At 40.7% G+C, this 101,952-nt stretch overlaps 12 protein-coding genes across 20 annotated transcripts; 7 read left to right on the forward strand and 5 right to left on the reverse strand.

Moving 5' to 3' along the window:
• Nucleotides 1-14,836: 14,836 nt before the first annotated feature.
• On the forward strand, nucleotides 14,837-16,900 carry LOC128253619 (homeobox protein Mohawk). Of its 3 annotated transcripts, none has more exons than XM_052982183.1 (4): nucleotides 14,837-14,965; nucleotides 15,699-15,748; nucleotides 15,822-16,502; nucleotides 16,562-16,900. In XM_052982183.1, the coding sequence occupies exons 2-4, from the start codon at nucleotides 15,705-15,707 to the stop codon at nucleotides 16,743-16,745; spliced, it is 909 nt and encodes a 302-aa protein (XP_052838143.1). In that variant the 5' UTR covers nucleotides 14,837-14,965; nucleotides 15,699-15,704; the 3' UTR covers nucleotides 16,746-16,900. The 3 variants fall into 3 exon arrangements, with proteins under 3 accessions (XP_052838143.1, XP_052838142.1, XP_052838140.1); XM_052982182.1 differs by having other exon boundaries at nucleotides 14,870-14,965; nucleotides 15,683-15,748; XM_052982180.1 differs by lacking the exon at nucleotides 14,837-14,965 and having other exon boundaries at nucleotides 14,976-15,748.
• LOC128253620 (39S ribosomal protein L10, mitochondrial) lies at nucleotides 16,870-17,973 on the reverse strand. Its single transcript, XM_052982184.1, has 2 exons — nucleotides 17,845-17,973; nucleotides 16,870-17,751 (listed from the first exon to the last, which is right to left on the reverse strand). The coding sequence occupies exons 1-2, from the start codon at nucleotides 17,861-17,863 to the stop codon at nucleotides 17,015-17,017; spliced, it is 756 nt and encodes a 251-aa protein (XP_052838144.1). The 5' UTR covers nucleotides 17,864-17,973; the 3' UTR covers nucleotides 16,870-17,014.
• Nucleotides 17,974-18,648: 675 nt separating this feature from the next.
• Nucleotides 18,649-72,288, reverse strand: LOC128253598 (protein split ends). 6 transcript variants are annotated; one of them, XM_052982111.1, is made up of 14 exons: nucleotides 71,460-72,288; nucleotides 70,993-71,007; nucleotides 67,914-68,337; nucleotides 36,832-38,186; nucleotides 35,789-36,766; nucleotides 35,025-35,699; nucleotides 34,864-34,970; nucleotides 22,595-34,730; nucleotides 22,428-22,534; nucleotides 22,144-22,224; nucleotides 21,812-22,007; nucleotides 21,446-21,745; nucleotides 21,053-21,372; nucleotides 18,649-20,967 (listed from the first exon to the last, which is right to left on the reverse strand). In XM_052982111.1, the coding sequence occupies exons 3-14, from the start codon at nucleotides 68,096-68,098 to the stop codon at nucleotides 20,680-20,682; spliced, it is 16,728 nt and encodes a 5,575-aa protein (XP_052838071.1). In that variant the 5' UTR covers nucleotides 68,099-68,337; nucleotides 70,993-71,007; nucleotides 71,460-72,288; the 3' UTR covers nucleotides 18,649-20,679. The 6 variants fall into 6 exon arrangements, with proteins under 6 accessions (XP_052838071.1, XP_052838073.1, XP_052838070.1 ...); XM_052982113.1 differs by lacking the exon at nucleotides 22,144-22,224; XM_052982110.1 differs by having other exon boundaries at nucleotides 34,864-35,699.
• Nucleotides 72,289-72,887: 599 nt separating this feature from the next.
• Nucleotides 72,888-74,937, forward strand: LOC128253622 (vesicle transport protein SFT2C). The gene is made up of 2 exons (XM_052982186.1): nucleotides 72,888-73,224; nucleotides 73,762-74,937. The coding sequence occupies exons 1-2, from the start codon at nucleotides 73,054-73,056 to the stop codon at nucleotides 74,191-74,193; spliced, it is 603 nt and encodes a 200-aa protein (XP_052838146.1). The 5' UTR covers nucleotides 72,888-73,053; the 3' UTR covers nucleotides 74,194-74,937.
• Nucleotides 74,938-75,314: 377 nt separating this feature from the next.
• LOC128253624 (NADH dehydrogenase [ubiquinone] iron-sulfur protein 5) lies at nucleotides 75,315-76,081 on the reverse strand. Of its 2 annotated transcripts, none has more exons than XM_052982188.1 (3): nucleotides 75,940-76,081; nucleotides 75,546-75,763; nucleotides 75,315-75,484 (listed from the first exon to the last, which is right to left on the reverse strand). In XM_052982188.1, the coding sequence occupies exons 2-3, from the start codon at nucleotides 75,756-75,758 to the stop codon at nucleotides 75,392-75,394; spliced, it is 306 nt and encodes a 101-aa protein (XP_052838148.1). In that variant the 5' UTR covers nucleotides 75,759-75,763; nucleotides 75,940-76,081; the 3' UTR covers nucleotides 75,315-75,391. The 2 variants fall into 2 exon arrangements, with proteins under 2 accessions (XP_052838148.1, XP_052838149.1); XM_052982189.1 differs by lacking the exon at nucleotides 75,940-76,081 and adding an exon at nucleotides 75,827-75,848.
• A 6-nt stretch (nucleotides 76,082-76,087) lies between these two features.
• LOC128253609 (putative tRNA pseudouridine synthase Pus10) lies at nucleotides 76,088-77,947 on the forward strand. Its single transcript, XM_052982163.1, has 2 exons — nucleotides 76,088-76,237; nucleotides 76,310-77,947. The coding sequence occupies exons 1-2, from the start codon at nucleotides 76,118-76,120 to the stop codon at nucleotides 77,711-77,713; spliced, it is 1,524 nt and encodes a 507-aa protein (XP_052838123.1). The 5' UTR covers nucleotides 76,088-76,117; the 3' UTR covers nucleotides 77,714-77,947.
• Nucleotides 77,948-78,210: 263 nt separating this feature from the next.
• On the forward strand, nucleotides 78,211-87,394 carry LOC128253602 (uncharacterized). The gene is given in 10 exon segments (XM_052982136.1): nucleotides 78,211-80,484; nucleotides 82,051-82,398; nucleotides 82,460-82,947; nucleotides 83,441-83,522; nucleotides 83,577-83,616; nucleotides 83,674-83,848; nucleotides 83,907-83,976; nucleotides 83,978-84,107; nucleotides 84,176-84,284; nucleotides 85,710-87,394. Coding segments are annotated over 10 exon segments (4,932 nt in total). The 5' UTR covers nucleotides 78,211-78,549; the 3' UTR covers nucleotides 87,265-87,394.
• On the reverse strand, nucleotides 87,394-88,897 carry LOC128253621 (RNA-binding protein 7). Its single transcript, XM_052982185.1, has 2 exons — nucleotides 87,554-88,897; nucleotides 87,394-87,501 (listed from the first exon to the last, which is right to left on the reverse strand). Exon 1 carries the CDS (start codon nucleotides 88,443-88,445, stop codon nucleotides 87,714-87,716), a length of 732 nt encoding a protein of 243 aa, XP_052838145.1. The 5' UTR covers nucleotides 88,446-88,897; the 3' UTR covers nucleotides 87,394-87,501; nucleotides 87,554-87,713.
• Nucleotides 88,898-88,912: 15 nt separating this feature from the next.
• Nucleotides 88,913-90,961, forward strand: LOC128253611 (uncharacterized). Its single transcript, XM_052982168.1, has 4 exons — nucleotides 88,913-89,048; nucleotides 89,273-90,372; nucleotides 90,432-90,645; nucleotides 90,701-90,961. Exons 2-4 carry the CDS (start codon nucleotides 89,430-89,432, stop codon nucleotides 90,909-90,911), a joined length of 1,368 nt encoding a protein of 455 aa, XP_052838128.1. The 5' UTR covers nucleotides 88,913-89,048; nucleotides 89,273-89,429; the 3' UTR covers nucleotides 90,912-90,961.
• A 20-nt stretch (nucleotides 90,962-90,981) lies between these two features.
• Nucleotides 90,982-92,824, forward strand: LOC128253612 (uncharacterized). Its single transcript, XM_052982170.1, has 3 exons — nucleotides 90,982-91,933; nucleotides 92,305-92,518; nucleotides 92,584-92,824. Exons 1-3 carry the CDS (start codon nucleotides 91,048-91,050, stop codon nucleotides 92,789-92,791), a joined length of 1,308 nt encoding a protein of 435 aa, XP_052838130.1. The 5' UTR covers nucleotides 90,982-91,047; the 3' UTR covers nucleotides 92,792-92,824.
• Nucleotides 92,825-92,861: 37 nt separating this feature from the next.
• On the forward strand, nucleotides 92,862-93,673 carry LOC128253623 (uncharacterized). Its single transcript, XM_052982187.1, has 2 exons — nucleotides 92,862-93,004; nucleotides 93,063-93,673. The coding sequence occupies exons 1-2, from the start codon at nucleotides 92,927-92,929 to the stop codon at nucleotides 93,564-93,566; spliced, it is 582 nt and encodes a 193-aa protein (XP_052838147.1). The 5' UTR covers nucleotides 92,862-92,926; the 3' UTR covers nucleotides 93,567-93,673.
• A 4,218-nt stretch (nucleotides 93,674-97,891) lies between these two features.
• LOC128253615 (glutamine synthetase 1, mitochondrial) lies at nucleotides 97,892-100,224 on the reverse strand. Its single transcript, XM_052982176.1, has 2 exons — nucleotides 100,004-100,224; nucleotides 97,892-99,804 (listed from the first exon to the last, which is right to left on the reverse strand). The coding sequence occupies exon 2, from the start codon at nucleotides 99,795-99,797 to the stop codon at nucleotides 98,595-98,597; it is 1,203 nt and encodes a 400-aa protein (XP_052838136.1). The 5' UTR covers nucleotides 99,798-99,804; nucleotides 100,004-100,224; the 3' UTR covers nucleotides 97,892-98,594.
• Nucleotides 100,225-101,952: the final 1,728 nt, after the last annotated feature.

Consider the following 101,952-nt stretch of genomic DNA (forward strand, 5'->3'; position numbering starts at 1 on the left):
CCCCAGTTTTAAGCCCATAACTTTTTATTCGAGCATCCAATTTCAAAGTGGTATATCTTTAAAGTCCTGTGGCTTAGTTCTCTAAAAATCTGCGTTTAAAACTTGGTGTGTAATTTCGGGCCGATTTTTTGCATATTTTGTGATGTTACCCCTTTCAGAATCTCAGAAAAAATCGTCTGTGCTGAAAAATGACCAAAGACCCGCAGATTTAAATCCATAACTTTTCTTTCAGGTATCTGATGTCAAATTGTTATATCTCTACAGTCTTGTGGCTTAAACCTCCAAAAATCTGCATTTAAATTTTATTTGAAAATATTGGGTTTTTATTATTACGACATAACTACCTAATTAAATTCTGAAAAATAGCATTACCGAAATTTGACCAAAAACCCACAGTTCTAAGCCCATAACTTTTTATTGAAGCATCCAATTTCAAAGTGGTATATCTTTAAAGTACTGTGGCTTAGTTCTCTAAAAATCTGCGTTTAAAACTTGGTTTATAATTTCGGGCCGATTTTGTTCAAATTTTGTGATGTGACCCCTTTCATAATCTCCGAAAAAATCGTCTGTGCAGAAAGATGACCAAAAACCTGCAGTTTTAAATCCATAACTTTTCTTTGAGGCATCTGATGTCAAATTGGTATATCTCTACAGTCTTGTGGCTTAAGCCTCTAAAAATCTGCATTTAAATTTTGTTTGAAAATATTGGGTTGTTATTTTTACGATATAACTTCTAAATTAATTTTCGAAAAATAGCATTACAGAAATGAGACCGAAAACCCACAGTTCTAAACCCATAACTTTTTATTCAAGCATCCAATTTCAAAGTGGTATATCTTTAAAGTCCTGTGGCTTAGTTCTCTAAAAATCTGCGTTTAAAAATTGGTTTGTAATTTCGGGCCGATTTTTTGCATATTTTGTGATGTTACACCTTTCAGAATCTGAGAAAAAATCGTCTGTGCAGAAAAATGACTAAAAACCTGCAGTTTTAAATCCATAACTTTTCTTTTAGGCATCTGATGTAAAATTGGTATATGTCTACAGTCTTGTGGCTTAAGCCTCCAAAAATCTGCATTTAAATTTTATTTGACAGTATTGGGTTTTTATTTTTACAACATAACTACCTAATTAAATTCTGAAAAATAGCATTACCGAAATGTGACCAAAAACCCAGTTCTAAGCCCATAACTTTTTATTTAAGCATCCAATTTCAAAGTGGTATATCTTTAAAGTCCTGTGGCTTAGTTCTCTAAAAATTGCGTTTAAAACTTGGTTTGTAATTTCGGGCTGATTTTTTTCATATTTTGTGATGTTACCCCTTTTATAATCTCCGAAAAAATCGTCTGTGCAGAAAGATGACCAAAAACCTGCAGTCTTAAATCCATAACTTTTCTTTGAGGTATCTGATGTCAAATTGGTATATCTCAACGGTCTGGTAGCTTAAGCCTCTACAAAACTGCATTTAAATTTTGTTTAAAAATATTGGGTTTTTATTTTTACGATATAACTTCTTAATTAATTTCCGAAAAATAGCATTACAGAAATGCGACCAGAAACCCCCAGTTCTAAGCCCATAACTTTTTATTCAAGCATCCAATTTCAAAGTGGTATATCTTTAAAGTACTGTGGCTTAGTTCTCTAAAAATCTGCGTTTAAAACTTGGTTTGTAATTTCGGGCCGATTTTTTGCCCCCAGTTTTAAGCCCATAACTTTTTATTCGAGCATCCAATTTCAAAGTGGTATATCATTAAAGTCCTGTGGCTTAGTTCTCTAAAAATCTGCGTTTAAAACTTGGTTTGTAATTTCGGGCCGATTTTTTTCATATTTTGTGATGTTACCCCTTTCAGAATCTCAGAAAAAATCGTATGTGCAGAAAAATGACCAAAAACCTGCAGTTTTAAATCCATAACTTTTCTTTCAGTCATCTGATGTAAAATTGGTATATGTCTACAGTCTTGTGGCTTAAGCCTCTACAAAACTGCATTTAAATTTTGTTTAAAAATATTGGGTTGTTGTTTTACGATATAACTTCTTAATTAATTTCTGAAAAATAGCATTGCAGAAATGCGACCAGAAACCCCCAGTTTTAAGCCCATAACTTTTTATTCGAGCATCCAATTTCAAAGTGGTATATCTTTAAAGTCCTGTGGCTTAGTTCTCTAAAAATCTGCGTTTAAAACTTGGTGTGTAATTTCGGGCCGATTTTTTGCATATTTTGTGATGTTACCCCTTTCAGAATCTCTGAAAAAATCGTCTGTGCTGAAAAATGACCAAAGACCCGCAGATTTAAATCCATAACTTTTCTTTCAGGTATCTGATGTCAAATTGTTATATCTCTACAGTCTTGTGGCTTAAACCTCCAAAAATCTGCATTTAAATTTTATTTGAAAATATTGGGTTTTTATTATTACGACATAACTACCTAATTAAATTCTGAAAAATAGCATTACCGAAATGTGACCAAAAACCCACAGTTCTAAGCCCATAACTTTTTATTGAAGCATCCAATTTCAAAGTGGTATATCTTTAAAGTACTGTGGCTTAGTTCTCTAAAAATCTGCGTTTAAAACTTGGTTTATAATTTCGGGCCGATTTTGTTCAAATTTTGTGATGTTACCCCTTTCATAATCTCCGAAAAAATCGTCTGTGCAGAAAGATGACCAAAAACCTGCAGTTTTAAATCCATAACTTTTCTTTGAGGCATCTGATGTCAAATTGGTATATCTCTACAGTCTTGTGGCTTAAGCCTCTAAAAATCTGCATTTAAATTTTGTTTGAAAATATTGGGTTGTTATTTTTACGATATAACTTCTAAATTAATTTTCGAAAAATAGCATTACAGAAATGAGACCGAAAACCCACAGTTCTAAACCCATAACTTTTTATTCAAGCATCCAATTTCAAAGTGGTATATCTTTAAAGTCCTGTGGCTTAGTTCTCTAAAAATCTGCGTTTAAAAATTGGTTTGTAATTTCGGGCCGATTTTTTGCATATTTTGTGATGTTACACCTTTCAGAATCTGAGAAAAAATCGTCTGTGCAGAAAAATGACTAAAAACCTGCAGTTTTAAATCCATAACTTTTCTTTGAGGCATCTGATGTCAAATTGGTATATCTCTACAGTCTTGTGGCTTAAGCCTCTAAAAATCTGCATTTAAATTTTGTTTGAAAATATTGGGTTGTTATTTTTACGATATAACTTCTAAATTAATTTTCGAAAAATAGCATTACAGAAATGAGACCGAAAACCCACAGTTCTAAACCCATAACTTTTTATTCAAGCATCCAATTTCAAAGTGGTATATCTTTAAAGTCCTGTGGCTTAGTTCTCTAAAAATCTGCGTTTAAAAATTGGTTTGTAATTTCGGGCCGATTTTTTGCATATTTTGTGATGTTACACCTTTCAGAATCTGAGAAAAAATCGTCTGTGCAGAAAAATGACTAAAAACCTGCAGTTTTAAATCCATAACTTTTCTTTTAGGCATCTGATGTAAAATTGGTATATGTCTACAGTCTTGTGGCTTAAGCCTCCAAAAATCTGCATTTAAATTTTATTTGACAGTATTGGGTTTTTATTTTTACAACATAACTACCTAATTAAATTCTGAAAAATAGCATTACCGAAATGTGACCAAAAACCCAGTTCTAAGCCCATAACTTTTTATTTAAGCATCCAATTTCAAAGTGGTATATCTTTAAAGTCCTGTGGCTTAGTTCTCTAAAAATTGCGTTTAAAACTTGGTTTGTAATTTCGGGCCGATTTTTTTCATATTTTGTAATGTTACCCCTTTCATAAAAAAAACCTGCAGTTTTAAATCCATAACTTTTCTTTTAGGCATCTGATGTAAAATTGGTATATGTCTACAGTCTTGTGGCTTAAGCCTCCAAAAATCTGCATTTAAATTTTATTTGAAAATATTGGGTTGTTATTTTTACGATATAACTTCTTAATTAATTTCCGAAAAATAGCATTACCGAAATGTGACCAAAAACCCACAGTTCTAAGCCCATAACTTTTTATTGAAGCATCCAATTTCAAAGTGGTATATCTTTAAAGTCCTGTGGCTTAGTTCTCTAAAAATCTGCGTTTAAAACTTGGTTTGTAATTTCGGGCCGATTTTTTTCATATTTTGTAATGTTACCCCTTTCATAAAAAAAACCTGCAGTTTTAAATCCATAACTTTTCTTTTAGGCATCTGATGTAAAATTGGTATATGTCTACAGTCTTGTGGCTTAAGCCTCCAAAAATCTGCATTTAAATTTTATTTGACAGTATTGGGTTTTTATTTTTACAACATAACTACCTAATTAAATTCTGAAAAATAGCATTACCGAAATGTGACCAAAAATCCACAGTTCTAAGCCCATAACTTTTTATTTAAGCATCCAATTTCAAAGTGGTATATCTTTAAAGTCCTGTGGCTTTGTTCTCTAAAAATCTGCGTTTAAAACTTGGTTTGTAATTTCGGGCCGATTTTTTTCATATTTTGTGATGTTACCCCTTTTATAATCTCCGAAAAAATCGTCTGTGCAGAAAGATGACCAAAAACCTGCAGTCTTAAATCCATAACTTTTCTTTGAGGTATCTGATGTCAAATTGGTATATCTCAACGGTCTGGTAGCTTAAGCATCTACAAAACTGCATTTAAATTATGTTTAAAAATATTGGGTTTTTATTTTTACGATATAACTTCTTAATTAATTTCCGAAAAATAGCATTACAGAAATGCGACCAGAAACCCCCAGTTCTAAGCCCAAAACTTTTTATTCAAGCATCCAATTTCAAAGTGGTATATCTTTAAAGTACTGTGGCTTAGTTCTCTAAAAATCTGCGTTTAAAACTTGGTTTGTAATTTCGGGCCGATTTTTTGCATATTTTGTGATGTTACACCTTTCAGAATCTGAGAAAAAATCGTCTGTGCAGAAAAATGACTAAAAACCTGCAGTTTTAAATCCATAACTTTTCTTTTAGGCATCTGATGTAAAATTGGTATATGTCTACAGTCTTGTTGCTTAAGCCTCTACCAAACTGCATTTAAATTTTGTTTAAAAATATTGGGTTGTTGTTTTTACGATATAACTTCTTAATTAATTTCTGAAAAATAGCATTGCAGAAATGCGACCAGAAACCCCCAGTTTTAAGCCCATAACTTTTTATTTGAGCATCCAATTTCAAAGTGGTATATCATTAAAGTCCTGTGGCTTAGTTCTCTAAAAATCTGCGTTTAAAACTTGGTTTGTAATTTCGGGCCGATTTTTTTCATATTTTGTGATGTTACCCCTTTCAGAATCTCAGAAAAAATCGTATGTGCAGAAAAATGACCAAAAACCTGCAGTTTTAAATCCATAACTTTTCTTTTAGGCATCTGATGTAAAATTGGTATATGTCTACAGTCTTGTGGCTTAAGCCTCTACAAAACTGCATTTAAATTTTGTTTAAAAATATTGGGTTGTTGTTTTACGATATAACTTCTTAATTAATTTCTGAAAAATAGCATTGCAGAAATGCGACCAGAAACCCACAGTTCTAAGCCCATAACTTTTTATTCAAGCATCCAATTTCAAAGTGGTATATCTTTAAAGTCCTGTGGCTTAGTTCTCTAAAAATCTGCGTTTAAAACTTGGTTTGTTATTTCGGGCCGATTTTTTTCATATTTTGTGATGTTACCCCTTCCATAATCTCCGAAAAAATCGTCTGTGCAGAAAAATGACCAAAAACCTGCAGTTTTAAATCCATAACTTTTCTTTCAGTCATCTGATGTCAAATTGGTATATCTCTACAGTCTTGTAGCTTAAGCCTCTACAAAGCTGCATTTAAATTTTGTTTGAAAATATTGGGTTGTTATTTTTACGATACAACTTCTTAATTAATTTATGAAAAATAGCATTGCAGAAATGCGACCAGAAACCCACAGTTCTAAGCCCATAACTTTTTATTCAAGCATCCAATTTCGAAGTGGTATATCTTTAAAGTCCTGTGGCTTAGTTCTCTAAAAATCTGCGTTTAAAACTTGGTTTGTAATTTCGGGACGATTTTTTTCATATTTTGTGATGTTACCCCTTTTATAATCTCCGAAAAAATCGTCTGTGCAGAAAGATGACCAAAAACCTGCAGTCTTAAATCCATAACTTTTCTTTGAGGTATCTGATGTCAAATTAGTATATCTCAACGGTCTGGTAGCTTAAGCTTCTACAAAACTGCATTTAAATTTTGTTTGAAAATATTGGGTTGCTATTTTTACGATACAACTTCTTAATTCATTTCTAAAAAATAGCATTACCGAAATGTGACCAAAAACCCACAGTTCTAAGCACATATCTTTTTATTTAAGCATCCAATTTTAAAGTGGTATATCTTTAAAGTCCTGTGGCTTAGTTCTCTAAAAATCTGCGTTTAAAACTTGGTTTGTAATTTCGGGCCGATTTTTTGCATATTTTGTGATGTTACCCCTTTCATAATCTTCGAAAAAATCGTCTGTGCAGAAAAATGACCAAAAACCTGCAGTTTTAAATCCACAACTTTTCTTTTAGGTATCTGGTGTCAAATTGGTATATCTCTACAGTCTTGTGGCTCAAGCCTCCAAAAATCTGCATTTAAATTTTATTTGAAAATATTGGGTTGTTATTTTTACGATATAACTTCTAAATTAATTTTCGAAAAATAGCATTACAGAAATGAGACCGAAAACCCACAGTTCTAAACCCATAACTTTTTATTCAAGCATCCAATTTCAAAGTGGTATATCTTTAAAGTCCTGTGGCTTAGCTCTCTAAAAATCTGCGTTTAAAACTTGGTTTGTAATTTCGGGCCGATTTTTTGCATATTTTGTGATGTTACACCTTTCAGAATCTGAGAAAAAATCGTCTGTGCAGAAAAATGACTAAAAACCTGCAGTTTTAAATCCATAACTTTTCTTTGAGGCATCTGATGTCAAATTGGTATATCTCTACAGTCTTGTGGCTTAAGCCTCTAAAAATCTGCATTTAAATTTTGTTTGAAAATATTGGGTTGTTATTTTTACGATATAACTTCTAAATTAATTTTCGAAAAATAGCATTACAGAAATGAGACCGAAAACCCACAGTTCTAAACCCATAACTTTTTATTCAAGCATCCAATTTCAAAGTGGTATATCTTTAAAGTCCTGTGGCTTAGTTCTCTAAAAATCTGCGTTTAAAAATTGGTTTGTAATTTCGGGCCGATTTTTTGCATATTTTGTGATGTTACACCTTTCAGAATCTGAGAAAAAATCGTCTGTGCAGAAAAATGACTAAAAACCTGCAGTTTTAAATCCATAACTTTTCTTTTAGGCATCTGATGTAAAATTGGTATATGTCTACAGTCTTGTGGCTTAAGCCTCCAAAATCTGCATTTAAATTTTATTTGACAGTATTGGGTTTTTATTTTTACAACATAACTACCTAATTAAATTCTGAAAAATAGCATTACCGAAATGTGACCAAAAACCCAGTTCTAAGCCCATAACTTTTTATTTAAGCATCCAATTTCAAAGTGGTATATCTTTAAAGTCCTGTGGCTTAGTTCTCTAAAAATTGCGTTTAAAACTTGGTTTGTAATTTCGGGCCGATTTTTTTCATATTTTGTAATGTTACCCCTTTCATAAAAAAAACCTGCAGTTTTAAATCCATAACTTTTCTTTTAGGCATCTGATGTAAAATTGGTATATGTCTACAGTCTTGTGGCTTAAGCCTCCAAAAATCTGCATTTAAATTTTATTTGAAAATATTGGGTTGTTATTTTTACGATATAACTTCTTAATTAATTTCCGAAAAATAGCATTACCGAAATGTGACCAAAAACCCACAGTTCTAAGCCCATAACTTTTTATTGAAGCATCCAATTTCAAAGTGGTATATCTTTAAAGTCCTGTGGCTTAGTTCTCTAAAAATCTGCGTTTAAAACTTGGTTTGTAATTTCGGGCCGATTTTTTTCATATTTTGTAATGTTACCCCTTTCATAAAAAAAACCTGCAGTTTTAAATCCATAACTTTTCTTTTAGGCATCTGATGTAAAATTGGTATATGTCTACAGTCTTGTGGCTTAAGCCTCCAAAAATCTGCATTTAAATTTTATTTGACAGTATTGGGTTTTTATTTTTACAACATAACTACCTAATTAAATTCTGAAAAATAGCATTACCGAAATGTGACCAAAAATCCACAGTTCTAAGCCCATAACTTTTTATTTAAGCATCCAATTTCAAAGTGGTATATCTTTAAAGTCCTGTGGCTTTGTTCTCTAAAAATCTGCGTTTAAAACTTGGTTTGTAATTTCGGGCCGATTTTTTTCATATTTTGTGATGTTACCCCTTTTATAATCTCCGAAAAAATCGTCTGTGCAGAAAGATGACCAAAAACCTGCAGTCTTAAATCCATAACTTTTCTTTGAGGTATCTGATGTCAAATTGGTATATCTCAACGGTCTGGTAGCTTAAGCATCTACAAAACTGCATTTAAATTATGTTTAAAAATATTGGGTTTTTATTTTTACGATATAACTTCTTAATTAATTTCCGAAAAATAGCATTACAGAAATGCGACCAGAAACCCCCAGTTCTAAGCCCAAAACTTTTTATTCAAGCATCCAATTTCAAAGTGGTATATCTTTAAAGTACTGTGGCTTAGTTCTCTAAAAATCTGCGTTTAAAACTTGGTTTGTAATTTCGGGCCGATTTTTTGCATATTTTGTGATGTTACACCTTTCAGAATCTGAGAAAAAATCGTCTGTGCAGAAAAATGACTAAAAACCTGCAGTTTTAAATCCATAACTTTTCTTTTAGGCATCTGATGTAAAATTGGTATATGTCTACAGTCTTGTTGCTTAAGCCTCTACCAAACTGCATTTAAATTTTGTTTAAAAATATTGGGTTGTTGTTTTTACGATATAACTTCTTAATTAATTTCTGAAAAATAGCATTGCAGAAATGCGACCAGAAACCCCCAGTTTTAAGCCCATAACTTTTTATTTGAGCATCCAATTTCAAAGTGGTATATCATTAAAGTCCTGTGGCTTAGTTCTCTAAAAATCTGCGTTTAAAACTTGGTTTGTAATTTCGGGCCGATTTTTTTCATATTTTGTGATGTTACCCCTTTCAGAATCTCAGAAAAAATCGTATGTGCAGAAAAATGACCAAAAACCTGCAGTTTTAAATCCATAACTTTTCTTTTAGGCATCTGATGTAAAATTGGTATATGTCTACAGTCTTGTGGCTTAAGCCTCTACAAAACTGCATTTAAATTTTGTTTAAAAATATTGGGTTGTTGTTTTACGATATAACTTCTTAATTAATTTCTGAAAAATAGCATTGCAGAAATGCGACCAGAAACCCACAGTTCTAAGCCCATAACTTTTTATTCAAGCATCCAATTTCAAAGTGGTATATCTTTAAAGTCCTGTGGCTTAGTTCTCTAAAAATCTGCGTTTAAAACTTGGTTTGTTATTTCGGGCCGATTTTTTTCATATTTTGTGATGTTACCCCTTCCATAATCTCCGAAAAAATCGTCTGTGCAGAAAAATGACCAAAAACCTGCAGTTTTAAATCCATAACTTTTCTTTCAGTCATCTGATGTCAAATTGGTATATCTCTACAGTCTTGTAGCTTAAGCCTCTACAAAGCTGCATTTAAATTTTGTTTGAAAATATTGGGTTGTTATTTTTACGATACAACTTCTTAATTAATTTATGAAAAATAGCATTGCAGAAATGCGACCAGAAACCCACAGTTCTAAGCCCATAACTTTTTATTCAAGCATCCAATTTCGAAGTGGTATATCTTTAAAGTCCTGTGGCTTAGTTCTCTAAAAATCTGCGTTTAAAACTTGGTTTGTAATTTCGGGACGATTTTTTTCATATTTTGTGATGTTACCCCTTTTATAATCTCCGAAAAAATCGTCTGTGCAGAAAGATGACCAAAAACCTGCAGTCTTAAATCCATAACTTTTCTTTGAGGTATCTGATGTCAAATTAGTATATCTCAACGGTCTGGTAGCTTAAGCTTCTACAAAACTGCATTTAAATTTTGTTTGAAAATATTGGGTTGCTATTTTTACGATACAACTTCTTAATTCATTTCTAAAAAATAGCATTACCGAAATGTGACCAAAAACCCACAGTTCTAAGCACATATCTTTTTATTTAAGCATCCAATTTTAAAGTGGTATATCTTTAAAGTCCTGTGGCTTAGTTCTCTAAAAATCTGCGTTTAAAACTTGGTTTGTAATTTCGGGCCGATTTTTTGCATATTTTGTGATGTTACCCCTTTCATAATCTTCGAAAAAATCGTCTGTGCAGAAAAATGACCAAAAACCTGCAGTTTTAAATCCACAACTTTTCTTTTAGGTATCTGGTGTCAAATTGGTATATCTCTACAGTCTTGTGGCTCAAGCCTCCAAAAATCTGCATTTAAATTTTATTTGAAAATATTGGGTTGTTATTTTTACGATATAACTTCTTAATTAATTTCCGAAAAATAGCATTACCGAAATGTGACCAAAAACCCACAGTTCTAAGCCCATAACTTTTTATTGAAGCATCCAATTTCAAAGTGGTATATCTTTAAAGTCCTGTGGCTTAGCTCTCTAAAAATCTGCGTTTAAAACTTGGTTTGTAATTTCGGGCCGATTTTTTTCATATTTTGTAATGGTACCCCTTTCATAAAAAAAACCTGCAGTTTTAAATCCATAACTTTTCTTTTAGGCATCTGATGTAAAATTGGTATATGTCTACAGTCTTGTGGCTTAAGCCTCCAAAAATCTGCATTTAAATTTTATTTGACAGTATTGGGTTTTTATTTTTACAACACAACTACCTAATTAAATTCTGAAAAATAGCATTACCAAAATGTGACCAAAAACCCACAGTTCTAAGCCCATAACTTTTTATTTAAGCATCCAATTTCAAAGTGGTATATCTTTAAAGTCCTGTGGCTTAGTTCTCTAAAAATCTGCGTTTAAAACTTGGTTTGTAATTTCGGGCCGATTTTTTTCATATTTTGTGATGTTACCCCTTTTATAATCTCCGAAAAAATCGTCTGTGCAGAAAGATGACCAAAAACCTGCAGTCTTAAATCCATAACTTTTCTTTGAGGTATCTGATGTCAAATTGGTATATCTCAACGGTCTGGTAGCTTAAGCCTCTACAAAACTGCATTTAAATTTTGTTTAAAAATATTGGGTTTTTATTTTTACGATATAACTTCTTAATTAATTTCCGAAAAATAGCATTACAGAAATGCGACCAGAAACCCCCAGTTCTAAGCCCAAAACTTTTTATTCAAGCATCCAATTTCAAAGTGGTATATCTTTAAAGTACTGTGGCTTAGTTCTCTAAAAATCTGCGTTTAAAACTTGGTTTGTAATTTCGGGCCGATTTTTTGCATATTTTGTGATGTTACACCTTTCAGAATCTGAGAAAAAATCGTCTGTGCAGAAAAATGACTAAAAACCTGCAGTTTTAAATCCATAACTTTTCTTTTAGGCATCTGATGTAAAATTGGTATATGTCTACAGTCTTGTTGCTTAAGCCTCTACCAAACTGCATTTAAATTTTGTTTAAAAATATTGGGTTGTTGTTTTTACGATATAACTTCTTAATTAATTTCTGAAAAATAGCATTGCAGAAATGCGACCAGAAACCCCCAGTTTTAAGCCCATAACTTTTTATTCGAGCATCCAATTTCAAAGTGGTATATCATTAAAGTCCTGTGGCTTAGTTCTCTAAAAATCTGCGTTTAAAACTTGGTTTGTAATTTCGGGCCGATTTTTTTCATATTTTGTGATGTTACCCCTTTCAGAATCTCAGAAAAAATCGTATGTGCAGAAAAATGACCAAAAACCTGCAGTTTTAAATCCATAACTTTTCTTTTAGGCATCTGATGTAAAATTGGTATATGTCTACAGTCTTGTGGCTTAAGCCTCTACAAAACTGCATTTAAATTTTGTTTAAAAATATTGGGTTGTTGTTTTACGATATAACTTCTTAATTAATTTCTGAAAAATAGCATTGCAGAAATGCGACCAGAAACCCCCAGTTTTAAGCCCATAACTTTTTATTCGAGCATCCAATTTCAAAGTGGTATATCTTTAAAGTCCTGTGGCTTAGTTCTCTAAAAATCTGCGTTTAAAACTTGGTTTGTTATTTCGGGCCGATTTTTTTCATATTTTGTGATGTTACCCCTTTCATAATCTCCGAAAAAATCGTCTGTGCAGAAAAATGACCAAAAACCTGCAGTTTTAAATCCATAACTTTTCTTTCAGTCATCTGATGTCAAATTGGTATATCTCTACAGTCTTGTAGCTTAAGCCTCTACAAAGCTGCATTTAAATTTTGTTTGAAAATATTGGGTTGTTATTTTTACGATACAACTTCTTAATTAATTTATGAAAAATAGCATTGCAGAAATGCGACCAGAAACCCACAGTTCTAAGCCCATAACTTTTTATTCGAGCATCCAATTTCAAAGTGGTATATCATTAAAGTCCTGTGGCTTAGTTCTCTAAAAATCTGCGTTTAAAACTTGGTTTGTAATTTCGGGCCGATTTTTTTCATATTTTGTGATGTTACCCCTTTCAGAATCTCAGAAAAAATCGTATGTGCAGAAAAATGACCAAAAACCTGCAGTTTTAAATCCATAACTTTTCTTTTAGGCATCTGATGTAAAATTGGTATATGTCTACAGTCTTGTTGCTTAAGCCTCTACCAAACTGCATTTAAATTTTGTTTAAAAATATTGGGTTGTTGTTTTTACGATATAACTTCTTAATTAATTTCTGAAAAATAGCATTGCAGAAATGCGACCAGAAACCCCCAGTTTTAAGCCCATAACTTTTTATTCGAGCATCCAATTTCAAAGTGGTATATCATTAAAGTCCTGTGGCTTAGTTCTCTAAAAATCTGCGTTTAAAACTTGGTTTGTAATTTCGGGCCGATTTTTTTCATATTTTGTGATGTTACCCCTTTCATAATCTCCGAAAAAATCGTCTGTGCAGAAAAATGACCAAAAACCTGCAGTTTTAAATCCATAACTTTTCTTTCAGTCATCTGATGTCAAATTGGTATATCTCTACAGTCTTGTAGCTTAAGCCTCTACAAAGCTGCATTTAAATTTTGTTTGAAAATATTGGGTTGTTATTTTTACGATACAACTTCTTAATTAATTTATGAAAAATAGCATTGCAGAAATGCGACCAGAAACCCACAGTTCTAAGCCCATAACTTTTTATTCAAGCATCCAATTTCGAAGTGGTATATCTTTAAAGTCCTGTGGCTTAGTTCTCTAAAAATCTGCGTTTAAAACTTGGTTTGTAATTTCGGGACGATTTTTTTCATATTTTGTGATGTTACCCCTTTTATAATCTCCGAAAAAATCGTCTGTGCAGAAAGATGACCAAAAACCTGCAGTCTTAAATCCATAACTTTTCTTTGAGGTATCTGATGTCAAATTAGTATATCTCAACGGTCTGGTAGCTTAAGCCTCTACAAAACTGCATTTAAATTTTGTTTGAAAATATTGGGTTGCTATTTTTACGATACAACTTCTTAATTCATTTCTGAAAAATAGCATTACCGAAATGTGACCAAAAACCCACAGTTCTAAGCACATATCTTTTTATTTAAGCATCCAATTTTAAAGTGGTATATCTTTAAAGTCCTGTGGCTTAGTTCTCTAAAAATCTGCGTTTAAAACTTGGTTTGTAATTTCGGGCCGATTTTTTGCATATTTTGTGATGTTACCCCTTTCATAATCTTCGAAAAAATCGTCTGTGCAGAAAAATGACCAAAAACCTGCAGTTTTAAATCCACAACTTTTCTTTTAGGTATCTGGTGTCAAATTGGTATATCTCTACAGTCTTGTGGCTCAAGCCTCCAAAAATCTGCATTTAAATTTTGTTTGAAAATATTGGGTTGCTATTTTTACGATACAACTTCTTAATTCATTTCTGAAAAATAGCATTACCGAAATGTGACCAAAAACCCACAGTTCTAAGCCCATAACTTTTTATTTAAGCATCCAATTTCAAAGTGGTATATCTTTAAAGTCCTGTGGCTTAGTTCTCTAAAAATCTGCGTTTAAAACTTGGTTTGTAATTTCGGGCCGATTTTTTGCATATTTTGTGATGTTACCCCTTTCATAATCTCCGAAAAAATCGTCTGTGCAGAAAAATTACCAAAAACCTGCAGTTTTAAATCCATAACTTTTCTTTCAGGGATCTGATGTCAAATTGGTATATCTATACAGTCTTGTAGCTTAAGCCTCTACAAAACTGCATTTAAATTTTGTTTGAAAATATTGGGTCGTTATTTGTTTTTCTGGTTGGTTTTATGAAATTTAAATTTTCAAAACATTTCTTATCATTTTTCTCAGTCAAATTGCTAGATTTTCTGAGTTCAGATACCAGGCAAACTTAATCCGTTGCTAGTTATAGCTGGTAACTCGAAACTTAATTCCACAGGAAAACTACAGCAGGCTGAATACAAAGCCCCGCCCCCCAGATGGACATGCAGCCAGATCGGCATAAAAATGTCGTTTTAAAAGACACGCAAAGGGGTTGCCGGATCTCCAATTAAATAAATTATGATTTATTTATATTTTCTTTAATTTTTCCTTTAATAGCCGCCGACCAACGCAGTCGCACCTCAGAAAATCAAGAGTGAAAGTAATTCGCAATCAGCAGAGCGCGATTAACTCAGATTCTCACCGATTTCCCACGACGAAAAGCACTGCGATCGTTTTAAAATAAACACACATATAAAGTTGTATTTTGTAAATAGATTAAAAGTTCCCAACTCGTATGATAAAGTGGTCTTCGTTGCCTCTTCGGGCTGTTTAAAAAACTTTTCTCTGAGTTCAGTTTGTCACAGAACGTCGAACGAAGCACAAGTACTCGTTGGTTTCAAAATACTGAAATAAAACGAAACATTATCAGAAAATATAAGCCAAATACAGGTGGGTGAAGATATATTTTTTGAAACTTGTGATTTAAGCAGGAGCCAAATGGCATAGGTTCTCGGCGAGTTTAAAACCAATACTATTTTTAATACAAATTCAAAAAGTATCAAGAGATTTAGATTTGAATTATATAATTAACGTTACCACAATTGGCTAAAAATGTCAACAAAAGTGATGCACTTCTGAGTAATTGGACTTTTACCAATTTTATACAGAATAGAAACTGAAAGAGTCATTCAAGGGTCATGATCAAAAAGTATTTAACTTGTCGCTAAAAAGTGTCACATTAACAAAATCGTGTATAAATCTGTATATCTATACGTAATGTTCGAACATCGAAAACAAAAGAATTTAAAAAATTTATAGAAGGATTTTTCAATTGAAACCAAAAATCATTAACTTTGTCACACACCTTGGCATGGATTTTAAGTATGCGCAGTGGTAGTAGGAAAAGCAAGTCCATTAACAGATTTTTACATCTGTTTCGAGAGAGAAAATTCTCTCTTGATTTTTAAAATCCAATTCATTTTCTCGATCTGTCGCTCTCTATAAGTGACAAAGCGAAACTATTTTTTTCGTCGAATCGAGGAAAATAAAGAAAACAGCAACAGAGCCAAAAAACATGATACAAATCCGTTGGACAGAAATAGCGCCACCCACCTTAAGTTTTGAAATTACATTTTTAAAAAGATAGCGATGAGCCATGGCGTGCAGTTCTCTTTGTTTTCAGAACGACATGGAGAAGACAACGCGGCCGAAGAGAAACCGACGGCACAGCAGGTTGGATATTTTTGGAAATAGCTGAGCACTTACCTGGTTTGATTTTTTACATTGTTCTTGTGTACTCTTTCAGACGCGCCTGGCCACCGGAGGACGAGCTGCAGACACCAACGCGAGCCATCAAACGCTTGTTTACGCCCGACATCAAGAGGATGCTTAAGGATTGGCTGATCCGTCGCCGGGAGAATCCGTATCCCAGCAGGGAGGAGAAAAAGCTGCTTGCTGCTGAGACTGGACTGACTTACACCCAGATCTGCAATTGGTTCGCGAACTGGCGCAGAAAGCTGAAGAACTCAGAGCGAGAGAAGGCGAAGAAGTCCTGGGGTCATTTGATCAAGAACTACAACCATAATGCGAGGGGAAACGTTGAGCAGTTCAGCATCTCGTCGGAGGATAGTATTTGGGAGGAGGAGATGCGCTCGTGTCCTGCGGAGGATGACGAAGGCGATGATGATGACGAGTTTTCCAGCCACAGCACCGCCAGCGATGGGAATGCCAATAATGACTCCACAACCCCGTACCAGCCGAATTTCTATGTGGAATCTGCGGACTTGCCCCATCGGATACCGATGTTGCCCACTGTGCAGATAAGCAGGACCAAGTACAAGCACCAGATGATGGAGAAGTATCTACGCGATACTTCCACGGCCGATGAAGTCATTCAACCGGCTACTCAACTCAACAAGTGGCTGGAAAGTGCTGCTAAATTCACACCGGACAGAAATAACTATCACATTGAGTGGAATACGAGCAGGTAAATACGGCCTGGTGCTGACGCGTTTTGCCGTGATGGATAAATCCTCTTAATTTTAGGCAGAAAAGCAGCAGTTGCGGCCAATCCCATAACCAAGTGATCTTCTCGACCGATGCCACGGCGGTGGCTCTCGGTGATCGCTGGATCCTCCATCACAGAGACGAACTGGACGCCGCGGAGGCCTTGGCTAACCTCGCCTTTAACTGTAGGCAGCGCTGGCAACACTCCACGATCAGCTCCTAGGAAGCGCCACCGAAGACTCCGTGGTGGACAACTGACGCCATCATTCCAGCAGAAGTTTAAGGGCCCGTTGGCTTCTTTTGGTTTTCATTTTTTAACTTATTTTTTAATACTTAAATTAAGAAACTTTTGAATAAATTTTAGATAGCATTTTTAAATCGGTCAAACAAACATGAAAGTGAAAGCCAGATTGCGCCAAATAGTCAACAAATGTTTAGCAGCTAGTTTAGTGTGAAAGACAATAATTATCTTGCTTTTAAACAAACTTGGTTTCATTTCGACTTCTCCTCCGGCGTAGTTTCCTTGGCTTCACCTTTACTCTTGGCATGGACATCAAGGATCTGAACGAAGCTGTTCTGATGCGCCTGCAATTGCTGGACGAGTTGGCCAGCTGCCTGGTTGATGGTCTGAACGAGTTGCGCCTGCACCGCCTGCAGGCCGGGCATCTGGGCGTAGGCCATCAGCTCGTTCCTGCTGAGGAGGGTCTCCTCCACGATGCCTCCCAGCAGGACCATTTGCGGTACCTTCCGGGTGATCCTCAGCAAGCTACCGATCCTTTGATGGTCAGGGGAGAAGACGATGCAGTGGTTGGAGTGGAAAAGTGGCAGGATGGCTTCGTAGCGAGTGCCCTCCACCGCTTGGCCGATGATCTTGCGGCCATAGGACTTGAGGTGCAGGTTCTGCTTGTGCAGTTGGACACGAACGCGAAAGATCTCGTCGGCGGTGATGGAGTTCAGGTGAAAGATGGCAACCAGCCGGGAGTGGTCCAGCCAGTTGCGCACCTCGCGTGCGATGATCTCGTTGTAGGGGTTCTCAATCTGCTGCTGCGTACGCTCCGCACGTGACTTAAAGCAGCTTCTCGCTTTTGGAGGCTCTGGGTACTTTGGCTGGGTAACGGCGACGACGCGGGCACGTTCGTAGTGTGGCTCCTTGGGGCGCTGGATGTTAATCTTACCCCTGAAGCGGACGAACTGCAGCGCCGGAGTGCTGCCTCTAGTCAGGGGAAGGACTGGAACCATTCAAGAATGCATAAATCAGTGAACGTGCATGTAGTTACACAACAAAAGAAAACAGAATATGTATTAAAAACGGGGCCACTCACTTTTTTGTATTAGACTCATTATGCCGTAATGCTCCTTTTTCTATTTTTGACAGCTGTTTTCCCGGTTCGTTTCGCCGGTTCCGTTTGACAATCGAACCAGCTCGATCAAACACGCAGGTGTCATCGATGCTTTAGAAACATCGTTTTTACCGATGTTTGACAAGGCAACATCGATGTTTTTCCATCTCTACTCTGCTTCCCTCTCCCGCAGCGCTGCGGGAACATAAATGTTAGGATAACGATGAATTATCATAGCCGTTACGAAATCCACGGTTTTCAATTTCGAACTTTGAACTAAACTGATCAGGGCTTTGGATTCCGGCACCATCGTCGAGGACAGATCTGGGATGCACCAATACAAATATTTATAAAATATCCGGAATGGAATTACGAATTGCCCTTTTTTCACGGCTAAAGCTAGCAGGCAAATTGTTGCACGATTTCTGAAAAGTAGGTTGTATTAATATAGCTGAATGTGTTGTGTAAACAAATTCAGATGAAAGTTTGGTCGAGCCGGGATCAATAAGAAAGAGAGAAGGTTTGATTGTTTGGGACCGACCACTTAAGGCACTATTGAGGGAAGTCTATAAAGATTTAAATAAACTTTACCCTGTTCATGGAATACTGTTGGTCAGGTGCAACGTATTTGTTTTTGGATTTTTTTTTATTTTATTTGGAGGTTCCTTCAGATGCTTTTAATACTTTTAAATTCAGACGTAATTTTAAAAATCAACATATCCCCTGGATCTTCTAATATTTTCAGACCTGGACCAAAGATTGAGAACCAAGAACACCCAAAACGACTGCATAGGTATAGAATTTATTTAATTACATTTATAACATTAACATCTATATATATAATGTATATATGTATGTATAAGTTGCATTTCGCTATGGGGTTCAATTTGGTTTTACGGGACGAAAAATTTATAAAATCTGGGAGTGGCGGAAATTAAAACGAAACCAAGTGTAAGAAATAATTGTAATTTAATCGGTTTCTTCAAAGTAACTTAGGAAATAACTAAAAAGTCTCTTAAAACTTACAACTTATACATTAACATATGTTTAACAGCGCTTCATCTGTTTCAACTTGAAAAATGTTTTCTTTTTTACTTGTTTTCTTCTATTTTTAATTTTTTCTGTATCGGTTTATGTTTCTGGGCGACCTCTTGCAGATCTGATCTCTTGTGTTCTCGTATCGTTAATTGTGTTATATAATGTACAGTTTCTCTTTAGTTTAGTTTTAAAACATACAACTAAATACGCGCTAAACACTAATTAAACTGTATTTACATTTCATACTTGTTAGTCTAAATAATTTAAATATTTTACAGTTTCTTTTCTTTCTTTTACTCGAGTTTTATCTTTTTTCTTTTTTTTTTTTTTTTGTATTATTTTGTCGGTCACATAATTTACAAGTGGTTGTGAAAACTTACGTTTAAGTTAAAGGAGTGTACAGAGAGGGTACTACATATATAGGTTATTGTATCATATTGTGAGGGTATGTTTATGTTTCTTGTAGGGTGTCAGCATAATGGTATAAGGGGTCCTGAAACTACCCAACATTCTACAAAGTTTCGCGCGCAAAAACTAACAATTGGGTGGAGATCGGAACGCCTTTAGTTAGATTTAGACCAGTGATTTTCGGCTTTAGTTTTGTGGCAGTGGTGGTTAAAAAATAAAAAATAAGATAAGGTAGTCAGAAACAGAAGATCGGAGACAACAAACAAAAAGACCAACAGCGTTGAGTCGGAAGCCCTTTCTTTGCAGGAAATTTTGAGAAAATGGAACTCTGGTGCAGAGCGAAAGTTACAACACGAAACGAAGCGAAACGTGTCTAAGCTTTAAAGTATTTGGCTTAAATATTGATTATTATTAAATAAGCGTCTAGATAATGTAATGCATAATGTATACGTGTGTATGTAATCGTAGGAAAAGCCTCTGGGCGTATCACTAAACCTAATTGTGCATGGGCGACACCCCACACTCATATGAAGTTCTTTGGGTCTATGTGAGGCCCCGTTTTCTATATATTTTTATAGGCAGGCATTCCATAGAGCCAAGGAACCGGTTGTTTGAAAATTAAACGGTTGGTTGTTCGGAGGCGAAAACTTTGTATAACGCGGAGCAGTGACTTTCCCACCGAGTAAGTCGAAAGTTATTAACCAATCAAAACTTAATCGGGTTAGGAATATGATCGGATATCAATATTATGTATGGGTAGTAGTATGCATAGTACAGTAAACAGTTAATATGTTTTTAAGCTTTGTTTAACATTTCTTTCAATGTGTATGTGTAGATTTTTTCATGTTTTACGTGTTTTTTTCATTTTAAATTAAGCAAAAATAAAACTTTCTTTCTTGAGATCAAACTTAACGATACTTTGCAAGCTTTTGTTAAAGGGTTTAAATTAGGGAGAGTTAAATTATTCATTCAGACAAATATTTATCGGTTTGCTTCTGATTTCAAAGTGTCGGGATCTGAAGGGATTTATTTCGCTTTGTTTGAGTCTCTTAGGGATCTCGTTTTAGATGTGAGCTTGGCCTCAATGTTCTTTTGCTTTTCTTGCATTTATTTATTCAATAAAGTTGGCATGTTACTGCTCTTTAAGTTATTTTTGTTTTGTTTTGTTTTACTTTGCTTTTTTAAACTTTTGCTTGTTTAATCGCTATTTAAAATTACTTAATATACTAGAAGAGCGTAACTTTTTTATGTTTGTTTGTTTCTTTTTCATTTTAGTGAATGTATTTGCCTGTAGAGTTTAGCATCCGGTTTTAGTTTAGGGCGTCACTTCCGTTTGTTTTTTTATTTTCCAGTTATTGGCCTGTTCTGTGATTAGACAGTGGCTATGACAATCAGAAGGTGCGCTAACTCGGCCACGCGATTCTTGAGATCTGGAGCGGCACGGTCCAGGTTCTCGTTAGCAAAATCGCAAGCCGGAAAGATGTGCACCACATAGGCAGCCTGCTCACTGCCCGGAATAGGTATGTTCACAATGCCGGCGGCCATTTTTTGTTGTAGGTATGTGATGAATCCGGTCTGGAGATTCCTCGAATGCTGCAGCACATCGGCGTGATCTCTTCCGCATGGCAAGGCCAAAAGCATGCAATGCTCTTTGTCCACCTGTAGATTTTATGGGATAGTATTATATTATATTAGGTATCAAAAATTATATGATATCATGAAATCGTATTATCTTCTAACATACCTGCATCTTCTTGGCGACTCCTTCCAGCTGTGTCTGCTCCAGACGCATTCTCTGCGCAATCCTCAGCAACGGCGTGTTGGTCTCCACCAAACTTGGAAGCGAGGCTCTTGCCACATTCGGATTTCCGTGCACAAAGTGCATCTGGACGGCGGCCTGGTCGGTTTTCAGGGCCAGTAAACCCTGCCACATCACTGGATAGCGTTGCAGCAGTGTGACCAGCGAATCACCCGGTGGCGGAGCCATGGCTGGCGGTACTTGATGGGCGGCCAATTCCATGCCAGCGTGTAGAGCAGGTGGTAGATGATCCTGCTGTTGTTTAACTGCAATTGCAAAGGAAGAGCATCGTTAGCTATTAGGTTATAATGTTATGGTTTAAAGCCACTTGACACTCACCGACAGCTGCGATCATGGATAAGCGGTCCATCTCATCAAGCTGAATTTCCATTGCCTTGCCTGAGTGATGGTGGCTTCCCGGCTGCACGCTGCCATCGCGTCCGATGAACGGACTTCCGGTCGAGACGGCAGGCATTTGTGGTGGGACTACCACGGTAATTGATGCAGTCGGCCGATGGGCTGGCGGCGGTTCTAGCTGTAAGCCACCACCCTCATAGAAGCCTCTTGAAGCTATTTCGCTGAAATGGGCTGGTGGAATGCGCGCGTTGTGCACATAGACCTGCGCCATTTGCGGTGAGTCTGTGAAGGAAGAGGATTTAGTTAATCGGACTTGCTATTAATCGACATAAGATTTTTAGCTCTTACCAGCTGCGGTGCGATCCTGAGGACTTTGCAAGCTGTGTGGCACTGCGATGGTTCTTGGAGGTCCACTGCCAGGGCGTCGTAACTCTAAGGGCGGACTGTTGCTAATCTTGTCTTCGTAGTCTCCACCTCGCATTAAATGATGCTGGTAGAGCATAAAGTCCCTGGATGCAGCTACTCCTCTATACGTGGAATCATTCTAACAATAGATAATAGACAACAAATTTATTGATTAACCAAAGTTTAATTTAAATGCTTATTTCTATATGGCTGCAGACTGGGAATTAATTTGGTTACGCTACTTGAAAGCTCCGCAAGTAAAACTTGAGCATTACCGGTGTTATAGGCGATGCCTGCTGATGAGCTGGAGGCGGACTCTGGGTTCGCCGTCCACTGACATAAGCGCCCAAGTCATGCTGCATCCATTGTTAGCAGTTTTAAATAGTAAAATTAGTTGGTGGTTAGTAAATGAAAAAGAGTTTTATTCCTAAAAGCTTAGATCTTAAAACAAAGTTAACATATAAAAATAACTAAAAAATAAATTTAAAATTATATGCTTTAAAAAAACTGTTGGTCAAATTATAATTAAGTACAATTTATATAACTGTTCAAGACTTACCAGGCTGGCATCGAAGGGCGGCACTCCGGCCATTCCGGGTGGTAAAACCAATGGCGATACCCTCGGCTGGCCCTGTGGACTGATGTTCGGAATGGCTGTGCGCATCCCTGAAAAGATATGAAAGTTACCTAGGATATTGGGTATGCTACAAGGCATCGTTAACTTACCAACTGCTGCTGCGGAGGAGTTGACCTGCTTTTGGGCGGATTTCAGCACTGCAGCTGACACCGGCGGTGGACTGCCCAAACTTCCCGGCATGATCTGTCCAGCCTGTAGACTGTGCACAACGGGGTTCTGCTTACCGGGCGGCGGCGAAGAAGTCAATTGATGCTGCTGTGGCTGCAGATGAACTGGCGGTTTCTGCTGCAATATCATTCCAGGATGGGTGGGCAATATCATGCCGTGTGGAGCCAGCTGCATCGGAACTCCCTTCTGCTGATTGGCTTGCTTAAACAGCTGTTGTTGTTGCTGCACGGCTGTAGACGAAGTTGGTGGCAAAACAGAAGCTGCGTAGCCAAAGTTGGGCTTGCCCAGCTGCAAATGAGCTCCTGCTGACGAAGTGGGCTGTGGTTGTTGCTGCTGTTGCGGTTGGGTCACCACCGAAGCCTTGGAGCTTACCACATGCAATATCTGCGGCGTCGCTGCTGAAGTTGCCTGCTTGATTACCAGAGTTTGTTGTTGTTGCTGCTGCTGCTGCTGCTGAGGATTTACGTTGGCTCCTGGCCCCAACTGTTGCTGCTGTCCCGGAAGCCTCGGTGAGTGCGCTGCTGGTGGCGGCACATTGACCAGCAGATGCTGCTGCTGCTGTAGGTGACGTGCAATGATCTGGGGCTGCAATAGTTGTTGATTTACCGCGGCGTCTGCGAGCACCATGTGACCTGAATGTGGTTGCTGTTGCTGCTGCGGGGGCTGGGGTACCTGTTGCTTTGTGGGCGTCAGTTGCTGCTGAAGATTCTTTTCCCTGTTCAGCACGTGAGCCTTGAGTGGTTGAGGTGGCCGCACATTGCTGTGCTGCGCGTGGTGCGGGACAGTGGGCAGGGGATTCTGCTGCAATACGATAGGTTGTTTTGGCGGAGCCACCATCTGTGGCATTTGTTGCTGCTGAACCACCAACGGACTGGGGTTTCCTTTTACCAGTACACTCACAGGCTTGTTGAGCAGAGCAGCTGCTGCCGCGGACTCGAGCTGCACGGGTTTTCCCAATGCTGTAATCGGGGTCGGTGCACTAGATGCAATCACAGTGGAACTAATCTGCTGATTTGCTTTCTGCTGATTCTGTGGCTGCTGCTGCTGGGAGGGAGGATCAGGTGAGCCAGCTTCATTGCTGCTGTTGGCAGGAGCAGCAGCGGTAGCTGCTGGAAGATTGCCCTCTTTGCCTTGGGGCATGCCAGCGGTAATTACTCCAGTGACAGGGTCAACTAGAGCCTTGCTGACCGCATCCGCAGCCCCACCGGTGATCTTTTGAGTAGCAGGAGCGGCTGTCTGATGCATTGGCAGTCCCCCGCTGGGAATGGACGAATTGATGGCCTGATAGGATTCAATCTCCGCTGCCGCAATGGCCTTCTTTTTGGGATGTTGTGGCATTGTAGGCTTGGGAGCGGCCATTGCAGGCATAGGTACAGGAACGGGAACGGTGACGCTCACAGGTGTAGGATCAGCTGTAGCCATAGCTTGAACTGGTTCAACATCTTTATTATCCAAGGGTGGCATATGGGGCTGCACTTGAACTTGATCAGTGAGTGGCTGGAGTACAGGTGTGGGAGTAGATGGAGCAGTAATTTGATTTGGAGCGATTACCTCCTCCATCAAGCTCGCTGGCGGTTCGCCAATGGTCTTCCGGTCCTTGGATCGCCTTGGGCGCCCCACTGCATTGGCGGGATGTACTGCATCTGTCTTCCTGGCCTGCGCATTTCTGCCAGAGCGTCGTGGTGGAGTTTGGGCGCCTTTCGGCAACTGTTGTCCTACTCCAGTTGGTGTGTTGGTATTTCGCACCACGTCTTCGATAATATCGTCCACTGTGCTGCGATCCTCCTTCTCCTGCAGACGGCGTGACTTGCGTGTGTTGGAGTTGGAGTCGGAGTTGTCTCCTCCAATTGGATCGATTTGTGCAGCAAGTTCCGGTTGATTTTGGTGTTGATGCATAGGCTGCTCCATTTCACTGCTGTTCTTAATCGAGGGTTGCGTTTTGTTGATGGTGAGAATGAGGCGTGGTCTTTGGTCGTCTGCAGGTGGCGCAACACTTGAGTTAGCCTTTCCTTTGGGCTCTTCACCCGCGTCCTCATGAAATTCATAGATATCCTGACTGGTTCCTTCACTTGCGGCTTGGTGTTGGACTTGCACCTGAGTCAGAGCCTGATTTCTGGCCTTCTTTTCGGCAGCTGTGAGCACAGGATTGGGAGGAGTGGGAACTGCTGGTTGCGTAACCGTAGGTGTTGGTACTGTAACCATTTCCAGTGCCTTTCGCTGAATATCGAGCTGCTGCTGCTCGAGTTGGTGTTGCTGTAATAGCAGACTCCTCGGAGGTCGTCCTTTCCTGCCTCTGGTCACAGGAGCTGTAACTGGTTTTCTCAGCCTGGTTTGCACTCCATTATCACCTGGCTGCAATACCAGTCCAGAATCCGCTCCAGGGGCTGCTATTACTGAGTTTAGAGGGAAGCCTCCTTGCTTCTTCGCTCCCCTCGGTTGTCGTCCTCGCTTGGCGGTACCTCCTCTTCCCGGTGGTCTACCCACAGTTGGTGTGGCTGGCTTTGATGGAGGCAATTGTCTGGTCTCTGTCTCATCCTCTGTGTCGTGATCATTTGAGCTGTTTACACTCACAGAAGGAGTAGGAAGGGAAGCTTCCTGGACAATATAATTATCCGCAGGCTGCGAATTGGGGATAGAAGCCAGTGCAACTTTTTGTATATCCACTGGGCGCTTTTCGTCTTTACTAGGCAGTGGAGTATCTAGCTTCTTAATCACACTGTCAATATTCACCTCCTTAGCTGACCAGTAATCGCTGTCTACTTCCTTGGAATCCTGTTCGATAAGCTCATCCTGCTTGGGCTGCGAGATCTTGATCAGATTCTCCTCCGTAAGCAGGGAGGATCCCGTCTTCGGTGATTGTACGGCCGAACTGGTGGTGGGAGTGGGTGTACGAATTACCGAAACACTTTCCGATGTTTTGAGGACTGTCATAGATGGTGACGGTTCCATCTGACCAGAAGCTGGACTTTCCTTGCACTGGCTTGTGGGACAGTGAATGGCATTTGCTGTGGAAGCTGGTGGTGAAACCACTTGATTTGGTGGAGGTACAATATGCTGTTGCACAATTAATTTTGGGGCATTCTGGATCACATTGAGTGGCGTTTGATGAGGCAGATTGCCTCCTGGCGAAGACAACTGTTGCTGCTGATGGTGAGCTAACAGTGGTGGTGGTTGCTGTTGCGGTTGTTGCTGTGGGTGTAGCTGTGCTTGGGGTCCAACTCTTGTCAAAATTGCTGCAGTCGGCACTTGGCCAATTTGTCCCAAAGTATTTGTTTTGCAGGGTGGACTGCTTGACAGCTGTTGCGGATGTTGCTGCTGATGCACACCTCGTGGTGGAAGCTGCGCATGATGTTGCTGTGATGCAAACATTGACGGAGAAGATCCCATGTGGGTGGCTCCTTGGGCCGACGTTTGCTGCAGGGGAGCATGGATCTGTTGTTGCACTTTTTGTATATGCTGCAATTGCTGCTGTTGTTGATTTAACTGCTGCTGAGCCTGATGATGCTGCTGTGCCTGATGTTGCTGTTGTGCCTGATGCTGTTGATTCAACTGTTGTTGGGCCTGATGCTGCTGGTTCAAATGTTGCTGTTGGGCCTGATGTTGCTGCTGTGTTTGATGGTGCTGCTGAGCCTGATGTTGCTGGTTTAATTGTTGTTGTGCCTGATGCTGTTGTTGCATTTGATGTTGTTGACCTGGCGTCAATTGTTGCGACTGACCATGCAGTTGTTGCTGCTGCATATGCTGTTGTTGCTGTCGCTGCATTATCTGCTGATGCATGAACTGCTGCATGTGTTGATGTTGCTGGTGTGCAGACATCTTGGCCATCATCTGCGGCGAATGTTGCTGCTGCTGGGCCTGATGATGTTGCTGCTGGGCATTTACATGGAGGTTCTTGTGAGGCGGCAGGCAGCCCAATGGAGGAGAGCTGGCCACATGTGACTGAGTGGCCTGTTGTGGCTGCACAGTGACCACTTTGCTGATGATCGTTGGATGATGTGGCACAGGTATCGCTGGCATTTTTTGCAGGGGAATTGCCAATAGTTGCGGTGACGTTTGCAACTCAGTTGTGGATTTGGGCGACTGTTGCTGTGATACCTGCTGTTGTTGTTGCTGTTGGGTTCTGGGCTGGTAACTGTTTGGTTTGCTGGTTGTAGGTGAGTTGTTGGCGGCCACCACTCTCGTTGTGGGACTTGCTAAAGGACTCATGCTATTACCTTGCGGACTGGTCAACAATGCATGTTGCTGCTGTGTCTGTTGAACCTGTTGCTGAGGTAACGGTTGAGTTGCAGCAGGTCGACCAACGGGACTCAGCTGACCGACCAGGCGATTTTGGCCTCCACCACGTCCTGGTGAAAGGATCGGACTGTGGGGAGATGGAGCTCTGATCGCAACCATGTAAGCTCCAGGCTGCTGGGGATGATGGGACTGCTGTTGCTGATGCGGAGACAACACCATTTGGGGCACCACAAAGTGGGGTGTCGGCTCTGGTATGGATATCGTTGGTGGTTGCATAATCAGGGATTGCGTCCGCAGTGTTTGATGTGGTGTAAGCGGAGACTGCTTGGGAGTCGAAGCTTGTGGCATGATATTCTGACTGGGAGTTGGACTTCCAAATGAGAGGGAAGCTGAAGTTGAAGCTGTTGTAGAAGCGGTGCTGGAGTTGGAGCAGTTGCTCATCACATTGGAAAGATCCAGGTTGATGACGGGGGTTGGATTTATGCCGCTTCCAGCTGAATGCGGAGCAGGTAACACGGTGTGCACAGGCTGCACCAAAGGCTGTTGGAGCTTACTGATAGTTGGTGGTTCAATCTTCACGGGCGTGGCCGGCTGTGGTTTCTGTGGCTCCAAGGATGGCAACTTGGTAATCACCGAAAGTTGGGGTGTGGTGTCCTTGCTTGCCTTGGGTTTAGACTCCACCTTTGGCGGTTCTCTCACAGAGCTATTGCTGATGGACTTCTCCGGCGACGAGGAGCTCTGAACAGTTTCATCAATCTTTAGACTAGGTCCACTGCTATCCGCCTCGTCGGGATTTTCTTCAGTGTCTGTATCAATTTGCAGATCTCTCTCTGATTGCGGAGTATCAGCCTTGATGTCCATCATATCCTCGTGCCGCAAACTTTGTACCGCCTTGTTGATTTCATCGGGATCCAAGACCCCAACGACTGGTTCAGGTTCCGGTTCAGCTTCGGACTCTGGTTGTCGCTCAGGTTCCACTTCTGGTTCCTCCAAGTTTGCTGCAGGCTCCACAGCTGCCTCTATGGCCTTGGCGGCTAAAGCCGCCTCTTCATCGGGTTCTGCTACCACTAAAGCGGGAGTTTCCATCTCATTTACTGAATTCATTTCATCCATGCCATCAAGTGAGTAATCCGCAGTGGAGGAAGTGCCAAAACTTTCACCCAGGAGAGCGGATACGGCACTCTCCGTCTCCTCCTGCGAAATAGTCACGCGAGACTTGGTATCCTCTAACTTATCCAAAGGTTTAGCAGCACCTGGAGGCGATGCCACCGGTATTTTGGGCTCATCTGCCAATGTATCGAGAAGAGATGAGGAATTAAACTCTACTGAGATAGATTGCACGGCTGATTCACTAATTCTGTCATCCAGCTGGCCATCGAAACCGGGTATAAAGATCTCCTTTTTCTTGCTTTGAGCTGAGGCGCTGGTAGGCGAAGTTTCAACACCTTCTGTGGCTCCACTTGCTCCTGCTGCTGCACTGGCTTCTGCCGCTGCACTGGCTCCTGCTACTATCGAGGATGTGGGCGTTGTGGCCAAAGCAGAGGAGGTACTCACACCAGCTCCACTGCTCACCGGAGTCTCTGCAGACTGAGTGGACAGCATGGAACTGTTGGCTATAGTTGGAGTTTTAGGTATTGGACTTATCAGGCGTGGCTTCTCCCGCGATGGAGTCAGGCTATCACTTCCAGGTCTCGTGGGTGTTGTTGGTTTCGGCTTTGGAGTAGGCAAAACATCTTCGTCATCGTCACCTATAAGGCAAGGCAAGCTTGGAGATGGTTTGCAAAGCGGTGGCGATGAAGCATGCTTGGCGTCCATCTGATCTTCTGCATGCTTGCTAGCAACTTGAACGTTGACAGTCAGCTTTCCAGGAGTAGGAGGTGCGGATGAAGTAGGAGCCACACTTCCCAAGGATTCCCTGCGATGCTGCTGTTGCAGCAATTTCTCCTGCTTTTCCTCTTTGGATCGCTTCTTCTTCTTCTTTTTGTCCTTGCTCTTATGCTGCTCTGGCTGTTCCGGTTTGGTACCCTGTTTAACCATCTCCACCGAGTTGTTGTCTTCGTTGTCAGAGAATCGAAACACATCTGCCATATCGGATCTGTAAGTGGTGGCTGTTGAGGGAGTTGGTTCATCTGGCATCGTCTTGCTATCAAAGTCAATCATTAGTTGTGCCTCTAGAGCTCTTCCTGCTTCATCCATATCCACACTGTTATCATCCTCCATTTTAGTTGCAGCTTTGGTGGAATGTTGCTGTGCTTGATGTTGTTGCTCTCGTTGAGATTTTTCGCGCCGCTTCTTCTCGCGCTTTTCCTTCCGGTGTCTCTCTCTATCGGCATGGGAAGATGAGCAAGTGCTTACCGCCTGGCGAATTCTTTCCGGCTGCTGTGGTTGCTGAAGCTCATCCTCCTGCACAGGCAGTTGAATACATGCTTCCTGACTCTTGCTGGTGGGTGTGGAAAGCTCCTGTTTGTAGGTTTGCAAAGCAGCGGACACAATGGGACCCGTTGTAGACACACAGCTTGCTGTAATATCCTTTATGCTTTCTCCTTGCTCATCGGGAAACTGGGATTCTTCCTCATCAGAAATTATGCCAAAGATGAACTCCATTTTATCTTCTCCCCTCTTCGATGGTGTGACTATCGCAGCCGCCGAAGATGGCGTTGCAGACAGGGGCAAAGCAGTAGGATGGACTCCACCCGAGTTGAATGCTCTCGTAGAAGAGGAGGTATCCAAGCTTTTCGATTTCTTTGACTTCTTCAAGCGATGACGCTCTTCCTTGGACAATTTCTCTAAGCTTATATCATTGGTGGTAGATATATTAGTGGCGCTTACGGTGGTGCTGTTATTGGTATCTGCCATATTCCTCAGTTTCTCGCGTTTCTTTTCCTTCCGCTCCTTGTGCTTTCTTCTATCACTGGCTAGAATCTCTAACGGAAGCGAAGCACTTTCAGTTTTGAGATCATCAAAACTACCAAACTTTGTCTTGCACTCGGAGGATGAATGGACGTCAAATATGGATGGCGTCGATGGAGTAACCAAAAGAGGAGTGGGTGGAGCCGATGTCTCCACTGTGGAAGAAGACTTGAGCCGCCTCTTGCTCTTCTTGTGCTTTTTACGACTTTCTGGAGAGTAATCCTTGAGCTTTCCAGAATCAGAATATGCGTACGCTGAATTGTAGAAATCTCCATACTCCTTCTTTATGTCCCTTTCCGGCTTCATCTTACGCTCCTCCATCGAGGAATTCGAATCGTGACGGGACTTAAACTTCTGTTCGCTGTCGGAAATATGCTCTTGCTTGATTTCTTGGGCGGGAGCTGCGGGCTGCTCTTGCTTTATCGCCAAATCAGGAGTAGGCTGGGACTGTGACTCAGAATCGGAGGCAATCCTGGTGGAGTGCGAGTTCCTCTTTCCGAGATGGCTGTGCTTCATAACATTTCTTTTAATCTCATCTTCGGAACTATCATCACCATCACACAGTCTTCTCAGATTCTGGTGCATCTGATGCACCCTGTTAGCATCTGGCATGGAGCTGGCTCCCTGGTGGTCCTGATTTTCAAGCTCTGCATCCGAATCGGAGAAAATTCGTCGCTGGTGGCGCTCCTCATCATCATCGTCATCGCTGCTGGACAGTCCAGCATAACGGCCATGGAAACTGCTGCTGCCACTATTTCGATGGTGACGATCCTCAAACTCCGTGTCCGAGTCTCCATCATAGCTGGTTGAGCGCTTCTTCTTGGCACGAGACTGCTTTAGCTGCGAGAATTTGGCCTTGATCTTCTTTTCCTCCGCCTGACGTTGCATATTCTTGCAGCTCCTGGCTTTTACTTTATCGTACATTGACACATTTGGACAATCGTCAGGGATGTCAAAGATGGAGTGCTTTTTGGAGGCATCATCGGTGTCGTCAGAGTCTGCGGAGCTCAACATCATCAGTTTGGCGCGGAGCGATTTCGACGAAGAGTGATGACCTTCATCGGATCCCCTAGAGCATTTCCGCTCGACACTTCGCCTGTAATGATGATGATTGGGCTTTCCACTTGAGGTGTTGGTCGCTGCTGAGCTGAGTTCTCCAGCGGATCCGCTTCCTGCCGCAGAGGTCCTCCTGAGAGGATTATGCTGCTGTGGTGTATGCTCTTCATCTGTGTTAGTGGATTCCGCCACAGAATGTCGCTTCTTGTCACGATGGTGATGATGATCCCTTTTACTTTTGTGCCTGGAGGATGTACTACTGCCATGATGGTGACTACTGGAGTGCTCCTTATCCTTCTCTCTTTTAGGTTGAGGATGCTGCTCCTCCTCACTTGTATTTATTTGCTGCTTGGCTTGGGAATTTGGATCCACCATAAGCTCCATGGATGGGTTCGTTTCTGTGGAGCTAACACTGCTCTTCAAGTGATGCTTATCCCGACGATGATGCTTGGACGATAAGGATGAACTTCCCCCACTACCATGTGACTTAGAGTTGTGTGAACTACTAATTTTCTCCTCCTTGGAACTACTGCTCTTGTGGTCCTTGGAGTCCCGGCGGTCGCTACTATTGTGATTTGATGTATTCTGGGAGTTCTCCATGCGTATGCGCTTCACATAATCGTCATGTTGATTCTGATGACTGGACCCTGCACATGCTCCGCCACCTCCGGCACTATGGTTGCTTTCTTGTGAGCTGAGGCGGCGCTTTTGGAGGCGCACGGGAGAATTTCTGGATAGCTTCCGCGAGCGATCTTTAGAGGCGTTGTCTGATTGAATCGGAGCAACAGCAGTTGGAGTAGCGAGAGCAGTGGCTTCCCCAGAGTTTTCCTTGTTGTGCTGACAATCGCTGGAGGCGGTTAAGGGCGTGTTGTTGGTATGGGAGTAAAAGCTGCTGGCTTCGGAGGTCGCCTCCACTTTGCTCTTGTGGTACGAGGAGAGCTCGCGCATCCTGCCCATACGAGCTTCTTGATCGGCATCCACGGCGCGTCGAGTTTGTTCCTTTTCTCGCTGCTCTCTTTCTCGATGCTCTTTCTCTCGGTGGAGCTCCTTTTCCCTCACCTCTTTTTCTCGAAGTTCCAGCTCTCTCTGCTCCTTTTCACGCAGATCTTTTTCTCTGATCTCCTTTCCTTTTTGCTCTTTTTCGCGCTGTTCTCTTTCTCTAAGCTCTCGCTCTTCTCGTTCCTTCTTTTCCCGATCGTCTTGGACTTTTCTCTCCCGTTCCTTTTCTTTTTCCTCTTTGGCCTTACGATCCTCCCTCTCCTTTTCCTCGTGCAGGGCCTTCCGCTCCTTTTCCTCGCGCTCAAGTTGTTTACGTATATCCTTTTCTCGTTTTTCCTTTTCCTGACGCTCTTTTTTCTCTCGCTCGTGACGCTGCTCTTTTTCAGATTTCTCCGACTGCTCATCGGGCTCACTGGAGTCGTCTTCAATGAGGGGAGTAGCTGACTTGGAGGACTGCGAAGTGGACGAGTTCTTTCGCTTATCGGAGGACCCGAAGAATGATGATGTTTTCTCCGACTTTTTGTTCTTCTTGTCGCTGTCCGATCGATTATTGTGCTTGCTGTGGGACTTGTCGTGACTGCTGCTGCTCTTCTTAGAACTAGAATTTGAGGATTGGGATGAGAACGTAGCAGTCTTTTTTGGCTGCTCTTCCTCAATGGTGATCGGCTGTGGTATCTTTTGTACATGTGTGGCTGCTGTGGCTGAGGAACTGTTACCGTTGGACGATGATGACGAAGTAGATGCAGATGCAGACGCAGGCAAAGACGATATTGCTGATCCTGAGGATGAGATGCAGGTAGAGCTCACGTTGTTGCTCCCTGGAACTGAGGCAGACTTTTGAAGATGAACTTTAGCTGGCGACTGTTGGGGAGCATCTGGCACGCTTAAACTTTTGGTCAGATTGCTTCCAGAAGCCTGCCCAGCTGATCTTGATTGTTTTGCCATTTCAGGAGGAGGTGGTGGTGCTGGCTGCACTGCTGGAGGTGGCGCAGCGGTATTTGGCAACGGTGGGTGACTGGGAAATGGGTACTGCAGTCCCTTGGTGGGTCCCGAATTGGCAGCTGGTGAGGATGAAGGGGCGGTAGTTGCGCCACTGACTCCTCCACTCGATGCCCCCAGTGCTGTTGGCTTGGTCAGCTGTCCCAAATTCGCGGGTGTTGCGCCTCCCACCGAAGGGGAGGGCGATGGACTGTTGTAAGGCGACATCGAAGCTTGAGGGGAGTTCATGGGTGATAAACTGCTAAGCCTTTGGAGCAATCCAGCAGTTTTGCTACTTGCCGAGTTGGCTAATACACCACCACAGTTTCCAATAATAGGAGTTGTCTTGGTTGCCGCGAGGTTGGGCAAGGCTGGCGAGGTGTTCCCGCTGCATGGGCCGCCAGGATGTCGGGATACACTAGGTCCCAATGAAGATCCTATCACGACATTGGCGGAACTCGAACCCAATGCGAAATCGGAGCCGGCTGGATCGTACCACTGGTTTTTCTTCAACCGCTGAAAATCGTCATCAAAAATACTTTTCTTGGCCAGCAGGGATTTAACAATGTCTGAGGGTTGCAGCTCATCAATGTCCAGGAACTTATGCCGGGAATTACTTGTGGAGCTGGATACGGTTCCACTTGAACTGTTGCTGTTACCGGACCCCGAACTTGCTTGATGAGAATTCAGGCCGGTCCCCAAATTCAAGTGCATGGAGAGCTGCCAGGAGGGCGTGGCACTAGAGGGCGTGTGACCGGAACCATGTTCTCTGCTGCTTCCGCCAGACCATCGCTCGTAGTTTTCCTCAAAGTTACGAAGTCGTTCATCCAGTGAGGGACTTCCCCCTGCATTTTGGCCAGGTACATCCGAATCACTGGAGTTGGAACTCAGTGAGCGTGGTCGCGCTGGACTGGCCATCAAACCAGAGTTAGAGGACGACGACCCGTGCAATTGCTGCGACTGCTGCTGAAGATTATGCTGGTGGTGTTGGTGATGCGAGGAGGAACGCCAGTATCGCGAAGAGGGGCTGGGCAGAAATGCGGAGGCAGAACTGGAGCCCATTCCCTGGCTGGCGTTTAGACTAGAGTTGCTGAGGGAACATGACGAGGTCGAAGGAGCTCCTAAGCCTCCCAACCCTCCGGAGGATCCTCCCCCCAATTGCTGCTGTGAGAAGCTGCTTCCCGTTCCGCATGCACTTCCTCTGGACTGCTGCTGTTGGAAAAATAGCACTCCGAACTTTGGCAGGGGTAGCCACATAATCTCCCGTACCCTTTCCCGCGCTCTTTCTCTTGGTGGGGGCAGGCGTCGTGGCTCTGTGGGCAACACTTCGGGTCGCTCATCACACAGTGGCGTTCCAGGACGAGATCCATCAGCACTTTCTCCTCCGCTGGCCTCGTGTGAATGATGGGAATGTAGCTGATGACCCCTGCCTCTGGAAACATGATGATGATAGTCATCCGCCGGCGTGAGACTACTAATCCCGCCCAAACCAGGTCCACCAGAACTATTGCTGGTTGAGGATAAGCTGGGCTGCTGCATTGTAGTGGTCACTCGTCTCCTCTTCGCCGCCAACGAGGCGTTCACAATGTGCTGCTGATCGATACTGCTGGCTCCCACGAGTCCGTGGCGAAAAGCCGAGGAACTAGAAAGCGCTGACAGGGCTCCCACATCGATGGACGGGCGACGGCAGGTGAGCATCATGGATGGTGGAGCCGACGGCAAATGGCCGGGAAACTTCATGCTGGGGGAACCACTTGGGGTCTCGGAGACCCGCCGAATTTCGCTCTTGCGGTTAAGGGGATCGTGTATTACATCACAGTTGGACAGGGAGAGGGTGCTGGGTTTGTTGATGCTACTGTGCTCGCCAGTGGACTCCAGCTGAATAAAACAATTAGAATTAGTTTGCATATCCTAAATGCAGAGCCATTAGATCTGTTCCGGTTTTTAGCCTTAAAACTTGTTAATATATCTTTTAAAAACCGTACTTCACTCAAATAAACAGTGTACTTACCCCGCTGGCATTGGAATGATGGTGGTGATGGTGGTAATCCATTTTTATGCGCTTACGCGGACTGACCACGCCCTCATCACCACTGGACGGGCATTCCTCAAGTTGCTCTGCCAAATGGAAACGTTGATTGTGCACGGAGTGCAAATCTTTGGGTGTCTTACCGCAACGTCTCCTGCTCAGGTTGTTGCTGCCAGATCCTGTGAATGCTGCTACCACACACGCCGCTGCAGTTGCTCCTCCACCAACTTGGGTGTTGCTTAACGTTCCATCAATGGATTCCCCACCGGCTCCTGCTGAGCCAGTCAAGCAATTTACAGCCGGACCCAGTCGACCGATTACCGGAGAGTCGGAGCGTACTTCCTCATCATGTATGGGATTTCCTGCACCTCCTGCAACCTCCTCAGAGTTTCGAAACCGGAGGCGACCCACATCGTTGAAGTCAAAATCGACGGTTTGTCGCGCGCTTCGAGCCAAACGATACCTTTGCGCCAGAGCAGCCGGCGACGCGGGCTTCAAACTAGAGGATGAGCCCACCATTGAGGTCGTGGATGCAGTTGCAGGCGCCGCGCCCAAATTGTTGCTACTGCTGGTTACTATGGCGGACGCCAAACTGGGAGCTGGCATCGCATTGCACTGTGTGCTCCCGCTGATGCCAGTAGTGCTTTGGTTGCTTGTACTGCTTCCGATGCCGGATCCACTGTTCGATCCCCCCGGCGTGTTGCTGGGCGAGCAGCTGTCGTTTGAGTTGTTCTGGTGGCGACTGAAGGATGATGCGCGGGATCTGGATTGCGTCGACGAGGATGACGACTCATAGCGACTAAAGCGCGAGTTAGAACCTGGAAGATAACATTGCATTAGTTGTTAAACGAATTATGGAAACTGTTAAATGTATATAATGGGCTCCAAAACTCGTTAGCAAACTTACTAGCACTCTGTTGTTGCTGCTGCTTCTCATGTTTGTCGTAAAAAGCATCCTGACACTCCCTCGACGCAAAATCCACTTGCAGCTTCCTGCCCCGCATAATCGTTCCGCGCATGTCTTTTACCGCGGCCTGGGCATTCTGCACCTGGTCGTATAAAACCAAGGCCAACTGTCTATTTCGATCGATGCTGACTTTGGTCACAGTTCCAAATCGCGTGAACTGTGACTGAAGAAAAGGCTCTGACACCTTCTCGGCCACGCCATCGATCCAGACGCAGTTTGTGGGCATGGATTTGCCAAAGCCCAGCTTGATGCGGTTACTGCCCAAGTGCTCGCCATCCATTTTGCGCATTGCCTTCACCACGGAAACAATGTCCGAGTACTGACAGAACGCGTAGGCGTTCAGGCCCTGCTTTTTGATATCGATCTCTATAATCTCACCAAAACCCTCGAAGTGCCCTCGTAGCTCGCCGGCGGTAATGTCCTTTTCCAGGTTCCCGATGAAGAGCGTCCTCGTAGACTTTGGATGGTACTCATCCAGCTCGGCTTCGTAGGGTCGGAACTCGTTGTCCTCGACATCGTAGCCCTGGTACGGTTCCACCTCAATCTTGCAGCCGAAGAAGTGTTTGTCATGGGATACCTCCAGCGCTTTTTCGACGTCATCCGGCTTTTTAAAACAAACCAAAGCATAGCGCTCTGAGTTTTGCCCCACCACCTTGACCCACGTGACCTTGCCGTGCTTTTTGTACTCATGGAAGAGACCATCCTTAAGGGATGTGTCCGATGAACGGGCGGGAAGGTTGCGAACACGTATCGCCAGCGGCCGATTGTCTTCGGAATGCACCACGGGATTGGCCGTCAGACAGGAAGAGGATCCGCTGGAACTAGAGCTACTGCTCGAAGATGAACTGGAGCCACAGCCTCCGCCTCCGCCTGCGCTGCTGGCGGTGCCAGCATTGCCACTGGGATTTGAAGAGTTGCCTAAGGAGTTAAAATAAAGTAAATAATAGGCATCCATTGTCGGTTACTTGTATGCATATACTCACTGGTTACGGCGACGGATTGGAGACTACGCCCGCTACGCCCCTCCGCCATCGCACAATTGCCCGTGGATTGGACGGGGCTGGACGCGTGCGAGTGGGAGGAGGAGTGCGATGAGGAAGAGGAGCTGTGCGAACTGCTGTAGCTGCTCGGCGACCGCGAGTGCGAACGACTGGAGGAGGTTGTGCTGCGTCCGTGTAGGTTGTGCCGCGTCCGAATCGGATGCGTTGGCATCCCGTTGTCCACGGCGGCGGCCAGAGCAGCGGCTACATTTAGAATGTCACCGCTGGTAGCTGAGCCAGAACCGGGATGGGAACCTGCTCCCGCTGCTGCTCCAGATCCTAATCCTACCGACCCTGCAGCTCCAGTTGCTTCAGATGCTATGGTGGGCATTATTGGAGCTGCTGTGGCTATTGTATTATTTAAACTATTACTACTAAAACTATTGTTTGTGATTGTACTTGTCGTCTTCAATGGAGTAGCTCCTCCTGGCGATTCTGAACCAGAGCGTGCTCCTCCGCTGCCCGCTGTTCCCGCTCCTTTAAGTAGCTTATTGTGTTTGCTGCTGTGCAGGAGCATCTTGCGCGAGGTGGTCAGCGAGTCATCCGCAGCACTTCCCGCATAAGCCACGCTCCGATGCACGGCCGTGGTCTGCGATTGGATCTGTATCTGTCCTTGTGCGGGAGACGGGCAGGACCCTTCGGCTCCCCCCGCTGGGCTGCTGCTGTAGTGCGGGTGTTGAGGATTCTGAAGATGCAGATGCTGGTGCTGATGATGGTTGATCGGTGAGCTGCTCATTGCAAAGCCACTGGCTGATGAGACGCCGGCATTGCCACTGCCACCAGGACTTTTCAATTGGGCCGTCGTTGCAGTAGCGGCGGCTTCGTACCATGACTGAGGTGGTGCCACCCGCACGCTCTGCTGGTTCTGGTGGATATTGTGGCTGCTGCTCCGGTCGCCTAGCGCTTGCGGTGCCCCCCCAGCGCCTGTTCCTACCAATCCTCCAGCCACAGCTCCCTCCGATCCAGATCCACCAGCTCCAGCTGTGCAGGCTGCTGTCGTCGTCGTCGTGTTGCTGCTGTTGCTGTGGATGTTGCTGCTGTTGCCGCTGCTGTTGATGCCACCGCTGTGACCGCTAGCAGAACCATTCCTGTACAGGCGATCTCGGTTGCGCGATCTCTCGGAGGATCCTCCAGCCGCCGATGCGGATACGGACACGGAAATTGAAGCGGAGGGGCTCACGGGTGAAGGACTGGAGTTAGAATTGGAATTGCTCGCCTGATATTGACTGACTAAGCGGCTGCTGGAGCGATCGAAGTAGTTCCTTTCGTAGCTGTTTGTCGGTGGTTCCTCTGTAGACCTAAAATAGAAAGAATCCAAAAAAGGTTCCTTAGTTATTTTAGCAATGTTTAGGATTGTATTACTAACATACATATGTATGTTTATATAAAAATTATTATTTTCGTATTTGTGCGAACCTAACGAGGTAGTACATGACCTTGTTCATTATTACATATGTAGCTCTCAGATAGCTTTTTCGGTATTACTCTTGTAATTTTTTTTTATATAAATCTTCTTAAATATTAGGAGCGTATACATATATAATACATATTTTTCACGTTGCGATCACAGTTATCTAAACAATGAAAAGTGTTTATACCAGATACTATATGGCAGAATATAAACCCACCTCCGCATAATATTATTTATCAGTTTTCGCTGGTAAAAGCGTTGTCGTTGTAAACATTTGCCGTTGGACACGGACGCGATTTTTTTGCACAGCCCAAGAAACGGGCGCTCTACTGTTTGGGCCTATCATATCATCGGAAGAAGTAAAGTTCTACCAACTTTATGGAATTTTCTCTTTTTCGCTTCCGATATTTATTCACCATGTGGGATCGGCACTTAATGAACAATTTCACCCGGCCAAATAAAGAAACGGGAGCCCAAATATCAGAATACGACCCTATCTGCCGATTTCTTCTTCTTTCTTTTCTTCGTATGCGTCTGTTTACGCGGCAACACAGACGCACAAACAAATAATTCACACACAGACGAGCTCGCTCACACAACCACTGCCACGAAGGGGCACAAACACAGATGCAGAAAAAGCCGGGGCCACGTTCTTTTGCCTTGGTTGCTTTTTTTTTAAAAACCCAACCGGTTTCTTATTTTCTGTACGAAATTTGTATTATTCTCCACTTTTGCAAGTTCTTTTTCAACGCGTTTCGCTTCTTATTTTAATAATTCGTTTGTCTGCTTCTGTTTCTTCTGATCACCGATTTCGCTTTGTGACGATATTCGCAAAATACGCAAGCTAACATTGTGCTGTTAGGCGCTCGATAACAACTGTTATGCATAATGCTGATCTATCGAAACCAAGTTGTACACTGACAGCTGTTCGAACTTCGAACCAAAACTAAAAACGGGTTTTAACCAATTTGTTATGTTCAGAAATAATTAATAAAAAAAAGTTTTTACTTTCAAATTTTCCTCAAACGCAAGGCCGATTTTTTTTATGAAAAAGTATAACGCGAATAGTTTATTAATCTTTTTTATAACCATTTTAAAGGTTTTATTATTTTTATTAGACGTTAAATTTAAAAAAACACATTTTTTATTAAATAGGGTTGAGTATAGTAGAAATTTATGTGCTTTACTTTAATGTGTTATTTGTCTTGTATTTGTATTACCTATATTTATAATTATTAATAATTGTATAAACAAAACCCTACACATCCTTTGTAAAAAAAAAGTAAATTCTCTGACGCAGATTTTTTTTGAGAGACAGATGTGTAAATACTAAAATTTTTTCAGACCGGCTGTTTGATCAAAAATATAATTTTACGTTTGGGCATAGCCAATTTGGTTATTTTTCAGCGAGTGCGAAGGAGACAGAAATTGGAAGCAAACCCAGGTAAAAATTAAGCGTTATTTTTACCTGAGTTTCACAAGTAGCGCGCCAAAAACAATATCATTAAAGACTCAAAACCAACCCCGGATAAATAGGGGCGACTCACTTCAAAGACTGACTTTGGAATGAAACGAGGGTTCGACAGTTCATAATTTTTTCCTGAGCGAAAAAGCAAAACAGGCCTGTCCTTTCCTTTTCTTGTTTTTTTTTTCTGGGTTTTCATTGTTAAGGAATGAGATCACAAGATTCTTTCTAAAACATGTACAATTCCCAAAGCAAAAAAACGGTAAGCCCAACCTAGCCAACAAGCGCTTAAGATAGATGACATGGTAAAATTCGTTGATCAGCACTGAACATAGGATTAAAATTAATATTACTTAGAAATTTTTATTAGTCTCAGATAAAGAAAAGTTAAGAAAATTCTGAAGTTGTTTTCGAATTAATTGGTTGTGCCCTATGTAAAAGGTAAACAAATTCTTTCATTTTTTACCGCCGCTGTACATAGGTATGCTATATTTTTAAACTGCTAGGCGTCTGACAATATTGAGAATTAAATTTCGATCGAAATCTGAATAATAAAACAAAATGCCAGACGTTACTATACACCCCTCCAATTCATTAGACTTAGACAGCATACAATTTAGGCTAAACAGGGTGTGTTCATCTGAATACCTATTTCGGGGAAGGTTTTTCACAGAAAACTGGTACAACCTCAGGAAGACGAACAAACATAATCATACGATCGTCTATCGATCGGAACAGGTCAACGGCGTATGCTGTTCGCTTAATGCTAATCTGTTTTGCAGATAAGGGTTGACATCATACCCTAATATGCCCCTTTTTTCGCATGAGTTTTCGGGGATGGAACATGGAAAAGCTTTGATTTAAAATTTAATTTAAAAAAATAGTTCTGTTTTTAAATAACTACATTTTAAAACTGTTTTCAAAAAAATACATGAACAAATCGTAAGAAGTCCGGAGACAAAAACTGTAAATTTACAGTCGTAACTTTCGCAAGGCATCTCACGTTTCCATCCCCCATATAATGCCCAAACTAGTGAGTTGAAGCCATCTTAGTTATCCTGGCAGAACTACGCTTTTGTAAAGCCGCATTAAGCGCTTTAAGCAGCAGCTTTTAAAATATGTCCATATAGAACCGCCAGCAGCCAGCAAGCAGTTTGAAATGTACATATGTGTGTTTATTGTATACATACCATTGATATATAAAAGGGGAGTGGATGAAGGTGGGATGTGAATGCTGCAGTTTTAAGCTCTCTGCAGAGGTCACAGCTTTTGGCTGGCAGCAACAGAGGCATTGACTGCGGCAGCAAAAGGAGCGGACTTGGCAGACCAAGTGGCTATGCTGCTTTTGGAGTGGGGTATGACTCAGGCGGGTGACATTTAAATATGGTACAATACGCACTGGACTTAAGGAAAATATATATATTTTTTTTGATTTAAAAACGACGAAATAAGAAAGTTTTAAACATATTTTTTTGATTAATTTCTTTGTAATTTTCAATATTTTGAGATGTTTGTGCCAGGATTTCGAGTAACACTAACTGTTCTAAAATTTTTGACATATTTTCTATACAAAAATCAACAGATAATCACAAGGCGTTTGTTTGAATTTTCGCAAAAAAAACGTTTAAACTAAAAAAACGGCTCTGTAAATATCAGGGGATTTCTATTACCTTTTTGAGTTTAACCTGTGATGCCCTAAAATGCTGAAACCCAATTTTTTTCAAAGGGGCGCCGATGACTGCCACGCCCCTGTGTTTTGTTTATTGTGTGGAATTTACTTAATATGACAATAATACAAATTATAAAAAAAAACATTGTGTACACTTAAAAACAAATGCACAAATACAGCGGTTTTTTGACTTTAGCTTGTCGAAGCTTGCTTTTCATTTCTTGTTTTTAGTAGCATTACGCCAAATGCAATGTTACAGTGACTAATGTATGTGAAAATTTATCTAGGCGTGTGTAGTTTGAGGGAAATGCAATTCAGAGTTTGAAGAGAAAAATGGACTGAAAAGACTGGGGAGAGAAGAAACGATTGCCCGGCATGCGCAGTTGGGGCCATCGGAAAAATCAATTTAGCTAAAAGTGCTCCCGGTTCAGGGAATTGCATGGCTTCACAAACCAAAACAACAACAACGACATCGCCACCAGCACAACAAAACTTTGCAACATTTGTTGCGTCCAGGAGAGGAGGGGATGGGTTTAGGAGGTAGTCGAAGGGTGTTGGCTTGTGGCCAGTCAAAGTAACGTTGCAGCCAAAGCCACCGACACAGCCCCAAATGTGGGAGGACATTTTTGGACGTCTGTAAATTACATTACTGCCTTGTATTCATCGCAATTGTGTGCGTTGGACCGCTTATGTATTACAGGGGCAAGAAGAAGAAACGCGCAAAAATGGCTAAAACGTTGGTGCAAATCAAAAAGAAAACGTGTAACATTTTATATTATGTATTTTCGAAAATGTTTGACAGTAATATTTTATTAATGTGTATTTCGGAGATAGAAAAATAAATACGGCATATCAATAAAATCCTTTTTAGTGTATATTAAACACAAGAAATATATATAATTAAAGTCTAAAAAATTAAATAAACCATTTATATAGGTGAATTTTTTGAGGCTCAATATTTTATTTTGATACGGATAGACAAACAGTGTATTTACGGTTGGTTGGACAGCCCACGCAGGTCGCTCTGTCTTTTTCCTGGCAAAAGTTTCTTACTAAACGTCCTTGTTTGAGGTTATTTCTGTGTATATTTGGATGGGCCTCGTATGTATAGGGTGGGGCAAAAGAAAGGGAGTCTAAAAGGATGCCAAGAACATAAATAGCCAGTCGGATATGCTCGCATCCACTCATACACACTCGCTCAAGTTGTAACACAAGAGTTTAAGTTCCTTAAATCCTTCCTTTTTTAGCATTTTGTTCAATCAGTGCCGGGCGGTGTGGAGTTTCTCTCCAAATTCGTCACTGACTGCAGTCAAAGTAATTTTAGCAGGATCTCATTCCCTGGCTGCGTCTCCTGTAGGACGTAAAATTTATCAGCATTAGGGAGCTGGCAGGAGGAGCATGGGAAAAAAGACAGAAGATACGGAAACATCAGCACTAGCCTCCCTGGTCCCAAAAGTTGAAGGACACGGGAATGACAGGACAAGGAAATGACAGGGAACAGAAGCTCTGGTACTCTGGCAAAAGAATTAAATAACATTTTTGACCCAAAGTGACCGGTATCCTAAATACAAGCAAACAAAAACAACCAAAACATGTAAATATTTTAGGTTGAAGGTAAATGGCTGTAATGGTTGGAAATATGTTAAATCCGTGATTAAGAAACAAGGACTACCAGCAAACTCACTAAAAATAAACTTCAGAGTGCGCAGTGGGAGAAACGACTGATTTAACAACGATTTATTAATAACTTCCGCAAAAGTGATTACATTTTTGATTAATTTTATCGTATTAATAACTGCTCTACTTGATGTCTTGCCGATTTTACCCGACCATTTTCTTACTAATTTTCATAATTTGTATACCCTTGCAGAGGGTATTATAATTTCAGTCAGAAGTATATAACGCAGTGAAGGTGACATTTCCTACCATACAAAAAATGGTCCCTTGTTAAAAATCTCTTTTTTTCCGTAGTGAGTCAAAGAATCAAAATTCCGCAAACTGAAATGTTATTGTTCTACGAAAATTTGGCATTTCTAAATATTTTGCATCCCCAAAGCATCCGCTGTAACCACATTAGTTTAATTTTTAGTAATCTCTCATGAGATCTACATTTAAATTTGATTCGTTATTATGCTCAAAATCTATTACATGATTACATATACGATGTGCTTTTAAATCAGTGCAAGTGACAAAGCAGATATAATATTTGCAGTTTCTTCTGCTGCACATTGTGGTTGCAGGTTTCTGTGTTGCTGCATACAACGGAGCTGGCAGCTGCTTTAAAATTATATAAGCCTCCCAAGATGGACACGCCCCATGTGGACCGCAGAGTGGGTGGTTTAGTTAGCGAACAAATTTCGATTCTGATACAGATTGCCAACTGGAAATATAATTTTAGACTCTAATTTAAATTTTTAATTGATATTGTAAATGAATAGTTAATGACTGCTTGATAAGATATTTATAACTATAACTAATCAAATCTTGACTTACTGATTTTTGTTGTGAATCTCATATAACAAAAAACATTTTGATTTTTCCTTTATTGTGATTCTGATCATTTAAACAATCTCGATCTCTTGTTCATATACTTGTGAAAGGAGAGCATATCGTTTTGAATTGATAACCAAGCCATTTTAATTTTATAAGTTCATTTTTTATTATGTATAACTTGCACAAAATGCATCTCATGCATCTCGACGTATCGTTAACTTCAACTGGCGACCTCAATTAAAGTAAAGTCTTGCATGTGTATGGGTGTGAGCCTGTGCCTGGGGTTGAGTTTCTCAATGTGTGTGTCGTCAGCGATAAAGTCAGAGGGCAAAGTTGAACAAAAGTTAAAAAAGGGTAACGGGAGAAGAGGAAAAATGTCACAGCATTGCCTTCCCAGGCCAAAGTGACGCAACCGGAAGCGGCAAAAAAAGGGTAGGCCATTGGGAGGTAGCTTCCGAGGAAGAAAAAGGGGGCTTGGAGAAGGGTCGAAAAAAGGACTTTCCCAGGCCGGCTTCAGGAATTGAATGAAACTTTTGCAGGAGCAGAGCTAAAACAGGAGAAAAAGACTAGGAGAAAATCACGAAATAGGCAGAGAATTGTACAATTTAGGGCGCCTGCGCGCTCTAAATTCCTGTACATAAGGTAGAAGGAAAATGCTTTGGGGTATATTGTATATACATATATATGGCCAGGACAGTGGTTGTCTTTCATATCCTGACTACCACCCACAGCCGGAGCGCCCCAAAAACAACGACAGCATAAATTGCAACAACAATATCAGCAAAAATAGGAAGGTAAAGGAAAAGAAAAATACCAGAAGCTAGAAAAAATAACTAAAGCCTCCGACATCCATAATAGACGCTGGGATTGCCTGAAAACGAGGTCGTGGAAATGAAAAATGAAAGCAGTTCGAAGAGACACTAGCGACGTAATGTTGGTTTTTACAGGAAGTATCTCTCTGGCGCATTATTTTTCTAGTTCCACGAATACTAATGCCGGCAATATAATCTCTCATCTCATCGCTTGTTGTCGCTCTAACTGCGTTAGGTGTTCATTTTTCTGCAGCTGCTTATTAGCCAAGAGCAGAATTTTCAGCAGAATAAGCATGTAAAATTGCAACAATAAGCAAAATGGCAGAAGATAGTAAAATTATATTCCTTGTGAGTGCCTTTAAATACAATTATACAGAAAACAATGGCACCATCACCTGAAACAGAAAAGAACAAAAAGGAGTAGAGCAAAATAGGCTAAAAAAAAAATAAATAACCGGTTAAAAAAAAAAACGTTTGCCAGTACCTAATTAAAATCGTTAAGAAATTCTTACATTTGTATTAAACTAACAAGACGTTGTTTACGACTATTTTTCATAAATTTGTATGAAATATTGTATAATTGATTGTTATTATTGGAAGTGCACAGTTTCAAGCTTGCAAACAAGTAAATATTTATTTTTACAGGTTTTGTAATATTTTTCTATAATGCCTTTAAGTTTACCGTTTAATTCTCACTTAAAACCTGGTTTTAAGATACTAAAAACGTGCTTTAAAATAATTCTGCTTGCATGACCTAAGCAGTTTTCATCTTAATTGACTATTTAGTTCCCAGTTGCAAAATTTTGCAAGAGGAGAACCAAAGCAGAACAAATAAATTTAAAACCGATTAAAGTCATTTAAATAACCTTTGTTCGCTCTCCACTCCAATCAAACCCTGAATTCGGGCTCAACCCAATATGACCGCGTGGCACGCTTTATGCCGTCCGCACTCACATTCACATCCACATCTTTTAATACTTGGCATTTGCTACCACAATTTTCCTCCTGGTTAGTGCCAGCCCTAATTTGTTTTGTTGCATTTAAAATGAATTTAATTTAGTTAAGGACACAACGATCCAATTGCGGCAAACTCGCTTACTTTGCTTGCCAAACCCAATCAAGTGAAAACTGTCGACAGTGTAATGCAATTACATCCGGAGAGATCCAGATACACAGCCGCAAACACGGATACGAGTGCACACTGCGAATGAGATACATAATAACCTCTTTCGGGGGGCAGACGATTTAATTAGAATTGATTTTTCGATCAATATTTTCCAGGGAAATTCGCAGATGCAGTTTACGCGGATGTATCTGTGTTTTGAATGTACATATCTGTTGCCGTTCTGCTTATATAACTAAAATACACACTCACCGCGAGGTACTGAAATTGCGGTGTAGGCTTGATACATCCAGTGCTGTAACTTTAACCATTATGTTGCTATTTCTGGCAACTTTTAAACAATGTGATAACATTTTTTTTTAAAGGCAATTAGCCCTAAGCTGATACCGTGCTAGCACCGTTCTTTATACCTTTATAGAGGGTATAGTAGACATTTTCGACCCTATATTCTAGATCAGAGAACGGAGATTCTTGCTGCACTGAATACATCCATCAGTGTTCCTTTTATTTTTTTGTTCCAGCTTAAATTAAGTGAGCAACATTTTTTAAGGAACGGCGTCACTCTTCAGACACCTAACGTTGTTTTTTTTTTAGCTAGCCACAACTGCCGTGCAATGAAGCATTTTCACATAAAGATTGATTACGGCTCAAGTTTTCCGTTGTTTTTTCTGTTTTATTGTCACTCTGCGCGCTTTATATATAATGCATCTTGCAATTTATTCCAATTCATCGACAAGGAGTCCGGGACACACCCAAGCGATGCCGATGCCGCAGCGATAGCCATGGCATCCTTGTAATGGCAGGGCGATAAATAAAAGGGGTGAGTGTCGGGCGGTCTGGGCCAAAACCCGATACTACAGTCATCAGAGTCTAGAGCAAACGAATCGCTTCGCCTTTACTTCCATCATTGTTTGTGGCAAATGGTTTCTCGAAATGCAATCATTATTAATGGCGATATCGGGATACGGTCGGATAGATATTTAAAACTTAAGTATAATAAAAAAAAAAAAGAAGGTATTTGAAAGGGTATAGTTTTGTCCATAGTAGAATTATAACTTTACAAAATAAGTACAACATAAGCTACTTAAAATCTATAAACATTGCAATTACTATTTTGCGTTTAGATTGTGTCATAAATGTGGGAAATTGCATTCAGACTGATACTGCTCAAAAAACTCAGGTCATCATTAATGTAAAGTAAATGGAAATTATGGAAAACCAAAACCAAAAACGTATGCGCCATATTGCGCGTTGGTCCTTTTTGCCACTACTTGCATACAGATAAAAATAAAAGTTTTCTGTATAAGCTGGCTCAGACAACTGTTCTTTAACATGCCCATTTAAGGCTAAGGCATACTTAAAACCCAAAACTTGCGCTCAAAATCAGTTTTCAATTTTTTCCTCGAAAAAGGATGAAAAAGAAGAAAAAAGAAGAACCAGAATTTATGTCGCGATCAATTTGCTCTGAAGTTTATATTTCAAGTAATAAAAAAACCATTTAAACGTAAAACATATTTATCAAATAAATTGTGATACCAAAACGTATATCTTTAAAATTTCCGTTACTCTTACTGCAGCAGTTATAGGCTGTCGGTGCTGTTGTTGTCTCTTTTGCTGTTAGACATTTTACTTAGGCGCCAGTTCAGTGTCGCCGCATTCCCCCTTTCACCAGCACTACGCCGTTTCCATAGCAAAAATAATATTGCACAACTAGTCCTCGCCCCTGCGGATTCTCGCCTGTAAAACCGCCCACCTGTGATTCAGCTTGTATTTGCTTTAGCTATTTTTTTCTGTTGCTGCTGCTAGTTAAATTTTTGCGCCGATTTTTGTTGGGAGAGTATGAGGGCGTTACTAGTCAGACACAACCACCCCCTCACTTTATTCACGCAATAAATTAATGTGAAATCGATTTACTGGTAAAAATACACCTAAATCATTAATTTATATATTTCCATTAAGTTTTAAATTATTAGTTGATATTGATATTCCTTTTTTTGTGATCATTTTGGTTTGCCAAAACCAAAAGAAATGCAAGGAAACAATCCAATTTTTAGTTTAGTTTAGTTTTGGCATTCCTCTCAATTATTCAAATATCTCGCACATAGACTTATTTATTCGTTCACTCATTTATTCATTTGGCTTTGTGTTGGTTGCCTCCTAGTTATCCCAATGTGTTTAGCTAATAAATTTGCATATACATGTGTTTTTCGCTTCTGATTGTGTTTGAATTTAAAGTTTGTTTCGCGGCAGGGTGAAATTTAATGCGTTTTTTAATGGACACAGTTTGTAATGTTGCACTCAGTGCTTGTATTGCGTAAAGCTTTCAATGGGTCAAAAGCCAACATTCAAAAGTATTGCACCCTCCTGGTTCTTTCAATTTTTTCCTTCACAAATATCGAGTTTGAATTGAATTGGCGGCATTGTAAAAACCGTCTGGTAAACAAAGTTGGAGTTTAACTTTTGAGCCTTTTAAAGACTGTTAGCCAAAGAAGTACTTATTCGGAAACGCACAAGACCACAACCTTTAGTCAACCCAACTAGTCACTAAACCTTGAACAGTTTGTTAACTTCTATCAACCATTTTTTTATATTTTTGCTAATTTATTTAAGCTGGGGTATATTTTTGTAGGTATGTATATCAAATCCGACATTGTTTGGTCAGATTTATTGACACTTAAAAGTGTGGATCTTTTTTAGGTTTGGTCAGCGCAGTGTCTGTTTGTTTGATTTCCTTGTTAGGACCGGTTTTTGGAAGTCTGTTAATTTTGTAAGTGGGTCACCTTAAGCGTTATTAAAAACTTTATCTGTCCACAAACTTCTGGCAGGCACTGTTAAGATACTTTTGCAGCTGTCATTAACTGATCAAGTCAAGTGCAATCAGCATACAGCAAGAAATACAACAAAGCCTCACAAGCAAATCCCATGGAATTGAGCTCAATTGGAAGCAATTGACCAAAGCTCTCTAAAGAGACAGCGAGTGGGTGGGCCAAAGGGAAGGGAAATGAGGTGGAGAAAGAGTTTGAGCACAATGTGCACAAGATGAGCAACAAGTATAATCAAAGGTATTTCTATATATACATTTTTTTTAATTTTTAAATTTAAAATTAAATTAATTTAGTAATTTAAGTATATTTTTTTCCATATTGACCGCAATTATATAAAAAAAATATATATGTTCAAATTATGAATACCACTTCTTATCACTCCATCCATAACAAAAAAAATTTTAAATGTTAGCCTATAGAGTTAGCCGCCGCTCAAAACTACCATCTACTCGGATTCTTTCACTAGTTTGTAAGTAAATCTTTGTAAATATTAAATAAATACTAAATAAATATAGTTACAGCGGCCCTTTCCGACCACGTGTGCTTAGTGATTGTTTGTTAATTTATATACAAATTTGTAGGCACTATTTTATTTGTTTAACACTACAGGAAAAAGTCAATTTATTTAGCGAGTATTTGACCAACGGGCAAGCCCACTGGTAGATATTTAAAAAACATAGTGGACTGACTTGGGGACTTACATCACTATCATCGTCCCTCAATAGCTGCCTCAATATTCCAGGACTTGAGGCAGGCAGTGTCGCTTCAAGGATACGCACCTAAAAATAAAAGAGAACGAATATATAAATTAGCATTTTATAAAATTTGAAATTGGACTTTAAAAAAATTATTTAAATAGAATGGCCCAGGGGAAAAAAAATTCAATATATATATATAAATAAAAAACCCTTTAAGAATATTAAGGTACACAACGATAACAATCAGTGAAGGGAAGTTAAGTATTTATAAGCATGTTCTAAGGATTAACAACTTTTTATTATTACGGTTTTAATTTTATTAACATCGGTTTCCGATTTCATATAGCGGCCATAGGAGCGATCGAATATTTTAGAGGAAACAATAACTTCTAATGTCCAACAAAAACACCTCTTAACGAGGTCAAAATTTCGTGAAGATCGCACAAAAACAACTCCTAAATGACATTTCAGTTTAGCTATTGTACAAATTAAATGTATAAAATTAAATAAATGGCGACTGAACAATTAATTAATGATGTTTTTGATGCCTATAACCTGTATACAATATAAAGTTAAACAAGAAAAAAGCAAGCTTCAGCAAGTCGCAGTTTTAAATATCCTTGCAGCCATTGCAAAAATTAAATACTATTTAATTTCGATTTATATACGTATATGTTTCAAAAACATCAGAAGGACAACTTTTGGGAAAGTTTCATGCAGATAGCTTTACGACTGAGAGACTAGTTTGCGTAGAAACGGACGGACAGACGGACATGCTGATCAAGAATATATATACTTTATAAGTCGGAGGTGTCTCCTTCACTGCGTTACAAACTTTTGACTGAAATTATAATACACTGCGACAGATTTTCCTTATTCTTTCTAGGTGGTAAACTTTATGCAGATTTATTTGTGATTTTGTCTCAGACAGACCCGAGAAACTTTAATAATGATGACGCAGATTTTTTTGTTTGACTGTGCCAAAAATAACAAGACAGAAACTGAGAAACCGCCAAAGTTGGAGGGTAAAATAAAAAACAAACACTATTATGATGTATTGTATGTTATTGTATACTATACATATGTCTTGAATATTGTATTCTCTGCTATTATATAAATAAAGTAGAGCCAGAGAGTGGGGGAAAGAGCCGGATAGAAGCCGGCGAGGCGATATGTTTGCCAGACGCTAAGATTTTACTTCAATGCCCCCTTTTTCCCCGCTTTGTCTGTCGCAACTTTGGCTGCTATTTCTTTTCGCTGTAATCTTTTCTTTATGCGCTTTAATTTGTTTTCTTTTCTCGTATTTTTCTCGCTTCCATTTCTTGTTATTTGCCAAAGTTTATTGATCTCTCGCTGACATTGGAGAGCCAACCCAGCCATACAAACGCAAAAGAGACCAAACTGATAAAAACACACAGAGAGTGAGCGTACTCTCATATAAATTAATTAAAAAACTTCTTTAAAAATAAACTTTGGAAGCTGCATTTTAAAATAAAAGATTTCTATGTTCTTACTTAATTATTTAACAAATAGAAAGCGTGGCAAATATTCCAAGGGCAGACCGATAAAAATACCAAAAAGGATAATTATTAATTTTAAAAAACGAACATTTCCACGCAAAAGTCGGGAGCCTTTGAAAGATTTCATATGGCCAAAAAATGAAAAGCGAATGAAAAACAAAAGGTGGTACCCGGGGGATGCGGGGCAATAAATAGCCAATTTAAGACAAATCGAAAATTTATGACCGGGTAAACAAAAGCAAAAAAAGAATTAACAACTTTATGGTCAGCTGCCGCTGTCTATTGTGGAAGAGATTTAAAACAACAGGTGGCAATAACAAAAGCTGTGTTATAATATACACATATGTATGTATAATAATATTTATTTTTTCTGTACTTTATCCTAACAGAGCAAGAGACAGATTTTTACCGACCAAAGATGTAATTTGTTATACCCGTTATCTCTTAGAGTATATATTCTTAATCAGGATCAATATCCGAGTTGATCTAGCCATATCCGTCTGTCTGTCCGTCCGTATGAACGTCGAGATCTCGGAAACTATACAAGCTAGAAATTTGGGATTTGACGTCCCTTTGACGTACACAAACAACAAAAATCAACACCACATATAATGATGTATGCATTATAAAACATGAATGGGCATTTGGCTGCTGGAAATTGCAGCAAACAAGAACGCGCAGCTATTGCAACGAAAACTGGGAAACGGCAGCAATAACGAGAAAAGCTTCTGCCGGCTTTTTTGTTTTTGTTTTGTAGTTTGAGGGGCAAAAAACTCAAACTAGAACGTGGGTGTTGTTATTGAACACTAAACCCAATTTCAAAAATACACAACACGTCATACCAAAGAAAATCGCTTGGCCTGGCCTGTAGCTTGGAGGTGGTGTTGTAGGTGTTACCTGTTCGCAACTGTAGAAACATACCCTCGTGCAAATTGCATATCCAAAATCCTAAAACTTAAGATTAACCGATTATTAATTTAAGGTTAAAAAAAAAAAAAAATCACTCACAACAATTAAATAATTTTTTTTAACGGTACAAATAATAATCAAAGAACAATTACGAAATTGTGATTTTTTAAAATCACTTTATTCGGATTCTGCTCATAAAATAATATGTTGTAATCAGGAATATGCTAAATTATGTTATATGGACATAATAATATGCTAGATTTATGGCTATAGATTATAAATCGTTTGCAATTTTTATTAGTTATTTCATTTTCAACAAGAAAGGATGCAAACTTTGGCAAGTTTATATACCATTGCAGCTATGGCAAAAATTAAATTAGAACATATAAACTCCAAATTATTTAGGAAGACAATTTTTGGAAAAGTTTCATGCAGATAGCTTTAAAACTGAGCGACTAGTTTGCGTAGAAACGGACGGACTGGCAAGGCTAGATCGACTCTCCTAGATATGCTGATCAAGAACATATATACTTTATGGGGTCGGAAATGTCGTCAATTCAAATTTTGTTTTGTCTTTCACTTAAATCCTTTCTAGGGTTTTATTTGATTGTTATTCAAATTTTGGTTGAGCGCACAATTAGTTCAATGCTCAGCGCCAACACCATTATCGCGATCATCAGCAGAAGCAACATCATCATCGCCTTCAGATGACCGTCATTACAATTTGTTTTACATGCCTCGATTATTGTTGTATGTGTGCAAATAAATATTTGCAACACATTGAGTACGTTGCACCCACCGCCGATTTGTAGCAGTCGTTTGTGGCACGCTTGTCTAGCGAGCCGGTAAGGAGAAGTGACACAGGGGCGAAATTGCGATCCCACATCCAACAACAGTTGGTGAAAGCCACCGCTTCGAAAACATACCAAATACCAATTTTGATACAGCTCCAGTTGTAGAGGTGTCAATTACCACGATTTGCCAACTGAAATTTCGTTTGTAGACCCTTGTGATTACAGTGATTAAGATAAGACACTGAACTTGATAACGGTAATGAAAATCTTACCATCTTTAAAAATTTTTACCAATATTACCAGAATAACCATCTTAAACGATTGTACAAATTAAATTAGACAATTCTATTTACTTGGAGCAGAAACAATTTTTGGTGAACTCGACACAATGTATATATATATGACTGTTTTGTAATGGCTTTTTAAAATTTAAACGGGGTAATCATCTAAAACCAAGATTTTGTTAAGCCCGAAATGGATTCCTTAATTCAAAACGCGTAGAGGAGTCCTCACAACGATAATAACCGCAGCAGCCGCATCTCAACAACATCCCCCAAGCTCTAGAAAAACCAGCAGAGAACTGGAAAAACAGTTGACCCAGACAAAAATTTGCAAATAATTTGGCAAGCAAGTTTTACATGAGAAACGAAAAAAAAATGAAAGAGGGAACTCTAATCAGCGCTTGTCTGCTTCTTTTTGAAGCTACCCTTTAAAAAAAATCCACAACACTAAAAACAAACAAAAAAAATCAGTAGTTGTGACCACTGCTTCTATTTATATGGAATCGGTAAACTCCCTCGACCCCTTCAAGAAATGTCAGTCCAAGAACACGCGATCCGAAAACTGTCCAAGGAGTCACAGCACAGATAAATATCATGAATATCAATCCCAGTGCATCGAATCACATCCTTGAAGAAATGTGACAAAAAGGAAGAATGGAATCAAAATGTATATAATCATAAAGCAAATAAAAAAATTAAATTATACCATATTGTATAATATATAATATATATATTTAATATTATAAGCTAATTTGAAAATTAAAAATTATCTTAAAAAATAAGGGATTCCTAAGTGTTACTGGCTCAATTCAAGTGGCTATAAAGCACGCAAAAAAAATAGGCTCGCACATCATCTCAATAATCGGCCACTAAGTGAAGCGGAAACTAATGATTAATAAAGCTGGTAGGTAGACAAACCTTGGAAAAAATTAAAAAATAAAACCAAAACCCACAAAGAAAAGCCGTCTGCAGGAATAAGGAAATGAAGAATTGGAACGCGAGGCCCTAAATTCATAAACAACTTCAAGGTTACCAATTTGAGAAGGACAGTCTGCGTAGAAAGCCTCCTTTGGCCAGCGGCTACAATAAAACAAACACTTTAAAAACGATTCCTTAAGCCAGATCATGAAAACATATCAATGACATATGGCTCAAAAAATTCGCGTGTATAAACATAAGTGTGTGCTGAAACACAAACAACATAAAATGTCGCCACGAATAGTATAAACTGGTTTACATTGCCAGATGGGAGCGGGTCAGCGAAAACAAAAACATAACTTAGTTTATACCTCTTTTTCAATATTTAAGTGTTAGTACGCTAAATGAGGAACCTGCAACTAATGTTAAATGGAAAAATGACTAATTAGCTAAAAATGTATTCCTTTTTTCCTGTAATATATGATAAAGGTAAAAATAAAAAACATTTGAGTTTTTTATATTATAATTTTTAAAAGTCAATTTGAAATTTTGGCGCTCCAGTGTAGTGAAATATTGGTATTCGGTTGTAGTGACACTAAATATGGTTAAGAAGAACAAGTATAAATAATTTTCTAGCTGATTGATGTAAACCAATAACTACACCCATTTAATTTGTAGAATATCAATATTACTTTAGCTGAACCCCACGCATCTCGACCAGACTAAGATTTTGTTTTCCATTTTTGTGTGTTTTTTTTCTTTGTTATCGCCCAGTGAGTTGGCAGCACCTACGTGAACCGCCAACCGGTTTTGAGACTCAAAGGTAACTGGAATCACATTTTAACTCACTGCTGGTTTCTTTATTTATCTGTCTGTGTTGCCTTGCTTTTTTCTCGACGTACAACAGGTACATTTGTTGTTGTTGTTGGTAGGTAAGAGACAGAGTTGGAGGTATGTATATATGCAGTATGTACTGTGGGGGTCTGTTTATATGGAGATTTCCTCGGTCTGTTCTTCTGTCATTCTTTCCGCCTGTGTTTGCCTTGGTCTTTTGTTGCTCCTCCAAATATATACAGATATATAAATCTGTATGCTTCGCTATACAAATATATATGGGATATATGCACGGCTTTGTATAGTTAGCATAAGCAAAGATCTTAGCTCAAAAGCGTTTCAACATTTTCCTTTTCATGTCGCTTGTGGTATATAGCCGAACATATACTATATAGTGTATTTACTTATGGTCAAGCTTTAGTATAAGACTTGTTTGCCCTGCCGATTGAGCCTTTTATGAACGGCCAAAGACTTGAATAGGGAGAGCGCCAAAAGAAAAATCTGCAGAATGGTTTTCATGATTAACAGTCTTTTATTTCCTTAAATAATATTACTATTTTTCTTTGATTAATTAAAGCCACCACAATTACAATTTCATCAAGATATTTAAAATTATTTATTAACATATATTTGCTGTTCAAATTAACAATGACTCAAACCCGAAACAAGTAAACCTAACCAATAAATCCGAAATAATGTAGGCTATTAATATCAAAATAAAATCAAAAAGCTTATAAGAATTAGTAAAACAATATCTACTAGACTCTACTTTAGGTATTTCTAAATATAATTCAATTGCAATTAAGTTAAATATACGTAAAATTTGCTAGAAGGGAAGAAAAGGGTAATTTACAAGTCAGAACTCAAAGGATAAACTATTTAAATTTATAAATTTCTTTGTTTTACAACATTAATTTAGTTAATTTTCCTAGAACACATATTTCTAATCAGCATACGCTGAAGGTCACTGGGCAACCTTGACAAAGTTTCCTTCACCTCTTATCAGACATTGAAGTGCTGCAGTCAATAAAGTCAAGAATTCGCCAGGCAAGGTTTGTAATTGGACGTGGTATAAATTATTACACCCATGATATTTATTAAGCCGCAGCTTAAAAATTACTTCTGCTGCGCAAAATATAAATATTTGATTTTCTTTCTTAATATTTATATGCAAACATTCCGCACTGCCTTCCCCACCCCCAAAAGTCTATTATGTCCCCTTTTTGGACTCGTAGCTCGTATAAGCTACGTTACTCACATGTTTAATTTCATATCAGCAGAGCTCTTATCTAATCTTCGCAGGGGAAACGCATTTATTCATCAAATATAATGTATATGCAGACCTATATATACACGTACGCCTTTATGAGCTCATATAAAGTACGTTTCAGAAAAATAATCTGACGTGAATTAAAGTCTTTGTTAATAGACTCATTTTAAAACATTTATTAAATTCTGTATTCCCTAAAGAATTTTATAACGAAATTACAACCAAATTAAATATCTTACATAAGCTTATCTTACATTTTGTTGATCAATTTAAATAGCTTTCTTTGTGTTCTTCAATAAGATAAGGATAAGCTCTCAACTATTCACATTCGACCAACTTAACGTGCAACCAATTGAAGTACCGAAAATCTCTAAAAGGCCTAAAGAGGAAAAGAGAACAGTGATTTAAAAGAGAACCACTTAGTGATAATACTGGGGTTTTATCAAAAAACTGTTATCAGAATGGCACATATAGCAGCATATTGTATTAGGTATTTTGTGTTCAATATTCAGTATTTTGTGGGCAGACAACTTACGAGCTATGAGACAACGGACCATGTCTAGATAATTTAGCTCTGCAATTAGACAATAACAATCAGATAGCGCTAAAAAATGCCTAGAAAATAGAAGACAGCGTAGCTATAACATTAAATGCTGATAAAGTAGTGGAGCACCCATAACAAAACATACTAAATGAGTTACTACCACCTTTACGAGTTTTAAAATTTTATATCTTAGATAGTGGTATGATTTATCGTGCTTCTAAATTATTATAGGTTAAGGTCAAGTCGCTGGAAAGTACACCCTTAAATAAATAAATATATTTTACCAAAATTAATCGATTTTAAACATTTTTAAAATTTTATTTTTATTTTAATGTTTTTTTTTTTTAATTTATGAATGCATACCATTACAACATAAAATTCTAAAATAATACAACATAAAAAATAAAATAATAAGTGCACAATCAAAAGCCGTTTATAAATCCAAAACATTTAGGATATTAAGTGAAAGCAAAAAATTAAATTCATTGTACTATATGGAGAAAACATCAATACTTGTCAAGAAATCTATATAATACTCACATGAATGTACAATTTAAATACATAAAGCTCAACAAATCAATAAAAACCATTTTAGAAGCACACATGTCACGGTAGGGAACAATTTTGGGGTTGGGTAGAAAATAAATGGGAAAAAATTGAAAAATCTTACCCCTTGATTTGCTAAAACAGTTGGGACTAATAAATAGGTAAATAATTGGTTTTTATAAATAAATGCTATATGTACGAATTTTTAAGCTCAGACAGCATATACCAGCAAATACCAAAACCAAAATTTAAAACAAAATTTGAGAAATTTTGAGTTTTTTACAGAGGTTTGCCTGAGTTACATTCGACAATTAAAAAAAATATATATATAAACATCAACATCAGCGTTTTAAAAAAACTACAAAAAGTTTTTTTTTAATCATAATCTTGATTTCTTATGTTGCATGTTCGTAGTGCATTACAAAACCTTCCCGCAAGAAATAGAATGAAAGGTGTATCCATTTTTATTATTTTAACATTTTTTAGGCAAAAAAATGCATGAAATGGTGTTTAGGAACATACGTTTTTCTCCTTTTCATGAAATGATTGCATGAAATGACTATCGCATTAACACAGTAATAGCATGTCATCCAACCAAAGGCAAACCACAGGAAATCTGCTGAAAATACAACAAAGAAAGGGTTTTAAATTACACAAGAGGCTTAAGACCAGGCGGGATGAACTAATAAACCTGCGACTTACCAAAGGAGTAAGCTATGTTCGATATCACTAACAGTATACACGCAGACATTAGGTAAACTCCCTAGCAGTGTGACTGAGAGGTAAACAATTAAGCGACCTCATTGCAGCAGCAAAAGCAACCACAACGACAATGCTGAGACATTTAGAGGCAGTTGCAGCCACTTTGAGTGACAGCTGCACTTAAAAAGCAAAAAAACGAGGATAACACTGAGAATAAGAAAAGAACGCCGCGAAAATCTTTTAGAAGAATCGAATGTTGACAGTTCACGAACATAGTCTTCAGGCGGCGAGCTAAGCTGTATACATATAAGCTGTATACATATGCCAGCTGCAATAGTAACAATAATAATAATGAAAACTAGTTGTAACTAGTGCAACATACAAACTAGTTTCACTAGTCTTCAAGATCTGCCAAGCTGAAGTGGGTGTTTCTCAGAAGTCTTCGTTCTTCTTCATCCAGTCTGGCTGAACTTTTTGCTGTGTAAGGGGAGATACCTAAAACGGGGCTTGGGTGAGTGTGAGAACTCTGACGTCTTCAAGATCTTTGGCCTAGGCACATAGCTGCTTGAACTTGCGTCTGATAGCTGCACTTCGATTGCAACCGCCGTGTGCCGTGACAGCTAAATGGGCTTCTCTGGTTAAGCAAAGAAACATTATATAGTGAAACAAAATTGTAAGTTATTTTGAAGCTTACAAAAATTCACAATAATCATAAATGTTCAACGCTACCGCACAATGAATAGTTTTTGGAAAACAAGTAATCTATAAAAATAAAAGCTGCTTAAAAATTCTTGAGTTGTACTTGTTAGTGTAATTAAATGAGTGATTATACTGATTGGCTCACACTTTTCTTAAATAAGTCTCGTAAATTAAGATTATCTTTTCAAACGGCTGTTAAATCAAACTGTTAATATGTTAAGAGGTGGTCGATTTATTTAAAAAAATATTGACCAATTCAATTTAAACTGTATAGATAGTTTAGAGGGCTGGGATGGTTGCGATATCGTCGGTATCGGTCGCGGTGTCTCGACAGCCAAATATGCAGGAAAAGCGAACAAACAAATCACCAGCACAAAAGAAAATATAGATACTCCCGCAGTGGTTATTGCACTGACTTGACTGAAGCTAAGAAGAAGACGCCTATTTCCGGGTGTCTAAATCTGTCATTCTCAAAGTTCCACAACAATCGCTAGAATTAAAGTGCAATGGAGTGTAACGGTTTAGCAAAAGCCATTAAAATGCTTAAAAAAAGTAAGGGATAACAATAAAAGTACAGAGGAGCTTAGACACAAGTCGATCGTTTCCTTGCATTATATAAATAGATGTTGATTCGGCATTGGTTCGACAGCTTTTACAAAAATTAAATGTTCTTAAAATCATTTAAATTTCGATATATATGCATATATATTAAAAAACATTGAAACTATGATGATTTTCACCTCAATTAATATTTTTATTATTATTATATTTTTAGTACTTTTACCCCCTACAGATAAAATTGCCATTTAAAATTTAGAGCAGATTAGCAAGAACAAACAATTTTGTTTCATAGAATTGAGCTCCAGATCGAGTATTTTATATTCCTTTTTTTCTTCGCAAAATACAAAGCTGCCAGTTGGGCCCATTTCCAGCTTCTCTTTTTCTCCCGGCATTCCTACTTTTTCCCTAACTTTATTTCCTACTTCGCGGACTTCCTTTGGGTACATTTTGAATGTCAAAGTAATTTGTTGTACGGCGCTGCATAATGATTAGGAACAAAAAAAGGTTCTATGATTGCATCCTGCGCAGAACAAGTTTAGACTCGTTGTTCTCACAATGTTTCCAGCACAACAAAGCCAGGCCAAAGCTCAAGGTCCAAAGACCGCCCAATGTGAGCAAGAAGAAGAATAAGGAATAAAGTAGAAAAAGGAAAATGGAGAACTAAAAGAGCTTTGTCTTTGTCATCGCCCTATAATAACAGCGTTTGCACGCTGCAGGAAGCCGCAGAACAACAATTTTTTATTCATACGCTTGTATCTCTCGCATTTCTTTGCAAGTAGCTTGGTTCTTTCTTTGTTCTAGCTCCCGACACACTGATATATAAACGGATAAGTCCAGAGTTATTTTAATGGCCTATGACTGAACGTAAAAGCGAAAGTCGGCTGAGCAACATGCGTTTCCTGCAAAATAAACTTTGGACTATACTTTGGAAAACAGTTGACTTACCTATTAGATAAAAGAGGAAGAAAATGTTAAAACTCGAGAGTTATTAACAAACTTAGATTTGTATAATCTTTGCAAAGTAACTTTAAAAATTTAAACTATTTCTTTATTGATGTTGAATGTTCAGAAGTAAGCAGAATAAAAAAAAGGAAACCCAGTTATAAAGAAAATTTAACACTTACTATCGATTTGTGTTCCTATATAATAAAAAAAACATTAAGACAATTATGACGATTTTGCAATACATTTTTTTCTTTTTATTTTCGGGTCTTTTTATACCCTTGCGGAGGGTATTATAATTTCAGTCAGAAGTTTGCAACGCAGTGAAGGAGACATCTCCGACCCTATAAAGTATATATATTCTTGATCAGCATCACTAGGAGAGTCGATCTAGCCATGTCCGTCTGTCCGTCCGTCTGTCCGTCTGTCCGTCCGTTTCTACGCAAACTAGTCTCTCAGTTTTAAAGCTATCTGCATGAAACTTTCCCAAAAGTTGTCTTTCTATTGCAGGTAGTATATAAGTCGGAACGAGCCGGATCGGATATAGCTCCCTATAGCATATAGCTCCCATAGGAACAATCGGAAAAATAAATTTTAAAAATTATAACTTTTCTAATTTTTAATTTTTTTTTAATTCTTCGACACATAGTAATGGTCAATTATTTCAGAATTACGATTTAAATTTCATCAAAATCGGACAACTGTAGCATATTGCTCCCATAGGAACAATTATAAAAATAAATAAAAAAAAATTATAACTTTGGTGTTTTTTAATTTTTTTTTTTTAGTGCTTCGAGATATAGTATTGGTTAAATATTTCAGAATTACGGTTTAAATTTCATCAAAATCGGACGACTATAGCAATTAGCTCCCATAGGAACAATCGTATAGCTGGCATAGGAACTATCGAATAATTAAGCTGAAAATCATCATAGCTTCAATGTTTTTAAACATACACGCAAGTAAATCATAATTTTAACGTTTTCAAGAGTATTTAGTTTTTGAAATAACTGCAAGGGTATATGAACTTCGGCACGCCGAAGTTTGCTTCCGTTCTTGTTTATAATAAAATAATACTGAAAAACCAAAATAAATTTGAAACACCCATCGGGAGCAGACCGACTCAGCCTCGTCTGGCGGTATTCGTCTTTGTATTAGACTCCACCTTTACACCTTCATATCAAGCCCCTCGAAAGTATAGCGCCGAGTGCCTAACAAGTGCAAAATATTTTGGCATTTACAGATTGTATTTTGTAATAATTTATTTGTTAAGCCTGGGCTAAGAATGTAATGAAAAAACTATATGAAGGAAGGGTGCAATGACCTCTTACTTCCATTTCTCTTAAATGCAATGAAAGACAGTCCTCTCACTGGCCAAACCGAAGACAAACGAATCAAGCCAAGTCAGCCATGCGGGTCGTAACGCCCTCTTACAAACTAATCAAAAATAATTAGCAACGCAGGGCTAAAAGAATTACAGTGAACCAACTGGAGTTGGTACTTTCTAAATAAAATGTTCTAAAACCGAACTTATAATAAAGCTAAACGATCAAGTTTCAATTTTTTTGAGATATCTGCTGTTGAGTTTTTACGCCCAACATATTTGCTAAAAAAAAAAATATCGATAGTCGATTATTGATCGGGTCATTCTTTTGCTGGACTTAATAAGTCCCAAAACGTAGAGAATCGGAATTTATTATTTTTGTTTATTAAAGCAAACTAAAAAGTCTGTTGCAACACATAATAAGCCCTCTGATTTTAATAGCGGCGAAAGTTGGCGGAGGGGAGGAGCAGATGGAGTCGAGCGCGTATGGTCACATTGGTGGTGGAGATAAAAGCGCAAAGAGCGCAAAGATGGGGATCAAAATCAAAGTAATTTGCAAAATAAAAATTGAAATTATAGTCAATTATTGCAATTGCAATTGTAGGCCCACCTCCTCGGCGACAGAATTGTGAGTGATAATTGAATATTTTTTTTCACCCTTTAAATTTAACTTTACACTTGCCAGCTGTTTTCGATGACGAGTATTTGCTTCAGTGAAATATTCTTTACATGTAAAAATCTACTAGGGTATAGGCAGACAGTAATAAAGCTTAATTGAAAAGTTTGCTGTTATTGACAAATAAAAAATTTCCCTCGCTTTGATCTTAGCATCCATGTCTTCTGTATTTACTTGGGTAAAAATAAAAATATTTTCTTGCTTCAGGAAAAAATAAGAAATGGGGATTGTTTATATTTATTTACTAATGTTGGGGTTGGATTGTGGAAGTAGACTTCCTCTTCTTTTTTGTTTCTTTTTTTCCAATTGATTAAATTGTATTTTTTTTTGCTGACCAGGCATGGACTTTGAATTGTACATGTGTGTTGTGTGTGTGAGTATCTGTGTGAGAGCATGACTCATTTTCAATTAAACGACAAAGAGAAGAGAGCGGAAGAGAGAGAGAGCGTTATTCAAGTGCTGCAAAAATGCCATCATAAAAATAAAACAGTTGGTGTAAAAGAGGCAGAAAAGGAAAAAGCAGAAGACGACGACAACAAGAAGAGGAAAACCTACAAAAACAGCGACCACAACGGCAAAGATACAAAAATCCATACGCAGATACAGATACAAAACTACACACTACACAAACAATCGCTCGCACACACACATACTAAGGCTGCGACGTCGACAGCGTCGCCCACTGCGGCAGCGACTGATGTTTACACAACGTGCGGTATATTTGCAAGATACTCTTCGTACAACAAAAAAAACAGCCGCAAATTCTGTTTGAATTTTTTTTCTCTTTTTTCGACTCTAATTAAAAACAAGCAGACAGTATGTGTATGTGTGTGTAGAAAAAACAAGAAAATCAAGCACAACGGGCATCTACAGCTGGCTCTGGGGTACTATTGTATCTGTTAGATGCGAAATTGCAAACCCCACAGAAGGCAACGTTGCCGAACTTCAACGTAACGCTTTTGTCTTTTTTGTGTGTTTCTGCAGCTTTGTAGCCGCGCAGCTATAGTTTGTGTGCATGCTGTGTATCTGTATCTTTGCAGCGCAGAGTTCTCTTGCCGAACGACAAAAATTGCTGCAACAATGTCGCTTAATTTTCATGCGACCAGCCATATTATTATGTATGCACCTGATCGGGAGTTTACGATAGCCAGAAAGCCGAAAAACCGGTTGACAACGTCACAAAGTCCCATCATCATCATCTCCATCATCAAGCATAATCCGAACCCAAGACCACGTCCCAACTGGTTATCAGTAAACAGAACCGCAAACAGGTAACAGAACACCGAGGCGATCTGAACCAGCAGTCATATCATCATACCATCCTTCTCCGTTTTCTTTATATACTCGATTATCGTCTGGTTATATTTACAGATGCGGTCAGATGTTCAGCAATGCGATGTAGTTTTTAACTATTTTCGTTTTTTTTTTTTATGTTTGAATAACAAATATGTTTGAATAACAAATATGTTTGAATAACAAATATGTTTGTATAGACTTTTTGTAATAATTTTAGTCATGCAAAGGATATACTCAAAAGTTTGCCATTTTAGACCCTACAATATATATCATTACCATACAGGTTGATGGAAGTTTGGATTAAAGATCAAAAAATTATTTCGACTCGTTTTCAGAAAATGGACCTTAAGTTGAATATATTTCTTTTTATTCTGTAGTTTTAATGACAGGGATTATTAAAAGAAGACTGCCTTATTATTCATAAAAATATTTTTATGAACAATTACACATTTTAACTTTGGATTTTTGAATAGTTTGGAAATAAATATTCTAAGGACAAGTAGTTGTACTTGTTTCCAAAGTTAAGTTAATTTATAATAACTCAGATGTGCAGGAACATCTTTGTGGCAAGATTCGTACTCAGCACATTAATATATATCAGAAAACTAAACTCTTATTAATAATATTTTTGGTGTAACGTAAAGTATTTTTTTACCCGTTCTGTATTATGGCCATATTTTCTGAGCCCGTTCGTCAGCTCTTTGGACATAATAATCGATTTTTACTACGCCTTCTCTGCTGGCTCTGAGCCTCTTCGTTCGGCCTCACAAACACAGGGCCAAATAAACTAACACAATCGCCCCTTGATGATTATCGTTTTTGTCTGTCCGGTTCTTTAGCACCTTTTGTCAACGTATGTGAAGTGCGGCAACGTTGCGTTCTGGAGTGGCGGACCTATGAATTCGGAGATTACTCTCCGTCTCCTGTTCCCGAGCTCAGCTCATGTGTGAAATTATTTGGGAATTTTCTAATTTCCCATACAAAGCTACGTTACCGCACCACCATCGCGCCGCTCACCCCCTTTTTCCCACCGAGTTCGTCACGTTCCCTTGTGATATCTCAATCTCTATATGGCATGGCACCTACTCGATTTTTTTGCGCGAATTTTGTTATTGTTTTTCTACATTACGACACTGCACAAAACAATGAAATGTGCATTGCCAGGCATACAGAGTTCAAAACAATAGCAAGGGAACAGCGGAATATGTTTGGCTATATGAAAATAATTGCACAACTGGCATGAACGCCTATAATACGCCGCCCCGTGCCTACCTATTCCTATTGCTTGACGTTCCTGAACGTATTGGAAACAAAAAAGAATACAAGCCCTTGCAGCTTTAAAATAAAAACGACGATTTTCTTGCGTATCTGGTATCCTATGATCAAGAACATATACACTTTAGGGTGGAAAGTGTCACCTTCACTGCGTTGCTAACTTTTGACTTAAACTATAATACCCTCTATAAGGGTATACAAAAAAAATCTGTTAGAGATTTTCTCAGAAAGTTTAACTCCAATGAAGAACATGGTTACAAATACAAGAAGTAACAAAATTTTCAAATTAAAGATCAATTTCCTTATATCGAGCTTTACACACTGAAGCCAACGGCTTTAGCAAAATAGAGCAGAAAAAAAATACGCAACTGGCAGATAAAATAATAACAATAGCGCCACAAAAGTGTGAGTTGGTTATAATTATAGAGTTCTGTTTCTGTTCCCGTCATTGAAAAGTAGTCATTGGATGGATGGAATGAGTAACCAGAGACCCCCCCATCAGACCCCCCGCAGACAGAACAGACAAAAAAAAAAAAAACAAACACGCCACAGTCCATGACTAAACATTTAAATAATTATCAAGTACGAAAGTACAATGGTATGGTAATTATTGGGAATAAAAAATAATTGAGTTGCTGTCTGCTTAGTTTAAAACTTTCACGTACATAGTTTTGAAATATATAAAATGTTGTCAGGTGATAAATGTAAGCTGTTAAATATATATATATTTATATATATATGTATCAATAAAATAGTTCCTTTGGAAGAGAACAATAAGTCTGTAACGTAATTAAACTTTTAAAATACGTACAAAGTTGAATAACAAGTTTTAGTATTTATTTTTTTTAATTGTGTTTACTTCCGAGTTTGCTAAAACCATTTTTATTTCAATTCGATATTCAATTTTGGTAGGACGCTGGTCTGATTTCTTCACCTCTCTCAACCTTTTTGCGTTTCGAGAGGGAGAACTTCAATGGCAAAAAAAAAACAAAAGACGTGTATCAAAAAACTATAAATTCTTGTGATGCTGTTTAACAAAAACAATTGTAAAAACAACAACAAGAGCACAAAAATAAATGTAGCATGACATTGAAAAGATTCAAAAGCACTCAAAAAATTACATACACAGACACACATTCTTGTGTATATAAAATCTGATATATGTAGATCATTATTATTGTCGTTTTTGCTACCTTGCCCTCTCCTGTTAAAAAGGGAAAAACGACATTGAATTTAATAAAGTGATCTAAGTTCACTCGCCGGTGCTAGATGGGGCAGAAAGTCAAACCGGCGAACCTAATTTGGAACAACATTATATGATTACGTTTTCTGATTTTAATAAAATAAAAAGCGTAATTCTATATTAATAAACCATTGCTTAATAAAAACTAAATTGTTTTATGGGAGCTATATGATATAGTCTACCGATCCAGTTCGTTCTTACTTATATACTAACTTAACAATAGGAAGGCAACTTTTGGAAAAGTTTCACGCAGTTAGCTTTAAAAATGAGAGACTAGTTTGGGTACTTTGGACGTACGGACAGACAGACATGGCTAGATGCTAAGGTCGGAAATGTCTCCTTCACTGCGTTGCAAACTTCACACTGAAATTATAACTTGCCGGGATTTTCTTGTAAAGTGCTGGTGCTCCCTTCTTAGCTTAACCAACAAGAGTTCATTGTCAATGTCAATAAAAAACGTTTTGAACTGCGCCAATGGAATGATTAGTGTTGATAATTACCGCAAAACTATCAAATGGAGCTTTCCACACTACTTAATGCACCAACAGATGCATTAAAAAGCAGAAAACAACATGTGTTAGTCTTGTCTCTGCTGAAAAACATTTTGGCTGTGCCTAATGAAGCAATTAAAACATTTGACTTTTGCACTGCACGAAAATATTAAAAGGAAGGGGTCCGAGTAACTTGTTTTGACTCACGAATGAAATACAAAAAAATGACGCAGAACAAAACAAATTGCTCAGATTGGTTCTTCTATTTGGGTCCGAAAAAGACAAAACATACAAATGCACAGAAATGATAGGAAAAGTATTACGCAACAAAGGTAGATGATTAAAAGAGGTATGAGAGAGAGGTTGGGCGGTATATTATTAGTAAAGTTTTAAAGTACATACAAATTCCTTATAAAAGGGTTATAAAGAATTGGAGACTTTTAGAAGTAACTACAATATACTAACAGTTTTTTTTTTTCCAAATTTGACTAAATCGGGGTGTAGAGGCCCTAGAACTTATAGGCTAGAAGTGTCAAGCTGTGGAGAGTATCGTCTAAGCAGCCACATTGCCACAAATCGTATTCTATTCTTTTTTCTTAATTCTTTATTCTCCATTTTTTTCCTGTTGTTTGTACAGGTAGCCACATACACACGCTCAAGCCGAGAGGAACCCACTCAGCTAAGATACTTAGATAAAAAAGCAAAGCTACGACAAGTCAAGGTAAAAAAGATACACATTCTTTTTCGGGCATGGCCAACTATTAGCTTTTGTATCTATTTTACGGTGAGGAAATTTGAAAAAAAGAAAGAGTCTAACAGCTCTGACTGGCAGTCAGCTCAGAAATGCATTTCGAAGATTCTTTCGTATCCCCTCTTAATGATTAGAACGACCTCGTGTGGGCGGCAGCGAATATAAGCCTGCGCTGGCAACGAAAAGATACGACTTACATTCTTGTCGGCGGTTTGTTTTTTCTAGTTATTTAATTTAAAAATGTGTAATCCTGACTGAGGCAACTACTTAAGGGGTTATGGTATATACAGATAGAATTAAAAAAAAAACCTAATTTATTTTATTTATTTTTTTAATGTTTAAATTTCATATCGTTCCGGTAAATATTTTCGGAGTTACACGCAAATTTTAAAAGACAGTTCAGAGTGCTTGAAAGTACAAGTATAAATTTAACCGCGTTTTTCTTAAAATGTTGTTTTCAAAGTCGGGGACAAACATTACTCGAAAAAGGCTAACCCGATACGTCTCAAATTTAACACGGGCTTTTGTTTATTTTTTAGTAAATAATCGAAGATTTTTTCCCTTCGAAAAATACTTTTTTTATAAACAATTTGAGCCGGAAATCTTGTTAAAAATACATTTTTTGGTGACTTCCTTGGCTATGTTTTAAAATAGTTTCAAAAAGATTGTTTTTAAAATTGAGAGCGATTATAAAAAACATTGCGTGCGAGAGTAGGTAAAAATGCACTTTAGACTTAGATGGTAAAACTTTTAAAAACAATAATAGCCAAAAATGTTCACAGAATTCCAAGTTCATTTGTTTTAGTATAAGGGTTCTTAATGGATTTGAACGAAGGTTTAAGATTAAGAGTAGTTTTGTTTTCGAAAGCAATTTGGGAAAATATTCAAAAATGCATAAATAAAAAAAATTCTCTAATCATTTTTACTATTATTCTGAGACCTACAAAACTTACCTTATCAATTTCGGATTGTTTTTGTTGTTGATGTTGTTATTATTGTTGTTATGATTAATGGTGCTGCTGCTATCCACAACGAATTGTCGTTGGAGCTGCTGTGTTTGTTGTTGGTGGTGGTGGTGCGGCGTCGTAGTTTCGGCTAATTTTCCAAAACAAATGTTGCGGCTATTGTCGCGTACCATGTTTCGACAACGGAACACTCACAGCAGAATCTTCTTCTGTTTAGAAGGAGCATTGCGTCGTATAGAGGGGCATCATTTTAAATGGGAGCCCTCTTCCCATTGAACATTATGCACTTTTTTATATATTCCAGTGTGGTAATTGTTACGATTTTCAGCTTGTTTAATTTGGGGGCTTTTGTGGATTTCTTACTTTCAATTACTTATGGTAAGATTTTCGGTTTACTTGCACATTTTTAGCACTGCGTTACAAAAGAAAGGATGAAATTTATGGGGTTATGTGGATTAGATTTTTCGCTTTTCTAGCTGGCACTTAAATTTTTTCGTTGAACACTTGCACTTGCACATGCACATTTTCCATTGTGATTTTCACATGGTTTTCCTCTTTATTTTTTTTTTTTTTTGTGATTTACTTGATTTATTTAGCTTCTTGTTATTTTTTCACTTATGCCAATTTGCCTTCATTTAGCAACTAAAAATACGCTTTTAATTTAATTCAACTAGATCAATTTAATTTTATTGAAATTTCAATGGGCCTCAAGACGTGTTTTCTTCTTTTTGCTTCAATTTAAGCGAGAATACAGCATGTACTAGATATATAAAGATAAACTTCATGTATAGGGCCATTTCCTCTGCAACAATACGAGTGCGAGAAGGTGGAAAATGCGAGCAGCGACGTCGGCAGCGCGTTATTATAATCCCCACCCCCCGAAAAAGGGGGTTTGAGGTACAGCATGTTAAAATTCCATGCACTAAAGAAGCATGGAAACTACAAGAACAACACTCACTCGACGCTGAAGTCTGGCAACGTCGCCGAGCTAGCTCCCTCTCGCTTGTTCTGCCGCGCCGCGGACTAGCGTGAAGAGCGGCAACGTCGCTTTGTTTGCCTATAATTGACGTTTGCCGTCTGACGTGGATGTTAGAGAGAGACAGCCAGCTGCTAGCTGTTGTTGCTACTTCAGCGCACAAAATATATGAAGTGTTTGAGTGTGTGTGTGATATATACTCGTGTATACATAAAGAATTTATAGCTGGTACTTTTTTTGTCGTAGATGGAAAACGAGTATCTCTCGGCTGTGTATTTATAAATGGCTATGTGGTCATGTGGTGTGCTTCTTTCGCTTTGTTGGTGCACGTTCTTCCATTAATCGTGTAGTTTTGTAGCCTCCAAATCTCCTACGTATTTTCTTTTGGGGCACTGCAGGAAATCACCCATACAGCCATGTATTTTCTCTCTCTGTGTGTGTTTGAGGAATCTGTAGGAAATAAGTGACCTATGTGCGTCTCGCTCAGACGCATTAGCTGGGCCCATTTGTGTCGTGAAAGTTTCAGCTCTGCCGCAGCTCTGCTCGCACAAAACTTGGGGCCGCAATGATACGCGATTTTAGTCGCTTTGTAGAACTGGTGGGGTGCGGCTCGCAAAAAATTAGGAAAAGCTGGGAAATGGATCAGGCACAGGCACAGACAAAGAAATCTAGCATATTCGGCTGCCAAATAGGATAAGATCACTGAAAACTCAAAGCGAAATTTCTTCCTGTGTGCTTGGCCATTGTTTTTTATTTTGTTCGCCATTTTGTAGTCGGCAATTTGTAGTTTTCTTTCTCTCTTGAGGGGGAAAAACCCCATTAAAGCGGGCGTTTTAACTAGAATTCATGAACATTACCAGCAGCAGAAAAAAAAGAAACCAGTTTTTGTATGGATGGATTTAGTATCTGCTTTTTGTTTGTGGCTACGTGACCACACACCAACACAAGGGCAGGTCGACCGCATTTGCCAGAAAGAGAGAGCGCCAACTTTGTAGTTTTCCTCTCCCCAATCTCACAAATACACACGTGTTTACGGAGTGCGCACGCACACAAAACGGGTTAAGTAAGAAAAAATGTGTTTTACTGCATCGCTCTGACCCGCTCGCACAGCAGCTGAATCGATTTTTCAAGCGACACGACAATTTCACTACACCCTCTACGCTCAGCGGTTGTCTCGCTCTCACTCTAGCACGAGCAGCAGCCCCCTCTCTTTTGCTCTGCCTGGCCACGGTTTATTTTGCGTTGTTCGTTTTTGTAGTTTGGAGCCCGCACACACACAAGTACGGTTTATATATAGTCGCCATGTTACTTTTTCCTACGTTGGGGGAGCTGTCAGCCTGGATTTTCCGCTACAAATTTCAAACAACGTCTCTCTCTCTCTGCGCCTCTGCTGTGGCCGCTGCCTCCGTCGGCGTCGTTATTTTCAGCCCGTTGCACGTCATCCGTTTCGGTGTGCGTACGTATGTATGTGTATGCTTTGAATTTCTGATGAAATTCTTTGCTTTCGAGTTAATTGCTGCCCCGTCGGTAGCGACGCCTCTGCCGCGGTCACTGCCTCAGCCGGCGTCGCTGCCACCAAGCTCACATTTTTTTGTGCCATTTTTCTTTGTACTGGTACTGCCATTTGTTATAGATCGGCCGAAGAGCAATTTGTGGGAATCTTCCACTATTTTTAAGCACAACTTTTATCCTGACATTTGTTTGAGTTCTACTCAACCGTCTTTAATAAAGAATTCCTAATAAAAACAATTCCTGAGTTCCTAATACTTTATAATTTAATAAATGTATTTATCCGTTTAGACTTTAATTTTTTAAAATTAAGTTATAAACGAAATTTAAAATTTACATATGTTGTGCAAAAACACTCATTTTAAGATGCCTTGTAAGCACTTTATCAAAAGTGCTTTTTCTTGATCAAATGTATGGTTTTTTAGTTGAAAAATTTTGGCATAATGTTAAGATTGTGTTAATTGTATGATTAGGGGTTTCGTAAACCTTTTTCCACTTAGTTATGCACTTTCTCACTGTCCGGTATTTTCCTTACATTTTGGTGAATAATTTCACTATTTTCATAGATTTATCCTTTCTTACCATTTGCGTTGAGAGCTGTAAAGAAATGCGAAAAATACATGTTATAAATATTTACAAATTGATGATTGCTGATCTTTCTTAGAATTCTTATTTTAGATACGAATTCATAGAGTTGTTACTTTTATGGAAATTTAATTTAGAAAAGACCAACTGAAAAGTTCCTCTGGAATACTGTATCGACTTAGGCGATGAGTTACAACAAAGAAGCCCTTGTATTTATGGTTAAACTGAAAAAATTAGTTTTACCTCTAATGCTTTTTTTCTAAATTCTAAAATAATATTAATAGTATGTGTAATTTCATGATAAAAAGTATAATACAAAATTTGTTCCCGTTGTAATTCCCGTAATCCTTTTAAGAAATGTAGCTAATGAACTAATGTTTATATATTAGTGTCGTCTGATTTTATCAATAAGAAAAAAATTCAAAGTTAACATTTTTGCCACTGGGAAAATCTTTCAAACTTACACCATTGGAGCGGATTTCCTTAGCTGATCATCGGATCCTTTTTCGATGGCTGTTTTATTTTTGTTGTAAACCCGAGTTGGACTGTATTCGAAACTTGCTCATTTTACTGGATGTATTTTGTGGAAATAGCTTTTCCTTTTGCCTCTTCTTCGAAAACCTTCAAAAAGCTATTGACGCGCCCGTTGAGTTCTGCTTATTCTGCGTACCGATCCGAAAAAACAGATCCGAGTTCAAATTTACACGATTTTAAATAATTTCTTTTAGTGGGTGTATTTTCTGTTATTTTTTGTGTATTTATGCACTTAAGATGTTGGGGAGAATTTTAGCTGCAAACTCCCTGCGAATTTCATTCAGCAGAAAGAGCATCACAAAATTTATAGGGAACAATAAAAAAATTTAATTTTTAACATTTATTGGCCTTTTATTTTGTTGCTCGATTTCCATTTGCTTTTTGCCTGTGTTTTTGTTTGTATTTTATTGTATTTGATTTGCGTTAACTCTTCTTTCTCTAGCTGTTGTTGTTATAGCTGCATCTAACGTGGTATTGGTGTAATTAATGCACTTTCGCACACAGATACAATCGCGCACGCACACACACAGAATTACGCCGATGATGGCACGCACACTCACACACACAATAAGATGGGGAAAAGGGGCGGGGGCACTTGATTTTTTTTCAGATACTAACAATAATTTTTTTCGTTGTGTGTGTTTTGGCGGCGTTTCTTTAATTGCTCTGCCGCCGTTGTTGTGTTGGTTTTTTTTTCTCGCCTGCGAACGACGCGCGCGATCCGTTCACCTTAAAAATTTTCAAAACAATGTGACCGTTAGTTCGGTTTTCAGTATGACCGCACATAATGTGGCCGCTAGCGTAGCGATAAAAAAAACTAATAAGTATTTTTATAACGAAAAATACCGAAAATAATATTTATCAAAACTTACCCGATTCATGGTTGAGAACATAGCTGACCTCTAGCAGCGGCCCAAACCTATTAGCAGAGTCTTGTCAAGTGCATGCATTTTCCAGCACTCAATTTATATTTTTTTTTAAAACTCAAATTTTTGTGATATTTGCAAAGACTAAAAACCAAGATAAATTTAATGTTATGTTATGTACCATTTTTGTATAAACTATAGCCAACAATATGTACCGAATATAGAACATCCGAAGTATTATATAAAGAATTTATCTTCTAAGCTTTATGATGATTTCTTAGACCATGTAAGTCTCTTAATAAAGTCAATTGTTTTCAACATTTGATTTACGGGGATCTTTGATCGGGCATAGCTTTTTCAAAAAATCATTACAAGATTCGAGTTTAACCTAGCAATGGTTTTATGAAGCGAAGTAATTATTTTTTTTAAAACAAGTGAAATAGCCAAACCAGGCCGGAAAGTAGACAAACGGGCAGCTCTGACTGATATCGTTATCGTTATCGCGGCCAGCAGCTTGTTTTGTTTTGCTTACACGACAGACAGATAATTAATATAATCCATTTATTTATTTATTTACTATCCTAGTGCGACAAGGTTAAGCTTAAAATACAAGTAAATTACAAGTAGCAAGAAATATAACTATACTTATACTCTTAAAATGAGTAGTTTAAAATCGGACTTGGACGAGTACTTGCTGCTGCAGAGTGACCAGAAAAAAAGTTTTAACGTCAAGCTGCCACAGCTTAAAGTTCCATTTTTTACTAGAAAGTCTGAGCCGGAAGCAAATAGTTGGATTAAGGACACTCAGGATTCATGTTTCCCGAAATTGGTAAGTATTTTACTTTGCAGAACAAATTCGTTCATATGTTTGTTGTTGTTGAACGTTGATGTTCTATAAACAGTACAAACAAGTGGCCCAACGAAACCCAGAGGAAAACACAAATAACATAATGTAAACGACTCAAAACGATTAATGTGTTCTTGATATTGGGGACTCCGAACGGGAACGCAATATTCTAAATTAGGACGGACAAGGGAAGTAAATAATAATAATAATAATAATAATAATAATAATAATAATAATAATAATAATAAGTTGTACAAAGATCGTCAAATACTTTCGACCATCGCTCAACTATAATAGATGTCAATGTTGATAAGGTGATATTAGTGAGGAGCACAAATGTTGCAAATGAGAAGAAGTAATGATATAAGAACAGGTTACAAAAATAGATAAGGCATGTAAGGAAACTTACACACTAACAAATTTTATTAATCAGTCATCAGTCTGAATTATCTCCGATGTAAGAGTTAACTGACTAATGCAGATTACTTTACTTTAGATTTTTCCTTTTTCTTTTTCCAGTCCCGCCTGCAGCGAATTGTGGGTTTCGTCGCCTGCTTGGGCATGGGAATGCTGTGCATGGCTCTTTCTACATTATACATCCCCGTCCTAATCCTAAAGGCCAGAAAGTTTGCACTGCTCTACACCCTCGGAAGCCTTTTCTTCATCTTGAGCTTCTGTTTTCTCTCCGGATTTGGATCCTTTTTGAAGCAGATGTTCTCCAAACCTAGACTGCTCACTTCGATATCGTACAGTTCCTGCTTGCTTTTAACTTTATACTGCGCCTTGGTAGCGAGAAGCACAGCTTTTACTGCCCTCTTTGCAGTGACACAAATAATTGCATTGCTGTTTATGATTCTCGGGATGGTGCCCGGAGGAGCTACGGGACTCAAGTTCTTCGGGCAACTCTTCAAGACCAGCGTTTCTGCGACCACTAGTGCGCTGCCTGTGTAAAAACTTAAAACTGAAAATCCAAAACCGCAGCAACGAAAAGTAACTTATTAAACTCATAGATAAATCCAAAATAAACCATATTTGTGATACAACGACTCTTAAATGTACAGTTCTTATTGTAGATAACATTTATTTGCAGGTTGACTCATTAACATTTATTTATCCCCATTATCAGCAATTTGTATGTGATAAAATCCACATCAGTTTAGAATAGAAGGGTTGGATGAAAACATTGACCCAATATGGAGAATGCGTCAATAAAAAATGTAAAAAAATGTAGTCTAGTCCAGCAGGCATCGATATTTGTTTAGCATGTTTAAATGCTCAAGCTTTAAGAAGGCCCTTCTGTCTGACTTTATTTGGCCGGCTCTTCTAAACATCCTCTCAGATTCCGTCGAATATGCACCAGATTTGGTTGTTCCACTCGATGTATAGATGGTGGCGAAAATAATCGATGGTGACCCGAAACTATTATCCTTAAAAGCCGATCATTGGCATTACAAAAGAATACACTTTTGCTTATAATTGTTAAATCGATGCGCTGGCATATAAACTTTACCCGGACATAATTAATACTTGACAACACGCAGACCCCTGGAACCTCATATTACACTTCCTGCCGTTTCACTCACATATTTGCCTGCCGAACCCGGAAAAAGCAGCAACACCTCTCCGGATGGAATTCAGCTGTAAAAATCTGGCCATCATGTCCAGCTGCCTGTAGGTTGGAGGTGCGCCTCACAACTTAAAGTATAAATAAACCAGTATTAACAAAACACACTATGTAAATCTTAAAACCTTGTGGTTTCTTTCTTTCGCCGGCATTCTTACCGATTCAAGGAGCATTTTATCTCGATTTGTGTAGGACTGGTGATCGCTTTTGCTGCGCTTAGCCTCTTGGGAATTGTTTGGTGCCGAATGTTTTTTTTTTTTAAACTAAAATGAATTACATTTTTCAGCAGCAAAACAAATTGTGTGGCAGTGTGACCGTAGCTTTATTAAATACCATATGGCTAGCATTAATATACCGATATTGTACATCTGTTAATTAAAAGAGTTGGCTATTTCAGATCAACTCTTGTTAGCCAGAAATACAAAAAAAAAAAAATAAACCATTCAAATCAGGTTCAGTTTTCTTTATTTTTACGCCAGTTACGGCTATACCAATAAACAATTATCCGAGCATATAGGCACCCATTTAATAGGCGTCAACGCGAGGACTTTCCGCAAAGAACTCCTGGCCCTTGCGCTCTCCCATGAGCCACTGCTTATAGCGCTCGTTTCGCATGGCCTGAAAGACGCATTTTAAAAATATTGAACTCATCGTTGATATGTAGCTGGGGGGAACCTACGTGGAAACGCATCAGTTGCTTCTGCATGCCTACGCACTCCTGGAAGTCGGAGATCAGGTCGGCGCACTCCCGCTTTCCACGCTCCAACCCGTACGCCTCGAAGCACTCCATCATCTTCATCTCGAACTTGCCGCATTTGTCGTAGGTCTGGTGGTTGATTAGGCAGCCAGTCAGGTCCGTTAAAGGAAGGCGTAAAAATGGAGTCAGCGACATATTGACTGCGGAACATAAAATAATTCAAATTAAGTAAATGAATGCACCAAGTTCCTCTATGACGTAACAATAAACAAAGGCTCCCAATAAAGAAACGAGATGTAAGTATCACTCTTTTAATTTCTATAGCCCTCTTGGGTATTCCCATTCACGTTTTGTACTTTTAAGCTCAGTTGCACACCTTATATTGCTGGGAGTTCGCAATGAAAACAATTATTTTGTATTTTTATCTGCGGCTTCAGACCAGTGTTAGTCAACTACTCGACTGCAGACAGCTGGCGGCCGACAGTGTTGGTTAGCGCGCAAATTGCTCCACGTTTTGTTTATAAATTTAATTTGGTTTCGATAAAAAAAAACCCATGAAAAACCAGGATTTGGTGGACTACTTGAGGTCCTGCGGCGTGTGCGAGGTCTGCCAGTTGCGTTACCTTAAGGCCAGGGGCTCGGAGTACAAGGATGTAAAGGAAACCCTTCGAAAGGTGGGAGATTTTTTTAATTTGTTAATTTGTTGACAATTAAAGAACTGCTTGTTTCTTTTTCTAAATGGCCAGTTGGATGTAAGAGTGAATGAAATTGTGGGGAATGAAGAGGCTGCAATATCCCCCGACGATCGACCTGCCAAGAAAGCCCGCCTAGGCGTTTGTCCTACGTGCTTGGGTTTGTTCTCAGAAGACTTTCAGATGGAGCTCCTCGGGGGCATTTTGGCTTCGGACTTTGCCAAATACGATTGCAAGAAAATAGTTTTGGCCATTTGTTTGCCCATGGCCCTGCAGCTGAAACAGTTGGCCATGTGGTTTGCATTGCAGAGAAAATTTGGAGCAGATGTGGACGGTAGTAATCCCCCAGATGTGCCCATAAAAGAGGCTGTAAAACTCATCCTACACCCCATAATCTGTGAGAAGTTGGGCAAGGAGTACGATGCCAACGGACTGATGATAAATATAGACCTCACGCACAAACTGGAAGACGAGGAGGTGGAGAAACTGGTGAAATTAAACAGGGAGGCCTTTACCGCCAAGGCTGCGTATCAGAAACGCGTTGAAATTTCGAGGGGTTTACTGGAGAAGCAGTATCAACCCTCCAAAGTAAAGGCGGAAACCTTTGAGAAGTACTTCCAGATACCTTGCTCGAACGTAGAGGAACCTGTGAGGCTTACGTCCATAAACCTGCAAGGGCCCTTGATATGTGTGGCTGGCAGATATCGAAAGTTAAGCAGGGAACTCTCACACACTCCGTGGATTATGAATGGCCAACGACTTATGGAGGACAGTATTGAGGAAATAATCATCAGAAATGTGGGTCCCTATTTCGCAGATAAGCTGGACAAGATCACCTTTATGTCGAGTGGCAGGGAAGATGTTGATGTCCGTTGTCTCGGAAAGGGCAGGCCCTTTGTTTTGGAAATACCAAATGCCCTAAACAGTTCTTTAAGTAAAGAGAAAGCTTACAAGATGGAACAGGCCGTGGATGCATCTGGAAAAGTGTCCATACTTAATCTACAGGTTGTGGCCAGAGAAGATTTAACCCAAATTAAGACTGGAGAAGAACAGAAAAGGAAATTCTATCGCGCGCTTTGCGCTTTAAATGAACCTGTTTCTGTAGAGGTCCTGAACAAACTGCAAATTCCACAAAGCTTTGAAATCCAGCAAAAGACCCCTATAAGAGTCCTTCATCGTCGTCCTTTACACACGCGTCCTAGAACGATATACAGTGTGAAGGCAAAAATACAACGCGGAAATTCTAGAGCTCTGGTCATCGACATTGTCACTCAAGCGGGCACTTACATAAAGGAGCTGGTTCATGGCGAATTTGGACGGACCACGCCGTCATTGTCCTCGATTGTAGGCAAACCCATCGATATACAAGCGCTGGATGTAGTAGGAATCGATTTGGAGTGGCCACCAGAGTTGGACAACTCATTACATACAGAGGAGGCTCATAAAAACAAAAGGTAAAAATATCCTCAGTGACTGATTTATTATGTTTAAATTGTCACCTTCCTGAAAGTCTACAATCCATCATCTAAAATCGAAACTATCAATACACTATCAACCACAAAGTTATATAAGTGTTTTACTTGCTGATAGGGATAATAATGGATAAAATTTAATTTTTGGGAACCTTTCTCCAAGAAATCCCAAAACTAAAAAATTAAAAAATATAAAAATAAAGGACAAAAGCTTTGGCAAACCAAAGTTATATTTCGGATCTTTATTATGGTTTTTTGTTTTTTTTTCATAAAATGAAAACAGTATTTTTTAAAATTTATGGTTACAAATAGCATGAAAACTGAGAGACAAGAATGCTTAGATCAAAAGTATATATTTAAAAAGAATAGGAAATGGGCTCTGCCACTTATCGGTAACTAAGAAATGGTAAAGAGGAAAATGCGTCAAAGGGAAAGAATTTAATCGCGTTTAATAGCAACTTAAAGCTGGGTTTAGATCCCTAAATTCTGTTGCTTGTGATTGGCAACGGAGTAAGAGCGCGAACCGAAGGACAAATCTGACATGCGCAGTGGATGCTTTTTTGGGGCGAATTGGTAACGCTCACAACAGCCGAATTGGCTACAAAAGGACTTGTCAAGCGGTCGAATTCGGCATTCGTTGCTAGCGAGTTGCACTGTTTTGTTATGGTTAGGCCAAGTGAGCAAAAAATCGAACAAAATGAAACAAGTTCGAAATTAGTGCCAGGACATTTGCTACCGGATGCAAGCGTGCGTGACAATTAAAAATTAAAGCCGAGGAATTTAGTTAGACAATTGCAGTCCGAGGCGGGGACGAGGACCGGAATGTTCTTTCGGCGCACTTTAGAACGCAAGGACAGCGCTCCCAATGTACCGCTTTCCTTGACGACCACAGCAAGTCCGCAACTGCACTACAATAGCGAGGACAGCGAGAGTGTCACTTACGTGAGTGGTGCCGCCGACAGTGAAATCAAGGACAGCAATAACAACCAGTCGGTGGGTAATGTGGGTGGTGCCCTGGTCGCTCCAATGAAAATCGGTGCAGTGCAGCTGACACCGCTGTGGGAGCATATTCTCCGCACCCGCCGACTTCCGGAGACAATTTGCCTTAGCGCCATGTACGCCGAGTTCCATGAGCGCCTGCAGGACCCAGAGTGGCAGGTTCGCCAACACGCCCTGCGAGTCCTTGTCGACGTCCTGGTGGTGATGCAAGACGAGGCCGATGACCACATGGAGCGGCAGCAGCTTATCAGCCTGCTGGTCGAGAACCTGAGCCATCAAGCGCCCACTGTGCGCAAGGGAGCCCTCGACTGCCTGCGGGTCTACTTGGCTGAAACCGCCGTTCCGGAGACGGTCATGCTGGGGATTCTTGATGCCGGACTGACGAAGCAGCAGGCCCAGGCGAAGTCGGAGCACATGGGTCGTCTCAGCGTCGGGGTTTTGCTGTCTCTGCCGGCACTCTTGCAAACAACTCTGACAACTCAGCACACTTCCCAGCGACACCGCATCACACAGAACACCTTGGAGCGGGTGGTGCAGCACATGGGCCAACTGGCTAAGCAGGAAATCACTCTGAAGGTCTTAACAAAGATCAGAGAGCTCGTAGGGGTCCACCAGTTCGAAGACATTATGAGTGACTTGGGCTGCCTGACCGAGTACTATCAACTTTGTCAGGTGTACGGGGTGTCTGAAAAACCAAAAAAGGGCGGCGGGGCTAAAACGGGCGCCTGGCGGGCATTACCACGTGAACAAGGCTGGAGAAACAGCGGCTCCAACGACATCCAGAGCAAGGAGCAGTCAACCTGTCCAGAAAAGGGAAAGGTGATCATGGAAACGGAGATCAAGATCAACGATGACACTGTGACCATGCGCATCCTCGAAGCGGACACCGAGACAGAAGAGTCTGACAGCCCGGCCAGTAGATACTCAAAAGAAGGGGAGTCGGCGGATCTGGTTTGTCACCCCATTTTGTCCAGTGCCAACAGCCACCACGGGCATGGCGTTGGGACGGGCATTGTCCGGGTCATAAGTGATTCGGAACTGGATGAGCCGCATGCCACTAAGCCTAGGAGCCTTTCAGAGCCGAGCACTCCCTCGCGAGGTCTGAAGCGGGTAACCTTCGGAGGGGAGATTGTCAAGATGCGAACACCTGATAGCGACGCAGCCCCTTCTGCAAACAAGACCCAAAGCCCTGCTCCGGCCAATCCGAGTGCCTCTATTCTCGTCTTGGAAGATGCATCGCCCTCTCCCCTGAATTCGCCAGTGGAGGAGACGCAAACCCCAAAAACCACAATGCCACAACCTCCCAGTGACAAGAGAACAACGGCACTCGTGCTGGAGATTCCATTGGACAATACCAAGCCCTTGCCTCAACCACGACTCCTCAGCGCGCAGTCGCCACGGATTCAGCCCTCGGACAGTCCACGCAAGCGAAAGGAGGCGGACGGATCATCACCCCGCTCTCCTGGCCTTCGCAGCCGCAGCACCAGTCCGACTGGAAGCAACAACATAAGCCCCAAATCCCCCATCCCGCACAAGCAAATCGAGGTTCTGCACAATCTGCAGCGCGATCCGTCGCCGCGGTCCCAGCGCCTTTTGGAGGACGTTGGAGTGGTTGGGGATGAGGAGAGCCATCTTGTGACCGGAAATGCCCCTGCTAGAGCTGCCTCTACGATGTCTGCAGAGTCGCCGACCACTCCCAAATCCTGGGAGGATCTGGACATTGTAAACTTTAAGACGCTGATGGACTTGCGATCTGGGGTAAGTTTCAGAAGCACGGGTAGCCACCATGTCGCCATAATTGCAACAAAATTAGTGGCCAACATTTAGCAATCCCCGTGTAATTGCACTCCTCCACCCAAAACTCCAGCATGGGCTACTTTGTGTGACCGAAAATAAAGCAAGGAAATTACTCAGCACGCTACCCCAACGCTGGTTTCGAGTCGCCGGCGCTTTGGGCTCTAACTGGGTCACTAGGATATGTACAATTTCATATGCGTTCATAATTCTGCCTTCATAATGGCAGCCGCCCGGCTTTCCTGCGGACGAGACACGCATCACTCCACCCTTAGCCGGTGTTGCCATTACAGCTGCTATTATATCGCCAGCGACCCTTGCTTTTGCTTACTAATAAAAATTTCAGCGATAAGCGACCCCTACTCCGGTCCTGCACAATTCAACACAATAGAAAGCCGACTGCTGCCAAGCCACTGTACCAATGACCTATTAATTTTTTGACGTATATACGTACATATGTCGTTCAAATAAAAGTAGTTGGAAATATTTCTAAACGTCGAATCTTTGGAGAAGTAATAGCCAATGACTTACTACTGTGAAAAATTGGATTGTTTTTCTAGAAATTAACTCCTAGCAGAGCTTATATTTGAATACCAACCATTGACCATAGCCGTAAAAGTACTCAGACTGGCACTTTCTGGTGCGGATGTGCCTGTTATCAGGACCAACTTTTTGAGTGGTGCACAAAAAACTTATGGATTCCGGTAGCAGTTGCATGTTGTCCGGACTGCAAGTTGTATTGAATTGTTTTGTTGGGGAGCTGCAGCCGAGGGCCAAAGAGTTCTCCATCAGTTGGCCGGTCAATCATTTAAGTGCACGCGATTTTCATGGCGCAAAACAAGAGCAAGACCAATAACTCTCGCCCAGTTTGCAACTCATATGCGGCGATAAGTGAAAAGACCACCATTAAGGAACGATGTTTGATGAAGACTCAGGACGTAAAATAAGGGAATCAGGGGTCTGAGGGCACAGGGCACAGAGCGTGTCGGGAACTAGGTCAGACCGAGCACAAAAATATAAATAACATTAACCGAAATTATAGTACGTACTAAATAAAAGCAGATAGAACGGCATTGTCGACTAGCTTTAAATTTTACAATTAATGTCTTTTATTTTACAAAAGAGTCCTTCAGAATTTATTTAAGTTAGTACTTAGTTAGCCTCTCAATAACAGATAAAAGGACAAAACGTATTACTTGGTCAGTTGTTTTATTTAAAAAAAAAAAAAAAAATCTCCTTACGATTTTAATTTGATTAATATTGAGATTTACACGCAAGAGTAAGTCCTCCGAAAAAAAAACAAACAATTTGATATGACTAGCTTGATAAGACTATAGATCCCAAGCAAGTCGAGTGATATCTATGACACATTTGGTAGTACTTGTTGTATTTCCTCCCTACTACACATTAAAAATATTTCTGGACATGCAGACCATTTCGAATTTGGTACATTAGCTCAAATAGGACATAAAACTCGTGCAACGCCAAAAGGTACTTACCTATTGTTCACTATTTTTGCACGTTCTTTAGGATTGGCGCAATCGTCTGATGGGCATCGCCCAACTGGAGCACGCCCTAAGCTCGTCGAGCAATTTGGCCTTGGTGCAGCCATATCTGGACAGTCTGCTGCGAACCCTCCTCTCCTCGGAACGGCACTTTGAGGTGGCCGAGCTAAAGCGAGAGTTGTTGGTAAACCTGATCTCACGTCTGCCTTTGGACAACTTGGAGGAGCGCACACCACAGATCCTGACGGGACTTTGTCGCCAGGGCAACGCTGGAGCGAACCGAGTGTGCAAGGCTTTGATGCAGCGACTTCCGGCTGGAACCATTGTGGCGAAAACGACTTCGCCAGAGTTCCTGCACGCAAAGAGTTCAAAGGTAAGTGTTTCCACATCGAAATTTGATAAATGTTAATAAAATGTATATCCACTCACCGCAGTTCCGGGACCATGCGCTTCAAATGTCCATCTTTGCCTTGATGAGTTTTCCGGGCACCTGCTTTGACATAAATCTCCTGACGGCTCAGGCCGTCTACTCTCTGCTAAATCGCAATCGTCGCGTGCGCCAGGCTGCTCTGGAGGTGCTTGCAGTCCTGGCAGATATTTCATCGATACAGGAGGTTCTTACCATCGTCTCAGAAATGACGGTCGGCGTAGAGCCTGGACCACTGGTACTGGAGGCGGCTAATGTGCGCCTCTCGCGCCTGCAGCTGCCCATTGTGACGCCCGACAGTGGCGTGCTCTTCGTTTTCAACCAAACTGATCCTCCCGGATCCAGGCCTTCTGGAGCGGATGTGGATTGGATCTGTCAGGGAGAGGGCTCCGCCTCGCCCAACTCCGTCAAGAGAAGACGCATGCGGGCTGCATGCAGTCAGCGCGACGTCCTTGAGAGCACGAAAGGAAAAAACAAGAAAGATGCGTTTCACAGGTAGGAAGTAAAATAAATTATTCCCCAATAAGTATTTATAATCAGAAAAAGATAATACAGATAAATAATATGTTCAACAAAGAAGGTCCATTAAAAGAGAAACTCATATCCCCTTTTAAGTAAGAATTAGGTTCGAAAAATATAATTTGGAAACAGCAAAACGGACGGACAGACAGATATCCCTATCAGATATCCCTGTCAGAGATGTCTTCTTCACTGAGTTGCAGACTTCTGACTGAAATTTTGCTACCCTCTGCAAGGGTATAAAAAAATATTACACAAATAATTTGTAAAACATTTGGTCAGTCAACATGAAAGTCAACTTAAAAGATACTTTTGTTCCCTTATGTTTTACAATGTTTAAAAATAAAATTTTAGTAAAATGTCTTTAAATAAAAAAATATATGTATATATCTAAAAAAATTAAATTGAAGCATTTAATATAAATATTACACATTAAATAAAATGGAGCTTTAAAAATACGTATCCTCAGTTTCAAACAGGTCAACGGAACCCTGCATCGACATTCGTTCCACTCACCCCCAGAAACTCTAGACATGACTAGCCCCACAAATGTGAGTTTAATGCTCTTTATGAATTACTAATTCTAAACATATTCTTCACCCTAGGACTTATCGCAAAGACTAAGTTTTGGCGCTAGGACCAATGGTAAGACACCTTAAAGTTCATTTCAATTTGTTCTACATCAGAACACTGTTTCTTCAGTAGGAAATCAAACTTTAACTGACAGACGCTTGGTGGCCAAGGCGTGCTCAGATACATCGATGGATGGACGAAGTTCAGATAGCACGACCACCACCTGCAGCAGTGGAAGCACCACGGGCAGCTTTATTCAGCTTACCTCCCGCACTGGAAGTCAATTTTCCGTAGCAAACTCTCGGTGCTTAGTCAAAAAGCTGCATTAAAATTGCCTTTTAATAATAACACATTCCCCACAGATTTCCCGCCATGAACCAGCATACAGACATCGTCAACAACTTTTTGCGAAGCAAGCAGCGCAGCACCAACTTCCTTCTGCATAAAGGGACCGGCCTACCCGAAGGTCAGCTATTCTATGCCAAAGGTTCAGCAAATGTCTCGCAAGAAACTCCAGCACCAGCACTCCTTCACACAGTTGGACAACGCAGGGCCAGCCCAAGGCAAGTGTCTCATTGGTAGCCGTTCTGCCACTTTTTAAATTAACACGCTTAGTTTTACTTGTATCTAGGCTACGAAAACAACAAGACAAACGAAGCCCAGATGAGGCAGAAGAGCGGCTTTTCAACAGACCATCTGCAATCGCTGGACACCAAGTGCGCTGACGCTGCCAAATCAGTGTAAGTGTCGACTCAATACCTCAACTAAGGAACCGGCATCAGTACCCATTCAGTCGCCATAGTGGCTTACCCCTGCCCGTAGACGAAAGTTAACCTACATTTTTAAACACACGAGCTCTGCTATATTCGACCACTGTTTGGGGTAAATGGTGGAGGGGAGTTATAGTCAGCGAATTAAGTTGGCGACCCGGCCGGCACACGCACCCCCTCACAAAATTACGGTCTTAAAGGTGTTAGGTAACCTAAATAATTCAAATGCGCAGTGGAAAAGGCTTTGATGAATTTTAAGAATATAGCGGGGGAAATCGGTCAACGTCATCAACGACAAACCTTCAAGTGACCACAGACGACTTCGGACCGAATCAATATTCGTAAGCTTATTTTACAGCAACAAATGTAAGGGTCAAGAAATTTATATTACTATGCGTATGAGGTTATGCTTAAAGTTTCCGTTAGGTAAACGAGGATTGTTTTGCAAAACCATAAAACTTGTTTAGTCAGATTCGATTTCATCTTAAGAACATTTAAAATTTTATACTTTCAATACATACCTTCAAAGTAATCTTGGGGACATGGAAACTTGTTGTGTTGCCCACTTCGGGACTTTCCGCAAACGAAACGAAGGCGCCCGAAGGTGACTAAGAGGTCTTTGTCTACAAACTGGAACGACTGAAGCCAAATGCCACTACTGCGCGAAGACCAGTGGCCAGTTGGTTTGCAAGTTCGCTGCTGGTTAGCCCTAGACCATCCCACGACCTTTCATAGCCCTAACTTGGCACCCTGTGGGTGGGTGGGGGCTTTAACCAGTTGGGGTCCGTTCGTGTGATTGCTTGGAAAACGCAATGTCCTGTTTTTCGTTTGCAACTTTGGCTTTGTTGTGGGTCCCGGTATGGAAATTCATTCGAAATAGCCAAAACGATTGGCGACGGGCATTGCAAACAGTCGGCAAAGTCGCGTTGCTCTAAGTGGTCGCCAATTGCGAGTTGGTCGGTCTACTATGCGTTGTGTCCAGTAGAAAAAATTTGATTTCTGTCCGATTGGGATAGCGGAGAAAAATGCAGAATGCGTTATCATGTGGAGCGCAGGCATCTGATCTGCTGCGTAGGACTCGTTCTCTTTTCCACTTGGTCGGGGCCTGCATCTGCAACTGGGCCACGGGGGTACATGCCACACTGCGGGGAGCTTTTAGTGGCCACAACTCGGTCTGCGGCACCTGCTGCACCGACAGGGCTCTGAAGTCCAGAAAATCGATGCAAATTGATACAGAAAGCCAGCTGGTCGATGAAAATTCCACTTTCGACATATTTCGGCCACCGGCAGATACTGAAAAAGACAAATTTAATGCCGAATATGGGGAGGAGTTGTAAGTCGCATGAAAGTGATTACATATATTTACTAACCTATCAACGTCTTCTTTGCCAACAGTGATAGGGAAACCGCGAGGGCAGTTCCGTCTTTGGTGCCAGCCGTCAAAGACACGACGGACGGCTCTCCCCTGTCGGTAAGGTCCACCAGCTATTCGCAAAAGTCGACAGCGTCGGCGAAATCGAGTGGTAGTCACGGCGAGATGTGCAAGCTAACATCCTCGTCTGCTGGCGACTGCATCATCGACGCCAAGATGAGGGTGCTGAGCCTGGAAAAGGATCCCGTCGAGGCCTTCGGGGAACTGGTGGTGGACGACATTGAAGAGGAGGAAGCGGAACCCCCAGCCCATGATGAGCCCATCAAGCTCAACGGAAGCCTAAATAGCCTTCACAGCAAAACCGAGAGTATCAAAACTCAGATGGAGGACACTACCCCGCAACTCTCGAGAGCCCAGTCAGTCAAATCGCTGCCCATAGAAGAGGACATTGAGGGCAGCAACAGTTTTGTGGTAGTCGAAGAACAACAGCACGAGCTGGAGTCGTTACCCGTTAGTGCTGAGACCATGCCGGAAAAGCAGCAGCGGGAGGAACTAGTAGCACCAGCGGAAGTTTCAAACAAGGAACTAAAGTCGGTTCAACGGAATGAAGAAATGGTGATCCATTCACGTAGCATTTCGCTAGACTCGCTCTACGGGGCACGGCCGGGATCAAAGCAGGGATCCTTGGACACCTGCACAAGTACCACGGACAACACCTCGCAGTCCGGCTCCCAGACAGGAAACGTCGGCGTCCCTGGAAAGGCTCAGCACACTCCGCTCCAGCAGAAGTCCAAGACATCGTACTTCTTGCGGGCACAGCGACGAGTCTCACCCGTAAAGCAGGCTATAAAGATGTCCCAGGCGGAGCTTTTTCCGCAGAATATGGCCCGCTTTGATAAACCACGTGAGGCTCTGCTAAAGACTTTTGACCAGCTTGACTCTAGCAATTGGGAGACTAACATGACCGGCTTGAAGAACATAGTGCGCCTCATTCGCTACCATGCCGACACACTGGACAATCAGATGCACATGACCTGCATCCAGCTGACCCGCTCAGTCCGAAACCTTCGCTCCCAAGTAGCTCGCGCTTCATGCCAAGCTGCTGCCGAGTTGTTCTCCCTGAAGTCCAACAGTCTCCAGCTGGAGTGCGACGACCTGGTGTGTGCCCTCCTTCACCGCACCGCCGACACGAACCGCTTTCTCCGCGCCGACGCCACTCGTGCCCTGGAGTCGATGGTGGATAACGCACCGCCACAGAAGATACTAAACATCCTGGCGACAAAGGGAGCACAACACCAGAACGCCCTGGTTCGCACCACATCGGCAAAGCTGCTCTTCAGACTTGTCGAGCGGCTGGGAAGTGATCGTATCTACGCAATGGGGCGGGAGAGCCGGGACAAGTTCTTTGTGGTGGGGGCCAATCTGCTGCTGGAGGGCAGCCTGGAGACCCGCAGCTATGCCAAGTCCTTATTTCGAGCCCTCTCCGAGCACCACAATTACCAGCGATTGCTGCTGGAGGTGATACCACCGCGCACGTACAGGAATGTTGAGAAGACGCTGAGGAGCATCACACACTGATTTCGCTTGTTCGACGACATCTGTACAGCTAACTAACATTAAAATATATTGAAAATACAACCATATCTTGATTGTATGTAATCTTAAACTAACCGTAAGGACTAATAAAAACATTGTTATCTCAAATCGATCGACCTTCCTGAAGGAGATGAATTCTGTTGTTTCCGTATGGATTGCGTTTGATGCAATTTGGGTTTTGTTGAATTAGTAAGTAGGGAACAAGCGAACATTGACCTGCTATTAAGATGGGATTGATTTAACTGCGCTAGGAAATATGGAAGTTTTTTACCTTCTTTACTCCTAGTCTTATGTGCCGATAGCCAGTGCACAGCCACTAGGAGGTGGGCGGTGTCTTAGACATTGGGGGTACAAGAATTTTAGGATTCTTTTGTGATCTTAACTTTACTCCTACGATATATTTAAAGGCTAGTTAAAAGCATTTTCAAAAATTAAAGTAATCGGCGTTTGTTGTTGTGTCGTTGGTCCGACCTTCTGCTCCCGCCCTGCATGTGCTGGTGGTGCTGCTGTGGCTGCATCCTTGGCCGGCTGCGTTCCATTACGGAGCTGTCGCTGCGTCGCCGCTGGTCCCCGTTGTTCCCAAACGGATTGCGGTCGTAGGGCCTTGCGCCATGCAAACTGTGCCGTGAGTGGTGCGGGGGCGACACTTGAGATGGAGACTCCAGCATAAACGGGTTGCGTAGGCGACTATGGTTGAACGATGGCGATTGCTTGGCTTTGTCGGCGCCCTGCTGCTTGATGGTCAATTTCTTGTTGAACAACTCCAAGCCCAGGTAGAGGTCCAAAGCAAAGGGCACGGCGCACAGGCGCTGGTAGGTAACAAACCCAAAGTTCCTCTGCCGCCCCGTGTTGTCCGAGGGTATCCGCACAAACTCGATGGGACCGGCTTGCAGGAAGACCTCGTAAAGGATCTCCTCTGTGACGCGCTCGTCGAGATTGCCGCAGAAAAGCGTCCGCTGCTCCTCATCCTCCTCCTCTTCTTCGTCCGCCAGTTTGTCCTCAACCTGGTCGACGCTGCTTCCGTTGAGGGGAAACGGACAAAAAGGCTGCTGTTGTCCATGGGCTATGCCGTATCCGTAGCCATTCAGGTGCGGGGCCGGCATCATCATCGGCATGGCCGCCGCACCACTGTACATCTGATGCATTAACACCTGCAAGTCCATTTTTCTTCAGAAATAGACAAGTTCCCCGATTTGCTTGTTTTGCAGCTAGAGCTGGGCAATAGTAGAGGGGAATAAACGTCGATGTCAATATCGATGTCATCGATGTTTTCTAAACATCGGTTTCAGCGATGTTTTCAAAGTATCGGTTTCATCGATGTTTGCCCATCTCTCGGCAATAGTCACGATAGAATTACAGTGTTGCAAAACGTTTAATTGAGCTGGTAGAGATGAGTTTCTGATTCGGAGAACCGGTTCCGAGTGGTGAGTAAGGAGACTTTAAACTTTCGCGCAAGGCAAAACTATTAGAGCAATGAGGTGAAATTAAAATTGTCTTTGCGGTGCATTAGTATCGCTGATAACGGAGACATTTTAATTAGACGTCCCGCCTGCTGATGTTTCCGATTGTTGTCGTCGCCGTCAGTGCCGCTTCTGATTGTAGTACTAGCTTTGCACAATTCATCTCGCATCCCCTTGATGATATGAATCAAGCCACTACAACTATTTAGTTAGGGGGCACTGGTTGCGAGTAGACACACAACGTCACAAAAACCATTGAGAGCCGCGAAATTGCAAGTGCACAAATACGATTTACCCAGTACCTAGGTAAATAGAGATTTACGAAAATTATAAACTTATTAGACCGCAAGAGCTAAAAACGATTTTCCCGAAGGTTAAAACCTTTAATCACTACTCAATGTTTTAAGTTTTATAAAAAAAAAAACAAAAAAAAAAACAATTATTTATCGAATTGGCACCTAGCAGATTGAATTAAAGCGATTTTGTATCTAATTATTTTCGCTACAAAGAAAAATCTTTTAATTTTTAAGAGTTCGATCCGAAGAGGAAATTGTTTTATATAATGGATACGGCTTCCTAAAGAGAAGAGAAAACCATCGAGTAGAGTGAGTACTGAGTACGTTCCACGAGCGTTATCAACGCCACTTGAGCCAATATTTCGCGTACAAATAAACTAGACTACCAGATATGCATGAACGCATACATATTTGTGGGTTTAATACCTTTAAAAAGGTAGAAAAGCAAGTTCACCCAGAATCGCGGATCCATTCTGTCGCTTTTTGTGCGCGTAGCAGTATCACACCCGCTCCCGCAATGGGAGAAGTTCCAAAAGTAAAAGACCTGCCACAGGTGATCGAGCCCCATCTTCCGGAGGGTTGTACCCTAGACTCGTATGTCAGCCGCTACCTGACTAAGCCCGGAGATAACTACGGCAGCATTATGTTGGCCGTGCAGGCGAAAATTCGGAGCAAAGACGGAGCCATTTGGGACTTGCCACTGATAGCCAAGCTGCCACCCCTCACCAATGAACTTTACTGGCAGATTTTCCAGCCTGAGCGCACCTGCATCACGGAGAACGCGGTCTACCAGTATCTGTCAACCGAGCTGGACAAGCTGCAGCTCCAGGAGGGCATTCTTCCCGCACAACTCTTCGATGGCTTCCCGCGATACTACGGCTCCCGCATCTCGCTTGATTCCCGGGCTTCAAAAGTGGATCGGGATGCTATTCTCGTCCAGGAGAACGTTACGGTGCATGGCTTCCGGCCTGGAAATAGACACAGGCCGTACAGTCTGGCTGAAACTGTACTTGTCCTGCACTACTTGGCCCAATACCACGCCCTACCCATCGCTCTGCGCCTGAAGAAGCCGCTGGTATACGAGGAATACGTACGGCCCTTTTTCAAGAAGTTCGATATGAACAGCAATATTAATCCGGCCGAGAAGGAACTGATGAATGATCAGATTCTGAGGGACATCCAGGCGGTGACCAGTGATGAGCGGGACGTTAACCGAGTCAAGGAGCTGCTAGATATTTTTGACGCATTCCAAGCCGGCAAGGATGTGGACGACGGACCCTTCACCACCCTTGTGCACGGAGATTTATGGATCAACAATATGATGTTGAAATACGGTAAGGCGGATCAGTGTGCAGATCGGACCGGGTTGTTAATGCCTTACAATTTGTATCAGACGAAAATGGCACTCCAGTCAAGGTTAAAATTGTTGACTTTCAAATCGCGCAGTACGGATCGTTGGTTCACGATATCATCTTTCTGCTGTTCTCAAGTGTGGACGTAAATGTTTTGGAGGAGAACTACTACAATTTCCTTAGTATTTACTACAACGCTTTCATTCAAGCCCTGCGCGGCGTTAATGTCGACACCAACAACTATTCCAAAGAGATGTAAGTCTTGTTTTTCCATACGTTGGATTTCTCAATATAGCTTTGTCTGATGCAGATTTCTCAATGAGGTGCAAAAAGTGGCACACATACAGCTGCCTCATGCCATCTTTATGATGAAGGTAATTTTGGCTGATAACAGCACGATTCCCGAGGATTTTAAAGACGTGGATTTCTCAGTGTTGTCCAAGAATACTGGAGTAAAGACTATTGTGACGAAGTTTGAGGCTATCTTGCGACTGGGAAAAAAGTTTAATATTTTTTACTAAGCCAATTTTGCTTAACTGCAAGTCACGGAAATAAATATTTGACCATAACACGCCTCTTCACCTCTTTCACATATACTACTTACCTAGCTACTTTATCAAGCAACTAATCAGCGTCGTGTTCGGTGCTCATTGGAACATGTCGCGTTTGATTTTTCATAAGATTGTAGGCAAACATAACCGAAGCTTCCACAACCCGAACAACATGGGGGCGGACAAGTTGCCCGAAATTCGCGATCTTTCTAAGGTAGTTGAACAACACTTATCAGGGGTTCGTCTCCTTAACTATGAGATAAGCAGCCTTACGCAGCCAGGCGACAACTACGGAGGCACTCTCTTTTCGGTCAATGCGCGATTGCAGGGACCCGACGAAAAGCTATTCGAGGAGCAACTGGTGGCCAAGGTGCCTCCGACAGATCCCTATTATTGGCAGTTTTTTCAGCCCGAGCGGACCTGCCTTACTGAGAACGCCGTCTACAAGATCTTGGCCCCTGCCCTGGCCATTCTCCAAGATGATGCTGGCATCCCCACAGAGGACCAATTTAAGGGATTTGCTCGGTATTACGGATCCCGCGAGTGCCTCGATTCCAGCTCCTCTAAGGTAGATCAAAATGCAGTGCTGTTGCTGGAGAATTTGCGAAGCAGCGGCTACGTTCCAGGCCAGCGACTGCGACCCTACGACCTACCCCACACGCTGTTAGCCCTTCAATATATGGCAGAGTTCCACGCCCTTCCTCTGGCAATGCGACTTCTCAAGCCCGTGTTGTTCCGGGAGCAGGTGCAACCCTTCTTTGAAAAGTTTGATTGGCATGCTGCTGCACCCGAGTCGAAAGCTTTAATGAAGAATGAGACCCTCGAGGACATTCGACGAGCTACCAACAATGATTCCAAAATGGTGGACCGTATAAAGAAATTATCGGACGAGTTTTTTGAGTTCTTGGCCGCCGCCCCAGACAGACCAGACGGACCATTTTGCAGTATTATACACTGTGACTTCTGGATAAATAATCTAATGTTTCTTTACGGTAAGTATCGCAGCTTTACCCAGCTAAAAATCTATCTCAAAAATTAAATAATGTTGCGAAACATATTAGAAAAATTAAAAAAAAATAATCTTTAGATTTCACAAGCAATGCAATTTACATTTAAAGACTTAAATGAAATTGGTTTGTTTAGATTACATAAGTGCGTAACTTTTAGTTTTAAGCAAAAGAAACAATCGTGTGGGAAGAAAAAAAAGCCAAAGAGTTGAGTTAACCAATATCTTCATTTTTCAGTTTGATGCAAAAACGCATAAAAACATCACGTGCTTATTAAAAAAAATCAATGTTCTCTAATGTTATTGCGTGACCAACCAAAATTAAAAACAATAATCAATTTGTTTCAAAATCTTTAGATGGGTCTGGAACACCCATCGACCTGAAAATCATCGACTTCCAGACTGCACAGTACGATTCCGTGGTGCATGACATAATCTCGTTCCTGTTATCAAGCGTTGATACGGCTATCTTGGAGATACACTTCGAACACCTGTTAGAAGCCTACTACATGGCGTTCGTTAGTTGCTTGCGCCGTGTGGGAGCTGATTTGGCGATTCATACTTACGAAACGTAAGTAGAGGCAGCTATCTGAATACGGTTGATTGCTGATTGGCTGATTGATCGCTGCTTTACAGGTTTCGAGCGGAGGTGAAGCGGGTGGCGTACATCCAAGTTCCCCACGCTATCTTCATGACGCGCTTCATTTTGGCGGACAGTGTGGAAAACGAGACAGCGGAAACCCGAGAGCTTTTGAATGTGCTGAAGAGCCCGGGATCGGAACGCATAAGCCGGAAACTAAGCCAGATTTTACACTTGGCCCAAAAGTTTGACATATTGTACTAGGGCAATATACTGATTTATAATGGAAACCTCTAATTTACTAATGGGAATTTAATGGAGGGACCTAATTGTTTTATTATTTTCCCAACTGAGTTCGGACATAGTAAGCGTACATAGGGTTTGTTAGTCTTGAGGAACATGCGGGCGTGGTGGACGGTATTGACTATCACGGCTTGGATGGTTCTGTTAGAGATAAGCGAGATAAAGAGCAAAGAGGTCTGTATTTACCATATATCCCAAAGAAAAACCTACTTTACTTAAATGATCCGGATAGAGCTGCTATTATGTGACGTTTACCTATGCTAATTGGACAGATGACAGACCTCGATTTGTGGTGAACATGACTTTCTCGAACCAAACTGGCATCGGCTCCGTCACCACCATTAACGAGGAGATAGCTTCACCTGTCTCTCGCATCCTGATCCTCCAGCACTCCGCCCGAGAGAAACCTCGCACCATCTATAACGCCTCCACCAAGCTTTGCGACCTCCAGAACGTCTTCAACTCGGTGCCGCTCTTCAAGCCGGCCAAGGACAACATGCTCAAGCAAAGTAACTACACGCTGAGCTGTCCGCTGGTCAAAGGCACCTACGCAATGAACAACATGCGGGTTAGCCCGAAGAACCCCCTTTTGAGTCTTCTGTACCAACCCAAGCGCTCCTTCTCAGTGAAGGGCGGATTGTTCGAGGAGCCGACGCGGGGCGGGCGGCTGAGGCCGTTGTCCACATATTTCATGGCAGGAAAGGTTGTAAAAAAGTCCTGTGGATCCAACGAATGAGTGGTAAAAATAAAAAAGCGCATCTAAAACTGTATTTTTCGGACAGCTTATTAGTATACCACAAAATGTTGACTTCCTAGTAAAGTATGCCACACTTTTAAAATTCATTTGTATAAGCATTACGTTAAGAGGGCTGTTTATCACAAATGGATGGTAATATGGCGTCGGACTCCCAATGGTTTGACCTTAAATCAGAGGATCAAAGGATAATGACTAAAAACTGTTTTTTTATTTTGATTACCGTGATTACTAAATTGCGATCGCCAATATTTAAATCAGCTATTGCTTTAAGCATGATCTATAGTAGCAGATATCGATGCACCGGCATGTTAACTAGTATTGAATGTTTGATATTCGCCAAATATATTTTTATTTATTTATTAATTAAGTAAAGTTATATTCCTACATGGAAAAAAAAGAGTAAACGTAAAAATAAAACAAAATGGTAGAGGTAAGAGTCAATACCGTTTTTTTTGACATTAACAAACAAAAATCTGAAAGGAAACTAAATTAAGTAAGTTTAAAAAACCTTAAAATTAAATGTAATTTTAAACAACTAAATTCCGTCTTTGAGGCGTATATTTATACCCTTACAGAGGGTATTAGAATTTCAGTTAGAAGAAAGAGACTTTTCCGACCCTTTAAAGTATATTTGTCATAGAAGTGCGCCTTCTTATAACTATGTCCTTAAATGCCTTGAAGTTTTCCAAACTAATTATAATCATTAACTAAAAAAAGGCTGGGCCAATATGGACAGACAGTCGCTGTCAGAGTTTTTATAGGTCTTCCCAAAAAATTTCGGACTTGCTAATGAGCAACAAATCGAGTTAAGGCAGATGGACAACGGGTGAACGAACTCAATTTGGCTACGCGTCCCCTACCAAACAAAGGAAGTAGCCTTGTAATGGTTCATGTACATATGAGAAGATATAATCTGTTCATTTAAATTGCCAGAATGCTATACAGAGAAAGCTGCAATGTACAGTCAAGCGAAATATCATTTAAGCGGGGTAAACAACTACCATTAAAAAAATTTGCTCGCTTATCGAAAGGCCTCTTATCAACCGACGTGCACAAAAACAAAATCTTTGCCCTTTTGTTTACTCAACTCCGTAATCTCCTCCTACTCTCATCCATGAGCATAGCTCATCGATTCTAATCTCATTTGTCAAATAAAAGCGGGTCACTTAACAGATAGCATGAAAACATAATTGCTATTTTGTAAAATACAACTAATTAATAATGATTTCAAACTAAAATAATGAGTCTGTGCAACAAGTAAGAGTGTGTGCTACAGATGACGACCTTTGGCTGAGTCTACGTCCGTCATCGGTTCGGCTGCGTCGATTATTTCAGAGACCGGGGGACTGAACTTTGTCTGGTTCGATGCGCCAAAAAAGCCAAAGAACAAATCGCAGATCACTTGGTGGACGCGTGTGGGGCGATGACGCAGATATTGCGACTCGCGTGTGCTGGCAGACAGGGAAAGTAAATTGGGAGATGGCTAAATAAAACTAGAGAAAGGAATCGGGGAAATAAATTAGGTGTGGGAGACTCTTGGCCACTCTGGAAAGGTGGGGGAGAGCACGCAGTGGGAACCTGCTCTCGGGTGATTCAGTTGGCCATGCCATCCTTCCTAACGCTCTGCAGATTAAATATAGGCGCCCATCAAAACATTGAGAATGGCGTGAGCTGTGTGAAATTAGATAATTAGGCCAGATAAAAAACAGCACTTGTTGGCCTTATGTGTTGGCGAAAGACCCTCGATATCGACACGCGCCATAGATAACAAGAAAGGAAGCCAACTTCGGCAAGCCGAAGATTAGATACCCAGCTATTACACAACTGAAGTATTCTTTAAAACGACTGTTTGATTTTTTCCGCTTGTCCGTTTTCAATCAAATTAAAACCGTAAATGTGAAATAGTTAACCATTACTTTATCTCGAAGTTTATTCAAATTAGTTAAAAAGCAGCGAAGTTGTAATTTTTTAAATTATAAGTTTAAAAATATCATCCAAATAGGTTCAAACTGAGAGACTAGACAGACGACATGATGCTGATAAACAACAAATATTCTTTATATGGTCGAAATGTTTCCTCATTGCGAACTTTCGAGTGAATTTATAATACACTCTGCAAAGTGTATGAGAATAACTTGCTTCAAGTAAACACCTTCTGTGTGCCGCAGCAAGCGTACGTGACCGATTAATTGCTGGACATCGGTCACAGGACTACGACTACCCTGTCGATATCTGCCCGCCATCGAGCCATCAATTATGAGTGCCCTGACCATAAGTAGCGCCATAAAGCGTAATCTCAACAAGCAGTTGGTTTGGTCCAATTGAAACAACACACATAAAAATAAACACTGCCCCCAGCAACGATTACTTCACCTGAAGCTCTATAAACAGGTTTGTTCTGTTTTGCCGCGTTTTATTTCGCCTGTGACGTGTTCGCCTAGTATAGTAGCCGTAAATCCGGCGTTATCAGTGGGTTTTCACCCCTCCCCACCGCAAGGGCGTATGACCTACTTTTGACTTGTGGAATTTTAATTCAGGAATCGATCGCTGGGAACTTTCTTCTTGGCCTTACTATAGACACTGCGACGGGGAATTCGGAGATCACGCTTTGCAGCCGTGTGCCTGCGCCCCATTCTTTGTGAATGTTTATATTTATTTGCTTAAACATGCAGTGGTGTATGTGAAATTATTCCCTCACCTTTTGTGACACCGACACGTTGATAATATCAATATCAAGCATTTCCCTCTTGGCCGCGACGTATTTTTCCTTTACATTCCGCAGCAGGAATGATGTATGGCCTTAAGATATCGCTAGTCTGCCAACCGAGCTATATGGCACGCTGGCAAAATTAATGGCAAACACTGGTCAAACTTTTGCAGCAGGAAAGGCCGAATGTGTGGACTCACATTCTTATCAGCTAGCTCGGACTAGCTGAACACCGATCCTATAAACTTAGTATTCATATTTTGCTAATGTTTTATAAGCCGAAACTTTACCTTTTTTTATCAGTGGGCATACTATATTGGTTACTTCATTATAATTTACCCACCTAGTGTACACAATGTTAATATTAAATATTGTTAAGTTTAAATATTACAAATAACAGAGTTCCCTTATCGCTATACAATTGGTTTACCGATAAGATTGTGTACTTCTTTGAAAAATGTCGTTTAAAGTTATTAAAGCTTTATCTTTATCAAGCCGCCTGGTCTTGGGCAGCATAACTGGATCTCCTCAGACCTGCATTGTAAAATGTTGACATCTTCGAACTAGTTTCATGCATACCAATGAACCTGCTTCAATTCATTAATGATCTGGTCTATGGGCGGCGGTGCGGAACTCTTAAGTTCTGCGGCCATAACAAGCTGGTGTATTGATTTTGATTATTTATGTGATTTTATAATATACTATCTTCCTTTTGAAATCATATACTGCAATGAAAACGGGTATATTAGGTATTCGGTTCAAAATTGGGCATAGGAATGCTTTCCTATAAATGTGTTGCCTTCAGACAACGGGTGATACTTTGGCCCGCGATCTTTGGGGCCAACAATCTGTGTGTAATCAACATTTAAAAAAAACGGACCGCATTATTTTTCTCAGCTTTCAATCCTCTTACTGTTGCATGTCCCATAATCCGTAATCCGCGCACAACAGAGCCTCAGCAAACAAGCAGCGCAAACTGCACCTCAGAATGTCAACAACCACAAGCACGCCCATGCAAAAGTTCACTCACACAAAGCTAACACTCTTTTTTAAAAATTTACCACAAAATTTATGTTAAACAATGTATAACGTTTTTTAAATGCATTTTGAAACAAAAAACATATATTGTAAGTCTGGTAGATCGTTAAATGGGTGTTTTTGTAAGGTACAGGTATGGGGAAGGCAGAGCAAATGAGTGAGCAACCACTCTTATGGCGATTAGACTCGCGGCGCTGGTCAATCAATATTTGATTGTAATGGGTTGGGAAGCATGTCATCAGCCGAGTGCAACTCCCCTGCTTATCAGTCAGTATTGTCGTCATTATATCTTACTTTATGGTCTATATGTAAGGGCCCGCACTATACACAATCTCCTCGCGAACCGCAAGTATTAATCTTGAAAACTTCCAATGTCAGGCAGCTGGCGAAGGTGGAAAACTTTCCGTTGAAAACAAGGTCTTGCTTGGTGCCCCCCGTGTCACACTTATTTACAAACAAGCTGTTCTATATTTTTAAATTCAGATTCTCACAACCATTGCAGCGAGACGCATTTGAAAGCTTGCCAAAAAGAGAAAATAAAATAGTCTTAAGTAATGTGTTTTGTTTTGTTTACAACTTTGCTTTTACTCGAACGTTTGTTTGAATTGCATTGGAATTCTTAATTTTAAGGGTGCTTGAACTAGAGACACATTTATAATGAAAGTACATATATTGATGTAAAATGCTGGCAATGCTGAACAGTTGCGACAGATCTGACGTGCCTTATAATTGTAGTTAACAACTTCTACTCAAAAAGCTAGATATAGTAACAATAAGTGTTTCATATGTACGTGCGTGAGGATATGAATGGTTAATATAGATATCGTCAAATTTCAGTGATATTCTTTTTTTTTAACGTTCCATTTGGAAGTATCAAGTAACAAGTCAGTTAAAAGCTTAAAATTTTAAAAATCTTGTTGGACAGCATTTTTGCCAAATTTAAATGATTTTTCTTTGTTATGATATTTATTATTTAGATTAAATCAACGATAAGGTATACATAATTTGTAAAATATTTATGGCAGAATATTCTTGGGGCCCCCATCGGTCTCAGGTTCAATTTTTCTTCTCTTTCTGTTCTTCTTGCCTCCCACCCACATTCTTAAATGCTAATCGCACGCTACTCGTGCCTCGCCCTCCTGTCTTTTTTGAATAAGCAAACAAAGTTTTGCTCCACTTGAACCGAAATGTAGCCAAATGATCGGTTACGCTTTAAAGTTCAATAATATACTATGTACAAAAGATTTTCCCTCCCCGACTGCCTATTCGTTAAGCAGACAGGTGCGGACGATGGCTCCACACACGGCGTAGGGATCGCAGTTGGAGCTGGGCCGCCGGTCCTCAAAGTATCCTTTGCCTGCCGTCGCCACGCCACGCGGCACCCTCACGCTCACCGCCCGGTTGGCCACGCCCCACGAGAACTTGTCGATGCTGGAGGTCTCGAGGCGACCCACCAGGCGCCTCTCGTTGTCCTTGCCCTCCTTGGGGTCGTAGGCCTTGATGTGGCGCTCATGGTGCTTGCTCAGCTTCTCTATGGCCTCCTCGATGGCCTTGATTCCGCCTTCGGCGCGCATGGCCTTCGTGGAGAAGTTGGTGTGGGCACCGGCTCCGTTCCACTGGCCCTCCATCGGCTTGGGGTCGAAGGTCACCACCACGCCGTACTCCTCGGCGATGCGCTGCAGGATGTAGCGCGACACCCACAAATCGTCGCTGGCTTTAAGACCGCTGCTCGGACCCACTTGGTACTCCCACTGGGCGGGCATTACCTCTGCATTGGTGCCGGCGAAATCGATTCCGGCGTACAGGCAGGCCACGGCATGGGCCTCCACGAGGTCGCGGGCGTAGACGCGGTCGGCACCCACTCCACAGTAGTAGGGTCCTTGCGGGGCCGGGAAGCCGTTCTCCGGCCAGCCGAATGGACGTCCGTCCACGTCCAGCAGCGTGTACTCCTGCTCGATGCCGAACCAGGGCTCCTGCTCGCCGATCCGGTCGACTCCCGCCTGGAAGGCTGCGCGCTTGTTGGAGGCCGTGGGCTTGCCGTCGGCGCTGTAGGTGTCGCACAGGACGATCACGTCGTTCTTGCCTGGCTTAAAGGGGTCACGGTAGATGGCGCGCGGCTTGAGAGTGGTGTCCGAGTTCTCGCCTTGGGCCTGGTAGGTGGAGCTCCCGTCGTACTGCCAGTCTGGCAGATCCTCCACGGCGCTCGGTACCTTGTCCAGGACGCGATCCTTCAAGCGGATGTTCTCACCGGTGCCGTCGATCCAGAGATAAGTGGCCTGCACCCTATTGGCGGGCGTTTCAAGGTTGCGATACCGCTGCAGGATGCTCTTGTCCAACGCCGTGTTGGGCGAGTTGGCCAGGAACTGGGAGCGGGCCGTGGTGGCGGTGCGCAGCAGACGCAGCTGCTGCGTGGCGGGAGCCACTAGCTCCTTCTTCAGGAAGAGTCCGGCCACGCGAAATGCCATGTTGGTCCTTGATGGGAGACGACGAGAAGGACAAAAGGACACGGTTAGTTCTGTATTGGTCACGAGTTTGAGGTCGTGCGCAGCAGCAGTTCAAGGATGCTGGCACTTTTCGCACGTATTTTTATGTAATTATTTTCCTTGCACTTGCTTCTCTAAACGCAGAGTGGCTGACTGGCAGTTCAATCGCGGAGTTTCGTCCAACTTACCCTGCACTGCTCGTTTGTACACTTTACAGTTATGTGATTTGCTAAGTAGTCGATAGCTGGGCAGGTCTTCTGTGTATTTTCGGATTGCGGGACTTTTGGTTTCTGTTTTTCCTGTTTTTGTCAGTGACTGCGTAGCCAGTGCTGAGGACAGCCGACTAATACGAGGTTTGGAAGGCTTGTGAGCGCAGTTAGCGCGACAACATTCACTTTTTTTCGTTTCGATTCACTTCGTTTCGTGGCCCGCCTCGGGTTTTCTTTATCGCGTTGCGTTTGCCGCTCCGAGGCGGAGGCCTCCCAGAGAGTGCCCGTACCGAAACACACAACAGACAACGGAACGGAGTGGAACCCACAATAGTATACGGGCACCCAAGGGGGCATCTCTCGGAGAGAAAAGCGCGGCAGCCCAGAATGTTTCAAGGCTACGCGATTAGGCAAAATTCCGAGTTACTGGCCCCATGTAATACGTTCATTGATGCGTTACCGAACACATACTCACAATACAAACGACCCAAGCAAAACAAAAGTATTTAAAAACACACATTATAAAACACCTGCGCGATAAGGTGCAATGCAAATAAAAGATCTACGAAAGCCCAAATGTTGAGATCGATTTTGTTTACTTTTATTTTTTTTGGGGGGGACTTTAAAAAAAATACACTTTAAATTCAACTTCTCAAAAAAAAAACTCTTGGGGAAAATACATATGTATATACCTAGTTGTTTGAAGATAAAACTGTTTTCTTGTATGGCTTATATTGACATTTTAAAAATTTTAAATCATTTGGAATGAAGAAATTTAACTTTTTTCGTTTGCATAATTGTTAAGTTTGAAAAGTACTCTGACTTTCTTCCTCTGTTGTTCCATGCTCCTCATAATAAAGCATTACAACAATATTGGATTCCAATAAATTGGAGTAAACAAGTTGCAGGGGAGAGCATCCTGAAGGTGCATGCGCACACTCTCCATTAATGGTAATCTCTTTGCGGCAACAACCACCACAGCTCTCTCTGGCTGAATGTTTTGGATACACGACTGGTACAAAGTTCATTATGTACATTAAATAGCCGATGCAAACAAACGCGTTTCAGCTGTTATTGGTAATTGTGTTTTTCATTTGACGAACTGTGCGGATGATGCACTATTGACCGCAATGAACCAATATTAATTGGTTTGTTTCAATGAAACAGGAAATTCCGGATCACCACTGACTTATTCATTCGGGCACCACGCACATAGTTAAGCATGTTTTTAGGATAACATCGTTTTACATTTATAGTACCTTAGTATTCAGAATAATAAAAAATAAATTTGAATAAATATATATTTGATAGGGTCAACTCTACTAGAATTTAACGTTTTCGATGTATTTAATTGGGGGAGCCGTCTTAAAGTATTGCCTGCTTTTAGGCATTATATATTAAGAAAATAATTAACATGTAGATTAAATGTAAATTTTTAGTTATCCCATAAGTTAATTAAGGATTTAATTCTGGAAATTGACGTATATACAACCCACCCATACACATTGGAGGCCCCTAAGCTGTGCAGTGCAACAATTGGCAAGTTCTCCGTCGTAGCAGAGTGGCGGAAAAACAAGCTTTTTTGTTTTTGGCCGGCTGACATAACTTCGGCCGAGCTTCAGGTTGCCATTCCAAAGAAAACAAGGAAAATATAAACAAGTTGTATATGGGGACGAGCGAGTTTCCACCATAGCTGCGACTGCCTCACTCTTAGCCACTCGTACTTCGCTTTTCCAGTTGCGTGACACCGCTTCCACTGGATGGCCGGCTTCAGTTTTCTTTCGCAAAACACTAAGCAAGTTTTCCTCCCAGCAGAGTGCATATTTAAATGCGGTGTGCCACGGACGAGTCCACAAAGTCGCCAATTGTTATATTTGGCTTTATTTCGGACTTCCCCATTCGCATTACGGGTTGCCATTTGGCTTTTT

This window comes from Drosophila gunungcola, assembly GCF_025200985.1.
Source record: "Drosophila gunungcola strain Sukarami chromosome 2L unlocalized genomic scaffold, Dgunungcola_SK_2 000110F, whole genome shotgun sequence".
In the NCBI taxonomy this organism is placed as follows: Eukaryota; Metazoa; Arthropoda; class Insecta; order Diptera; family Drosophilidae; genus Drosophila; species Drosophila gunungcola.

Excerpts from the sequence above, each read along its gene's own strand:
- LOC128253621 (XM_052982185.1), bottom strand. The coding sequence starts at position 88,445 with ATGGACTTGCAGGTGTTAATGCATCAGATGTACAGTGGTGCGGCGGCC.
- LOC128253622 (XM_052982186.1), top strand. The coding sequence starts at position 73,054 with ATGAGTAGTTTAAAATCGGACTTGGACGAGTACTTGCTGCTGCAGAGT. Across the intron at positions 73,225-73,761 it reads ATTCATGTTTCCCGAAATTG|TCCCGCCTGCAGCGAATTGT; the intron begins GTAAGTATTTTA and ends TTCTTTTTCCAG.
- LOC128253615 (XM_052982176.1), bottom strand. The coding sequence starts at position 99,797 with ATGGCATTTCGCGTGGCCGGACTCTTCCTGAAGAAGGAGCTAGTGGCT.
- LOC128253619 (XM_052982180.1), top strand. The coding sequence starts at position 15,672 with ATGGCGTGCAGTTCTCTTTGTTTTCAGAACGACATGGAGAAGACAACG. Across the intron at positions 15,749-15,821 it reads AGAAACCGACGGCACAGCAG|ACGCGCCTGGCCACCGGAGG; the intron begins GTTGGATATTTT and ends GTACTCTTTCAG. Across the intron at positions 16,503-16,561 it reads ATTGAGTGGAATACGAGCAG|GCAGAAAAGCAGCAGTTGCG; the intron begins GTAAATACGGCC and ends TCTTAATTTTAG.
- LOC128253611 (XM_052982168.1), top strand. The coding sequence starts at position 89,430 with ATGCATGAACGCATACATATTTGTGGGTTTAATACCTTTAAAAAGGTA. Across the intron at positions 90,373-90,431 it reads CAATATGATGTTGAAATACG|ACGAAAATGGCACTCCAGTC; the intron begins GTAAGGCGGATC and ends AATTTGTATCAG. Across the intron at positions 90,646-90,700 it reads AACAACTATTCCAAAGAGAT|ATTTCTCAATGAGGTGCAAA; the intron begins GTAAGTCTTGTT and ends TGTCTGATGCAG.
- LOC128253609 (XM_052982163.1), top strand. The coding sequence starts at position 76,118 with ATGAAAAACCAGGATTTGGTGGACTACTTGAGGTCCTGCGGCGTGTGC. Across the intron at positions 76,238-76,309 it reads TAAAGGAAACCCTTCGAAAG|TTGGATGTAAGAGTGAATGA; the intron begins GTGGGAGATTTT and ends CTAAATGGCCAG.
- LOC128253623 (XM_052982187.1), top strand. The coding sequence starts at position 92,927 with ATGCGGGCGTGGTGGACGGTATTGACTATCACGGCTTGGATGGTTCTG. Across the intron at positions 93,005-93,062 it reads GCGAGATAAAGAGCAAAGAG|AGCTGCTATTATGTGACGTT; the intron begins GTCTGTATTTAC and ends TGATCCGGATAG.
- LOC128253598 (XM_052982110.1), bottom strand. The coding sequence starts at position 68,098 with ATGGTACGCGACAATAGCCGCAACATTTGTTTTGGAAAATTAGCCGAA. Across the intron at positions 36,767-36,831 it reads CCAATCCGTCGCCGTAACCA|GCAACTCTTCAAATCCCAGT; the intron begins GTGAGTATATGC and ends TTAACTCCTTAG. Across the intron at positions 21,746-21,811 it reads TCAGGATCGCACCGCAGCTG|ACTCACCGCAAATGGCGCAG; the intron begins GTAAGAGCTAAA and ends CTTCCTTCACAG.
- LOC128253612 (XM_052982170.1), top strand. The coding sequence starts at position 91,048 with ATGTCGCGTTTGATTTTTCATAAGATTGTAGGCAAACATAACCGAAGC. Across the intron at positions 91,934-92,304 it reads TAATCTAATGTTTCTTTACG|ATGGGTCTGGAACACCCATC; the intron begins GTAAGTATCGCA and ends CAAAATCTTTAG. Across the intron at positions 92,519-92,583 it reads GCGATTCATACTTACGAAAC|GTTTCGAGCGGAGGTGAAGC; the intron begins GTAAGTAGAGGC and ends GCTGCTTTACAG.
- LOC128253624 (XM_052982188.1), bottom strand. The coding sequence starts at position 75,758 with ATGTCGCTGACTCCATTTTTACGCCTTCCTTTAACGGACCTGACTGGC. Across the intron at positions 75,485-75,545 it reads AGCAACTGATGCGTTTCCAC|GCCATGCGAAACGAGCGCTA; the intron begins GTAGGTTCCCCC and ends TGCGTCTTTCAG.